Below are 122753 nucleotides of genomic sequence, written 5' to 3'. Positions count from 1 at the left end.
GTCATGTCTGGGGCTCTGTAAATATTAAAGGATAACGTATTGCAAGGGGTGGCCCGGTGGACCAGTGGTTAGTGCGTTCACCTCACAATGCAGAGGTACCGGGTTCAATTCCAACTCCGGTCTTCCTGTGTGGAGCTTGTATGTTCTCCCCGAGCCTGCGTGGGTTTTCTCCGGGTACTCTGGTTTCCTCCCACATTCCAAAAACGTGCATGGCAGGCTAAATTGTCCCTAGGTGTGAGTGTGAGCACGGATGGCTGTTCGTCTCTGTGTGCCCTGCGATTGGCTGGCAACCACTTTGGGGTGTCCCCCCGCCTACTGCTGAAGAAAGGCTGCGATAGGCTCCCATGTGAGGATAAAGTGGATCAGAAAATGGACGGATGGAAAGTATTCTAAAACAGTCCAATGTAATTCATATCTTTATTGTTGTATGGGTTTAAGGGGAAGCCATTTTCAACATTTTTTTTTTTAAAACAAGTTCAATGCAGCCCTACAAGTCTAAACACGGATTCTTCTTAATACTGTATTGTGTTCGTGGAATTTGAGTTAAGTTGTAAAATCCACCTGTTTTTGTCCATCGAAGGTGCCGGCAATTGTGTCATTTTCGTAATGACCAATCGTGGCTCTCCTGTTTTCTGCCATGAGTGGTGTAAATGTGGTGTAATTTTCAGTGGCGAGCAACTGGCAAAAATGGCCGCCCCTGGATTTTGCTGTTTAACTCGTATTCCACAAATGCAACACGAATCAGAATGCCATGTCTAGACTAGTGGAGAGGCAGAGAATATATTACTATAAAGAAAAATATATACAGTAAATTCTTTATACATATATTTTAAAATAATCATACGATTAATCTCTCTTCTTGAATAATATTTTGCCAACAATCAGAATCAGCATCTGCCTCCCAATATCCATATTGGCAGCACCCAAATTGTTGTACATTCAAAAATTCATGTGCACAAATAAACATGAAACATAGCAATGAAGATTCATTCTCGTTGTTCTTTCTAAAAAAAAAAAGAAAAAAAAAAGAAAAAGAAAAAGTGACATAGTAGACATGGGAAAATCCCTTGAAATTGCCTCCGGAGTGCAAGATTAAAGATGGCAGAGATTAGATGTTGCAGTTGCACACAGATGGTGTGCATGGTTCATCCACATCGGCTGACCTGCTACCATTGCTGTGATTACCAACAGTGCGCTAAGCATGTCACGACCGTGCAAAGAATGACAGAAGAGTCCAGTATTATTCCTGTGCAATGTTCATTGTACCGCTAAAAGACAGACAGGGTCTCTTATTGTATATAATATATGATTATACAGGAATATGCATCAAACAAATTTTACTAAGTTCTAGGATAAAGAGATTTAAGTGCGATAATGACAGACATTACACATTTGTTTGGTGTTTGTGATTCAGACCATTACTGCGACAAAAGTATTTTTTCTGTTACATATTCAACCCAAGTGGACTTAGAGTTTGCAGTTTTTGTGAGCATTTTGACCTTGCCCGTAGCTCATCAAACACAATTGGAGCAGCATTGCACATGTTCGGCGCCAGTTTGGGAAGTAACATCAAAAGTGTCAAAATGCGTTGCTGGTTGTGTTACCTGTAGTCCCAGTACTAGACATACAAAACCGCAAGCACAAGAGAGTCTCACATACTCAAGGATTTCCGCAGGGCTTGATTTCCCCCAAATTCCACAGTTGTGTCGGTTTACTTGACCAGATGGATGAAAGGTAGACACGTCGTTGAACCACAACTTTTCCAAGAGATGAGGCTCGTTTTGTTAATAAGCCATTCACAAATTTCTACTTGAGCCTCAGAATCTTCTGCATGAAGCCTTTGAACAACCTGAAGTCGATATGGAGAAAGCTTTATCACAGTCCAAAGCATTTTCTGAAACAAGCTGTTGTTCGTGTGGCGTTCCAGGGAAGCCCCCAGGATAGACGTTCCCTGGCTTTCTGTGGACGTCCGCTTTGGGAGTTTGGTGTTTACACCAATCGCAGTAGTAGCAGGCATTCCGATGGTTAGTTGCTACAGAACAGATGCTGTTTTAATAACCTCGCAATTGATCGCCTAAATTGTAAAGCAGTGAAGCAGTGTCAGAGCCATAAGGCTTCTCAAACTTGCAATGAACTACAACAAGAGACAAAGAAAATCTTGCCAGGCAGCAATTTTACAACGCTGTTCCAAAGTTGATTGCTAAGGCTGGGACAAGGGAATGACATGCTCTTCCTGGCTGTCAAAAACGGATGGACGCACATCTGTCCAAATAATACCTGAAATGAAAAAAAAAAAAAAAAAAAAGGAAATGTAGAGTGACATTTGGGACACCCTGAACTTGAGACGTCAACAAGGAGGCTTTTTTTCCCCTCAACAGATTAATTCAAACCTAATCGTACCAATTTAGAAATTGAAAAAAAATTGGAGGATGCCCACTCTGAAGATATTCCAGTTGTCTATTTATACGATTGTGGTCACGGTCGCCACTCTACTTCCTAGCATGAGGGGGCTCAAAAGCAGCTGCTGGTGAAAGCAACATAAAGCCAAACATGTTGTCCCTCTTTCCACAGTGAAAATGTTGACTCCCTTGCCTGCTCATTAATCCCCATCGGCCCACGTCACCACTCGGCAAGGGGGGCCAGATAACTCCCATTTCTGGCCTCAGACTCTCATTTAGCCCATACCTCACACCATTATTCAACCATTCAGCCATAAAGCAAATGGTATTTACCTCAAAGGCCAGAGCACCTCAGGCAGCAAACTAGGAAGCCAGGAGAGGACAAAATAATTAACATGAGTTTGAAAGTAGAGACTGACTTCTTTTGGAAGTATAAGCCTGTCATCAGTCATCCAAGAACATAACAAACGACTGAAATGAACCGGCGAGGGATTTGACACAGATGTCTGACATCCCCATCTAATCCTTCAGCACAACTGGAAACGCCTGGATGAAATGGATTTGATTGCCATGGCAACACACAAAAAAAATCATCCTGCCAACCCCAAAAGCTGGAGTGATTGGGTTTGATTTGGATGTCAAATCACTGGCTGGCTGCCAAACAGTGACTCAATGAGGATGCTGGTAATTAGTCAACATCATGGGCAGGGCCTGCGGCCCATTATCATCCACGGCCATGAGATTCTTTGCCTTGGACGCACAAGCCTCTTATGGAGCAGGCGTAAAGCTTAGCCTCACGTGTAATGCTGGTTCCATCTGTTCTCATCTCTATATAGCTCAACCTCTCTGCCCGTCATTTATTTTAATGCCACAAAAACAATTCCATCTTACCGGAGGACATGTCAACATCTGGCTTGCAAAGTGTGCATTCCAAGAAAGTCAAAGTCGGACGGAGCAAGTGTGCGGAGTAACCCGGATAACCTGGACCATGAAAATCTCTTTGAACAAATAAGGAACCAGACGATTGCTCTGATTTCCTGTTTTGAAAGAGAATTGCATACCCGTGATGAGAAATTTATGCTCCAGTGCTACACAACTTTAAGTGAAGCACAGAAAGCAACAGAATGTGAGCAGTAGTTGAGTAGTTGGATGCCTTTGTGTGCGTGTGAGAGAGAGAGAGAGAGAGAGAGAGAGAGAGAGAGAGAGAGAGAGAGAGAGAGAGAGAGAGAGAGAGAGAGAGAGAGAAGAAAAGAGTCTGTCGAGAGTACATAAAACCCTGCTAGGCCCCAGTGACATTTTTCCTTTCTTGTGCTGTATATGGATTATATCCACATTACAACCACAATCATAATCTGGCCTCTGGATGGCATTTGGTGTCACCTTCATCATTTCCAACACACTTCTCATCACACTTGTGACCACATCCAATATTGCAGAATTTTGACAGATAGGTAATTTGCTATGATCAACTTCTGCCTTTAACTAAACCACCGTATTCGTAAAACAAGACAGAAAATATGAAAATGCAATCTCCATTCATATTTCAAATTCGGGAGTTACTTCACTCACCTTGTGCTTCCTTAAATGGTTTTCATCCATCTAAATGACACTGTAGCAAAATTGCACCCCCAAAATTAAACTCTCAAAATAGATGCTTCACCTTTCCCAGGTAGGAACAAATTATTTATTCACAGGCAGGCATTTAAGTTTCTTAATTTAAAAATCTTATTTGGCTAACCAAAACAGGAGCACCCACTGTGGCACGTAAACAGCCACTTAGAGGAATTCAAGTTTGTAATGAATAAGTTCCAGCGTGATAATAAATATGATCCTACGTCCTGTAGACGTGGCGTCTTGAGCGACCATTTGCATTCCAGTAGACTAACATCATGCCATCTTATTTTTTTCCACTCAGTTTCACAACAACAACAACATAGTCCTTTTTATTTCATTTTTTAAACTCCACTTTCACGTCACATCAATTGTAATATTCTGGTAATAATATCACTTTCTCATACAAAAATATATTCATACAAAACGCGCCTTTGATGTGTACCCTCGGCCACTATTTACAGACGTAAGATGAAAGCTCCAAAATATACGAGGAGCAAACGACGTCACACATCTCTGCCCAGCGGATGGGAATTTGACACAAGACAGCACTTCAAAGCATACATGACTGCATGTGTTTGTGTGTGTCGATGTGAGTTGCATTTGTCATGTGCGCACACACGCCATGCATGCCACAATAATCCTGCTACTCTAATGCAGGTTTTTAAGACCAATAAACACGCAGAATATTGGAATCTATGAAGCCTGTGCCATCACAAAATAAACAATCTTTTCTTGGTCACTCAGGGAGGTCTCTTGACTCCTCTGTGATCACCTTTTATGATGTGTGTGGATGCTCCATTATTATTGTAGACTTTCAGACGTAAATAATATAAATACAGTACAAACTGTCAAAGGTAAAGAAAATAGTGAAGTTTTAAAGAAGACAGTTTTGACATTTTAAGCAGGTTTATTGGTTCAGAGATGATTCAAGAAAACACAGACACAAATCAAAAGGCCTGCCAAAGATTTCATTTTTTTAATTCCGATTTGTTTTCATATGAATTCCGTTAGCTCTTAAAACAGATCATCTTTCTGTGGGTTCAATATTAACTTTCGTAGGCCTCTCGGATAATTTGATCCCGGGGCTGTGGGAGCAAGACATCCCATTTTTTTGTTTGAGTGCTCTGATCTCTCATCAGGTTCAATTATGGACCGCAGTGAAGGGAAGTGGTATCGTGTTTCAAGTCTTTTATGTCAGGAAAAGCCTGGCTAGACACACACCGCCTGACTTATGACCAGCGGGAAATGTTAGAGAGGAAGAAAAGGAGAGGGGGGGGGGGCCAACAATAAGCACTCAGAGAGGTTGTGGAGATGGCGAACGAGGGAGCCAGAGAAGAGATGCAAAATGCAGAGAAGAGTCAGCTGTCTCGGAGGTGTGTGTACGTCCTATTTTTAGTTTCCCTAATGCACATCTTCCAACTCAAACAGCTGCTGGAGCATTTGCATACCAAAACGCTTGAGTCCTGTTGTTGTTTCCTGCACACACCGCCACTGGATTCCACGCAGCAGGGAGGCTTTCGCTGTCTCAGGTGTAGCTTGGCCGTAGGATGAAGCCCCGCCTCTTGCTCCTGCGGTTGTTTTTTTGTTAGCATGAGTTACTAAGTGCAACCACACGACAGCGAGGTGCAGCGTCACATCACCCAGAGTGCTGCAGCTGCATAAAGGGCAGGAAATAGCTTATGTCCCATGCGAGCATGTGAGTGGGACACAACAGGCCGAAAGGGGTCATTAATGGAGGTCGTTAATCCCACAATGGGAAGGGGCTCCAATCCTTTTCTCATTTGTAATGTACAGTCGCTTCTTTTAGATGCTGCTGACAAAAGAGAGGTGGTAAAAAACACGGAATGGATTCTAAATACAGTTTGGTGAAAAAATAACCCAATCTGGGTCAGAAAGTGACCGACCCAAGTAGTAGCTCGGACCCTTTTTTTTTTTTAACCCTAACTGGGTTATTTATGACCGAACTGTTTTTCGAGTGAACACACAACAAATGGCGGGTTGTTTTCTTCACCCATTTATTGTGTAGCTGTGGATTTTGACAGCGTTATTTGTAATATAAAGTAGAATAGAAATGGGTAATGTTTACATTTCTTAAAAAACCCAATTTGGGTCAAAAAGGGACTAATTCTGTACAATCTGACCTAACTTCCTGGTTTGTTTTGCACATGAAAAAAGGTGGGTCATTTTGCACAAAACCTTTTTTATTTTTATTTTTTGTACAAACAACGCAGAAACTTGTCTGAAGTTGATCGAAGTAGAAAGTTGGTCCCTTGTTGACCCAAACTGGATTATCTTTGATTCAACTGTTGAGTACGGTAGGTTGTGCCAGAAAGGCATCTGGTGCCAAATCTGTCACACGAGTGACATGCTGTAGCAACTCCCGACCAGGGAAAGTTCATCTTCATCTTTGAAAATGTTGTTATTGTTATTATTTGTATTATGACTACAGCTATTTGTATAACCTGGTGACCAATTTCTTGGTAGCTTTAACTCATCAGTAGTATCATAGTTTTCAAAATCTTGACCCAAAGAGCTGAATCAAATCTTGGACCCAATTCACTGAGTAAACAACATTGGTTCGGTCTGTTTTGCACCGAGTGTCCAATTTTGGTTACCGGTAGTTTTATCCCGGCGATTTTAAGAGTGTTATGTCTTGAAACATTCTTGGGCCAAACCTTATCTGAGGTTGCCATGAGAAATTTCTGCAAATATAGGTAGGGGGAGCAACACTACCCATAAGTAGAAAAAGAGGTTGTTTCATTTATTTATCAAATGTAAAATATTTATAGGATTCAATCTGCTGGCAGAGGACGACCAGGCAGAGCAAACTGTGGGTGGAAGAATAGCAAATGCTTTATGGGTGGATGTTTAAAAAAAGCATTTGATGGAGAATCTGCCTGCTGCTCCGCATACATTTTAGTCCTGAATTACATTTGCTGGGCTTTCAGGCAGTTACTGTAGAACTGAGTAGGTCAGCACACTGGGAGCCACTAATGCGTCACTGTGGAATCCTCAACTGACACTGGGAGTGGACACCTCGGCCGCATAAAAGGAGTCTGCCTGTTTAGACACAAGAAAACTGCAGTTTTTCCCGTCGAGCCAGTTTAGCAAGAGGGCTGTGTTTTCCCTCAAACAGAAACTCCTTAATCTCTTTACAAAGTTCATCACAGGGCTTTGATGCACATAGAACTGCTGTCTTCTTCGTCATTAATTGGCGCCAAACTACCTAGATGTGAGAATTACAGGTTGTGACTGATGTCGCATTCAAATTAAACTCCCGAAAAACACACGACCATCCCCTTTGACGCTCATCTTCACATCCAGCAGACAGATGATCAAACACAAGGGAGGTGGGTAGGAACTTAGGGAAAATGGAGAAGAGGCAATGCTGTGACAGATCACATTCGGTGACTTAGCAGCACTCTTGAGTATGGCACTATTTTACATAAAACATGAAAGCAGGAGCTGAAGGAACTCCTTGGGTTGCTGTGACTTGTGACAAAACGTGATATTGTGAGAGACAGCACACCCAGCTGAGAGCGACCCCTGAGAGAACTCTACCCTCCCCTTCATGAGGAGCGGCGGTCAACTATAATGTATTTCGGGAGACAAAACAACTTTTCCATCCAAAATAATAATAATAGAATGGAAATAGAATTATCTGTTTGAGGGTCCAACTGTCATACAAGTGAGAAAGGAGTTCAAGGGCCAGTAAAGTTAATTCAGACGTGTTAATTCAGACATCTTTGAAGATAACACTGATCAACACATTTTTACTACATTTTCTCTCTTTTCTTAACAAGTACTTCAGCTTTTTGTAAAAATAAAATAATAACAGAGCAGCAACTGTTTAGCATGTCCGTCTCACAGTGCGGAGAACCCTCAGAGAGGGTTTAATTCCGGCCTTCATGTGTGGAGTATGCATGTTCTCTCCGTGCTACATGGGTTTTCTCCAGGTCTCCTCCCAGATTCTCCCTCCCAGGCGGCTGGCTGCTTCAGAGTGCCTTGTTGTTGCAATGACTCGATGGGACATATTCCAGCCACTTCCAGCCACTGGAGGCTTTAAGTGGATATATTTTCAAGGCTGAAACATGTATTAATGTGTAGCCATAAAAAAGATGCTAGACAAAGTCGATTTCCCACTACTCCACAGTAAACACATACATATCCACATATTACTTCTACACTTCAATTTATGGGTTCCGCTGTATACCAGAGCCACTCACGCCATATCAGAAGTGTCTCAGAAGAGCTCAGGATGACCTTTGGGACACTTATGTGCTTCCTGCCTCCTCTTTAGTCTTGATCCACTCTGACAGACACTCCATCACATTCACACGCAGTAATGCTACAGTCAGTGGAGTTTTGACAACAAGGAATATTATCCATGAACTCACATCCATATCTGTTTAGACCCCCTTTCACTCAGTGCCATTAAACTCAGAGAGCCTGCAGAGGAAGGACCTGTGTCAACACCGACATGACCATGTAAATAAGTCATGTGTATCTCTCTTTTCTCGCTCTCTCTCTCTCTCCCCCACATGCATTTTTAGAATTCCCTGATTTCTGCTGACACGGAGAAACACATGAAAGTTTCATGTCATTTTTAAAAATTCAAAAGGATGTTCTGAACTTTTGTAGGCAAGATGGATAAATGATTTATTCTCTTTGGACAAGCAGGGGCTTTGGGGTTTCTAAACAATGATATGAATACAAGAGCAAAAAAATACAGCAATGGCTACCAATTCTCTCACAACATTTCAATCAAATTGAGTATTTGCCGAATCTCATGTCAGGGTTATAATAGTTTTGGATTTGTCATTGTAAGTCATTTTTATTTCATTTTGAGGTTTTTATTTCGTTTTCAAATTCTGTTTAATTCATTTTTGTTGCAGATAAGTGTGATTTGGTACGCTTTCGGTTGTGGGGGATGGGGGTTGCTTGGGCTTAATTGAAAACAGTTAGTAACTAAACAGTTGAAACAGTTGGTTTGGGTTCAAAACAACACTGCTAAGTGCCAGCAAATGACGAAAATACAAACTTCATAACACTTACGAAATAAATAAAAAAAACTCAAAATACAGACCCCACGAACTCTGTACTTGCTTCTGTTTATTGTCACTCCTAGTTGAAGTTTACTGTCAACGTCCCCGCAATGTGCCAGCCAATTGCGGGGATGAAATATCATATTTACACAAAATAGTTGGTAGTGGTTAGCACGTCTGCCTCACAATTCTGAGGTTCGGGGTTCCAATTTGCAATTCTCCAGATAACTCCCCCCGAGTACTAAAATATGCAGGTTAAGTAAATGGAAGACCCCCTTTTTTTAAATATAGGGCTATACACTTGACTTCACATGCCACCCGAAATTCACCGACGCATATATAAATCTGGCTGGCAAACGGTTCAGGGGTGGAGAACTGGATAGATATTTAATTTGTGATATTTTATTTAATGTTCACTTAAACTTTCTCAATCTTAATAATATTAATTAAAAATATGGTAAGCATAGGTTTTAAACGGATATTTTTGAACAAAATGAAACAGTTGACGAAAGGGACCGTCGCGCATAATATGACAGAGAGACTTCAGGTGACGCTGCATGGTCAGTAAACGCACCAGCAGAGGGAGACCATGACATATGACAAGTGTGTAAACTGGTGCTATCTTCTTACATTCATCGATATTCTGACACAATGCAGTACACTTAGAGCACGTTCTCGTCGACAAATTTTAGATTAAATTTGAAAAAGCAACATCGTATGAATAAAACGCCTGCAGCCTCAAAGCTTGGAGAATACGGAAATGGGATTACGTTGAGTTACATTAGTAAGTAAACCCGAAATAATTAAAGTGTTATGTCATCTAGCTCTCACTGCCGAATTCCACTGTTTAGTCAATGACAGTGTTTAGCCCGTTAAGGGTTAACGTCGAGAGTAGTGAAATTCGATACAGCTCCTGAGGGTTCCCACTGCTAAGAAGCAGCCTTGTACCTGTTGCTTGTAAACGTTTGTTTCCGCGCTTGTCAGGTGCGTCGTGGTCGCCATTAGCCGCGCCGATTTAGTGTCGTGCCGACCGGGAGGACGTCATGGTGGCGGCGGCAGGGAATAACTTGTCCTGATAGTGTGGAGTTGCTTTGGCCGCTTGCGGACGTGCATGTAAGTTGGACTGTAAATGTTATCAGTCGGTGTTGGTCAAACAAAAACGTAGAGCCCGTGCAGTCACTTTGACAGTGCCAGGTGAGCTGGCATGTTAGCGTGGCAGCGGGTGCTGTAGTGTTGCCCATGTGAGTTTGGAACAGCATGTAATAAGCAGAAAAGTGAATGCTTTAAAATGCAACGTCACACTTATAACATATAAGTTGTTTTCTCAAAGGTGGCAGCAACGACACCTTTTCATTGTCTTTAAGAAGGTGGAGACTTGTCACATATGTGACTTACGAGAATGCACGATGAATAAATTAAAAATGTTCAATGTATTTTGCTTTGTTGGTTAGTTTGGGATGTTACGATGTGACAAAAGTTCCCAAAATTGTCAGTGTGTCAAAATGCGGCGTTTTTTAAACGGCAATTTCGGATAATGGGTTCCAGATAAATTGAGTTTTTTTTGTGGGTTTTTGGGACAAAAAAAAAACTATAGAAAAACTGTTTACAGAAATATTTATAATTAGAGTAAAACAGCATAATGTGATTATTTCTGAAATAGGGGTGTTCCGATCAGGGTTTTAATGCTGATTCCAAAACCGATCATCCAAGCTTGACATCGGCAGATATCAGTTGTGATATGTATCCCAAAATAGTATAGAAAATATTTATTCTATATAGACAGCACAAGAAAATAAGGGAAAAAGAGTAATAAAAAAATCAGTCTCTCAAAAACACCATTGAAAATATCAAGTGCTTTTGTTGCTATTGTTGTTGATGTTGATGTTGCTTTTCCCACCACCCATAATATGAATCCAAATATCTCTGAAGTTCCCTCTCTGATACTTGCCTCACATGGTGACTTCTGCATGCAGCGTCATAATGTTGCCACGTTCTCACACTGCAGGAATGACCCGTTTATCGCGGGGATTACGTCCCCCCCAAAAAACAGTGATAAGTGAAATATGTGAAGTAGTCATCTTGAATTTGTACATTATGTATACAGTACCATACTGTATTGAATGAATCATCCAAAGATTAAGCCTTTTTTAAGGGCCAGGCATTAAAAAAGCCCAAAATATAAACATTTTCTTATAAATAACTGACAGTTTTTATAAATACTGTACAGAAAGTTTCGTCAACATTTTGGGTCTTGTCATGGAGGAAATTTGGCAAGGTGTACAGCGATGAGGCACGGAGACGGTTGACATTAGTCCTGAGTCCCTGAGCTCAGGGGTGCCCATTACGTCGATCGCGATCGACCAGTAGATCGTGGAATGGCCCCAAGTCAATCGCGAGGGGTGTACAGGAGAAAAAAAAAAACATTTATGTCTTTGTGCATGTTAGTAATATATTTTTTGTGTTAATGTACGATGCACCCTAATCATCCTATCAGTCTCATTTTCACAAAAAGTATTAAAAAAATAATAAAGCAGGTAAATTGTTAACCAGCGTCACCGGAAGTTGTCAGCGCTCTGCAGTCTGCAATTGCAGCTTGTGATCAGAGCTATTGCTTTTAGCGTTATCATTATTCTCATTCAGAGTTGTTTCGTATACAATAAAGAGAGGGCACGGGCAAAGAAAAGGAATCTAGAGGGCCGATGGAAGCACTTTAAAACGGTACGTCTGAGCTTCGATAGTTAACAGGCTGCAAAAGTGTGTTGCATGCCTCCATGTCAGGCTGTTGCTCATCATGGCGTGCGTGTGTGTGTGTGTGTGCGTGTGTGTGCGTGCGTGCGTGTGTCTTTTATCAACCTCACCTGCTGTACATCCTTCCCAGCCTGAGTTCTCTGTCTCACCAACCTGGACAATTCTTTTTCACCTTCCTTTGTGTCTAACCTCTCGTCTAACTCCTCATATGCTTTCTGTTTGGCCAATTCGTCATCACTGCCCAGAACTGCCCTTTCCTGCTTCCTAAACTCTTCACAACATTCCTCTTTGCTCAATTACCACCATTTTATTTTCTTCTCTTTCTTCACGCTCTTCCTTTTCCTCACTTCCATTGTCAGCTTGCACACTCCTATCCTATGCTGCTTGGCTACACTCTCTCCTGGCACCACCTTACAGTCGTTAACCTCCCTCAGATTACCTCTTCTACATAGAATATAATCTATCTGTGTGGACCTGCCACCACTCTTGTAAATTATCAGGTGTTCTTCTCTTTTGGAAATAGGTGTTTACCATGGCCATTTCCATTCTTTTGGCAAAGTCTACCACTGCCTGTCCTTCCAAGTTCCTATCTCTAAGGCCAAACTTGCCCATCACTTCCTCATCACCTCTATTACTTTCCCCTACATGACCATTGAAGTCTGCTCCAATCACTTCTCTCTCACCTGGGAATGCTCTCTATCACTCTATCCATCTCATTCCAGAACTTTTCCATTTGTTCTAACTCACAAGCCCACCTTTGGGGCATACCCACTGATTACATTCATCATCACACCTTCTATCTCTAACTTCACGCTGCCCCCGGTGGAGGGCACTGCTCCCTTGTGGCTGGGTTATTGCAAGGGAATAATGTATACCCCCCCCAAAAAAACAAACAAACAAACAAACAAACAAACACGTTTTCATTCAAAACCCAAAAAATGGAACACTCCCTTGAAAATGCACATTTTAAAATGCAAACACAAACAGGCAAGACATTTCATGAATACCAAGTCAAAGGCAAATAGAGTCTTTCATCAGTTTTAGCCAAGCAACGACCGGTTACTTACATCAAACGCGAGTGCTAATATATCTCTCCTGCTGTCTTTTAGTATGGTGGATTAAGTGATCGAGAATCTGCAATCCCCACACAAATGGAGACGCTCGCCATAAAGGCCTTGCTGGAGTGCCCTCTTTGTTACGAGCAGCTGGATGCATCAGCTAAGGTGCTGCCCTGCCAACACACTTTCTGTAAGGCCTGCTTGCAGAAGCAGGAGGCGGCACACTCGCAGATGTTCTGCCCAGAATGCAGAGCTCCCATCAGGGTCCGGACAGTGGAGGAGCTACCCGCGAACATCCTGCTGGTGCGGCTCATGGAGGATTTACAGGGATCAGCGGGGCCAAGCCGGAACTCGCGCTACGCTGTACCCTTTGCCAGGAGCAGTGGGACTGTCAGGGATGGTCATTACAGGGAGCTGCAAGGCCACAAAGAGGTCAGTGTGCATCTCTATCTAGCAATGCGGCATTGTCGAAAGCTGGGACATTGTCTAAAGACATGAAATATAAAATGATGCAATTTGGATGAACCCCAACTTCACAGAGATTAAGTAAATGTGGCAGCCAGTGATCAAAGGCTGTGCTCGCGCACTGCAGAGCGTGAAGCACAATTCAGATGTTTTGCTAAACCCGATCTTATTATGTATTCGTTCACATTGCATTAACCAATGCATCATGTGCTCAAAGCACGCCCTCGAGTTAACCACCCCGCCCCCCAAAAAAAAGATGTCGCGAGGTGCAATGTTTACAGAAGGTGAATATGGTCCCGCCTATTGGGGCTCATTCTTCATATTACCAGAGTAGCAAGGCGGGAGGTGGTAGAAATAGTTTGAGGATCTCTTCATTAACTGGAGATGTCTGCTAAAGATGATGCCACGTCATTACCGCGTGTAATCAGTGTCCTGGCTGCATGGCTGAATTACTACTCAAATGTCCACTTTATGCTTCGTGATTCAACTGGGATTAAATTCATGTCAAATGTAAAGACAACAACTGTCACTCAAAACAACATTGCAGATTCATGGATGATGTCAGTAGTCTCTTGAGCTCACTCCCCCACCCGTGCGGAGGAAATACAGCCATACCTCAGTTTTCGAACCGATTTGTTCGAAAACTGAAACCACACTTTAAAAAAAAAAATCTTTATTGAACACGTCTGTTCACAATGGAACGCTACACGAGGAAGCGTCACTTCCTCATGTAAGGAAGGCTAGAGGAGTCAAGTGACGCATTCAAGTGCGCTCAGTTTGTTCGAGGACCGAAATTCGGTCGTCATCCGAGGTATAAAAAAACTCGAAATTTTTGGTCAAAAATCGATTTGGTCGAGAACAAAGACGTTCGAAAACTGAGGTTTGACTGTATTGCGCTTTTGATTACCTACAGGTCGAATGTGTGCAGATGGGCGTTCATACTGCAAACGCATACATATCCGATTTACATCCCCCCATACGAAAAAGACCCAAGTTGGAGTTGAAAAAAATCTGAATTGTATTGTTTGCACTGCATGAAAAAATCAGATACGTGTCGATCATGAGCAAAAATAAATAAATAATAAAAATCGTAATTGAGCTGTCGTGCGAATATATCCAAAATCTATGAGTCTATTTGGTATAGTACAAGGAAAAAAAAAAAAAGAACCCTGACTTGCATCCACAATGACAGATTATTTTGAAAAAAAAAACCTAATTGAGATGAGCCTAAAAATATGCGGTCCCTGCACTGCTAACAGTAAAATTGTCTGACATGGTAAGAGTGCAGTGGCAGATTTCTTACTTTACAGCAGTCTCAAATGCAACATGAGTCATCTGACTTATTATTTCTGGCACACCTCCGTATGTTCAACATAGTTCTTTGTGCTTGTTGTCTGCTGCAATCCTTAGCATCTATTGTCATTCTAAGCCACCCAAATTCTTATCGCTTAATACACTCACTAGTATGTTTGAACATAATGCTCGTTTTCCGAGTGTCCATTGATGAGGACTATGCGGTATGATGCCAAATTGTAAATGAAGGCTGCTTCACGGTGCATAGTCTTCCACAATGTCCAAGTCCAAGTGGGTTGATTCATGCAAAAGCCAGAGGAGATGGGTAGGATTACCAAAAGCCCAAAAGCTGAATTAAAAAAGCAAATTATGCCCTTGGGCGAATTGCAAATTAAGGGCTTCTCGGGTCTCATGGCTTGAGGTTTATTCCAACCAGTTTCTACAATGAGAATTTTTCCTTGACATTGGCTGACTTGGGAAGACGCTATTCTGTCAAATAGAGCTGTAACAATTAAATCACTAATATGTAGACATTTTATGTTTGACTATCAAATCTAAAATGATGATAGTAGTAGTTTAGTTTGAGACGAGCAATTTATTAATGAGGGAAATGCATTTTTTTTTCCGTTAATGCCAGAAAAAAACGTGAACATGATGTATCCTCTAAAATTTTTATTAGCATTTATTTTTTGGGAAGAAGAATAGATTTAAATTATTATTAGTAGTATTTTTTTGCCAATGCATTTTCGATATGGCAGTGGTTGGCTGTAGAGGAAATGTACAAATTATTCAAATAGATGTATTGCTTCATTTTCTGATGAAATCGGTGATCGAGTATTGTTTTTTTTATTTTTATTTTTCCCAACTTGCTGACGGCCTCCAAAATGTGTATCGCCTAAAGCCTAATATAAACCATTCAGTGTTCACAAGTTGTGTTATAAATTCTTAACTTCGGTTCAGTGAGAGTTCAAAAAGCTCGGCCGAGTTCATGACGGGGGGAGTTTGTGATCATCGTGCTATTTAGATGCCAGAGAAGAGCGGCGGTTCAGAGCAGCGTTATATAACCTATTCTTCTTATTCTCTCAATTGGACCAAGCTTTGCAAAATGTAATTTTAGTGTTGTTGATCTTAAAATAACATCAACCTGGCCATGAGAAGCCCAATGTGCCTGAGAAGGAAGCTCTTTCGGTATCTTTATTTAGCTGAGTTCCTATGAAGTTGTCTTCAAATGATGCATGAAAGAAGAAAAACGCCCACCCGGAGAATAATGAGTCTGCAATATTATTTTGTCAAAGTCGGTTGTTGATGAATTAATTCACTGGCACACAATTCTTACTTTGCGAAGATAATGTTTCAAATATTTGCTCCTCTCATTAACCCTAATCAGATAACCGGAAAAATTATCTTATGAAGTGGGGTGTGATCATTAATATTCATATGAGGAGTAAATACAAGGATGACTGTCGTGCTATGAATTAGGATTGTAAACAGTATGATGATGTCTGCTGCAGGCTTGATGATACTCACATCTCCAGTACAGTAAAACACCTCTACAAATCATGTTTGCAGCAAGAAAATTTTCACAACAGGGGTTTTTTTCACTGTAGCAAATTTGATTTCAGATGTAAACACACACATATACACACACACACAAACGTATGTGTACACGCACACACAAACATGTGCACTCTTTATTTTTATTCCAATAGTGCTTAAGTATGAGCATACACTTATTTGACACTTCATATACTCAGTGTAGAAAGAAAAAAAGGAAAGAAATCGCAAAATTTAGAATCAGCATTCACTTTCACTTACATACATTTCTTGGATATTGTCTTTTATTTTGCTTCCTCCGTCTTTCATTTTGATCACTTTTACCCTCTCTTCCAGAGTCAGAGCTCCTCTTGTCTTAGCTGCTTGACATCCAAAGGTCTGTTTTGTAGCCATTTTAGAAATACAACGTTCTTGCTGCATCTGAATCTAACAATAACAGATACTTCCTGGACTACTGCGCATGTGTAAACCAGTGTGGTGGTTGCTGTTGCTGTTTCCGAACAATGCAGTAGAGGTCGCTGTTGGATTAGACTTCGTTGTAGTGAATCTTGTCGCGAGGCAAGAGCAGAGAAAAAGATTTTGTATAACGCAAAAGGGTATTTTTTCATTGTATGGGCGGCAGGAAAGTGGGAGTGGTGTTCATGCATGAAGATTTTTTCACACTAGGGGCCATTTGCGCCCAGGTAGGTTTCGTTGTAGAGGAGTTTCACTGTATTTGTCGTCATGCAGTATTTGTTTACACCGAAAGTCGACCACTTCTCAAGGGATCTTTACACTTGTGCCTCTGTAGGACTCACTCACTATTTATTCAGCAATAATTTACCTACTACTACTTAATGTGGACAATGTTGTTTTTGAATGAGAAAAACTCAGAAGTTACTTACAATCTGTGTCATGGAACTTATTAACATTAGCGGTTCCTCAGGTGAACGACATAAGATTCCACAAGCATCTGTTTTCTTGTTTTATTACTGAACATTCTTCCATCCAAAGTACGTGAGTTTTCACAAATGAACATGGGTTTCCGTGAATCATAATAGTCACAATGTCATATTAGAAAGGCATTTCCTAAACTACAGTGCCTGTGAAAATTTGCATTGTTCCGGGTCATTTTGGTCTCAGGGCATCGGAACTGGACTCTTCTGGTCATCTCAACTTAACTTCAGTGTGTGATTTTATTTATTTATTTGTTGCTTGCTTGCATCATCAAAAAAGTGTCACTCCACAAAACATTGAGACTCATATAATATGATGACATTTGTCTTCTGTCAACAAATGCTAATCATGGTCAAAAAAGTCTTTAATGTGCATGTGTTCCCCAGTAGAAAATGGTCATAATAGAACTGAGTGCATCGGTTTTCATCTCTGCTCGAACTCTTTTTCTTTTTTGTTTTGTGTTGAAGATTGTGTGTTATTTGGCAATAATTGGAAGCAATTTTCATGTGGACTTAATGTCAAGACATACTGTGGCACACGAAATGAACGATGTGCACTATGTAACCCATGTTAATGCAAATATATTTTTTGGGAGGCTCCCCAGGTGTTTTCAAGAACTTCAATGCACAACCAGCAAGGAGATTCAGAAGGAGACCAGATCCTCACCCACATTAACGGCATCACGCCAAAACACAGACTGACAGTGGGTGACGACTGGCTCCATAGACACATTAGCGACAACAGTGGCACATCCGTCACTGCCGGCACACCGCACGGCGCCAACCAGACGCTGCAAATGCTCCCTCACCACCAGTCGCTGCCTCTTTGTCGAACACTGTGTGACTTTAGTCCCAAAGAGATGAATGTGGACAGCGGTGATCTTTGTCTAACCTTCCGGAAGGTATGTGTCTCCCAATCCTACCTGACTGTCTATACTGTCTTCCCGGATGTAACACTCCAATAATATCGGCGAAGCCCGCAATCGCAAAAAATGTCATGTTTTGTTTGATCCTGCATAACATTGTGTGAAAAAATTGGGACTCTTTAAAGACATTAAAATAATAAATATTGAAAAAGAAACATAAGAAAGCAACCACGATAAACAAATAACAAAAGATTCCTTTTTAAAAAAAATATCCCTTTTCAAAAACATAAAAGACACATTCTTCCCAATGCTTCTCCTTTTGCTCGTTCTCCTCATCGTGGTCCCTCTGGAGTTTGACACCTATGCTGTAGAGCAGGGGTGCCCAATACGTCGATCGGAATAGACCGGGAGCCAGCGGACTGATCCCAAGTGGACCCTGAGGGGTGGGAGGAGGAAATGCCGGGGGAGGATTTGAGTGTCTGTGTTTCGGTTTCGTTCATGTTAGGGGCCGTTCCGGCTGTTGCTCATTGTGGCGTGCGTGCATGGTTGGACGCGCACATGCATGTGTGTGTCTATGCTTGCACGTGTGCGATCGGTCGCTTCAAAAGTTGATTTATGGTCAAAAAACTTTGGCCACCCCAGCTCTAGGCATATGTAACTAATTTTTACAGTCTATTTGAAATATGTATTTAGAGGTGGATGAAGAAAACTTCACGAGTGCCCTGCACATTCAAAAAAACAATTAATGAAATGTGTGTGTGTATATATATATATATATATAATATATATATATATATATTTTTTAATGAGCCTGACTGCATCAGTTGTGAACACAGCCCAAAACCAATTGCACAGTCAAACCTCAAAGAACAGTATCCATTCTAAATTTCTTCGAAATTAGAGTCCTGTTTTCCCATAGGAAATGATGAACGGAAATTCCTCTGTGCTCTGGCAATAAGCTCGGGGTGTGTACCTCACCTCAGCTGGAATAGACTTCACCTCACCGTCACTCAAATGAGAACAAACGCTGAAGAAAATGAATGGAGGCGACTTTTGTGCAGGCGACTTTTGAAGTACCATTTTTACTTTCTTAACTACCATAAATATGACTACTGTAATGATAGAGAAATAAAATAACATTGGAGTTAAATCCAGGGCCTGTTGTTCTACACTGTAAGGAAAACAAAAGTTTTGGGTGGACTCAGAATTTCAGGTTAACAAATTTCCATAAAATATTAAGTTGGGCAATTTAACAAAGTATTTTAGCTTTTGTTAATGTGAAAATTGGCTTTCCCACATTTTCAACAAATAAGAGTTTAAAGAATTAAATGTCCCTTGCATTGTCCCACAACTAAAAGATGGAAGGAGAAACAACTCAGCAAATCATTTTTGAAACAACTTACCGGTACTTTCTTTGTTGTGCTAAGTTTTGCCCCAAATGATAATAATAATAATAATTAATATTTTTATTATAACATAATAATAATTTATTTTAAAGTTGTTCCAAATTAAATTACTGCAATTTGTGTTTTTTTGTTCTTTTCAAAAGAGCATTGCAAATAATTTTGATGCCTTTGACTCAAGTATGTCAATGTGCTTTTTCTGAAAGGTAGTGTGAGCTCATGGGCTCACTGTGATCTGTCACCAGGTGTTTGGGGCCTTACAACTTGCTGAGCATAGAAAGCTCCTTGTGGTCCTAATTCATAATGGTCATGGTCATTTTTTGTAATTTTGTTCTTTTTACTGTTTTGCAGTATTGCTACCCTCAAGGGTTTTTGGGAGTTATATAAGGGTCTTGTTGCTTTCCATTAAAGCACACTTGAGCCTTGCCCCTCCCCCTTTTTTAATATTTTTATTTTTTTGACGAACAGTTTTTTTATGACGGTGAGCCGTGTCACAGGCCCGGGCCTTCACAGAGGAACAGAGGGAGTTGATGCCTCTTGATTGGCCAGGCTTTAGTATGAGCATACAAAACTGACAACCTGTCATTTTATTTCCAAGGGTCACCTCTTGCCTTTTTGTCACATTTGCCTCCCTTTAAGTTCGCACGCTGGTGTGCTTGTGCTCTGCAGGGTGACATTCTCACTGTCATCAGAAGGGTGGATGAACACTGGATTGAAGCCAAGCTGGGCGACAGGGTAGGAATTTGCCCTCTACAGTTTACCGAGGTGAGTTTTCTCCTTGTCGCACAAAGTACATGCCGTCTGTAGATGCGATGAATTCTAGGGGGCTCTCTTTTCCACGCGAAATCTTTGGATTCATCCCTAAGTGTCACTCTGTGGCTGCCAGGTGCTGAGGATAGGGAGCTCATCTTTGAAGCCCTGCTGTGTGTGCGGATGCTCATTAGTCTGGTTCGCAGCGCTTGCTTAGTTCGCCGACTGTTTTGTTTTCCTTTGAGCTCCCTGTCTGGGGTTACAAACCTACTACACCAAGGCACGTAGCTGGTTCATGTATTGGGTTTAACGCGTTAGCGACTAAGTTTCCTCACTTCCCTCTTTTATTCTTTTTTTTTTTTAATTTATTTTTTTCTCAGATCTTTCCTCACTTATTTTCCCAAGCACTCCCCCCTCCCCCTTCTCGGTTCTTACTCCTCCTTATCGTTCTCCTCAAGCTCCGCCTCAACAGCCTTCCAATTTTTTCTACCTCTAGACTCTTTCATCCTCCTCCTCTTTCTGCTTGTGCTGTGCAGCTAGGCGTGAAGACACGTTAATGCTTTCTCTGCCCGGATGGCATAACAGCACATCGCTGTGGTGAGTGAAAGCATGAACCCAACCGTGCCTGTCTGTGATGCTCTATATTTCACCTTGCCTCCCGCTCCGCTCTCAGCGCCAGTCGATCCTTCCAGGCTTAGTGGCCGCTACTTATCTTCCCGCCTGCCCGTCCAACAAGTTGGAGTGGGTGAGTGGAGAGATGAGCAACCGTAATATGTAGACAGCCGCTTCACTGCTCAGCACTCAGCCTGTCAGGTGCTCGTGACAGGTAGACTTTGAGAGGCTTTCCTAGTTTAAGGATGGGCTGTAAGGAGCTGACATCTCTTTCCTTTTCTGCATCCGTCTTTCCCAGCTAAACTCGGTGGCAACCAAACTGCTGGAAGGAAAGAATCCGCGAAGGAGTGACTCAGCAGAATTTCAACATCGTACCGGAAGCAGGAGCAAAGACAAGGCCCCAGAGGCATCCGTCAGGATCGCAAACCAGAGAGTCACGCAGGTTCCCGCAACGACTCCTCTTACCACCACTTTGGTCCCCTCCAAGCCTCACAAACAGCCCAAAAACAGCAGCAGCAACTTTTCCCGAGCGCCCGCCATAGAGGAAAACCACATCAGCGGCTTCAACCTCCAGCGACGGTCACACCGCTCCTCCGTGCGCACCCCCGCTCGTGGACACGCGCATCCTTCGAGAGTTAACTCTCAGCGAGTTCGACGCCACTCTGACGGCCCGCACAGGCTCCTGTTACTGGTGAGTCACAAGCCTTGATTTTGTGTTAACATCTCATCTGTCCCCCGCCTTCTATTTTGTTGCGGTCAAGTGTATTTGACTTGAATCGAAAACGTGGCTGACAAAATTGTTGCTTTCTGTGAGCTGATAGATGTTTTCATTTGAAAAGATCAGGTTGTTCTCCGGGGTTCAGGGTGGGGACCATTGCCGTAAGACCCGAGGAATGATAACAGACAGAGGGAGTCGCCCTGATGTTTGTTAGCCTTTGCATGATTGAATGTCTACTATTAAGACAAAACACACGTGAAAAGAACTGAGAATGAAAAGTGAGGGGTTAAAAGATTGAGGGCTGAAGATGAGAGGAACGGAACTTTTCAAAAGTTTGTAATTAAGAGTCCTGGGACCTTCGCCAAAGTTTCCTCTCAGAGGTGAGCGTGACAATATGCATGTGTCGTTTTCCTCTTCCAACAAAAATAACGTTCCACCTTTTTGGACTTAGTGTTTGATGCTAAGTTCACGTGCACTAGATAAAAACTGCATATAGTCAATTGAAACCAGACTTTTTATTACAGTACCTTAATCTTACTTTGACTGACTATATTAAAGTTACCGGTAGATTAACACATTTGGTTCAAAGAGAAGATGGGATGGGGTGTGAGGGCGGGGGGGGATTAATGGAACGAATTCATGCGACATCAACTCACATGTTAACATTTTAAAAGTGCAGAATGGTTAGAAGTAAAACCTAGCTGTTCAAAAAGTGCTTCTAAAAAGCAATTTTCAGTCTATTTGTCTTTGTGGTTGTTGTTTGCAGTGGTGTAGAACTGCTCTTCATCACACTGAGAGCTCTTTCTGCCATTTCCATTTGCACCATTGAGCTTCATCAGAAGGGCAAAGTATTAGATATGCCAACATCCACAATAGAACATATTGTTTCATCAAAACCGATCACTGCTTCCTTTGTTAAGGCATCATTTTGGATGATGCCATTGGATCAGATTACATGTTTGTACCTTAAATATAATACAGTGACTGCGTAATTTCATTTCACGGGGCTAATAAAAACATTGATTGATAGTCACAACAGGTACATTTGGCAGAATGATGGATGGCTGAGGTGGACCTTCAGTTAACCTTTTGGATTGTATCCCAAATGAGACAAGGGCATTGTGGACCCGGCAAAGGCAAGGTCAAATACATGCTGGATATGCTGTGTTCTGATCACCTCAGCATAAAACCTTAAAAGGACACATCTGAATGTTGCGTAGGTGCTGACCGTCTAATTCCATTTTTTGAGAGTGTGAGGTCACAACTTAATGAGGAAACTACACAGAGTCACAGTAAGGTTATGCAGTGCCAACATGAAAGACTCTGCAAGGTTTTCAGCGTTAACTTTCCGCCCAAGTGCTCTGCTTCCTGAGATAATGATTTCCTTTGATTCAGCCTAAGTTTCACTGCTCTGCCCTCCAATTAGGCGTGTCAGCTCATAAACCCCCACACCTCATATTGGTTTGAAAGTGAGATTAAAAATAAGAGCAAGAATGACAATATTTTAAAAATTAGGGGGGCAGCTTGGGATGAGGGAACAAAAACAAAATTTGTGAGCTGTATGAAGGCAAGGAAGTAGGAAGATGAGAAAAAATGTGAGATACTGTAGATTCAGTGTGTAGGAGGCTCAGTGAGTCCCTCAGTGCGTCTGCTTATCTCTCTCATGCTGATGATGATGAGTCACTGGTGAAATTTGTTATATAACAGGACCCCTCTCTCTCTCTCTCTCTCTCTCTCTCTCTCTCCCTCCTCCACTGCTTTAAAACTCCTTCCTCTTCACTAAGCAGGTAACGTCCACTCACACGTCAGTGGGCCAATAATAACAGACAAGTGCTGCTTTTTTTAAGGATGTCTGCCCTGAAACATGATGCTCTAACAAAGGGCTCTCTTGAAATAGCCACTTCCCCAGTTCTAAGAAGGTGTGCACACTTGTGCTACCACATTATTTTTACATCCCACAAACGAGAGAGAGAGCAGATTTAAATTTAATAAATGCATTCGGCAAAGAAGAAAAGTTTTGAAGCTCGTCAGTACTTTTTGGTTGTATTTGTCTGAAATGTCTGTTTGCAGGTGTACAACATTTATTTTTCTGTTTCCTTCATATGTATTCTATTTGTTGGGTGTTTTGATTTTCATGCATTTTAAGTACGCCTGTTCAAAAGCACTGATCACTTAAAACGCAAACTTTTTTTAAAGGTGAATTTATGAAATTGTAGTCATCCTAGCAGTTCACTTTTGAAACTCGCCAAGAGATGAGAGGAATATGCGAGAATTGGATGTCTATTTCTTTTTTTTAATTTACTTTGTACAGTGATACCAAATATTTCGGACTGCTACGTACTGTGAGGTTGTAGGCCTTTGCTGAAAACATTTTAAGTGAGGAACCCTGCTCAACTACTTTTTAAGTCTCTTTTTGTAGAGTTACTGAGATTCTATACTAAGAATTTTGTTTTGTCTATGCAGTGGTACCTCTACGTACGAACGTCTCTTCATACAAAATTTTCAAGTTACGAAACGCCTCAACAGGAAAATATTGCCTCTTGTTACAAAAGAAATGTCAAGATACGAAAGGTGAAAATACAGTACGGACTGCGATTTGAAGCTCCAAGTTTCTCCTAGTAGCTCTTACTTAGCATCTTCTTGGCTTCCCATTGGCTAAGAGAGAAGTTTATGTGTCTGTGTGTAGATGAATAGACACGCGTCATTCGCCCCTCGGGCCATGAGGTGTTCCGATAGTTTTACGTAAATGTGAATCACCCAGAAAAAGTGTTCACAAGTCGGGCAGTCGCTCACTATGCTGATGTTTACCTTGGACCTTTTCAAAGGATTGTTAAAAGCCAACAAAAGCAAACGTCTTGAATCAGTTCTTGACAAAACGGCAGGCAAAAACCACTTCTGAAAGAGAACATGAACTAAAGAGGGCAAAAAATGATGAAGTTAAATGACCATCATTTTTATTCTTTTCTCTATTCTTTGTTGTTTTTTTACAGTATGCACAACTCTCATTTATTTTGAAATAATCTAATTGTAACATGTATTTGGTACAAATTTTGATGCATTTTTATGCTTTAGAAATCATATCTAAATTTGGAAGGGGGGGGCTTGGATTAGGGAAACGCGTCCCTCCTTACAACATTTTCTAGTTAAGAAAACATTTATTAGTCTCGCAATGGAGACATTCCCAATTCACAGCAGCGAAGTTATGAAAGGAAGAAGTAGAACAACAAAATATAGGAGCTGCTGGAAAGGCAGCCACTCTCGCGGCACCATTTTGAAATCAAAATAACAAAAATAACACAACACAACACAGGACACAGACAGTCGTGCAATCTTCACCACTTTTCTGCATACACTTCCAGAACCAATTAATTTCGTAACTAGAGGTAGCACTGTACTCCAGCATTGGGTCTTGGTGAAATAAGATGTACTTTTAGAGCTTTTTCTTACTCATCAATCAGTGAACCTCATCTGTGGGAGGTGGGTGTGAATATGAAACTACCGGTATATCCAGAAGGTTTGCTTAACACTGTTTATACTGACACAGAGTTTGTAATATAACTAAATAAGTTAATGGTACAGATTTAGAACAGCCTCATTATTGCAAATTATTTAAATGGGGAAATCAGAAATACTAGCATTTATTCACCAGATAAGTTCATATTCTATTGTTTTTTTTTCCTTCACCAAAAAACTGCAATGACATGGTTTCTGAAACATTCTATTTCAAACTATCATTAATCAAAAGAAAAACTTTATTTATTTAGAAGAACAAAAAGTATACGAGAATAACAGATCAACAATACCCATTAATACCATATGTACATACCTGTACATTCAGAATGACAAACAATTACATTCTTAGTTTTGACAAACTGTGGACTATTTCCTCTGAATAAGCAAACCACAATGGGGACTGGACATCTTGCATACAAATGAGCCTTTATCAAATGTATTTTATTTTTGTGTTTTCTAGTCCTGTTATGCCTTAAACTTAATCACTTTTTGATTTATTTTGATAGTGGGTGGGGGATTTGCTTTTTGAAGGAGCCCCACCAGCCTCAAATGTGTTTACTTGTTGCATCGTATTTTTTTAAAATAAATGTAGTTTGGCACTCAGAAGGATTTCTACAGGCTGAGATGTCCTCTGATGAGAAAATGGCTCTCGACCTGTGATTTATAAGTCGCGTATTTGGCCAATAGAGTTCCTCTCCCCTCGTAAATACTCTCTCGCCAGCGCTGGGTCATTGCACGCGGCGATTGCGTGACTGCTGCTCGAGTGAGACGGCTGATAAAGCAGACCGAGAATAGAAGACGGACGGACACAGAGAAGTGAAAAAAGGCTTAAATAATTGAATACATGAAGAATGCAGTGTTATGCTTTTCTCCTGCTGTATTACTTGCAGGGAGTTGATGATGTTCACAAATGATTAAGTAGCCTCATTTGGTCTGGGGTTTATTCACATTTAAGCGTGTTCACAGTAAAGATGTCATAGCTGAGATTTACAACATCATCTCTGGAAGCTAGAATGTCTTCAGGACATATTATCGAAACCCTTTTGATTTGTGTGTCCCACAGCCCCGCTTTTCACAAGTGACTTACTTGTAGGTAGTTGCAATGAGTTCATGTAAATTATAGCTTGCTTTATGGTTCGTCCAAGCGCTGAATGCAAGTGTGCATGCAATGCAGCCTAATGGCCACAGAGCCTCAGGATCCAGGCACCTCCTATAAAGAGTACTTCTTGCTTCGCTGCCCACTATTAATTCTTTAAGCACTGGCAGGGAATATTATTTCTATGTTTTGTAAAGAGCAGATTAAATGAATCAAGGGATTGATCAGATACTTCCCCGGCCACAACATAATGTGTCCTTGCACAGGCTGAGGTCCAATGCAAAAACTGCATCAGAAACTCAGCATTTGCAAAGATAACACTGTTTACTTTACATCACCGAAGTATTATGGACTCAAAAGTAGATCCATCTTAATGGTGCGATGTAACATTCCATTTAACACGGTGAATGTTAGAACAAGTACTGATAGTATCAACATATAATGTGAAAGAATCATGTTGTGGTCTTTTCAGTCAAAGTTTCTCAATCCACTCAAACAGCTTTGGGGTGATTTTGGGCTGGCGCAATATGCTGCCCTTGCCATTGCTATCTTTAGCAGACTGAGTCAGGCAGTACTTTGCCTGTTTCTAACATACTGTATGTCATTTGTTGAAGGCAGGCATGGCGTCGCCAAATGTAACATGAAATATCAAGGATGAAACCATTACATGTGCATGACGAGTTTGTACCTTAGTGAATTTGTGATTGTTGTTGTGGTATTCAAGGGTGTAACTCTGGTCAACACTGTAAGATCCTTTAGACATTTTTACTTGTATTGCTTCAAAAGAGAAGGCAAAAGGTAGAAAGGACTCTCAGTATAATGCTTCAACCACAGTGATAAAAGTGAAATGAAATGTCTGATTGGGTCAAGAAGCAATTTTTGAATACAACTCTTCCATTGAACATCATGAAACTGAGCAGGTGTACATAATGTGGCCTGTGAGTGTATGTTCTGGTATGCTATGAGTCGTTTCCTCGAGTGAACTGGTGGGATTCCCCAACACCACCCTGACTATTTTGGATTGGATTGGATCCTCCTTATGTTCAAGTTGATGATGATTTTGCCTTTTTTTTTTGTTACAGAGTGAGAAGATGGCCAACGAGACTCCACCCAACATCTCAATGGCTCTGTCAAACCTGCACATTTCATCCGCTTCTGCAGACAGCAAAAGCTCAAACACGCAGCAGCTCTCAATCAGTGTGTGAGTGCCTGATTAAAACCGTGTGCAGTGATATTCCTGAAGTCAACCACATTGTGTATGCAGTGCTGAATCACCGCTGCGAAGTTAGGGTTACAGATAGGTTCAAACTGTCACTGACTCCTATATTGCTACTTCCTATCCATGTGCATCCTTGAAACCAGTTAAGATCGTGGAGTCACATGTAGGAAGGTGCGAACATATTTTTTTAGATTATTCTCCGCTCCTGTTTGGGCATGGCTCAAGACAGAATACGAGCAGGAAACATTTTGGACACAGTAGGCCTTCTTCAAGCACCTGTGTGGCAGCAAAGGCTTCACGGCCCTGTGTCAATCACTTATGGTATCATTAAATGCTTTATCTGGGAAGATATAGTCTTCTGGTAGTTAATTTTGGATTTTGAATCAAGGACAGGGTCAAACTTTCAAACTTAGCTTGTAGCAGGCGTGTGTAACATCATGCATGCTGTGATCATGTCGTCTTTGAACCGCTGGTGAAAGGAACATTTGATTCTCTCCTCTTTCATCTGTATCCACTCCTAAAGTATGGCGGAATAGGTGTTACGATTGTATTATTGTGGATGTTTTTATATTATGGGTTCTAATGTATTGTGATGATTTTATGTTCAATGTTCTGTAAAGCGCTTTGTTACAGCCTCAGTAGTTATGAAAGTGCTATGTTAATAAAAATGTATGATATTAATTTTAGGATAGCAGTGAACAAGCAAAACATCACGTCTCCACTGTCATAAATAAAAACAACAAAACGGAACAAGTGACCATGAGAGTGGCGACAATGGAGACAATGGATTGGAGTAATGTCAGTGTGCTAACTTACATAAATAGTAACTTTTATTTAATGATTTGATCCGCTGAACCGAGGTCTTGGAAAAACTTTCTGATGTTAATGTCATCCTTCAAAGTGATTCACATGCCTTGAAGTTTTGTGAAACTTACTTCCCCCGACCCCCAAACATTGGTTGAATTGCAACTTGTATGACCATGGGGGCATTCAACTTGAGATGTTCCATTGTCTAAACAAGACATTTCGAACCACATGCCTGCTGTTCCTGATTACGGTGTGATAATAACATGGCCTATCTTGCTACCTCACACATTAGGTGTGCCGTGCTGTACTCCTATAAGCCGCAACGCCCAGAGGAGCTGGAGCTGAGGAAAGGCGAGATGGTAGGAGTGTACGGCAAGTTCAAAGAAGGCTGGCTGCGTGGGTTGTCTCTCCGAACGGGCAAAGTGGGCATCCTGCCCAGCAACTACATCACTCCTGTGCTCAGGTGAAAGGCCACGTTCCCTGACGGCAGTGCGCGTCAGACGAAGGACGCTTGGATGCAGATGCCCTGTATTTGTGTGGGCAGGAGTATGTTTATCAATAAAAATGTAGGATGTCAAATGCATCTGACCTAGAAAGTTATATGAAGGATTCTGCAGAATGCTTGATTCAAAATGTGGATCGCTAACTTTCTCCTACTTTGTCTAACTGTAGAACGTCAGCCAGACTCCTGGAGACCAAAGCGGCCAGTGCATCGTCACAGCACAACGCAGCAGCGGCAAAAAAACACACAACTGCCAGGAATCCCGCTGTGGTCCTTGCTCCTGATAGGGTAAATACTGATGGGGTGTTGTACTCAGCAGGACAGGTCCCACATGTGCCAAATGGAGCGCAGCACGCAATGTCATCCACAGGCGCTGGAAAAGCATCTTTCTATGGCAGCACGCCAGGTTGGGAGACAGTTAGGCGACTATTTAACCCACACAGAGGTGAATGCAGTCAGTCCATCTCCTAATTTCAGAATTAGTGTGTAAATGTCTCCTAATTTGTTCTTTTTGAATACCTTTTCCAGTATCCAATCCTTTAAGCCATTCGTCCAATTTGAATGTACCCTCCAACTCGGAGCACTTTGCTCAAGTTCAGGCATCCGGCTACTCTCCCGCCCTGCCGAGAAAGAAAAACGGTGGAACTGGATCGAACTCTGGAAGACCAGCCGGTTGGATGAGTGAGCCAACAGCGCTATCTGCTGTCCAGCTGTCAAAAGACAGGGACTTTGGCACTTTACACGAGACCGGGACTTATCAGCATGAGCGGCATCCGTCCAGTGGCCCTCACTCAATTCTTGTCAGACCCGATTCACATAAGAGCACTGTAGACAAGGTAAAGTAGTGCTCAAAATCAGTGCTATTGTTGTCACTCCTCCAGCCTCCTCCACTAGAGTGGTTTCTCATCTACTGGACACAATTTTCTGCAGATCTACTTTTGACTTTTTTTTTGTCTATGTCAAAGCAAATAGTATTGTATGGTACTTTGATCAATATAACCTAAATGCACAGCAGTCATCTCTAAACTCTTAAAACTACCTCTGAAAGGAAAATGTTGATGACATCACTTGCTCCCACAGATAGTGTGAACAGTGACCCAGAAAAAAAAGACAGATAACAACTAACACTTTCCACTTAAGTTTGATTCCGGTTACATTGCTAACATACTTTTTTTTTTAATACCCTGGTTTTTTTTCTAGCCTGCCAAGTCAGTGCGCTTCCTCACTGATGAAGACCCCTCACCTCCACGACTACGGACCTCCTCCTGGTCTTCTGGAAGCCAGGTTCCGTCCAACTTCGCCCCGGCACCTCCTCCACTTGAAGTATGGGCACCATCACTCACCTTGGGTAGAGACGGGCCTGGAATAATCCTCAAAGACGGAAAAGCTCCAACTCTCAGGAAAGGCATGGAGACTGTACTCTCAGATCTAAATTCAAACCCGCAAAAAACAATGTCATCGCAGCCGTCGCCATCAACTATGTCAGCTCAGTTCAGCCCCACCAGGTACTTTCAGAATTGGAACAACCATTAACAAAAGAGTCATTGTTTCACTTTTGTTTTTTCTTCCCCGAAGACACAGAGTGAATTCAACTCATCTCGCTCAGACAGACTCTGAGCTAAGTCTGCTCCAAGGAGAGCTGGTCCTGGTCCACAGACCTCGACCTGACGGCCGTGTTCTGATTACCCAGGAGACTAGCGGACAGACGGGCCTGTTTCATAGTAGTATTCTTCATGCTCTGGAGAGGCTCACTTGACTTTTTGTTACTGCAGCTGTTGTGAAAGCGCGATAGAAATCAGGATGTCTTGTATTGAATCAATCTATTTTGTATCCCCTTTGCCAAGATTCAGTAATTGAAATTGCCAAAAGAGATTTCCATGAATGAGTCTCCCCCTCCCCCCACCCCCAGGGTCATATTAAATTGTTTAGAGATATAATATATTTTGTATTTCTTTCATGTAATAGTATGTACTGTATAGCCCACATGAACTGAGAATTTGCACACAAACCCACCAAATTGCTGTCTCCCTGTTTCTGCCGTTGTTACATACAGTACATAAGTGTGTGCCTTTGTCAAAACCTACAAAAAGAAAATACAATCTATTTCACTCTGTGATGTCAAATAGCTATACTTCTTACGTGGCAATAAACTACTAATAACAACTAATCGAATGTCTTGCTTGAGGGGATTGATTGATAAGGGACAAAGAAAGGAAGAACATTAATGTGAGAGCCATACAATTATCAAGATGGGACTAGATAATGTTTTTTTTAAAAGTAACGTGTATATAGAGAATGTGGTCCCAAGAAAATGACATGGCTTGATGTTGAATATTGCACATTTATCCATTTATTCACAGATAACATTCTAAATAATAATTTCAATAAATATGATTTGAGTTTAACAAGTTGCTTCTACAGAATATTATAACTGTTGTGTGGTGTCCGCATGCTTGTGGTGTGTAACTGTAGCAATTGGGATCAGAATAGATGGTTAATATCAGCAGACTTTTGCATCATTAAAGAAAATCGTCAGTTAAAATTTGTAGAATATGGTTAAAGATGTACTTGACATGTGATACAGTATGATCATATCGACATGTTCTGAGGGTTGTCGTGATGAAGTGACTGAAAGGCTTGTTGTCATCCTTTGAGCTATTCACGTGTAAAACTAGGGAGACTTGAGACCGCTGAAAAGTACCAAAGTATGTTCTTTTGAACTTGGATACTTAAAACCCTGAATTCAGACAATTGCCATTGGGTGACGAAGTCGGTAAAGATTTTTATTATATACTGTACGGTACTTATTTCTCAACCATTCAAAAGCATCCAATGTGCATTTAGAGACCACATTTCGTATACTTTGTAGACTGAAAACGACTTTTTGAGTGAAATTACGTTATAAACATCAAACTATGTCGGCAACTGAGTGCACCCCTGCCCGGCGCCTCAGGTCTGTGGACCAGTCTTTGCTAGACGTACCAAGAACTAAACTGAGGCTCAGAGGGGATCGAGCCTTTTCTGTTGCTGGTCCATCTCTCTGGAATGACCTCCCACTGAACATTCGGCAAGCCTCCTCGCTGCCCATCTTTAAAGCCCTCCTCAAAACTCACTTGTATTCTTTGGCGTTTTACTCAGCATGACTTAGATTTGCTCTTGATTTTACTGCTTGGTGCTTTCTACCGCCTTATTACTTATTACTTATTACTGATTCGTCTTACTGTTTATTGTATATGTTAAATCGCTCCATGTACAGCACTTTGTATGCAGCGATGGCTGTTTGAAAGTGCTCTATAAATACTGTTGACTTGACTTGACTTGACTTAATTTCCATTTAAGTCGCTTTGCAGCAGGTGACGCATGCGCAGACAGTCTCAGTCAGGCTACCGAACCTGAGACTGATGTTACGGATTCTACGATGGCGTTTAAATTCTTTAAATAACCAGTCTAATGTCCAACGGACACAACCATACGAATACCAGTCACTGCACGTATACTCTAATTACATCTCTGCTGTATTAATATGCCGGTAAGTCGTTGCGCCCTTTTGTATTTTGTGTTTTGTTCACCAAGGGTTCCTCCCTCAGATTCCAATGATGTGATGCTAACCGGTTAGCTTGTTAGCTCACTCGCCGTTAACCAGACGACTGGGAAATGGACACTTGGCGCTTTGTTACACGTTGTCTGTTTCGTCGAATGCGTAAAGTCACTGTAAATACTCGATTTTTCTCGCCGTTGATGTTATCTGTAATGTTTCCGTCTCGTCATCCATAGCAACCGAGAGCTGACTAACAGAAACTACTGCTAATTAATCTACTCGTGACTCTTATGATTGGGTACTAATTACATTTCATCCCTGGCAGTTTTTCATTGTAGGGTTTGACTGTGGTTAGGTGTAGTGCAATGACCGGCCGTGATGTCTTCCAGACCAATAAGCTTGACAAGCCGGAGGTGAGCGATAACGTCAAGGTGGTGGTGCGATGTCGTCCGCTCAACCAGAAAGAGACGACGATGTGCCACAAGCAGGCCGTCGCTGTGGACGAGATCCGCGGCACCATCACAGTCAACAAGCTGGAGACCCAGCAGGAACCGCCCAAAACATTCACCTTTGACACGGTGTTTGGACCAGAAAGCAAACAGTTGGATGTCTACAACCTCACTGCCCGGCCCATCGTTGACTCGGTGCTGGCAGGGTACAATGGTAATACAGGATAAAAGTGATCATTACTATCAGGGTACGAATACGGTTTTATGCAGCCAATATGTTCATCCATGAGTGACGTGGACTGATACTGATCACATGTATTAACTGCACATTTGTCAATATTAGAGCTGCTCACTCATGATTATTTTAGTAATCAACTAAAACTCATTTCTGGCTAGCCATTTTAGAGCATTTAAACATTTTCAAAACCCACATATTATGGTCGGTTATTTTTTTAATATTGTGTACACACTCTCCAAACTACCAAATGAAAGAATACTTACCCCCCCCCCCCCAAAAAACTTGATTCTGCCTTTTTTCATTCTTTCATAAACAGCAGGAGAAAAGAGCTCGTTTGCACAAAATGCAGCAGTTTCTCCTTGTCGACTCGCAAACTTTGCTGATGTCCTATCTAAAATGGGGCATCAATGTTATCCACTGGTGGTTGTTCAACAGTAAGATTAAAATTTACAGTTGTGGAGTAGCATCACATGCTCCACCTTCCATATACAACATAAGTATACATCTGTTCATCTGTTGGTTGTTGTAGAAGAAAGATGTAGCCAAGTGCAGGAAGACATGACATGAATGCAGGGCAAACTCAAAACCAAATATATTTTCCATGAATAAAATAAAAAAAGCAAACAAGACATGCGGAATAAAAACACAAAATTAGTGCGGTAAGTCCAGAAAACTAGATGCAAAGTAGAAAAAAAATGGAAATGGAACTCGCAAACAGGGACTGCCAAGGACAACAACAGAAGGAATGATCCGACAATGACTGGCAGGAAGCAGGGAACTAAATACAAACAAACTGACGAGACAATGAGGAACACCTGGACAAGACCCGAGTGACAGAGTGAGCTGATAGACAGACACAAGGGACCGGGGCTGATGCGAATAAATATACACAACACAAATGAGACAGACAATACATGCAAAGGAACACATCCATCCATTATTTGTTCTGCTTATCTTCACGAGGGTCACGTGCATGCTAAAGCCTTCCCCAGTTGTCTTCTGGTATTAGGCGGGCTACACCCTGAAATGGTCGCCAGCCAACTGCAGGGCACTCATAGACCAACAACCATTCATGCTCACCATCACACTGAGGGACAATTTTAGTTCAATCAACCTACCATGCATGTTTTTGGAATGTGGGAACAAACCGGAGTAACCGGAGAAAACACACAAGCACAGGAAGAACATCCAAACTCCAGACAGGAGGGCCAGGGATTAAACCCTGGACCTCTGCACTGTGAGCCGGACCAGTCGATCACCGTTTCGCCGACCCAAAACATGATAAAACTAAAAACAAAACCATACTAATGAAAGCGTCTATCTATCCAAATCATGACAAAAACATTCCACATTTCCTACAATTTATTATGATAAAACAGGACATAATTTCAAACTGTCAGTGCAGGAAATGCACAAACATATACATCTCAACATGAATACTTGCACAGGCTTAAGATTCAGGAACTTTTTTGTTTGTGTTTATTGTAGTGTTGTAGAAGTACACCAAGTCTAACTGAGGGATGTTTAAATATGTTTCGCCCTCTCATGAATCATCCGATAGATTTTACCAACCTTCATTGAGCCAAAGTGCCTACTTAATATTAGAAAAAATCTGACCTCCCACCACCAAACAAAATCTACCAGTGTGTCAGAAAAGTTCCAAGACTGGTGTCACAAAAGCTAAATTTTAAGACAAAACTACAAGCTTTCATCTGAAATGTCGGCCAGACAATCAAACAGCATATATACAAAGAGAGTCTACTTCATTCAGTGCATCAGTCAGACTTGGTCACAAACTTTCATATCCGTGATCATCATTTTCTATATTTTCAAACCCATTTTTGTGTGTAATATTTCTACCCATTTCAGGTACCATTTTTGCCTATGGGCAAACTGGAACCGGGAAGACCTTCACCATGGAAGGTGTGCGAGCAGTGCCAGAGCTCCGAGGGATAATCCCCAATTCCTTTGCCCATATATTTGGTCACATTGCCAAGGCTGAGGGGGACACTAGGTACATAAACATTAGGGCTTTGTTTTCCACATTCTCCATATTGTGCCTTTTATTTGTACCATACATTGTTGCATTGCATTAGGTATGCAATACATAATGTAAAGTTTGCATCCGTTACATTTTTGGAAGTTGGTTTTATACAACATATATATGTATATATATATGTATGCATGTACTGTATATACTCTTTTTACTTACATCTGAATATTATGATGCTTGTGAAATTTGAAAAGATATTGGAACAACTTCAAATGTTTTGATGATATCTTAGCCAATGTCTCACACTTCTACAGATTTCTGGTTCATGTATCATACTTGGAGATTTATAATGAAGAAGTGCGTGACTTGTTGGCCAAGGACCAGACACAGAGACTCGAGGTAGCGTCTCCGTCACTTAAAGATTGTTTTGATTCAGTAATTAATATTGAAACAGAGCAGCTAAAGACATTGACCTTTTTAGAACTGGCAAAAAGCAACAGAGGGAATGAATAATTGTTGCGCATCATAATGTGTACAACCCCTCAATAGGTTAAAGAAAGACCAGATGTTGGCGTGTATATCAAAGATCTTTCTGGGTATGTGGCGAACAATGCTGACGACATGGACAGGATCATGACACTGGGCAACAAAAACCGTAAGAAGAGACATAACACCTTCATATTCCAACAGTATTGTTAATCTTGTAAAGATTCTCAATCGAATAATTTGGCAAAACCACCTTGCTAATAACAAGGAGCTCAAACTGACTTTAATCTGGCTTTAAACTGGCTTTAATCACAAACCTGTCCTTTGCACAATTCTGCGTATCCTTTTGATTCACACACAATAGTTGTTTTGTGTGTAGCTTCACCATTGTTTTGATTGAACTCCCTGTTGTTTTTGCATTTCCCTCTCAATAGGCTCAGTTGGTGCAACAAATATGAATGAGCACAGTTCCAGATCACATGCCATCTTCACCATCACCATCGAGTGCAGCGAGAAGGGTGTGGATGGAAACCAGCACGTGCGCATGGGAAAACTTCATCTGGTTGACCTTGCAGTATGTAAAACATTAGCTACATCACTTCAAAAAAAGGGAAGTTATTATCACAGTAACATTTCAAAGTTTAGAGTCCACTTGTACCTATTATTTCCTCTCTGTGGTCAGAAGAAAACCTTTAATGCTGGTTCAAGTGCTTGTAAAAAAAAACAACATTTACTCTGCTATAAAAGCATGAAAATAAGCGTAGCTCAAGAATAAAGAGTTGTTTTGAATATCATATGTAAAGATAATACCAGTTTTAGAAAACACTTAGAACACAGAATTATGTTTAGCTTTCACCATGACCAAAATTTTAAAAAGAAATTGTAATGATGTGGTCATGGGCTCTGCCGTTCTGATAATTTAATCTTGCCACCTTCATCAACAGGGCTCAGAGAGACAGGGTAAAACAGGGGCCACAGGCCAGCGGCTCAAGGAAGCAACAAAGATCAACCTGTCGCTCTCCACTTTGGGTAACGTCATCTCTGCCCTGGTGGATGGCAAGAGCACCCATGTGCCCTACAGGAACTCCAAACTTACCCGCCTGCTGCAAGATTCACTCGGAGGGAACTCTAAGACTTTGATGGTAAGTCAAACTTGTCAAACAAGCAAGTCACTTTCTAACAATTGGTGAGACTTAAGCATGCTGACATTCTTGCTTGTCCCCAACCAGTGTGCAAACATAGGCCCCGCAGACTATAACTATGATGAGACGATCAGCACCCTGCGCTATGCTAACAGAGCCAAAAACATCAAGAACAAAGCCAGAATCAATGAGGATCCCAAGGAAGCTCTACTCCGCAAATTTCAGAAGGAAATTGAGGATCTGAAGAAGAAACTTGAGGAAGGTTATAAACCTTTTTTTCCCCACACACTTGAGCTGAACAATTACAATCACTCTCATGTTGTAGTCGTCTGCATGTAAGTTTATAATATTGTTCCGTAATGCTTTGAACATCCTAGGTGAAGAGATTTCTGGCTCGGACGGCAGCGGATCAGAAGACCTCGATGAAGGGGATGAAGAAGGAGGGGACTCTGGACAAGGACGCAGGAGACGAAGAGGTCAGAATTATAGGAAAGGAATCCATTTTGTCCTCATGGAGAGGAGGAATTTACTGTTGTCAAATGCTTTCACTATGACTTGTTAAGATCCCATTTTATTGACATGATGGTGGTTTTGTCCGTAATTTTTTTTTTGGGGGGGGGGTCTGTTTAGTTTCAACTTGCCAAAAGCTGATAGTTGAATTGACTAACAAACAATGCTTGTGGCAAATTGCATACGACACACACACACATCACATCCACCCATTATTGCTTCTGCTCTCTGCTGTTATTAATGTTAGACTAAATTTATTTGCATATGCCCACATTCAGCTCATGACTCAGCTAGGCTTTATTCTTCTACTCCAGGGGTGGCCAACCCGTGGCTCGCAAGCCGCATGCGGCTTTTTGACCTGGTTTAATGCGGCTCCCGGGCTTTCATATTACAGCCGTCGAAAACGCCTCAGCAGTGGCGATGCCATTCAAACGAAGGCGCTAAATACACAGAACGTTCTACGTCAGCCTATCATCAATCCCGTTACTTGATTGACATAGAGGCCAACCAATCGGAGGACTGCATCACCGCTCGTGCGCAACCAACTGCGCTAAGCTAGTCAACGAATTACCTCTGATTTTAAGGCAGGGTTTCCCAATACGGCCATCGCAATCGACCGGGAGCCAGAAAAACTGGTCCCAAGTCGACCGCAAGGCGTGGGAAGAGGAAATGGGTGGTAAAAAAAAATTTGTTTGTTTGTATCTTGAGCTTTCGTTCATTTTCGGCCCGTTCTGACTGTTGCTCATCGTGGTGTGCCGGCATATGTGCGCGAGTGCACTGGTGGGCACCTGCGTGTGTGCGCGTGAGTGCGTGTGCGTGTGCGTATGCGTATGCGCACGCGCGACAAAGAGTATGATGTGGCTCTTTGCAGTAAGACAGTAAAAAAAAATGGCTCTTCGTCTCTGACTGGTTGGCCACCCCTGTTCTAATCTTTCGGGCCGTCATCTTGTTTCATTCATTAATGTGTGTTATGTGTTCTCAGTATCTTTGTCTTTGTTGTAGTAGTATTTGTGTCTTCCACTCATGTGTTCTTTCTCCTCCTCCTGCCATTTTGCCTTTACAACTCTTCTTCCTTCAAGGTGAAAGAGGTCGGTGTAATAATATTTATCGTACTTATGTTCTGTAGCAAGTGTTATGCTGTTTGTAGAAAGCATATTATATATTTCTGGGGTTATTTTTAAGTTGCATATTTTCTGCACTATAAGGTCCACCTAAAAGCACTACATTTTCTAAAAAGCCACCAATGCGCCTTATAATCTCATGCGCCTTATATACGGATCTATATTCCGATTTCTTGAATGAAGTATTTTAAATGTTCTGGAAAGCGCTTTCTTTGAGCTGCACCAATTGTGAAACTCTCTGTAAAAATAAAGCCGTTTTGTATTGTGTTGCATTTCATTATGTATGCAATACAAAATGTAAAGTTTGCATCTGTAACATTTTTGGAAGTTGGTTTTATACACAGAGATGAAAGTGGACTTTATTGAAAATTCCGGAGGGAAAAAAATTATATATATATATATCTATTTATTTATTTATTTGTGCGCACACACACACACACACACACACACCTTGCCGATCACGCATTAATTAGTTTACACAAAACGCTATTCAAATACTCAACATTCAATGATTAATCTTACTGTGTGCACGTGCACCCTTTGTAGCTTCCGTTCTCGCCGAAATTTCGAAATCTCCGAGATATGGCGAGGCCATGAGAAGGCGAGGTGAGGGTATTACTGTTGTGGCCACGCCACTCGAGCTAAGTGCGCCTCAGCAGTAGATAATCCGCTGCTCTCTGCTGTGCGTGCGTCAGCGCGAACATGTACGCAAGCGCGTCTTTTGATTTCAACCAATCAGCACCGACGCAACCGACGTCACACACGACAAGAGCTCAGCTAAGCTAGCCGAGACGACACTCAAAAGTCGGGCTGATACGTTTTTCTGCCAATCTGCCGGTTTCCCTTTTTGTCCAAATATATTTTTTACGACAACAAATGTCTTCTCCATGGCGTCTTTGATTTGTTCCGCTGTCATCTCTGTATACAACATACAGTATATATTATTTTTACTTGCATCTGAATATTCTGATGCTTATGAAATTTGAAAAGATATTGGAACAACTTCAAATGTTCTGATGATACAAAGTCTTAGCCGATGTCCCACACGTCTACAGATTTCTGGTTCATGTATCATACCTGGAGATTTATAATGAAAAAGTGCATGACTTGTTGGCCAAGGACCAGACACCGAGACTGTTGTATTGTGTTTCTGGCACAGTAGCTCCATCTAGTGGATAAATAGTAAATCGCAGCCACTATTGTGGCTTCTATTCTATGCGCCTTATAATGCAGTGCGCCCTTTATATTAACAATTTTAAAACGGGCCATTCATTGAAGTGACGCCTTCATCTCTGAAGCGCCTTATAGTACAGAAAATACGGTACTCTGTTGCTAAGTCGCCGTTTTACATTTTTGTCCAAGACTGAATTCCGTCTGCGGTTGTCTATCTTCATCACCATTGTGCCATTAAAATATTGGATATTGCACTATCCCATTTACATGAACCTTTTTTGTTTTTTCAGGGAAGAAGAAGGTTTCACCAGAAAAGATGGTGGAAATGCAGGCCAAGATTGAAGAGGAGAGAAAAGCTTTGGAGGCGAAGCTGGACATGGAGGAAGAGGAGAGAAACAAGGCAAAGGCGGAATTGGAGAAGCGGGAAAAGGATCTTCTTAAAGCTCAGTGAGTACCCCAGAAGAGTAGCAACACTGCTTCACAGGCTTTAAATGAATCTCACTCAATCAGTATGCGTTAGATATTTTTATTTATTTATTGAATATGCATCAGAGTTTCATCTTTGTGTCTATAACATTGCAGGAGATAAATCTTATGTTAAAGAGGTCACCTTATTGTTGGAGCCTATTTTTGTTTATCAATGTTTCGAGCAGTGGTTCTTAATCTGGGTTTGATCGAACCCAAGGGGTTCAGTGAATCGTTCTCAGGGGTTCGACGGAGCCTCTACCAAACCAGGCAATTAGTTGAGACACGCCTGCTTGGCCATCACTTGCTGCAGATGATCACATTACATTGCTTATCCAATCAGAGAGGGGGTAGGGGGTGCGAGATGTTTTCTTCTTCCTGGTGGGGGCACGACAGAAAATAATTGAGAACCACTGCTGTAGAGTAAGATAAATTAAGATTATGACTTGTGTTCCTCGTCAGATTTAATTGTATGACATCGCGTGTCTCATGTTATCACTCTTAGGCAGGAGCATCATCTTCTGCGTGAGAAATTGTCAGCTTTGGAGAAGAAGGTCATCGTGGGGGGTGTCGACCTGTTGGCAAAGGCTGAGGAGCAGGAGAAGCTTCTGGAGGAGTCCAACAGTGAGTTGGAAGAACGCCGGCGGAGGGCGGAGCGCCTTCGCAAGGAGCTGGAGGAAAAGGAGGTAAACTCGTAGCAAGGAATAAGCTGTTTTTCCCCTTTTAAATTGATAAACTGATGTTTTTAACATTTAGCTGTCACACAATAATACTGGGTAACAATTTGGCACTTTCTTTTATTCTGACCAAAGTGAAAATTGGCTTGCTTATTCCAAAATTGCAGATTTAGCGGAGGTTTACTATATATTAAAATACCGTATTTTCGCGACTATAAGGCGCCATTAAAAGTCTTAAATTTTCTCCAAAATGGACAGGACGCCTTATGGTGCGGAGCGTCCTTTATATGCGCTGAGTTCCAAAATCTGACTGCCAGCCGACACGCTGTTTATATAGAGAAAAGGCGGAAGTGACTGTGGCCAGGCATGCGGAAAGAAGTCGACCAATCAGGGAAGGGTGGGCGTGTATATATACATATATGGAGAGGGAGAGAGAGGGAGAGAGAGGGAGAGAGAGGGAGTGAGAGAGAGGGAGAGAGAGGACAGGCAAGCTAGTCCGTCAATGGTGAAGGGTGGGCGTGTAAGTGGACGCCTCAAGCCAGTACCAACACTTGTATAGAGTGTGGCAATGTGCATTGTTGCAAAACAACTCCGGTTTTGGTTTCTAAGAACCCCTGAAAATAAATTCGACAAAAAGACACGCCTACGAAGCTCAGTTCAAACTTAAAGCCACCGGTTATGCTTTTGGCATGCGTGCCCATCTCACAGCAGCGGTGAAAAAAAACAAGTCAAGCAAATGAACTCTGAGCTTGCCGTTATTCCCGGAGGGTTGACTAAAGAACTCCAACCGCTGGACATTGGCATCAACCGGGCGTTCAAAGTAAAGTTGCAAACGGCATGGGAACAATGGATGATCGGTGGCAAGCACAACTTTACAAAGAGTGAGAGGCAGCACTTGGCGAGTTACGCCACAATACGCAACAACGAGAGGGAACGCGGCGTTTTTGATGGATTACGGTACTTGCACAATTGTTCAATTCTTTCTACACACACGCGCGCTGCCACCATGTTTCGCTCTGTTCTTTACTTTCAAATGTGGGAAAGCTTCACACGAGAGAAATGTTGACTTTGCTGTTGCTACTCCTTCTTTCCGCTCGGCAATGCGTAGCAACTCACACTAGCATGTGATGCATTCAATGACAAGTGAGATGTGCAGTCCTCTGCTTCTGATACAGAGGATGAGGACTTTGATGGATTTCTGGGTGATGATTGATCGATAAACGTGAGAACATTGTACGATGGCTAAATAAAATACACCCGAACTCAGTTCTGCTTTCGTTGCCTTTTTAAAAACGTGTTTTTATCTTATCTGTATGTCTTGGCATGCTACCGTATGCTTCAAGCTAACGTGTTAGAGTGCGCGCATGCATGCCGTATGTTTAAGCTGGCGTATGTTTTACCACTGTAAAACTGCGGCCATTAGTACGATGCGTCCTGTGTATGTGTAAAATACAGAAATGTCACCCTTTAATGAGACTGCGGCCATTAGTACGATGCGTCGAATAGTCGTGAAAATACGGTACTTTCTCAACCTGCTATGCACTGTACCCTTATGTAGAACCTGTATCTATGTATATCGAAAAACAGCAAGAGCGCTTGGACATTGAGGAGAAGTACACAAGCCTTCAGGAGGAGGCCCAAGGGAAGACCAAGAAACTGAAGAAAGTGTGGACCATGCTGATGGCTGCCAAATCAGAGGTAAGTGACTTTGGCGGCGCTGTACATTAAGCATATTGGTAAGTTTAATTAGATTTTGAACAAAGCATCTGTTGAAGGACAGCACGGACCTTCATCAAGGTTGAACACCCGTCCGTTGGGTGGCAGTGACTTTCATAAATCTCCTTATCTGATGCCACGCTGTGCTTCAATGTAATGTGAGAATCGGTAGAATTGTGCTGGTAACAAATGGTGGTGAAACTGCTGGAACTTGGTGAGATATACGATAACCTTTTTTAAGATAAGATAAGCTTTATTTATCCCACACTGGGGAAATTTGCAATTTCTCATTTAGGCCCTGCCTTCTTCTTCCAACTTCAGACTTGAGTTTTGTACTTTAGTTGGCAGACCTGCAACAGGAGCACCACCGAGAGATTGAGGGCCTCCTGGAGAACATTCGCCAGCTGAGCCGGGAGCTGCGACTCCAAATGCTGATCATAGACAACTTTATTCCTCAAGAATACCAGGTCTGCATTTATGACCTGTTAAATGCAATCAGTGGGAAAGAATCTTGCTTGTCACCAAATAATTTACATACATTACATTTCAATTTAAAGTTACTTGGTTTGGTCGTCACCTGTCTGTCGTGCCCCCAGCTCTCATGGCTCTTTGATGTTGCAGTTTAGCGAGACTTTATATCAGTCCAGGCAGACTTATTTAAGAGTATCCTTCGACTTGCCTCTCCCTCCATACGAACTATGAAGACTAACCCACTGCTCTATATTTATGTATGTGTAACTTTGATGTATTATTTTCTTTTGTAGGAGATGATTGAGAACTATGTGCACTGGAATGAAGACATTGGAGAATGGCAGCTGGTATTTTTTCATTTGTGATTCATGTTAATATGAAGCTTATATTTATCTGTGGAAGTGAATCCTGATGGGTAGTTGGTGTTGAGATATGAATTGTCTATAATTTGTGCTTCTTGTGTCAGAAATGTGTCGCCTTCACTGGCAACAATATGAGAAAGCAGACACCTGCTCCAGGCAAAAAAGAAAAAGATGTAAGTCTATTGTCCTCTACTTGCTCGAGTCCAGTTGACAAATGTCAAATCTGTCGCCTTTCTTCTCAACTCTGTGCCTGATGACTCTCTCATCCTTCAGCCTTTTGAGGTGGACCTGTCATATGTGTATTTGGCTTACACAGAGGAGAGCATGCAACAGTCACTGATGAAGCTAGAGAGGCCCAAAACATCGAAAAGCAGCAAGAGCGGCCGGCCCAAGACTGGTCGCAGGTAATCACAACACAAAGATCACACTTAAAGGCTACTAGAATTCTATTTGGGATTAGTTGGAGGCACTTTAAATGGTGGCAGGCATGTATTACCTCAATTTAACATGCGTTTGAATATGATTCCAACTATCCCAACTGTTTTTTTTCTCAATTTAATTGTACAGGTTGCACATCACTGATGGTGGGAGAAAAAACAATTTTGAAATGATTTCTTTGTCTTGTGTTTTCATGTGTCCCTTCCGTGAGTCGTCACCTTACCGTGGTGGAGGGGTTTGTGTGTCCCAATGATCCTAGAAGCTAAGTTGTCTGGGGCTTTATGCCCCTGGCAGGGTCACCCATGGCAAACGGGTTCTAGGTGAGGGGCCAGACAAAGCACGGCTCAAAGACCCCAATGATGAATGCAATAAATGGATCTAGGTTTCCCTTGCCCGGACGCGGGTCACCGGGGCCCCCCTCTGGAGCCAGGCCTGGAGGTGGGGCTCGTTGGCAAGCGCCTGGTGGCCGGGCCAACACCCATGGGGCCCGGCCGGGCACAGCCCGAAGAGGCAACGTGGGTCCCCCTTCCCATGGGCTCACCACCCATGAGAGGGGCCAAAGGGGTCGGGTGCAATGTGAGCTGGGCGGCAGCCAAAGGCGGGGACCCTGGCGGTCCGATCCTCGGCTGCAGAAACTAGCTCTTGGGACATGGAATGTCACCTCTCTGGCAGGGAAGGAGCCCGAGCTGGTGTGTGAGGCAGAGAATTTCCGACTGGGTATAGTCAGACTTGCCTCCACACACAGCCTGTGTTCTGGTACCAGTTCTCTCGAGAGGGTTTGGACTCTCTTCCACTCTGGAGTTGCTCACGGTGAGAGGCGCAGAGCAGGTGTGGGCATACTCATTGCCCCCCGGCTCAGTGCCTGTACATAGGGGTTCACACCGATAGACGAGAGGGTCGCCTCCCTCCGCCTTCGGGTGGGTGGACGGGTCCTGACTGTTGTTTGTGCACATGCACCAAACAGCAGCTCAGCATACCCACCCTTTTTGGAGTCCTTGGAGGGTGTGCTGTAGAGTGCTCCTGCTGGGGACTCCCTTGTTCTGCTGGGGGACTTCAATGCTCACGTGGGCAATGACAGTGAGACCTGGAGGGGCGTGATTGGGAGGAACGACCCCCCCGATCAGAACCCGAGTGGTGTTTTGTTACTGGACTTCTGTGCTCGTCACGGATTGTCCATAACGAACACCTTGTTCAAACATAAGGGTGTCCATATGTGCACTTGGCACCAGGACACCCTAGGCCGCAGTTCGATGATCGACTTTGTAGTTGTATCATCGGATTTGCGGCCGCATGTTCTGGACACTCGGGTGAAGAGAGGGCGGAGCTGTCAACTGATCACCACCTGGTAGTGAGTAGGCTCCGATGGTGGGGGAAGATGCCGGTCCGTCCTGGCAGACCCAAACGTATAGTGAGGGTTTGTTGGGAGCGTCTGGCGGAATCCCCTGTCAGAAGGAGTTTCAACTCCCACCTCCGACAGAGCTTTTCCCATGTTCCGGGGGAGGCGGGGGACATTGAGCCCGAGTGGACCATGTTCCGTGCCTCTATTGTTGAGGCGGCCAATCTGAGTTGTGGCCGTAAGGTGGTTGGTGCCTGTCGTGGCGGCAACCCCCGTACTCGCTGGTGGACACCAGCAGTAAGGGATGCCGTCAAGCTGAAGAAGGAGTCCTATCGAGCCTTTATGGCCTGTGGGACCCCAGAGGCAGCTGACGGGTATCGACTGGCCAAGCGGACCGCGGCTTCGGTGGTCACCGAGGCAAAAACCCGAGCGTGGGAAGAGTTCGGTGAGGCCATGGACGCCGACTTCCGGACGGCTTTGAGGAAATTCTGGTCCACCATCCGACGTCTCAGGAGGGGAAAGCAGTGCACCACTAACACTGTGTACAGTGGGGATGGGGCGCTGCTGACTTCGACTCAGGACGTTGTGAACCAGTGGGCAGAGTACTTCGAAGACCTCCTCAACTCCACCAACACGCCTTCCTTGGAGGAAGCAGAGCCTGGGGACTCTGAGGTGGGCTCTCCTATCTCTGTGGTTGAAGTCACCGATGTGGTTAAAAAGCTCCTCGGTGGCAAGGCCCCAGGGGTGGATGAGATCCGCCCGGAGTTCCTCGAGGCTCTGGATGTTGTGGGGCTGTCCTGGTTGACACGCCTCTGCAACATCGCGTGGTCAACAGGGAGAGTGCCTCTGGATTGGCAGACCGGGGTGGTAGTCCCTCTTTTTAAAAAGGGGGACCGGAGGGTGTGTTCCAACTACAGAGGGATCACACTCCTCAGCCTCCCTGGTAAGGTCTATTCAGGGGTGGAACAGTGGACCAGCTCTACACCCTCAGCAGGGTCCTTGAGGGTATGTGGGAATTCGCCCAACCAGTCTACATGTGTTTTGTGGACTTGGAGAAGGCGTTTGACCGTGTCCCTCGGGGAGTTCTGTGGGGGGTGCTTCGTGGGTATGGAGTACCGAACCCCCTGATACGGGCGGTTCGGTCACTATACCACAGATGTCAGAGTTTGGTTCGCATTGCCGGCAGTAAGTCTGAATCGTTTCCATTGGGTGTAGGACTCCGCCAAGGCTGTCCTTTGTCGCCGATTCTGTTCATAACCTTTATGGACAGAATTTCTAGGCGCAGCCGAAGCGTCGAGGGGGTCCGTTTTGGGGGCCTCAGTATTGCATCCCTGCTTTTTGCAGATGATGTGGTGCTGTTGGCTCCTTCAAACGGGGCTCTCCAACTCTCACTGGAGCGTTTCGCAGCCGAGTGTGAAGCGGTTGGGATGAAAATCAGCACCTCCAAATCTGAAACCATGGTCCTCAGTCGGAAAAGGGTGGAGTGCCCCCTCCGGGTCGGGGAGGAGATCTTGCCCCAAGTGGAGGAGTTCAAGTATCTTGGGGTCTTGTTCACGAGTGGGGGCAGGAGGGAGCGGGAGATCGACAGGCGGATCGGTGCAGCGTCTGCTGTGATGCGGACGTTGTATCGGTCTGTCGTGGTGAAGAAGGAGCTGAGCCAAAGGGCGAAGCTCTCAATTTACCGCTCGATCTACGTCCCAACCCTCACCTATGGTCACGAGCTATGGGTCATGACCGAAAGAACGAGATCCCGGATACAAGCGGCTGAAACGAGTTTTCTCCGCAGGGTGTCCGGGCTCTCCCTTAGAGATAAGGTGAGAAGCTCAGTCATCCGGGAGGGGCTCAGAGTCGAGCCGCTTCTCCTCCACATCGAGAGGAGCCAGATGAGGTGGCTTGGGCATCTGATTCGGCTGCCTCCTGAGCGCCTCCCCGGTGAGGTGTTCCGGTCATGTCCCACCGGGAGGAGACCCCGAGGAAGACCCAGGACACGCTGGAGAGACTGTCACCCAGCTTGCCTGGGAACGACTCGGGATCCCCCGGGGAGAGCTGGAAGAAGTAGCTAGTGAGAGGGAAGTCTGGGCTTCCCTGCTAAAGCTGTTGCCCCCGCGACCCGGCCCCGGATAAGTGGTAGATGATGGATGGATTTTTTTCATGTATTTTAAATCACAAAGACCTGGCATTTGTTCAGGGTGTGTAGACATTTTATATCTACTCTATTCTACATTGTTTTTCACACTATAAACAGTTCAGGTGTCTAAACAGGTCAGTACGATGCTTTCTCTAACTAACTCCAAGGATGAAGTCTGTGTGTGTGCATGTGCGCGCGCGTATTATAGCTGGCCTCCCCCCACCCCCTTTTTGAGAAGTGGTTAATACTAAGTCAGTGTCTTTAGGCGACTTGAGGTACGATTCTGTGAAGTTAAAGAGTGTGGTCACGGAATAACCTAAACTCATACCTCAAGACACTATTATATGCTGCTCATGTAAATATTCATTTGTCTTTAGACCAGTGATTCTTAACCTTGTTAGAGGTACCGAACCCAACCAGTTCATATGCACATTCACTGAACTCTTCATTCGTGAAAAATAAAAATCTGATTTTTTTTTACCAAATTCAAGACATAAACAAACGCATTCATTAAAAACAGAAAAAAAATGTTTCAAGACGTATACATTTTTTCAACTGCACATAATTAACCAGCCAGTGATGGCCAAGCGGGCGTGTCATAACTAATTGACATGTTGAGTCGGGTGTGTCTTAACCTCCATGGCAGAGGCTCCGTTGAACCCCTGAGACTGATTAACCGAACCCCTGAGGTTTGATCGAACCCAGGTTAAGAACCACTGCTTTAGACTTTAGCGCACCCCCCCCCCCCCCCCCCCCGAGTTACTTTTTGTGCCTTTATTGTAATATGAGCTGACCCCATGCTGCTCAAATTGGATTTGGAAGCAACTTGCAAATGGGGTTTGCTTCTCAAAAGCTGGGCGCCAAATCTGTACCATGCTCTTCACACTCTTGTCGGGTGACATTATGCTGAGTAAGTGGGGCACTCATCGTGTTGCAGTTCACTTGCCTAACTTCCTTGAAGGCGGTTCAGTTGCCAGTTAGCATCTCATCTCACGGCTATCAGTGAACTGGGTTAAACTCTCACTGCGACATTGTATAAGAGACCGCGGTTGAGGATGGATGGCTTGTAAATCTTTTTTTAACTTGAAACCACAAATATTCTGTGCTATTTTTATTCAATGAAATGTGGTTATTTGTTGATCAGGTGAATTGGTATATGTGTACTGATATCAGGATATAATCTGACAGAGTGCTAACACTTGCCTGGTATCCCTCACAGAAAAAGGGCTGCAAAAGCAGAGGCGGCCATCGAGTCCCCTCTGCAGTGAAGACATGGCAGTGTCAAGTGGAGAAGTCTCTCGTTGAATTAACTGATTAGCTTTAGTCAAAAGATGATCTGAGTACACTGTATAGCTGACACAGGTTTAAATGTGACCCTGCTATAAGATGTGCTGCATATTATAGTCCATAGGATCCCCAGCTTCACACATATGGTCACTTTGAAATGCATTTTCAACAGCTGTGGTGCCCTGGGAAGTCATGGCATGGCAACATTTGGCTTTTTTTCTGCAACAGAGTGATTGTACAGTAATACTCATCAGAGGTCACTGGACTCACCGTTATTCTTGGTCTTAAACATTTCAAGTGGTGCTTTATTCTATACAAAGAAGCAACATCAGTCAAATTAAAAGGAAGTTTTGAGTTCGTACAATTTATATATGATATGAAAAATGACAGTTGAGAGGATGTACTGTTAACTCCAAAATGATTTATACTCCAGCCAAATTTTGAGGTCAATTTAAATTTTATTTGGTGAGTGGTTTTCTGTTTGCTAGAAATGGCACACAAAAAAGGGCAAAAGACTGTTAAGCGTGGATTTAAGAGACAGTTTTTTTCATACTTTGTCTGAATATAAGGTTACCTGTGCTAAATGCCTTCAATAATGCCATTTTCTCAAAATTCTCAAGTCAAAGTTAATTTATTTCAATTTTTTTATAATGGACATTATAAAAACATTGGACTAACCAGATGAAAGTGTTTGACATGTTTTAGCACAAATGCTAATTCTCACCACAGGACCCTGTTACAAGGGACATAAGATACGGACAAGTTAACTAGTTGATATTTAAAATCGGTGTCATGGCAAGTACATTTTCCTTCGCACAGAGCAGCTCTCTCCAGGTTGCGATTTTTCTTTTTTTTTTTAAATGTCCCTGTCAAATATGTTTGAATCAGTCCCCAGACTTGTCTCACTGAACAACGAATACCAGATTATAGCTGTTTTGAGGAAAAGCTGGACTGTCCAAAAGAAGTCTTGAACATTGGGAGGATAGTTCTGACATTTGGTGATCAGGGTGAGAACAATCATGGCAAAATTTTTTGCAGACATTTAAAAATGTTTCCAAAAGGAAAAGAATCCTAATACAACACATAAGATAAGATAAGATAAGATAAGATATCCTTTATTTGTCCCACAATGGGGAAATTTACAGCCTCCAGCAGCAAGAATGTATGTAGAAAGAAGAAGAGAAAAAAAACAACAACAAACATCTTTCAATTAAATACAATATGAACACAATGGATAAATCGCAGTACTATTTACAATTTACCTTCACATGTTTTAAATTGCAGTTTCATAAGAACATTTAACAATCTTTTGCCACTTATGTTGTATCATTTCCAACTAAGGGATACTAATTCAACAAATGCAAATGTATATTTTGCCCCCCCCCCCCAAAAAAAGCTGGTTTAACCGTATATCCTTTTCATATCATTTAAGTCAGAAATTACAAGTTTGTCCTCCAATGACTCTGTCCCTCAAAAAGAGCAGCCCATAGAACTTCCTTCAGCCCAATAAGGATATCTTATTTCCAGTAAAAGATGTGAAAATACATGAACTATAAACTGTATCTGTATGTTCTGATAGTTGTTCTTGCACGCGCGTGATGAAGACAAGCCAACTGTTTTATTGATTGAAAACTCAATGCAGTAATTTGCAATGATAAAAGATCCTTCAGTCAAATTCAATAATTCAAGATTATGGGAAATGCCTCTCCTCTGAAGAGAGATATAGTTCGAAGTATTTCGGTGAAAGTGCGCTTTCTACTATGTGACGTGGGTCAGAAACTTTGGGAGTCTGCATGCTAGCCAGCTCTGACGTTAGTGCCACTTTGTTTTATTCTGAAAAGTTAAGTTGTATTATTGAGATGCACCACATTTACTGTATGCCTTAGTACAATGCACTTGTATGAGGCTCTGTGAAGGTCATATTAATTTCACGTGCATGTTTAATAGTGGAGGCAAACTGGCTTTTGTTAATTATCATGATGTATGTCAAATGTTTACATTCACTCTGGATGTTTTATTTATTAAATTATTTTACACACGTTTACCTCACATTCTTGTTGCTCTTTTTTTTCCACATGCCACAGAGTGATTTCAAACAGGCAGTTTGTGTTTGAAACCCACTAATGTGGCAGAGTTAAAGCAATTCTGCAAAGAAGACTGGGCCAAAATTCTTCCACAGCAATGTGAAAGACTCATCACCACTTACCGCAAACGCTCAGTTTCAGTTATTACTGCCAAGGGCAGCACAACCCATGAGTAGGTTTAGGGGGCAATTACTTTTTCACATGGGCACAGGCACTATTGGATTTATTTATTTTTGGCCTTGATGAATTGGCATTTAGAAATTGCATTTTGTATTTACTTGTATTGTCTATGTGCAATATTAACATTTGTTTGATGATGGGAAACCTTTTTTTTGAAGGGAAACCATTTTGTATGTGATAAATATGCAAAGAACACATAAATCAACAAGGGGCAAATACTATTCCACTGCACTGTACAATGGTTCTGAATGTTCTTGTTAAATTCCTTGACTGATATTTTTTAAGTTTAAATGCCTGTCAAAGGTGACTGAGTCAAATGAGCGTTTTTTTTTGTGTGTGATAAATGTTATAACTTTTTTTTAAATCCCATTACTTTCAAGTCAACATACATGTATGTTTGAGTTAAAAATAAGACCATTCCCAAGCATTAAATGTTCAAATGAATTAAACTTGTTTAAATTTGTCACATGAATAAATTAATACAAATGTTTGTTTTTCGCTGTTAACGTTATATGCCACACAAAACGTGTATGAGATGGGGATGGGTGGTGGGCAGTGACGTGAACTTTTCAAGAAGTTCTCGATCTTTTTTTACCTTTCACAAATTACAACAAAGCGGAAAGATTTTAAAAATGTTATGCAGGTACCAAATCTACTTTCCCTTAAGAGATTAAGATATATATATCTATCTAAAAATCTACATTGTATTTACTTTTTTAGGTTTGCTTTATAGATTTTTTTTGCAACAGAATAATGAAGTGCACACGCATGCACACACACACACACAGATTCAAAGGCGATTAAACGTTTTTGAGTGTCTTTAATATTCTGACATTTGGATTACATTACAATTGATATTTTTTTTAACATGTACATGTATCTATGCACATCCCCGTCATCCCTCCCCACACCCAACATATACCCACACACAAAAAATTCTGGCCATGAAAAATTGTAATATTGGGGTTGGGTGGGGATTACCCTCTGACTTTTCATTTTAGGGCACCCAAAGGGGTAGCAGCGATCCTGCTTCCAAACTATACTGATAAATAAATATGAACACTTCAACAACAATGTGCAAAAATATATTTCTGATCTTCTAATTGATATAACATAATTTTTCAATTATTTTCATGAAAATATATCAAGAAGCATCACTTTTATCATTTAACCTGTAGCAGTGCACAGGTTGTGATTTCCTCCAACAATTTGCATAGAGGATATTTTGTGTCCTCTCTCAGGTAACACGTCTTAACTCCATTCTGGAACACAATACGCGGATGAGATCAGTAATACACAAGACTTGAAAAATCAAAGTTTTTATGAACCAGTATGTATCTTAATAACAGATTACCTTATTGTTGTACTGCTGCAGGTTACGGCCAAGTATCCTTAGTTCCTTACCGGTAGTATTTTTCAAGGCGTTGCCTCTTTTGCAGAATGGACTTTTCTGGAAAGAAAGCCCACTGTTAATAATGTCAACTACACGTTCGTTTGACAAAGTCTACACTGCTGTCATTTGAGAATGTCTCAAACCTACCGGACATGTGGTGTTGTTTGACCTTTGCTGCATTACACTTGGCAATTTTGATAAAATGGGGTACAAAGCCTTCTCAGCTTCGCAAAAGAAACTCTTCTGTAAAGAAAGGCCGCTGTTAATACTCTAAACTACGTGCGAAAAAGCCTACCTTGCTGTCTGTCATCTGAAAATGTCTCAAACCTACCAAACATTTTGTGGTGTTTGGCTTTTGGACCATTATACTGTGCACCTGTGAAAAAGGCAAAAAGCTCAACATAATAAATATAATTAACATTATTTGATCATTTTTGTTTGTATATACTTACAGGGAGAAGACATGCATCCTCTGCCGCTTCCTTGATAGCCTTCAGATTGATGTCTTTTGAAACCACAACGGATGCTGAAAAGAAGGTCACAAGTATGGATATTACATCAATCCTAAATGGTGTCATGATTTAGAAGTTGAGCACAGGTCGATGCTGTCGGGTGGAACTCAAAGCTGAATGAGCCCCAATTTCAAATGTCTGCTTTTTATATCGACAGCAAATGCAGTTTATGGAAAGACATAAGAGGAAAGTGCCACCATATAAGGACTTGCAGTGAGGATGGGCAATGCATGTAGCCCGCGCCCACAGTCAGAGCGGCCCCTGGATATATAGATATATATCATTATATATGTTAGGAGTCTAACGAAAACTGATTCATATTGGAAAAACAGTTTCGATGTGACAAATTGTTGCATTTTAAGTACGGTAGTCACTTCCTTGACTTGTATCACGCTCCATGTCTCGAGAGACGTATCGAATCACCTTTTGTGAAAGAGGTACACTTTATATAAATCAGTTGGATGTTACTATTGATTTTTTTGTTTCTTTGAATGAAATTAACTTGGATAGTTTGGGCCCCAGAGAGCTCTTACATGTTTTTGCATATTAATAAACTTGACAAAAGCTGCAACCATCACATAAGGAATTATCTCACTGAATTAAACAGAATTGAGTCGTTAAATTTTAAAATTGTTATATTACACCCTTGAATCATACCGCATGTATCAAGAATTGTATTGAATTGCGTCAAGAAATCATCTTTTGTGGAGATATGCCTACCCTATCTCATATATATCTCCGATTTCCTCCCACATTCCAAAAACATACATACATGGCAGGTTAATGGAACACTCGAAATTGTCCCTAGGTGTGAGTGTGAGCATGAATGGTTGTTCATCTCTGTGCCCGCCGCCAACTGCCCGATAGGCTCCAACGACCCTGGATAAACCAATTACAATATGGATGTATGGATGAAAAACAAAGGACATGTTCACCTAAAATTATAGATAGTTGAATTATATAATTATATGTCTAAAGTTATAATAGTTTCAATTTTTAAAAATATATTTTTGTTTTTAATTTTTTTTATCAAGGAAGATGTTTTTTTTCAATTTAATTTGAGGGGGGGTTATGTTAGTTTTCATTAACTGTAATAATCTTGGCCTCCTTATGATGTGGTATGCCTTGGATCATGAGGTGTTTCCTTCTCCCCTTGAGACAAGTTGACATTGGATTAAGGCAAAAATCATAAAAACTCTAATTGTACAAATAGTTATGAAGACACTTATACACATCATTGAGAACATACTGCATGTCTTCAAGGATTTATTTGTAGCAACATCCGCTTTAGTGCTATGCTTCCTGACCCACTTTTCACACCAGATAAGAAAGCTGTGAACCAGCATTTATCGAGCTCACATCACATTAAAAAAAAAAAAAAGAATAATACAAAATCTTGCGTGGGAAGGCCACATGAGGATTTTTGAGTAATTTAAATTTCCCAACGCATGAAGTAAAGGAAGATGACACACTATGGTATCTGTAGACTTGACGAGATCCAATCAGCTGAATGGGATCGTCACATATTTTCCACAAATTTGCGTGGAAAACAATTGCCTAAAACCGCATTCGTTTTTACAGGTGGTAAAAAAATACATCCAGCCGAATATGTTTAGTTTGCATTTTTAATTAACCTGTATTAATGTGAATGAAACCTGCTTACTTAATTCTACTTGAAGCAAATTTATTTTGATTGCATTACTTTGATTGAGGTTGAATAGAGAATAAAATTCAACAATCAACACATTTAAATACAGTGCTTAAATTAACATTACAGAATGTCCAATCGTTTGACAGGGTAAAAAAAATCATTGTAACTGGAAACATTCAATAGACGGTGAAATTGGATGTAACAACGCATATTATTGCAAATTAATATCAATGTTTCAAAGCCTGGCGCTATTATTGCTGAGCTTGACAGACTGTCGTTATGCAATGCAATGCGACACAATTAATTTTCCGAAATATTGGGAATACCTGTTTAAATACACTCTGCTACATATTCTTGAATTAATATGTGTTTCATATAGGGTCTATCTCCTCGACGAAACAGCCAACAGCAAAGCATCTTACCAAAACTCGCCCAAAATTCCCAGGGACCGAGGTTGACACCAGGGAATTTTACTGCCCACTTGTGGCCAAGATCTGCACATTCTAAACCCGACATTATTGCAAAGCACTTACTAAAGAAGAGCTGGGGGGGCTCTCTATAATAACTGTTTAATTTGTTGCATTCTATTTAATTATGTTATTATTTTATGTTTTTATATAGTACAATAATGTGGAATATATATTATAAGTTATAAGTATATATAATAAGTTCCATTCACTTGGGGAAACTCGTGAGGATATTCGGGCCAGATAATGGATGGCTGGATGGATTCATTTGGGGGAAAAGAAACGGGTTTTTTTCTGTTTTCAGAATATCTTTTTTTTTACCTTTCGGCTTCATTCCATATGGAGCTCCAGGTGTCATGGCGAAAAAGAAAGAAATATGTTAATCTTTAGGATGAGAAACATTCTCGTTTGTACGCAGGCATGGGGAGAACATGCAAATTCCACTAAGAAAGGCCAGAACCCCAGACTGCTGCATTGCCGACATGCTCAGTCAACCACGGTTCCGCTTCATGAATGACAAAAACGAAGGGGGCGGCGCGGTGGACAACTAGTTAGCACGTCTAACTCACAGTGCAGAGGTGCAGGGTTCAATTCTAGCTCGGGCCTTCCTCTGTGGAGTTTGCATGTTCTCCCCGTTCCTGCGTGGGTCTTGTCAGGGTAGTCTGGTTTCCTCCCACATTCCAAAAACATGCCTGGCGGGTTAATGGGACACTCTCCATCGGTGGTGTCAAACATACGGCCCGCGGGACGGAATGTGCCCCCCCCCCCCCCAAAGGAGGTTCAATTTGGCCCGCAGGACAATTCAAAAGTGAAAAAATGCATTAAAGACAGAATGAATATTTTTTAATAAAATGCAATTAATGGATAGTCCGCTAGGCGGCAGACCGTTTTGATCAGAGTAGAAGACAACATTGTTTTGATTGGAGAAGAAAGCAGCAGTCTCAATCTTGCATTTAGACTGACCCAACACAGCAGACGGTATCAATGCGCCAATGCTTTTTTATACCTAAACAAAGGAAATACATGATATTATGGTTATTTATAGCGGAGTATGGAATAATGCTAATGGTCCGGCCCACTTACCATCGACCAAATCTGTATGTGGCCCACAATGTGAAATGAGTTTGACTCCCCTGTTCTAGGTGTGATTGTTTGCAATGCGATTTGGTTGGCAATCAGTTCAGAGTGTACCCTGCCTACTACCCGAAGACAGCTGGGAAAGGCTCGAGCACACCAGCAACCCTTTTGAGGATGGATGGATGATTTTTCAGAAGCGTAAAAAACACAGCACAGTTGTAGCCATGCATACCGTTAAAACGTTTGCTTGTGTGTCGCTCCAGTTTGCACGGTGCGCCCACCTCGTGGACCAGTGAGGACGGGAGGGCATCTGAGGCCGTCAGCCAATGGGAGCCCTCGCAGGATTTGGGCTCCATGCGCCATTTTAGCGTGTCCACGGCCATCCGGCAAGATGGTCTCCGCGCTTTGTCTCCACTGACTGGAGTTCTTACCCTTATTCGGGGACTTGTGTCTCCTTGCTCCTGGTAAACATCGGCACTTTAGGTCCATCCACCCGTCCGCGACGAGAACAAAGCCCGTCTTCTTATATCGAGAAATGAAGACCGCGACCAGCAGGTATAACACACACTTTCGTGTTTACACAAGTGTGTTGTGCATTGATTATACTGAGTGAGCTACCCCATTTGCTAGCCGAACGCCAAACCATTTGTGCTTGTTGGTATTTAGCACGCTAGGCTAACTAGCCGCTGCCGACCGGCAATGTTGAACTTACTACGAATGCAATTACCAATATTTTCGTGCGTGCCTCAGAATGGTAGCCGGGTTTAGTCGTAGTATTCTAAACCGACTTCATTGAAGGGTCGCGGTCTGATTCGCGGCGCAAAATGGTTGAATGTAGTAACTGCTAGGTAGCTAACAGTGCCAGCCAGCCTTGAGCGCAGCGCTTCCTGCCATGATATCGTCAGAGGGATGCAAGGCCTCGAGTATTGAATTTTTCGGTGCATGCCCATGCATTGGGGTTTGCAGCAGAATTGGGAGGGGGCGGGGTGAGTGCAAGGTTGCCTGGGCAACAAGGGGATGGAGGGTGAAAAGAAGTAGCTCTGCTAGCACGGCGGCTGCTGGTCTGAACTTAGCGTCGCCGATAAGAGTTTGGTGTGTTTGCAAATTATGTCAAGGTGGAAATGAGAAGGAAGGAGCAAACAGAGGCCTAGACCTTCTCTCCCCCGTTGACCAGTGGAATTGAGATCTACATCGATAATGTGGTAGAATGCAATTTTCAAATGCAATAGCTGCTATTTGGGGGTGGAATATGCTTTACTTCCTTCGGTTGGTAAACTGCTCTTAAATGGTGGCATTTTGCTGTCAAAATGTGAGACATTGCAATTGAATACAGTAAATATTCTCTAGTACGGACTCGTGTTTGCACTGTCCAATTTGTCCTGATAACAGAAATTCCTCATTTGGGAAATGAGCATGGTACATGTCCTTTATGAACCTGCAAGTATGTTGACAAAATGCATGTGTAACAACACAATAATTCATTCATTCATCTTCCGAGCCGCTTGATCCTCACTAGTGTCGCGGGGGGGGGGGGGGGGTGCTGGAGCCTATCCCAGCTGTCTTCGGGCAGTAGGCGGGGGACACCCTGAATCGGTTGCCAGCCAATCACGGGGCACACGGAGACGAACAACCATCCACGCTCACACTCACACCTAGGGACAATTTAGAGTGTTCAAACAGTCTGCCACGCATGTTTTTGGAATGTGGGAGGAAACCGGAGCACTCGGAGAAAACCCACGCAGGCCCGGGGAGAACATGCAAACTCCACACAGGGAGGTCGGAGCTGGAATCGAACCCGGTACCTCTGCACTGTGAAGCCGACGTGCTAACCACTGGACTTACCGGGCCGCCTTCAACACAATCAATAAAATACAAAAATATACTGTCCAAAAACTGTTTATATAACAAAAAGTGTAATACAGGTGTATCGCAAAAAAAAATCACAACAGTAAAATACATACAGTATTATAATGTTTATTTTTTTCTGTCTTGGGAAAAACATGTATATTGTTAGAAACAGTATCGTTCGTCTTTATATCAGAGAAGCACTTGACTGCAAACAATGTGATAGATTATGAAAGCCGTGATTATAAAATTATCCACATCTAGTGTCATAATTGCATTTGCGATGTTTCTAACCTAAACCAATCCGTGTCAAAATCGGTAAAAAAACCTTAGTTATGGTTGGTTAATTTCGAGCCAAACATCGGAAGGGACTACTGCCCGTTCAAGATGGCGAGGCTCCCTCTTGTGGTTGTTTCCCAGCATCTATATTAAGATGACAAGACAGGACAGTCAAACTATGCTTAATGTGGGGAAACTCCTCTACAACAAAATCATATTTGCAGCAAGAAATTTTTCACAACAGGGGGTTTTTCAATGTAGCAAATTTGAGCTCAGATGTAAACACACGCACCCACACATACACACACAAACGTATGTGTACTCTTGATTTTTGTTCCAATAGTGCAAAGTATGAGCATACGCTTATTTTACACTTCATATAGTCAGTGTAGAAAGAAAAAAAAGGAAAAGAAATTGTGAAATTTACGATCAGCATTCACTTTCACTTACATCAATTTCTTGGATCATGTCTTTTATTTTGCTTCCTCCGTCTTTCATTTTGATCATTTTTACCCTCTCTTGCAGCGTCCGAGCGCTTTTTGACTTAGTTGCTTGACATCCTAAGGTCCGCTTTTTAGCCATTTTAGCAATGCAACGTTCTTACTGCATCTGAAACTAACAATAACAAATACTTCCTGGACTACTGCGCATGTGTATGAAGAAATTTTGGTCTCTTTATAAGCACACTGGCTAAACCCTGGTGGGACGAAAAAATACGTCGTTGATATTTTTCTACTACTATTGTAGTAGAAAAATATATATTTGGACAGAAAAAGGAAAGAAAGGAAGAGAAACATCCAGATTGATGGCGAGCATGTCTGTCCAACCTCAAACGTTGTGTCGTCTCAACTAACCTAGCTGTTGCCATGGCTAGGCTAGCTTAGCTGTTGTCATAGATCAAAGCTCTTTGATATGTAACGTCCGTTGCGTCAGCACTGATTGGTTGAAGCCAAAACGTGCGTGTGTACATGTTTGCGCTGATGCACGCACAGCAGAGAGCAGCACAGTGTGTGGCATCGCTACATGTAAAACAGTGTGGTGGATGCTGTTGCCGTTTCCGAACAAAGCAGTAGAGGTCGCTGTTGGATTAGACTTGGTTGTAGTGAATCTCATCGTGAGGCAAGAGCAGAGAAAAAGATTTCGTATAATGCAACAGGGTTTTTTTTTCGTTGTATGGGGGTGCAGGAAAGTGGGAATGGTGTTAATGCATGAATATTTTTTTCACGGTAGGGGGGATTTTCGCCCATGTTGTAGAGGAGTTTCACTTTACTTATGCCGTCTTTAACCTCTAAAATTATGTAAAATTGCCACAATATTTAGAATTTTTAGCATTGTTGTCTATGGTAAGGCAGATGTTTAATGTTCAGAAAATCCTAAATATTAGGTTGGATCATGATATTTGCAGTCTATGTAGATTTAGTTGACAGTTGATAATAAATCACTAAGTTATCAGATTTTTATTTGTCACTTTTCACTATTGAACGCAACATGAACAAATTCAAAGCGACTAACTACCTTGTAAAAAAAAAGTGCTGTGAAGAAAGAGTATCCTTCATGGAAGTAAAAAACAAAACAAAACATGGAAAATCATTGTCTGATCAACTCAAAAATGAAATGATCCAATTCTGTCAAAGTTATGATAACAGCAGAATGTGCCCTGGTATGAAGCATACTCTGAGCTTTTGGAACAAAGATTGACAAAAGTTGAAACACGAGAAAAGACTTGCTTCAAATACAGTATGTTATGACTGTATAACATGTTCTTGCAATTTTCAAGCTTAGAAGAAGCCATCATTCTCACACCTGCAATTATTTCCTTGGAATCTTATTTGTCGTTATTTAGTGTCTGATGTGATGTTTTGAGAGAAGCTGTTTGAAAAGAAATCCCCAATACGAAAGGCATAAATTCTGTTTTTATTATTATTTTTTTCCAGGTAAAATGAGTCTGCCTATTCCCGAAACCAGTCAAGACCAAATGGCAGAAAATACAGAGGAGGTAGGTCTTATTCCATTGTGCACTCTTAGTTGTCTACCATTGAATCTTACCTTATTTACGTTTTATACTTGTAGCCTTGTAGCTCTACAGAAGCAACGCTCTCCTCTTCCCATAACAAGAGGTGAGAAACATTTTTTTCCCCGTTAATACTTCCGTTCTTGTGTTAGCACACTCTTAATATTTTCTGCTCACACATTATAGGAATTCCAATACTGTAGCTAAAGTTACTGGAGGGAATGATTCTGGCAAATCAGATGACAGTGACAATGAAGGGACCACTTCTGACAGTAATGCAGGCAGCACATCTAAAGGTACGAATGCGTGTTTTTTTTTTTTTTTTCAATTAAGTTGATTCAGACTCACATTCAAGAGGAGCAGTGTGGTTTTCATCTCAGCTGTGGAACAGTGGCCCAGCTCTACACCCTTAGCAGAGTCCTCGAGGGCACATAGGAACTCAAACCAACCAGTCTACAGTACATGTGCTTTGGGTATGGGCTGTTTGGTCCCTATAACACCGATGTCTGAGTTTGGTTCGCATTGCCGGCAGTAAGTCGGAATTGATTCAAGTGAGGGTTGGATTCCGCCAAGGCTGCCCTTTGTTGCCGATTCTGTTCGTAACCTTTATTGACAGAATTTCTAGGCGCATCAGAGGCGTTGACGGGGTCCGGTTTGGTGGGCTCAATATTGCACTCTGGTTTTTGCAGATGATTTGCTACTGTTGGCTCCATCAAGCAGGGCTTACCAACTCTCACTGGAACGTTTCTCAGCCGAGTGTGAAGCGGTTGGGATGAAAATCACCACCTCCAAATCTGATACAATACTGCACAGTCCGATAAGGGTGGAGAACCCTCTCTGGGTCAGGGAGGAGATGTTGCCCCAAGTGGAGGAGTTTAAGTATCTTGGGGTCGTGTTCGCAAGTGAGGGCAGAAGGGAGCGAGAGATCGATAGGCGGATCGATGCAGCGTCTGCTGTGATGCAGACTTTATCGGTCTGTCGTGGTGAAGAAGGAGCTGAGCCAAAAGGCGAAGCTTTCAATTTACAGCTTAATCTACAGTACGTTCCAACCCTCACCTTCCGGTCATGTCCCACCGGGAGGAGACCCAGAGGAAGACCCAGGACACGCTGGAGAGACTATGTCACCCAGCTGGCCTGGGAATGCCTCTGGAGACCCCGGGAAGAGCAGGAAGAAGTGGCTGGGGAGAGGGAAGTATGGGCTTCCCTGCTAAAGCTGCTGCCCCCGCGACCTGACCCCGGATAAGCGGTAGAAAATGGATGGATGGATGGATGAAATTAAGATGAAACTGAGCTTGTTCTATTTGTGTTCCAAGGCACCTTAGTGTTGCGGCCTGCAGAGAGTGAAAATAAAGGCACTGTGAAGTTCAGAGTGGATTACAAACAGCAAACTTCAGGTAATAATGGTAATAATTCAGCGTTGAAATGTGTTTTTGTGCAGTGATGAACAGTCAATGCATGAGATGGAACCTGTTCATTTTATGGGTGTTAATGTGGGGGGTATGTTTAGACCAGACAAGGAAATACATTTATGCTACATGAACCTAAAGTCAGTACTTTAAAATCTATGGATGGAAGCAAAACATAGTTGTGAGTGTCATCTATGAAACCATGGCAATGGTCATATCTTCAGGTTCTTAACATTTGTTTCTGTTGACATTTTAATGAAGATAAAATCGGTTTAATTGAAATGCGACTGAAAATATTACACCTGTATTTTGTCTGTCCATTACAGGTAAAAAAAAAAACAAAAAAACACCAGTGATTATTCTGCACTATTCTCACTTTTGGATTACACATTTTGGTGTGACTCTGTTTGGCCTGAATACAGCTCACAAGGGTCGCATGGCGTGCTGGAGCCCACCAGCACGTCCTGCGACCCTTGTGAGAATAAGCGTATCAGAAAATGGATGGATGTGTTTTGGTTTGGGTTGTTGGTGATGTCAGTCGCTATCGTGTTTTATGCGGTCGTCTTTATTTCTTGTGGGATTGAGCATGGCCTGATGTCTCGCAGTATTTCTGCATACAGACCTGCTCTCGATTGTTACTTTGTAGTTTTATGTATAAATACATTTACTTTTTTATTTTCATCTATTGTCTGCTTCTGGGTCCAAATGCCGTTCCTCACGTCACAGTACGTTCTAACCTGTCATTGACCCAGCAGATTTCGACACAATTTCCCAAGCACTCCAGAATCAGGGATGGAGATGGGCACTGATCGCCGCGGCTGTATTTTTTTAAAACACCCGTTTTGATAAGCTTTCACCCTTCATTGTTTTTCTTAATGGTCTTGTAAGTACTTACTCAAATTAATTTTCGATTGATCTAGGACTGAACATTAGCTCTCTGAACATTATTTTGCACCTTCTAACTCTCTGACTGACAATAAACTTAATATGTTCATCTAAAATGCATGTTAACAATCAGAGGGGAGCCATCGAGCCCAACTGCAACAGCGTGCGAAATCTGACCCCTTCCTGTGCCAATGTAATGCTACCACATTATACATAGTATTATTTAAAAACCGTATAGTTTTTAAATAATGTTACTTTGATGTGTGGAATTGCTATTTGTGAAATGGTGGTGCCAACTCCACTGTCCCAGCCCCACCTCCTCCGGCTTCCAAGTCGCACTGTCACCGACTTGGGAGCATGAGCTGTGAAGTCAGTGGTTCAGAGTAGTGAGGTTTTAATTAATAAGGTTAAACTCACACAATGCAAGTTGGTGTCATTGACATTGGGTTAGCTTTGTTGCTACAAGTCAAGTCAACAGTATTTATAGAGCACTTTCAAACAGCCATCGCTGCGTACAAAGTGCTGTACATGGAGCTATTTAACATACACAATAAACAGTAAGACGAATCGGTAATAAAGGCGGTAGAAAGCACCAAGCAGTAAAATCAAGAACAAATCTAAGTCATGCTGAGTCGAACGCCAAAGAATACAAGTGAGTTTTGAGGAGGGCTTTAAAGATGGGCAGCGAGGAGGCTTGGCGAATGTTCAGTGGGAGGTCATTCCAGAGAGAGGGACCAGCAACAGAAAAGGCTCCATCCCCTCTGAGCCTCAGTTTAGTTCTTGGTACTTCTAACAAAGACTGGTCCAGAGACCTGAGGCGCCGGGCAGGTGTGTAGGGGCGGATGAGCTCAGAGAGGTAAGGTGGCGCGAGATTATTCAGAGATTTGAAAAGAAAGAGGAGGATCTTGAAAATAACTCTAAAATGAATGGGGAGCCAGTGAAGGGATGCCAGAGTAGGAGTTATGTGCTCCCTCTTACGAGTACCAGTCAAGAGGCGAGCAGCGGCATTCTGGACCAGCTGAAGGCGCTTAATGGAGGACTGGCTGACTCCAAAGTACAGGGCATTGTAGTAATCGAGCCGGGATGTGACAAAAGCATGAATTACTGTCTCAAAGTGTTCATGTGAGAGGAGAGGTTTTATTTTGGCCAGCTGTCTAAGGTGAAAGAAGCTGGATTTAACAACGGCACCAATTTGCCGATCGAGTTTTAAATCACTGTCCAGTTTAAGGCCCAAGTTTGAGACCGTTGATTTCAGATAAGGAGACAGGTGGCCCAAGTCTACAGGATGGAATGTACAAGGGCCACTGGGACCAAACAATATCACCTCTGTCTTCTTTTCGTTGAATTTCAAGAAATTTTGTGCCATCCAGGTTTTGATTTCTTCCAGACAGGATAGGAGTGGCCTTAATGAGAAGGCGTCTTTCTTGCTCAGTGGGACATAGATCTGGCAGTCATCTGCATAGCAGTGGAAGGGAATACCATGTTTCCTTAAGATGGAACCCAATGGGAGCAGATACAGCGAGAAATGTTGCAGCTGAACGTTTCACTCCAGGCATGACTAATGTATTTACACTCAATGCATCCATCACACTAACTTAAAAGTTTGGTTATTCTAAGTTTTAGTGGTGGCGGCACAGTCATCAACTGGTTAGCATGTCGACCTCACAGTGCAAAGGTGCAGTGTTCGATTCCGGCTCTGGTCGTGCCTGCGTGGGTTTTGTGGGAGGAAAACTCCGGTTTCCTCCCACATTCCCAAAAAAAAAACATGCATGGCAGGTGAATGGAACAATTCTGTCCATTAGCATGGTAACCAAGCACAGCAGTAAAAGCCGACTTCATGCACCCCGTTGTATATCTCTCTACCGTGCTGGTCCCCTGCTCTATCACGTGGTTCACCGGGATGGCGAAAGTGAGCGGCACCTCATCCATTTTGGTGATATGGTTGGGCAGGATGTTGTGTCTGCAACCTTTTTGTATTTCAAAATGCGAAGTATGCTTGTCCCTCCTCACTTTTTGTAGTCCAAATGGATATGTAGGAATGTGGTATTGGTTGAGACAACAGTTGGTAATGGAAGCCAAGTGAGGCCGGCAGAGCAGCAGAATCGAGGTGTAAAATCTCCAAGATAGCGTCTTCATTGAATGTAAAGCAGAACATTACACTTTTTACTGTACTAGGAGCTGAAGATGGCCAGCGTTTCCTGGTAATCCGCCGGATGTTGCTGCGGGACGGTCGTCCTTGCTCGGAATGGATAGATGGCGTTTCATAAAACTGAAGCACGAAGCACCATGGATTAGTTGATCTTGAATTCTTTCGCGGTTGCTTGATTCTCATGGTCCTCTGCGTAACTGATAAAATCTGACTTGCAGTTTCTTCATATCCCATTTTTGGGGGGATGTTTTACATGATGCACATATCGGCACATACTGGGGGCTTGCCTTTAGAGTCCTCTTTCACACCTGCCCTTCCCACTGTAACGTCCGCATCTTGTCCTCAGTTACGTCAGCAGCGTGTCGTCACATCAGTCAGTCAAGGGGACCCCTCATTGAAGTCACACAACAGCGTTCACAACCCCTGCTCCGATTGACTGAAAATTTGAGATAGTGTTGTGTCATCACTATCAAAAAGTACAGCTAGTTCTATTAAAATCAAAATCTGTTTTTATGTGATTTGGCATGGAATGACCCCATATGGGATTGGGCATGGCCTTATGTCACTGTGTTTAAGATGGAGTTGCTTAGTGACAGGTTGTCAGAATGGCAAGCATTCTTCCATGCCTCCTAAATCAAGCCCCGCTGTTTGTTGTTACTTTTTGTGCATTTAGACTTTTACTTTTCCACTTCCGTGTCCTGTCTGCTTCTGTATCCAAATCCTGTTCATGTGACATGTTTGTTCTTAACTTAAGCTAGCATTCTGTGTTTTTTTTATGCCTTACTTGTTGTACCATGTTTGGCTCTTGACTTAGTTTTATGATGACAACACTTTGACTTATGCAGATTTGAATTTCTATTATTTTTGGGGGGAATTTTATTTTTGACTTGGAAAAAAAGTGTTTTGAGAAAAATCCACAGTGTCGGTGGAATTTTAATTTTTTTAATATTTCAAATAAACAAAGCAAATAAGAGTGCTTGCCCACAGATGACACGCTGCAACGGAAGATAAACTGCACAGCCTGTGGAAAGCAAGTTAACCAGTTTCAGCGAAACTCTGTACATCAGCACCCTGCTCTTAAAGTGCTTATTTGCAAGGTACACACATTTTAAAGTAATTGCATGTATATTATTTTTGACCACCATTTCATGTGATACAGCCTTGTCTATGATCTCTCCTTTCTTCTAGTCATGTTACAAATATTACACAAGTGATGACATCAGTAGAGATGCCGATGGAATGGACGAGCAGTGCAGGTAAGACATATCAGTGTAGCTAAAACCATTTAGTGTAGTTGTGTCGTCGTAGTAGAGTAAATCAAGCATATTCCAATCCTCTACTAAAAAGGTGGTGTGCTGAAGGGGGGAAACTCATCTGCTGCGACTACTGCAACAACGCCTTCTGCAAGAAGTGTATCCTTCGCAACCTGGGCAGAAGAGAGTTATCAGTCATCACTGATGAGAACTCCAAGTGGCACTGCTATGTGTGCAGGGCCGAACCTCTCCAGGACCTAATCTCCAAGTGTAACGGCATCATGGCAAAGATTGACAATGAGAAAACCAAGCAGCGCAAATCCAGCAAAGGCGAGGAACACAAGAGCAAGACACGTAATAGCAGTGAAGTCAAAGAGCACAAAATAGTTGTAAATGGGAAGGAACACACAGACGGCTCAGGGACCATAACATTCTCATACAAAAAACTGCCGATACCCAAAGAACTCTTAAAGAAAGCAAAAAAGTTGGTTGAAACCACAACTGGTTTGAACAATACATTCATACAGTTTGTGCAGCAGGCTGCTGCAGAGCTGGACGACAAGTCTGTCAGGTACAGGCATTTGAAAGCATTCAAGGCGGTGCTTTCTGATTTGAAAAAAGCCCACACTGCTCTGGAGGAGGCCTTGGAACCAGAGTTCAGAAGTATGGAGCTACAGAATGGCGACAAGGGGCAAGGGCAAGTCCGAAAAAGCAGGAATGCGGTGCATCCTGTGGTGAAGACTGAAGACGATGAGCTAGATGAGGCGGACGAAACTGAGACCTCAGATGCGGTACAAGATCTGAATGAAGAGCACGATGAGGAGCCGGCTGTGACACACAGTAAGTCTCAAGAGGGGCATGCTGACCAGCATGATGTAAAGCAGCGTGTTGAACCGGAGGAGGAGCAAGCTGAGCCTCTGTGCAACAAACTGGGTGGCGCGCCAGACGAGGCAACGGAAAAGGAACCGCACAAGGAACCAGTTGGTAAAGGCAACCAAACAGAAGATTTAACCAAACGTGTTGTTTGTGATGGTGAGCTGCTGTCCCCTGGTGAAACATCACTTGATCATGACATTATGTCTGTTCCTCCTTCAGTTCCCGAGGAGCTTTTTCAGATGGTGGAAAGTCTCGCCGATCCCCACATGCTGGCTCATACTGCTCCAACTTCGGCCGCAGACACAGATGCAAAACAGAATGGGCGCCCCCAACAGAAAGTGAAGAACCTCATTGTTAAACTGACTCCGGTGCCAGTTGTGAGGACAAGTCGGTCAAATTCCTCCAGGTCCAAAAACAAGGAACAAGATGAGGAAAGTGGTGGTTGTGGTACAGGAGATGAACCAGCCAGCCCTCCACCCAATCGGCACTCCAGTAGAGTGAAGACCACTCCCCTGAGGAAGCAAGTCGGTAAAAAGAGTCTTGAGGACTCCTCCGAATCCGAGCAGGAGTCGGAGAAGGAAAAGACTGCAAAGTCCAAGTCCTCCAAGAAATTGAGTAAGACTAAGAAGGAAGACAAGAAGAAGATTAAAACTTCGTTGTCAGAGAAAGATGCAAAAGACTCGGATTCAGATGGGGTTCCTGACATGTTGCTGGAAGAGGTGGCAGAATACAACAGTAGCAATGAGGAGAAAGAAATTCCAAGTTCCAAGAAACATTTATTGAAAGAGAAACCCTCAGCAGGTACAGAGAAAAAATCCAAACGCAAGAGGAAATCTGAATGCTCAGAGTCCGATGTGGAAAGTAAAGGTAAGAAGGCATCAAAGAAGAAAAAACAAAATGCCTCTGACACTTCTGACTCTGATCAAGGCATAACGAGAACAGCCAAGAGGCGATCAAGTCGCATGACAAAACAAGATGAAGTAAAGGACAAAGACAAGCCTGAAAAGAAGGCTGTGGCTGCAAAAAGATCGTATGAGAAGAAGAGCAAAGGAAAGAGCTCAACAGCGGTCTCAAAGGTGGAGTTGTCCTCCAGCGATGATGAGGAAGAGCGGCAGGCTGATGAGGACTCTGGAGATGACAATGACCAACAGACGTTCAACCCATTGATGGAAGACCGTCCGCTGGGAGGTAATATCACTTCACAGCATTGTATGCAAATTCACACACTAATTACTTGCTTGCGCTTGACTTAATGGTACTTGTGCACAATCTTGTCAAGGTGATGAAATGCCTGTCAAAGAAGAAGCCCCTCAAATGGGTGACGATGACGATGATGATGATCCTGAGAACAGGTACCGGCATCGTGAACACTTTGCTAAGTGCAGAGGTGGCCATTCTACAAAATGTTGCCAGTCTGGCAGCAGCTTGTGTTACCCGTCAGTCATCGTCAGTGCGTCATTTTCTTTTTCTAAAATTTAATTGTCAGTCCATTGTGTTGTTTTAACTGTGTTTCCGTCTTCCCTTCCTTCAGTAAATTTCACAATAATAACTATATCGACTAGGCGTTCGATGAGGAAAAAATGGACACACAATTTTTTTCAGATCCGATAAATGTTGATTTAGATGCATGCTTGTCTGAGGGCATGTTGTGCGTATTGTTTAGATCAGTTAGAAAACGGCCTCTCTTGAGCAAAGGTGCCTATTTTTCATTACAAAAATCTCAAGGGTTAAACAGCAAATAAAAATATGAAAAAATGAATACTGAAATAATGGTCATGTCTATTCTTCATTTAGCCACTATTTTACTCAAGTGCACTTCAGAAAGATGAGCTTTGATCATTTTTCCTCTCACTATATCAGTGGGGGGGGGGGGGGGGGAACTAGTATCATTTAATATGATAGTTTGTGGGGAAATATATTGTCTGGAAAAATCTGTTATCGTGACAGGACTAATCTTAATCATAATTCAGGTCCACATTGCGGCCGAGGGTAAAATCCAATCCAAGTGTCTTGCACTGTACTCCTGCTTGTTCTTTTTCTCCTCCTCCTCATTCTCCCACTTCTTGTTGGGTCATTTGTGAATTACGATTTTTTTTTTTTTTTTGGTGCATGCAGCCACCTGCTGTATAGAAAGCGTAAAAATGCTTCCATATATATTGTCAATGGAAGCCATCCTACTTGTATTCAACCCAGTCACCTGTGGGCGTGCGTATGTATATGAAATATTAATAATTCCTCTTTTCCTTGTTTTTTAGAATCGCAAAGAAAATGCTTCTCGCCCAGATTAAGTCAAGCTTTTCCTCCGGGGCTGAGAGCTCCTCAGAAAATGAAAGCGAGGACGTGAAGGAGAAGCTCTCCAAAAAAGTTAAAAAAGAGGAAGATGACGATGAGGAACAGCAAGGTAGAGTGAATTTGATGAAAGGAAACTTTTTGTTTTTTCTTTATTTATTATTGTGTTCTGGTTCAGCAGTTGAGAATTCAGAAGACTCCGGGTCTGATGTAGAGGTGAAAAAGAGTTGTCGCCGGCACAAGTTGCTTCGTCACAAGCTCTCGCTCAGTGAGGCAGAGTCCGATGATGACAAAGAAGACAATGCAGAAAAGACCAAGGTTGCCAAGAAGAAGCGAGAAAAGAAGAAAGGTTCATACTCGAGTTGCTCGTCAGTAATTGTGAGCTCACTATTTGCTTTCCGTGAGAACAGTGAGTAACTTCTGGTTTCTGTCTAGAAGTGGACAGTGATGATTCGGCGGATTCTGACTTCACGAGGTTAGAATCCAGTGCAGAGTCGATGATGAGCGAAGTACTCAGTGCGTCGGACAATGATGAGAAGCGTCGAAAGACGAGGTGAGAAATCCAAGTTCTCTCTGGAAACAATCGGATTCCACTGCTACTGATGCTCGACGCTTGACTCTGCTGGCTTTTGGCCTTACTGAGAGACCAATTCTATTGTGAATCTGTAGATCTTCAAAGAAGAAGGATGATGAGAAGCAGAAAGGTCAGAAACAGCCAAAGAAGAAGAGACGCAGGATAAAAGTACAGGATTCCTCCAGCAATGAGAAGGTGAAATATATACAGTGCTTCATAAAAAATGAGTGTACATCAGCAGAATTGTTGGAAAGCCGAATGTTTTCTTGAGTGATTATTTTGTTTGGCATATTATAGAAAACAACTTCCAGGTTTTAAGTTGGTGAAACCCAGAGCCGCTTGCCATACCGCCTCCAAGCTGTGTACAGAGCAAATTACAAATAAACTACCGTATTTTCACGACTATTCGACGCACCGTACTAATGGCCGCAGTTTTACAGTGGTAAAACATACGCTTAAACATACGGCACGCATGCATGCTAACACGTTCGCTAACATGTTAGCTTGAAGCACACACTGAAGCTCGAAGCTAAAACACGTTTTTAAAAAGTCAACGGAAGCCTAACTGAGTTCGGGTGTATTTTATTTACAAGGTACTCACGTTTTTTGCTCAATCATCACTCAGAAAGCCATCAAAGTCGTCATCTTCTGTGTACGAATTAAACAATTGTGCAAGTATCGGTAATCCATCCAAACTGCCGGGTTCCCTCTCGTTGTCAGAGTCACTCTCGTCGTCATGTGGCTCCACAGAAATGATGCCGGCTTTGCCAAAAGCTCAAACAACTGTACTAGCAGATACGTTCGTCCAAGCAGCTACAATCCATTCACAGATTGTGGCGTAACTAGCCCGGCGCTGCCTCCCACTCTTCGTGAAGCTGTGTTCGCCATTGATCATCCATTTTTCCCATGCTGCTCGCAACTTCACTTTGAACGCCCGGTTGATGCCGATGTCCAGCGGTTGGAGTTCTTTAGTCAAGCCTCCGGGAATGACGGCAAGCTCGGAGTTCATTTGCTTGACTTTGTTTTTCACCGCTGGTGTGAGATGGGCACGCATGGAGTCGCAAATCAAGAGTGACGGCGAGGCATGGAAAAAGCCATCCGGTCTCTTAACATACACCTCACTTAGCCACTCTCTCATCTTCTCCTCGTCCATCCAGCCCTTTTGGTTTGCTTTCACGATGACGCCGGCTGGAAACTTTTCTTTCGGCAGCGTCTTTCGCTTGAAAATCACCATAGGTGGCAGTCTCTGTCCGTTGGCATGACAACCAAGAACGACAGTAAAAGCTGACTTCTCGTGCCCAGTTGTGCGTATCGCAACCGTGCTGGTCCCCTTCTTCTCCACAGTGTGGTTCACCGGGATGTCGAAAGTCAGCGGGACCTCGTCCATGTTGGTAATGTGGTTAGGCTGGATGCGTTTGTCGACAATCTTTTTACTGCAGTAGGTGCGGAAAACGGCCACCTTTTCTTTGTAGTCCGCTGGAAGTTGCTGAGCCACGGTCGTCTTCACTCTCACGGATAGATGGCGCCGTTTCATAAAGCGAAAGCACCAAGACGGACCTCCTTGAAAATTTTCAATTCTTCGGCTAACGTTTTTGCCCTTAGTCGAATGGTGACCGTGGAGACGCTTCTGCCGGCTGCTCTTTGATCAAGAATCCACCGCTCCAGTTGGTCTTCTAACTCGGGCCACCTCGCCTTATTTCCACGGAAACTCCGCTTCGTCTTTTTGACTTGGCGAAGCTCGTTCTCCTGCTTCCTCCATTTGCGAACCATGGATTCGTTGACATTAAATTCTCTGGCGGCTGCTCGATTCCCATGTTTCACTGCATAACCGATGGCTTGGAGTTTGAATTGCGCTTCGTAGGCGTGTCTCTTTGTGGAATTCATTTTCGGGGGTTCTTGGAAACCAAAACCGAAGTTGTTTTGCAATAATGCACATACTCACATTTTATACAGGTGCTGGTACCTGCTAGAGGCGTGCCTTTAGCGTCCACTTACACGCCCACCCTTCACTCATTGCAGGACCCATCCCCTGCGTATCTGTCCTCACTCACGTCCACCTCTCTTCATATATTTACATATAAGTGCGCGGACGCGCTTCACTGATTGGCCGACCTCTTCTCCGCATGCGTGCGTGTCGTCACTCACGTACACATTTTCTCTCTCTCTCCATAATTTACATATAAGTGCGCGGACGCGCTTCACTGATTGGCCGACCTCTTCCCCGCACTTCACTGATTGGCCGACCTCACTTCCGCCTTTTCTCTATACAAACAGCGTGTCGGGTCTCAGCCAGATTTTGGAACTCAGCTCATATAAAAGACGCATCGCATTATAAAGCGTCCTGTCCATTTTGGAGAAAATTTTAGACTTTTAATGGCGCCTTATAGTCGTGAAAATACGGTAATTGTGATGGAGAATAGACAAACTCAATGTTATCATGTTTAAGTTGAAGTTTCAATTTATTATATGCGAGATTGTCCTCGAACGCATACGTTCTCACAGCTTGTACACAGTGGAGCACACAGAAAAAAAGGCCAACTTGAGGTGAATGGAGCCAAGGCGCTTATTAACTGATAATCTGACAGGATGTGCTTCAGCACGATAAGATGTCCATGAGCAAGTTACAGTTGTCTCAATTTATGCGAAATCTACCCATTGAATTAACAAGATGTCCATGCTTTGTACCGGGATATGTTTTGGCCTCCAGGTGTCTACCGAGGGGCTTATCGGTGGGCTGGGCTAAGAAGCGCGACATGCAAATAAGGAGGACTGTTTTTCTGATATGATATTTGTAATTTGCATAACCTGTGAAGAAAAGTGTTCAGCGGGGTTGCGAAGATGGGGTTTTCGATCCGAGAGGCACAAACACAGTTTGTGCTGCCTTCCAGGAATTTCACCCCCTTGCTGATCAGCAAAAGACAATCTGTTCCTGAGTCGAGTCGAGTCTTTTCATTCAAAGTTCAAACTGTCCTGGTGAATTCCCTGACGAGTTCTGAAGAGTCCAAAGTGCAAGAACTTTAGAGACCAACTTGATGAACCACACCAACTTCAGTCATGCATGACTCACAAAATGCAAAATAATGTATTCCTGTAGTGTGTAATCTGGATTATGCAGGTCACATATTAATCAGGGGACTTGCAGGGTACTGGTCAAAGGGGTAGCCCTTTTTTATAGCCTCCCATCCCCCCCAAAGGGCGGAAGATCTGAGAGCTTAATTTAATGTTCATTTCCACAGAGTGGAGAGGAAGAAGGAGACGACCCAGATGGAGAAGAACGCAAAGGGCGCAAAAAGATCCGCAAAATCCTCAAGGATGACAAGCTGAGGACAGAGACACGGGATGCTCTGAAAGAAGAGGAGGATAGGAGGAAACGTATAGCAGAAAGAGAGGAGCTGAGGAAAAAACTCAGAGAGGTAAAAATCAAGTCTTGAGATTGTCAGTTTAATTTGATGGCGTGGATTTCTGCACACATCATGGCTTGGTTAATAATAATACTATCCAGATAATATTTGAGTCTTTTTGCATGGATTTTGTTGATGGGAATAGGTTGAACAAGTGTTTATTTTTATTTTGTTTATTTTTAGTTCCTTTTTTCTACATAAATGGAACTACACCACGTTTCATTGTCCAAACTAGATTACAAAAAGTGTGGATGAGTGTTGCACCAAGTACTGTACCATTACTGTACTGTACCAATATTGTAGTGCCGGGTGCCCAACCTTTTCAAGCAATGATCGCGATTCCCACGCGCGACCTATTTCCGCACGTGCATGCATACAGACATGCATACGTGTGCACACACATTTGGCAGGATGAGCAACAGTCATAATGGCTCCTAACATCAACGAAATGGAAAAATGTATTAGGTGCAATATTTTCTGAAAAGGAAAAAGGACTTTTTGCTGTGTGTTAAGTGCAGAAACTATACTATGTTCGTATGCCGTTTTAAAAAGTTTCTGGCGCTCCAGATTCTCATTCTTTGCCAGTCCCACCAGTGAATTGTCCAGGAAACAAACTTTAAATGAAAAGAATAATCATTAAAAAAAAAAGCTAAAGATATATCGCAACAGCTCTGATCATAAGCTGCAATTGCCAACCGCTGACCATGAACAACATCCGGTGATTCAGATCATGCGCCACTGTGGTTCAAAGTTGACCTCCTTTTTATAGATTTTTCATTTTTCAAATACATTTTTTGTGAAATGGAAACTTTTTGTCTTCCGCCATTTCCCCTACTCCCCTCCGCGATCGACTTGTGACCAGTCCACGGACTACCGGTTGATCCTGATCGACGTACTGTGTTGAGCTGTCAAAAATGACACAACAACATACAGTAGTTTCCACATAACCTTACTGAGGTACCGGAAGTTATTTATTGTGAGTGTCAAATTAAAGCGAGTGGATCACACGCACGTCACTCGTGCCATATGACAGATTGATGCCTCTACTTAAATATTTGTCTTATTCTTCGTAATATACTCAATCTTTGTGGTTCGTCTATAAATACAGTGCAAGTGTGAAATACACTTGCACAGAAAAAACTCGGTCGATGCATTCAATGTTAACTACAAATATCTAAAAATTGTCTTTCCCACAATCTATCAAGGCTGACCTTTGTGAAAGAGAATGATGAGGTGAAATAATTTTGCTCTTTTACTTAGGTAAGTACAATCAATGGTCGATCTTGTCATTTGTGTTACAGTTCTTAATCAAATCACCAGGCTTGCATCTTCCATTCTACACGTTTTCCCAGTATTAGCGGTTGGAATTACAAATATTAAGTGAAATTTTCTACTACCCGAACCACTAAATAATCGCAAAACTTTTGGTGTCAGTAGTAAGTTCATGTTTTTCAAAATGTACTTTTTGTTTTCTCAAAAGTATTCTAATTAGTATGCTAACAGTAATTTTGTAAATTAATTCAAATTAAAAAATTTGACATTGTTTAGCTCTAAGCTATTATTTCAATGCTTTTTACCTTTGTTTTTATTTTTTTTTGCCGTGGTGCCGCTTCAATCTTGGTGTCGAGGTATTTGATGCGGTTATAGTATCAAGGTCAAAATTGTGGTGTCACGACACCAAAATTTTGGTGTGTTAGTTGCACTTAAGATTTATTTTCTTTATTTGCTTTTGTAAAATAACAAAGTGACATTTTTTTGTTTTCAGACAATTGTGGTGGAAGAGTCTTCCCAAGTGACGTGTCCCATTACCACAAAGCTGGTTCTAGATGAAAATGAGGAGACCAAAGAGCCTCTGGTGCAGGTGCACAGAAACCTTGTCACCAAACTCAAACCTCACCAGGTTGATGGTAAGGGCAAGACGAAGCAAGCGGGGATAGGCCTAATAAATCCAAATGTCTGTGTTGTGTTTTTATTGCTGTTATTATTATTATTAACAATAATAATAAATCATGTTGGTGATCAAATTAGACAGGAAAAATCACATTGGCGAGCACTTTTCCAAGTAAAACAAAAAGTAACACGTTTGTTTAACTTAAATCGTCCGTCCATTTTTTGAGCACAAATGTGGGCTCATAGGGAAAACAAAAAAGGAGGGGGGTTGCAATATATGTAGACAAAGCACTTAAATGCAGTAAAAGCGAGAGATTGACGAGCACAATAGAAAACCTAATGGAATGTCTAACTATTGAAATACATAATAAAAAGGCATCAAATGTCATCATAAGTTGCATCTATAGGACACCAGGATCATATATTGACACATTCAATAAAAAACTAACAGATATGCTCAGCTATCGCAACGATAAGAAAACAAATAATGTGTGGTGACTTTAACGTTGACTTATTAAACACAAATGGACACAAAAGAACAACTGACTTTATAAATACTATGTACAGCAACAGCCTTTTCCCAGTAATCCTGAAACCTAGTAGAATAACAGTTGACACGGCCACATTAATAGATAACATATTTATAAATAAGGTTGATCATAAAATGGAAAGTGGACTAAGTGGATTAATAATACAAGTGACCATCAACCTGTCTTTGCAGTTTTTCATAATTATTTTGATAGAAAAACAAAGTCAACAACTCACATATCTGAAATAAGACTAAGAACCCAACGCTCAATCGATGCTTTTAAGCAAGACCTAGAAAAACAAAACTGGACCGAGGTCTACTAAAACGAAGACCCAAATACAGCGTCTGAAGTATTTCAGCAACTGAATTTTAATGAGTACTTTGTCAACATCGGCAGTAACCTAGCAAAACTAATTCCTGATCCAACAAACTTGATTGAAATCGATAGATACGTAGAAAGAAAACTCCTCCACGATGTTCCTTTCTGCTGTAAAGAAAAGAAGTATCAAATATTGTTAAAAATAAAAAGTTAACTGATTGCTTTGATATCGATGTGACAGTAATAATACAGATTATAGAATATGTAGTGCGACCTTTCACGGACATATGCAACCTGTCATTCAAAGCTAGTATCTTTCCATCACAAATGAAAATTGCTAGTTAAGTTATTCCAACTTATAAAAGTGGAGAAAGACATTTGTTTACAAATTATAGACCAATATCACTCCAACCACAATTCTCAAAAATATTAGAAAAATTATTTTCTCACAGACTTGATAGCTTTATACAAAAACATGCGCTGTTAAGTTAGAATCAATATGGCTTCAGGGAAAAACGGACCACCTCAATGGCAGTTATGGAGTTTGTGGAAGCAATAGCCACTAATATAGACAACAAAGAATTTACTGTTGCATACCTGTCAACTTTTCCGAACGCCAGTCTGTATGAACTACCAAAAAAAAAACCTTATAAAGACAAAAAATCCTTAGAACATTTTGTCATTTTATATGTCAAAATAACATCAGAAAAAAAACCACGAAATCTTCAATGATATTTATTGTAGAACTCCATAACACAATGTCTGGTTAATGTATAATCATCATTCTACTTAGTGGCATTACTGTGTTCAGAGTTGTATTCCTGTGTCACTTTTTTCACCACCTCCAAATGCTGACCCATCGGCTCGAAGTTACAGCATCTATTCATATTTACTTTGGAAATGAAAGCATTCGAGTAGACTAGCACCATTCTGGGCAAAACCAAACGGAACTACCTGTTGGGGGACTGGGGGGGAATTTTCAGAATCCGTATGATTTGTGCAATACGGCCATATACGCAAGATTCACCACAAAATCCGTATGAACTATGGCTAAACCGTATGAGTTGACAGGTATGCTGTTGGGATTTTCCTAGATCTAAAAAAAGCATTTGACACAATAGCTTATAAATGGATAAAAAGTTGTTTAGAAAACAGATATCAGGATGTGCAGCTCAACAATAAAAAAAAAAACAACTGAAAATCATTCATGGAGTTCCTCAGGGGTCAGTGCTTGGTCCAAAACTATTCATCTTATATATAAATGATATCTGCAGTTTTCTCAAAACAATTTAAATGTGTCCTATTTGCTGATGATACAACTTTCTACTGTTCTGGAAGAAATCTGAAACGGCTCCTGACAACCGTAGAAAACGAATTAAACAAATTAAAAAACTGGTTTGACAGAAATAAATTGTCACTTAAGTTGAAAAAAATCGAAATTGTTTTTGGCACAAGACCAATCAAACACCAAGCTAAAATTATGGTAAACTCAATTGAGATAGAAAGAGCATATGAAACCAAGTTTCTCTGATTAGTAATAGACTCAAAAGTATGTTGGAAGCCACATACATATCGATAACGTAAAAAGAAAAATGGCCGAAACCATAGGGATCCTCTACAAAACCAAGGATGTGCTAAATATGAGATCTTTGCACACATTATACTCTTCATTATTACTACCATATATGCCAAACTGTGTAGGAATATGGGGAAATTCCTGTAAAACAAACACACTCCCAATTCTAAAACTACAAAAAAGCAATTCTAAAACTACAAAAAAAGCAATTCTAATTATTAATAGATCAAAATATACAGGACCCACAAATCCACTATCAAATTAAATACGATGAGATTTTATGACCAATTAATGTACAAAGCACACAATAACCTGCTCGGCCAAAACATTCTGAGGTTTTTTCAAAATTCGAGAAAGCAGCTAGGATTTAAGAGGTACCAACTTATTCAAAAAATTCAAAACAAGAACAAACATCAAGCAAAGAAGTGTATCTATCAAAGGTATTAATCTGTGGAATAATTTCGAAACGGACCTGAAAATGAGTAAATCGCTTGCCGAGTTCAAAAACAAATTCAAAAAATATTTCAAACAACCTACATCAATCAGAGTTAAAGTGATAAATTCCTAACATTAAATATAATAATAAATTGGAACTAAGTTGATCATTAGAGAAAGGTATTGCAGTATCCATTATGAATACAAGAGAAAATTGACCCCTGAGTGTATGGATAAAATCCAGATACAAACCAAAAGTTGTAAAAATATCACGGTTAAGGGTAAAGCCTGAGCCTTAATGGAGACTTCTTTCTTCTTACTTTCTTTCTTTTCTGATTGTTATAAAAATGATCTATTAGATATAAACACTTAACACGGGGTAGGACTAGATACGTTTTTTACTTCTTCCTACTCCCTTGAACATAACGGTGTTGAATGATGACTGATTTCTCTTTCCTTTTTACTGTTTTACTTACTTTCTGTCAAATTATTTCTGTATATGTTCAATAAAAAATGAAACGATGTTGAGTCCACATTGTTAGACTTTTATGTGCCGTTCTGTACTGCTATTTTTTGTTTTTTCTTTGAGTTATACAAAGAATAAGGCACGGGTTAATTGTTGAAAATTGTTTTAACTTGTTTACAGCGGCACTGGAAAAAAGTAATTTTAAATTTATGTAAATAGATTTGAATTAGTACATAAATAATTTGTACAAAATTTAGTCACAGAATTTGAAGTGTTGCCAAAAACAAATTTTGATAATTTGATATGCCCTTTCATCTTTGTCATATTTCCAGGGGTGCAGTTCATGTGGGATTGTTGCTGTGAGTCCGTGAAGAAGATTAAGAAGTCTCCCGGCTCTGGTTGCATCCTTGCCCACTGTATGGGTCTGGGAAAAACACTACAGGTAAAGAGACAAGCTGTGAACAAGTTAGAAGTGTATGGACACAGACATCTCAGGTTACACTGCTCCAGTGCACCGTCAATTGTTGATTGGGATCAATGCAAAATTCATAGTAAATATGATTTTAATTAATCATCTTTTTGTGTATTATGTTTAACTAGATTTTGGATGACAGTCCCACACAAATGATTTGTCATTGAAACTTGTTAACTCTAGTTCTCCTTTGTCCCCTGTAGGTGGTGACGTTTCTTCATACTTTGCTACTTTGTGAGAAGCTCAACTTCTCAACGGCACTGGTGGTTTGTCCCCTCAACACGGTCCTTAATTGGGTCAACGAGTTTGAGAAATGGCAAGAGGGAATGAAAGACGATGAGTGTTTAGAGGTAATTATTTGCTTTGGCAGCTGTTCGCCACCGAACCTGACTTTTGGAGGATTAACCGGTGATCCGTGTTGTATTCAACAGGTGACGGAGCTGGCCACAGTAAAGAGGCCCCAGGAACGAGCGGTTGCCCTCCAGCAGTGGCAAGATATGGGTGGTATTATGATCATTGGCTATGAGATGTACCGAAACTTGACACAGGGAAGGAACACCAAGAGTAAGAAGCTGAAAGAGACATTCCAGAAGACTCTGGTAGACCCAGGTTGGTCATGCAGTATTATAGCGCACGTGCATACACACACACACACACACACACACACACACACACACACACACACATACATTGCCCAAACTAACTCTTATTTTATAAATTACTATATATACTGCAACAGTGTTATTTTTACTGTATTGTTATACTTTTTCAAACCTGATGTGCTGCAGAAAAAATGATGGCAGGTTTGGAATCAATACAAAAAAATTAATCAAAGGTTTAATTGCTTCTCACAAAAAATGTTTACCAGTGCAATTAAAAATAGTTAAATAGTATACAGGTCCCATTTAAAATCTGATTTTCCCTTGGTTTTCGCTTTACTTTGCCTTCAGGTCCCGACTTGGTGATTTGTGATGAAGGTCACATCTTAAAGAATGAGGCATCGGCTGTGTCCAAAGCCATGAACTCCATCAGGACGAGGAGGAGGGTTGTGCTGACTGGAACTCCGCTTCAAAATAACCTCATTGAATGCAAGCCTGCCGACAATACTTGAATTTCAATCCGAAAATGACAATTACTAATTCTCATGTCCCCTTATCAGATCACTGCATGGTGAACTTCATTAAGGAAAATTTGCTTGGCTCAGTTAAAGAGTTCCGCAATCGCTTCATCAACCCCATACAGAATGGGCAGTGTGCTGACTCTACAATGCAAGATGTCCGCATCATGAAGAAGAGGGCTCACATCTTGTACGAGATGTTGGCTGGATGTGTTCAGGTAACACGTACTGCCCTCTGATTGGTAGAAGAAAATCTGTCCTCACGTTGGTGGTGCTAAAAATATCTTTTTGCCTTTCCCAGAGGAAAGATTACACAGCACTCACTAAATTCCTGCCTCCCAAGCACGAGTATGTGTTGTCCATCAGAGTAACTCCACTCCAGTGTAAACTCTACAGATACTACTTGGAGCACTTTACAGGTGAGATGCAAGCTGCATGGAAACATTTTTATTTTTTTGCGCAGATCCATTTGATTTGTCCCCTGACTTTGACAACATAATGATGTTGTATGGGGTTATTTGCAGCATGATGTCTAGGGCCTGCTAAGATCACATTTAAGGTAACTTCTAGAAAAGATTAAAGCTAATAAATTAATATAGACGTGTACTAGCAATATGCATAAACATTGACAAGCCTGGATTCATTCAAAGTGCTACTGTTACCGGATAACATTATTGGAATTCTTTTTTTTTTTTTAACTCCAGAGTTCTCTATGCTCTCATTTTTCTGTGCATCTTTGATAAGTTGTTTAGTAGACTTTCCTGTGTGCATGTGCGTGCGCATTTAAGTGTGGCAGCTGGCAGAGTTGCCGCAAGCAGTGTTGAAGCCAGGTTTCCCACGTCTCTCTAATGAAGAGCTCTGGGAGGGTTGTGGGGGGTGATGTGAGGGGCATATAGGAAAGGGAAAGACATTGAGGTGGTTGAGGGGAATATCAAAATCTTTGCAGCAAAAATGAAAACAAAGAGGTGGAGGACTGGCAATTACGAAGGACTAATAGGGTCAGAGGGAGTTGTTGCTGTGTGCTGTGGTTCATTAGCAGGGGTGTTGTTGTCCACGGGGTAACGTGCTGATGTTGTGACTCTGACTGCTGACCTCCACCATCGTTTCTTTGCCCTAACCCTCAGATCACCAGGCAGTCTGCAAGGGTCGAACATTTCTTCCATTAGTGCTGTTTCCGTTGCCCAAAATAGTTAATATTGGTGCTGCCACCACAAAGTTTGTGCCGAGGGGATTTTGCCCTCTGACGATATACCTTGTTTTGACTAGAGCGGTGCACGTTTCAGTCATAAATTAGACCCCTCTACGTGTTCTGCGCAACATTTTCTGTATCGAGAGACGAGGCTTGAGCCTGACATGTTCACATGCATCTCATCCTCCCTCTCCTGTTGCAGGTGTGGGGAATGCTTTGGAGGGGGGCCGAGGCCGCGCAGGGACCAAACTCTTCCAGGATTTCCAGATGCTCAGCAGAATCTGGACCCATCCCTGGTGCCTTCAGCTGGATTACATCAGCAAAGAAAACAGGGTAGGTATGGGCAGATGAAACAAAACCTCGCTATGTGCTGTCCTGGGAATATGAAAGTGATGATCATCCACTTTTTTGAAAAACAAAATGTGCATTTGCATCGATTCCGCTTCAAAGCTTTAGCTATCTGTATTTGGTACCCCTCATCCGACTCCTCTCTCTTTCAGGGTTTCTTTGACGAAGACAGCATGGAGGAATTCATCGCCTCAGAGTCCGAAGAGTCATCCCTTAGTCTGAGCTCAGAGGATGAGAAGCAAAAAAAGTAAAGATTCCGATTCTCCGTGTTGAACATTTATAAAACTAGAGACACATTTGTACTCCCCCTGTTATTCCATCTGCTACTCTCGCTGACCCTGTTTCCTCCACTGTCCCTCCTTAATAGGAAAAAGAAGAAAGGCAGGGGAAGAAAGAAGGGATCTGATGACTCTGATAGCGATGATGTGGAAGTCATAAAGGAGTGGAACACCAGTTCCCGAGGCAGGAATGGAGAGGGGCGAAACAGGGCTGAGCCTGTAGAAGAGCGTACGTTTGGAGCCCCGAAAACAGCTTTGCATGTTCTATTTGAATGTAATTGAGCTTGACAACCAACGCGGACAAAACGTGACGATATACAATAAGGCCAGATGCGGCTTCACAGCTTGTAAGCCTGTCGACACTGTACAAGATGAGGGCATTCACTCTTGTGTCCAAATTGCAGATCTCTCAAGAAATTTACGTTGGGTAATTCATGTCACACTAATGATGATTGTTGTGTTTATGAGCATTGTTTGTTGGTCAGTTAATTGTTATGGTGTGGGCTGTGTACAGACTTAAGACTCATTTGTGCTTCTCTGTTGCAATGAAGCTCAACCTTCTGGCTCGGCACCAGGGAGCCCCACCGCTGACTGGCACAAGGAGTTTGTCACTGAGGCTGATGCTGAAATCATGGATCACTCAGGAAAAATTACGGTGCTCTTTGAAATCCTGCGTATGGCAGAGGAAGTGGAAGATAAAGTGTAAGAATGTCTCCGCTCTGAGAATATCTGCACACATCTCTGGAATGTGCTGTTTGTGTGTAGCTGGTGTGTAGTGTAATGGGATAGCGTTTTGAAAAGTAAATTGACACCATGGAATCTTTGTGCCCATCCACAGGTTGGTGTTTAGTCAGTCTCTTATCTCTTTGGACCTGATTGAGGATTTCCTGGAGCTGTCTTGCAGAGCTGCAGATGAAGACAAGATCTCGCCATACAAAGGTAGGCTCTATACTTCCATCCCACATGTTCTTTTATTCAAGAAGTTCTCATTTGGCTCTCGTGAGGCTGTTAATTACTTGACTGAATGATCGAACCCTGTATTTGCCTGTGATCAGATTCCCTCTGAATGTTTTGTTTGTCATGCTGCTCTTAGTCATGATGTGCTAACATGGCCAAGTATCCTTTAATAAGATAAATTAGGTACTGATTTATGTGGCAATTTATGGGCTTTGCCTGGTGCCCCCAAAATTCAGTCATTCATTCATTTATTAATTTGGGGGGTGGGAGGGGTGCTGATACAAAAACATGCCGGCATTACCTTTTGGGTAATATTTTTCCATGCTTACATTGAAGCAAGCCCACATTTAGCACGTGGTCTTGTCCACATATTTAGCCTTTTGGCGCGCACACATACATAGATACATACGTACATACATAGAAACATGGCGCCACTTAATGTAAGGTCACGATTCCTAATTAAACTTCAGCAGCTGTTTTTACTTTGAGTTTGAAAATGATTAGACCTTGACTTTTTATTCCACCAAAAATGTTTGCTCAAGGGTTTGTAATTTGTAATGAAAAGATCACAGTACTCTAATTGGAAACATGCTGAACTGTGCTCATGAAGGGTAGCGAGGACTACCCTGGTTGATGGTGACATGTTGTTGGAGGTTCTTCAGCAGTTTGATGGTGACATTGAATAGCATGTTTCTTCACTCTCATGTCTGTGAAGGTGAGGGCAAGTGGTTCAGGAACATTGACTACTATCGCCTGGATGGCTCCACCAACGCCACCACCAGGAAGAAGTGGGCTGAGGAGTTTAATGACCCGAACAACACAAGGTGATGGTTTGTTCTAAATGTCTGTAATGAAGCAATTCAGACATCGTTTTTGTAAGTCTTTTTCTGCCTTCCAAACCATTCCAGAGGTCGTTTGTTCCTCATTTCCACACGCGCTGGCTCCCTTGGGATCAACCTGGTGGCGTCCAACAGAGTCATTATCTTTGATGCCTCTTGGAATCCTTCATTTGATATCCAGAGTATATTCAGGGTGTATCGCTTTGGCCAGCTGAAGACAGTCTTTGTCTACAGGTTCTTGGCACAGGTGATCTTGGCACGATGTTTTTTTGTTTGTTTGTTTGTTTGTTCGTTTTTGTGTTATTGAGCAGCCAGCAGATATTCTAAAACTGTGCTGGCCAAACATGGTAACAGCAGAAAATGACCTGATGTAGTACAAGCGATGCACATCTCCATGGATTAATTAACTTTTGTCTGGTGATGAAACTGTACTGATTCTGTACCTTTGTAAGCTTAGTTTTACCTCTAGTGCCAAATTGAAACTTGCACACTATTTTTTGGATTTTTTTGGAGCCCTCCAAGTTATATTTATTGGACATTCTTTCCTCTCATATTCTCCTCTCAGGGCACAATGGAAGAGAAAATTTACGACCGGCAGGTTACCAAACAGTCTTTGTCATACCGAGTGGTGGACCAGCAGCAGATTGAAAGGCACTTTACTATGAATGAGCTGGCGGAGCTCTACACTTTTGAGCCTGATATGCTGGATGATCCCTCAGAGAAGAAGAGCAAGAAAGCCACACCAATGCTCCCCAAGGTAAATCGGTGATATACCAGTCCTATACGTCGCACTCATGTGCCAGACCAGTCTACTAATAAATTTAGACTAGGGGTGCCCAACATTTTTTGGCCAAAGATCTACTTTTCCATAAACCAACCCACCGCGAATGACCCGTTATCACACACACACACGCACACACACACGCACACACACACACACATACACACACACACACACACACACATGCCCGGACAAACAATAGTCATAATGGCCCCTAAGATGAACGAAATAGAAAAATAAACTAGATGCAAAAGTTTGGGAAAATCAAATCTCTATCTACCTTACTAAAGACCTGAGGCGAGGCATGGGACGCACTTTTGCAGCATGTTAACAGTCGTAGCTCACCTGTACCATTTTAAAATGCTTCTCTCAGCCTCCAGATTCCCATTCTTTGCACGTTCCCTTGGTGAATTGTACTTGAAACAAACTTGGAATGAAAATAATAACAACAATAAAAGATATAGCGCAACAGCTGATCTGATCCAACAAACCTGTTTGAAATAGATAGATACCTAGAAAAAAACTCCTCCACGGTGTTCCTTACTGCTGTAAAACAAGAAGAAGTCTCAAATATTATAAAAACTTTTATAAATAAAAAGTCAACTGATTGCTTTAATATTGATATGACAATAATCAAGCAGATTATAGAATATGTAGTGCGACCTTTCACGCACATATGCAACCTGTCATTCAAAGCTGGTATCTTTCCATCAAAAATGAAAATTGCTAAAGTTATTCCAATCTATAAAAGTGGAGAAAGACATCTGTTTACAAATTATAGACCAATATCACTCCTACCACAATTTTCAAAAATATTAGAACAACTATTTTCTCGCAGACTTGATAGCTTTATACAAAAGCATGCGCTGTTAAGTGAGAATCAATATGGCTTCAGGGAAAAACGGACCACCTCAATGGCAGTTATGGAGTTTGTGGAAGCAATAGCCACTAATATAGACAACAAAGAATTTACTGTTGGGGTTTTCCTAGATCTAAAAAAAGCTTTTGACACAATAGATCACAGTATATTTTTGAAAAAAACTAGAAAGATATGGCATTAGAGGTGTAGCTTATAAATGGATAAAAAGTTATTTAGAAAACAGATATCAGTACGTGCAACTCGACAATAAAAAAATGAATCAACTGAAAATCACTCACGGAATTCCTCAGGGGTCAGTGCTTGGTCCAAAACTATTCATCTTATATATAAATGATATCTGCAAGGTCTCAAAACTATTTAAATGTGTCCTATATGCTGATGATACAACTTTCTACTGCTCTGGAATAAATCTGAAACAGCTCCTGACAACCGTAGAAAACGAATTAAACAAATTAAAAAACTGGTTCGACAGAAATAAATCACTTAACCTGAAAAAAATCGAAGTTAATTGTTTTTGGCACAAGACTAATCAAACACCAAGCTAAAATTATGGTAAACTCAATTGAAATAGAAAGAGCGTATGAAACCAAGTTTCTCGGATTAGTAATAGACTCAAAACTATGTTGGAAACCACATATCGATAACGTAAAAAGAAAAATAGCCAAGACCGTAGGGATCCTCTACAAAACCAAGGAAGTGCTAAATAAGAGATCCTTGTACACATTATACACTTCATTATTATTACCATACATGACCTACTGTGTGGAAATATGGGGAAATGCCTGCAAAACAAACACACTCCCTATTCTCAAACTACAAAAAAAAGCAATTCGAATTATTAATAGATCAAAATATACGGAACCCACAAATCCACTATTTATCAAATTAAATACGATGAAATTTTATGACCTGGTTGACTTTAAAATCGCCCAATTAATGTACAAAGCACACAATAACCTGCTCTGCCAAAACATTCAGAAGTTTTTCAAAATTCGAGAAAGCAACTATGAATTAAGAGGTACCAATTTATTCAACAAACTCAAAACAAGAACAACATCAAGCAAAGAAGTGTATCTAGCAAAGGTGTTAATCTGTGGAATAATCTCGAAACGGACCTAAAAATGCGTAAATCGCTTGCTGAGTTCAAAAACAAATTCAAAAAAATAGTACAAACAACCTACATCAATCAGAGTTAAAATGATACATTCTAAACATTAAATATAATGATAAATCAGAACTAAGTTGATAAATAGAGAAAGGTATTGAAATATCCATTATGAATACAAGAGAAAATTGACACAAGAGTGCCAGGGTGTGGATGTATATAATCCCCCGATACAAACCAAAAGTTGTAAAAATATCACGGTTAAGGGTAAAGTATGAGCCTTAATGGAGACTTCTTACTTTTTCTTTTCTGATTGATATAAAAATGATTTAGTAGATATAAACACATAACGGGGTAGGACTAGATAAGTTATTTACTTCATCCTACTCCCTTGAACATAATAACTGTGTTGAATGAAGACTGATTTCTTTCTTTTTACTTTTTTATCTACCTTATTTTCTGTCAAATTATTACTGTATATGTTTTATGTTCAATAAACAAACAAACAAGCTCTGATCGCAAGCTACAATTCCAGACTGCTCACCGCTAAAAACTTCCGGTGATGCAGGCCACACGCCACTGTAGCTTAAAGGTGACCAGCTTTTTTATTTGATTTGATTTTTGTAATACTTTTTGTGAAAGTGAGACATATAGGATGCTAAGGGTGCGGTGTGCACTGACTCAAAAATATATCATATGAATAACACAGACACACAAATGTTTTGGGTCGCCCCCGCCCTCCTCCGATCTACGGGTCGATCGCAATCAACGTATTGGGCACCCCTATGTAGACGAACTCAGATGTGTAATTAGGTCTTTATGGTGTTCTTTATTTATTTTGTTCCAACAAGCTGGCGAGCCATTACTAATACAGTATCAGTGTTTTCAGTGCTCCTCTGTCGGCCAAGTGTTTATTCATACTTTATCTTCGGTACATATACAGTGTATATATTTTTTTAATCCTAAAACGTCAGTTTCAGTAAATGATAGGTGTGAATGTGAAAGTGGGTGCTTGTGTGTATAAATTGTGCCATGTTTGCTATGAGTCAGTATGTACTCCAATGTGATGAGTTGATGGGTTGAGCAAAGTTTTTACTGCCACACATAAGACAAGAGGTTAGGTCTTGCGTTGTAACTGTTGTTTGCCATTGCTGGAGTTCAGGCCATATTACTTGTTTGTGGTTCTTCAGAGATGTTGCATTTTCCTCACAGGAGTTCTGTAACACTCTCTCTGCCCGCTGTTAAGATTTTTGTGCCCTTTTTTGTGAAGTGAATCGGCATTCTGATGCCAATTGTTTTTCCCCACCCACTTTTACGTTGTTATTTCGGTCCCCTGGGTTTTAATGGGAACACACTGCACTCGCATGAGCCATCCAGCATAGCGCAGCTGCACGCATCTGTTTACTGCTATTTACTAAATAGTCTCCGCCTTACGATGCTGCTATAAACCTGCACTTTTTCTCATTCCTTTCCATCATTTACTTTGTTGTTGATCTCCTAATTTCACCTCTTGCCTTCACTCTTTTTTTAGTACAGAGAGTTGATTCAGTTTTGTTGTGGTGTTGACATTTTTTAAGTTTGGGTTTGAACAAGGTTTCTTAGCAGACATCTGTAAACAAGGCGGATAAAATAAACACCCCTTGTGCAAACTGAGCCATCTGTCGTCGTTCTACAGTGCGCAGTCCAAATCATCTTTCAATGTTCCCTCGATGGTTTAATGAACAGGTAGGAGCACAGAATCAACTTCGTGTGAAACTGAAATTATGGCTCTAAACCCTTGTAGCTGCCAACTGTAGAGTCAAATCACTTTTGAAGTTATGTTTTGCACGGATGTATTTGGTGCGTCGTGTCCAGGTAATGAGATATCAGCATTTATTCCAGACATTAGCACGGGTGAGGTTAAAGTTATTGACAAGCTGCCGGTTTGGGGCATCTTGCTGCTGCTGCTGATGGCAACAGAGCTGAGAGTTAGATGGAAGGAATTCTGTCTGGACTCATGTGAAGATGAGTCAGAAAGGCTCTTAATGCCTTGAGCCAACTGCCTTCTGCACAGACAGGGAGTAAGTCAAGTCACAGCATAAGGATCTTCACTCCGCAAACTGAAGCGATGTCGACATAATACTAAAAGTAACGTGCTTGCCATTGGCCCTGAGTATTGCCCCTTTTCAGCGCCTGACTCCGATCGTATCTCTTTAGTTCATACTTTGCCGAGCCTCGTCTATTGTGCCCCCATTTCTCATTTATGCTACTCTCAGCTCTGTTGCCATCGTTTACCCATGATCTTCGCAGCCATCTGTTATGCTGACTCACCTCTCTACCACTGCATGTTCAAAGCGAGCCCAGTAAAGTTGTTTTTCTTATCCTCCCCTTGGACTCCCCCTGCCTGATGAAGGGTCATTATTTAAACCCCTCTTTTAACGATGTCTGTGTGCTCTTCAGAGAAACTAATTGAAGACAAAAGAGGCAGGCGTGCTTCCCCTTAATGACAAAGAAGGTTGTGCGTCCCAGACGTGAGTTTTCGACTTCCCACCCTTCCAGACGCATCCTATTTCCTGCTCATCCATGGGAGCAAGCATCCACTTGTAGAACGGTCCGCCGGCCTAGCGTGCTGTACACACCATAACGCTCCGCTTATTGAGAATTTGTCGACTTCTTGTCGAAACTGCGGGCAATGTGTAGATGTTAGGGTTTGCGCGTAGCAGGTGACAGGAGCAGTGATCATTAGGCCAAAGCACACACCTTCGTAGGGAGGCTACGTCGGAGCAATAAGCAAATACACTTACCTCATCAGGCATAGGCAATTATCTTGACCATGCATTGATTTAATTTTCACACAGTACTTCAAAATTTCCTCTCTTCAATATTATTTTTCCACTCCCATGGCACTATTTATTAGTCTGAGCTCATTGCATTGCTATTAAAATGGCCCTTCTAAAGTGTTGCTGTTGATTGAGCATAAAAGCGAGAACCAATTTCTACTTTTTTATTATTGATCACACTTGTGGTGTTGTATGACATTCGTAAATTGGGATTTTTTTTCCCCCTCTCTCTTTTAAGGAAATCTAAATACTCCAGTGCTTGCAAGTCATCGTGCGCATCAATGAGAGTTACATTGTGTAGGTAGGGAATCAGTGTTGTGTCCAAGAACCGGCAACCCGAGGCCAAGGCCAAGGACTTGCCTCCGAGGCCAAGGCCAAGGACCAAGGACTGATTTTGAAACTGAGGCCTAGCTGAGGACATGTATAAAACAATGCTATCATACGACTTGGCAGGTCTTCATGATTTTCAACACCCTTCCATCATAACCCTTTGCACTCCCTAACGCTTGAATGAAGTGTTTTTATTCAAAGAGTAGAACAGTCAGGGTACCTATTATTTATACTGAGAAAAAAAATAACATCATATGGTATACATTTATGAACTAATGCTTTAGTGCAGTAGTTTTTTAATATGAAGTAAATCAACACTCAACAGGCATGACATGGCACGGAACACAAGTTGAGAAATGACTTTGCATAGAAGTCAATCACTGACTGCAGAAAAAAACGGTAATCTCTCAGTAATAATTTTAAAGTTTACCGGCAGCCAGTCCTAGGGACTCGCTGATCAGAAAAGTATGAATCCCATTATGCATTGAGAGAGTCCCAAATTTCGAATTCTGAAAGGGTCTACTTAATCAATTGCATATGATAATAACACAAACAACAACATATACATACAATGATAAACAAATGCTGCAAACATGTAAATAATTCAGGAGCAGGCCTGAGGATTTCGGAAATTCATGGTAACCGTTTTTCGATTCCGTCGGATTACCCAATGGGAAACCACGATAACAAATGTTGGGTTCCGTAAACGTGCATCATGGGAACCCATTTTTCTATTTTGACTGATATTCATAATCAAGAATTCCGAACCTCAAAAGTATAATGTTTCAAGGGTCAATGTTTGAAAACTATGCATTAACAATGAACATTACATCAGCAGCTGTGTATTCCAGGTTTATTCCAAAAATTAAATGGATCAAAAACTGGTGTACTCATGTGGCATCATCAGAGTATTTTTTCCAATCTCACACTGCAAAGATTAATTGACTGGTAATCATTAATACAGGTAAGTATTGATGTGGCTTGACATCCTTTTCCCAAGACGATGCATGTGTAATCTACGATCAATTTGTCGAAAGAAATAAATACACGTCATCATGAGTTCTACCAACAGTTAACATTAGCATTACTACACCTTGTGACAAATGTTTTATTCATAAAGTTACCATGCTACAACCAGTAAATTATAGAATAACCAATACTGTTTCATAATATTTTTCACAGCGATTAGCCTACAAATCTAATGACCAATTTGCCTCGTAACCGTGCTTCGCGTCGTATTTCGCTCTCGCGTTCTGTGCATACGTCACAGGTGAGTTTAGTGATACGCCCTTTGGACGATTCATACGAAAAATCAGACAAGCATTCCCATTTCTTAAATATCGTAATTAGTAGATCTTGGTGAGTTTTTTTCGCCGCTATCTCAAACTTTCATCCGCACGATTCCTCAGTTTGCGGACTAAAATAACAACCCGCATGCGCACATAACGTCATCTGTTGCGTCCTCCCCAACACTGAAAAGAAAACAAAACGAAAGTAAATTAGAAGAATCACACTAACACACCACATCACATCACATCACATAAAGGCGCAGTGAAATCGCGTGGATAACACAGTCAATTCAAGTGCGGTGACTTTTATAATTAAACTATTTTTTTGGTACCGTGAAAATGACGCCACGGAAACGACACGCTACCTGTAACAATTGTTACTGTGAAATCCTCAGGCTGTGACGTAGTTTTTTTTGTTTGTTTGTTTGTTTGGCATGATAAATTTCCCTTGCGTCCCAAAAACACACATTGTTTGGAACTGTGCGTCCCGTGGGAAAATTATGCGTCTAGGACGTGGAACACAGAGGTAACGAGATGGCTGAATGTCTAACCATTCTCTGAGTACTACTATTATTACCACTACCACTAATACTACATTAATTAATACCTTCAACTTCACAACAATAATAATAATAAATAACTAAATCAACCATGATTTTAAACTATGTATTATCAATATTCATTATTCCAATCATGAGAAAGCATTCAGCAAACATAACTGGAATCGAGTAAAAGGACTCCAAATCCTGCTGCTGACTTCGACTCGGGACGTTGTTAACCGGTGGGCAGAGTACTTCGAAGACCTCCTCAACTCCACCAACACGTCTTCCTTGGAGGAAGCAGAGCCCGGGGACTCTGAGGTGGGCTCTCCTATCTCTGTGGTTGAAGTCACCGATGTGGTTAAAAAGCTCCTCGGTGGCAAGGCCCCAGGGGTGGATGAGATCCGCCCGGAGTTCCTCAAGGTTCTGGATGTTGTGGGGCTGTCCTGGTTGACACGCCTCTGCAACATCGCGTGGTCAACGGGGAGAGTGCCTCTGGATTGGCAGACCGGGGTGGTAGTGGGTATGGAGTACCGAACCCCCTGATACGGGCTGTTCGGTCACTATACCACCGATGTCAGAGTTTGGTTCGCATTGCCGGCAGTAAGTCGGAATCGTTTCCAGTGAGGGTAGGACTCCGCCAAGGCTGCCCTTTGTCACCGATTCTGTTCATAACCTTTATGGACAGAATCTCTAGGCGCAGCCGAAGCGTTGAGGGGGTCCGTTTTGGGGGCCTCAGTATTGCATCCCTGCTTTTTGCAGATGATGTGGTGCTGTTGGCTCCTTCAAACAGGGCTCTCCAACTCTCACTGGAGCGTTTCGCAGCCGAGTGTGAAGCGGTTGGGATGAAAATAGGCACCTCCAAATCTGAAACCATGGTCCTCAGTCGGAAAAGGGTGGAGTGCCCCCTCCGGGGCGGGGGGGAGATCTTGCCCCAAGTGGAGGAGTTTAAGTATCTTGGGGTCTTGTTCACGAGTGAGGGCAGGAGGGAGCGAGAGATCGACAGGCGGATCGGTGCAGCGTCTGCTGTGATGCGGACGTTGTATCGGTCTGTCGTGGTGAAGAAGGAGCTGAGCCAAAGGGCGAAGCTCTCAATTTACCGGTCGATCTACGTTGCAACCCTCATCTATGGTCACGAGCTATGGGTCGTGACCGAAAGAACGAGATCCCGGATACAAGCGGCCGAAATGAGTTTTCTCCGCAGGGTGTCCGGGCTCTCCCTTAGAGATAAGGTGAGAAGCTCGGTCATCCGGGAGGGGCTCCGAGTCGAGCCGCTTCTCCTCCACATCGAGAGGAGCCAGATGAGGTGGCTTGGGCATCTGTTTCGGATGCCTCCTGAACGCCTCCCTGGTGAGGTGTTCCGGGCATGTCCCACCGGGAGGAGACCCCGAGGAAGACCCAGGACACGCTGGAGAGTCTATGTCACCCAGCTGGCCTGGGAACGCCTCGGGATCCCCCGGGGAGAGCTGGAAGAAGTAGCTAGGGAGAGGGAAGTCTGGGCTTCCCTGCTAAAGCTGTTGCCCCCGCGACCCGGCCCCGGATAAGCGGTAGAAGATGGATGGATGGATGGATGGACTCCAAATCCCAACGGCCAAACCCGGAAGTGAAGTGCCAAGATTATTGACTCCAGCTGTAACGCAATTTACTTGGTTCAAACAAACATTCTAGTGCGACCGCACAAACGTGACGACAGTGCAAAAATAACTAAATAAAAGACACCACTGTTACAGAAAGCCTTTACACGCTATTTAAACTGCCGATCGCTAACGCAACAAACCGTGATTGAAACTAACTGTGATGCCACTCTTTACACGTGGCGCTAACTGTTACCTGTCAGTGGCAGACCCACCCCTCTTAAAGCGACAGAGTTAATTCATCAATATGGGTTTCCTTCGATGGAATTTATTAGATTCCTTCGTGATTTTTGCGGTCCTTATGCAAGGGATTCGAGGCTCTAATCCCTCAATGTGTCCGAGGACCGGCAATCCGAGGCCAAGGACTTGACTCCGAGGCCAAGGCCAAGGACCAAGGACCGCCCCTCGGTCCTCGAGCCGGTCCTCGAGGCCAAGGACCGGCTCGAGGAACACATCTCTGGTAGGAATTGATGAGTTTTGTGACAAGCATTTCTCTCAAAGCCTGGTTGAGTCAAATTGAATTGTGGTGACTCCAGGTAGCCAAATGCATAACTCTACTTATTCCAACTTTTCTCCACAGGGAAGCCAGTGCTAGCACCGCCAAAAATCTGCAGATATCATGCTGAACAGTTTCCATCATCAATCTTTGTTAAGAGTTTTTCACCTTAGGTTGTGATAGCTCAATTGCCTCCAATGTGAAAAAGTGAAATACAACACCAGATAACCAAAGGTATCCAAAAACGCAGACAGTGTTACTTACGCGCAGCTGTCTTAAACATTGGCGCGCCATAGCCATAACAAAAAAATGTCATGGTATTTTCCTCCAAGGTCAAATTGGTGCGCAGAAAACTCCATGGAGAGATGACGGAGCCAAGCTTCCATAAAACCGCATCAAGTTTTCTATTGAGTTCAAGATGTCTGGATTGGCCCCTGATCTAATAGTGTTTTAAAAGATGGTCTACATTTGTATTGATCCTTTGATATATTTATATTTTGGGGGTGGGGGGGTCTTCTCAGTTTTGTTCCCAACATGTAGATATAATTCGAGTTTGTAGAACGTGATTTTTCTCTTGTTAATTGAGTGATTGCCAGGAAAAACAACTTTGGCATGTGTTCGTGGTGTAGATGGTAAAGTCCTAAGGGCGTTCTTGGCCTCCTCCTGTCAGGCACAGCTCCATGTTTTAAGTGCATTTCAGCAGTGAAACTTGTTTAGCACTGTTTGCTAGCTGTGTGTGAGTGCGTGTGTGTATTTAACTCGTTTGCAGCTGTGGGCGAGGGAGTTTTGACTGGCTGTGTTTAGCTATTACAAATATCTCGACCTCTTGCATTCTTGCTTATGGGATCTTGTCTTCGATCCCCTATTGCTCACACACCTGTGCATTTTCAGCCGCCACATCAAACTCTGTTATAAACTATCGTTGAAACGGTCAAACAATTCATAAGGGGGTGGCATTCGACATTTGATTTGTAATTTTTCAAAATGGTGGAAATTGAAATTATGTGTTGGTGGTGTCAAGTCAAGTCAACAGTATTTATAGAGCACTTTCAAACAGCCATCGCTGCATACAAAGTGCTGTACATGGAGCAATTTAACATTCACAATAAACAGTAAGACAAATCGGTAATAAAGGCGGTAGAAAGCACCAAACAGTAAAACCAAGAACAAATCTAAGTCATGCTGAGTCGAATGCCAAAGAATACAAGTGAGTTTTGAGGAGGGCTTTGAAGATGGGCAGCGAGGAGGCTTGCCGAATGTTCAGTGGGAAGTCATTCCAGAGAGAGGGACCAGAAACAGAAAAGGCTCGATCCCCCCTGAGCCTAAGTTTAGTTCTTGGTACTTCTAATAATGTCTGGTCCACAGACCTGAGGCTTTGTTTCAGCACAAAGCCCAGCAGTGTATTTCCTATTATTATTAATGGAGACTTCAGAAGGCTGAATGGCACTGAGCAGCCACGACAGAGACGTGTATTCTGATGTCTTACAAAATATACTGACCATGCACAATGCTAGTTTTTGTGTGATGTTTGAAGCTTTCTACTTTTCATCTATCTTTTACAGATGGATAGATATATAGATTATGCATGTTGTATTTTACATGAGGTTTATTGTCATGGCAGTAAAAGTACATGTCACTTTAGCGGCTGGCTTTCAGTAATCACAATGAAGTAGTAAGGCAGTTGTTTTCAACTTCAGAAGGTTTCTAAATTGAATGAATTTTGCCTTCATGGATTCTGAAGTTTATGCCGACAGGTGGTTAATTGCATCGGAGCTTTTTAAAGCTGAAGTCTATTGGCAACGTACGCATGGATGCACCGTGCCACCTCGTAAAGGCCAAATTAGGTTCGCTTATGTCGACTCCCAAGTTTTCATCTCTCGTGATATGAGGGCTGCTTCGTTCGGAAACTGCGTTACATCATTTGAATACCGGCATGAAGGACCTTTTCGTAACATGCAGATACGTGTGTGTGTGTGTGTGTGTGTGTGTGTGTGTGTGTGTGTGTGTATACACACACACACACACACACACACACACATATATATACACTGTATATATAAAGCTTAAATTCTTGAAAAGGTCGCATGCATTGATGAATTTCATTGTTAATCAGTCTTGTTTGGGGTTTTACAGTATTTAAAATATGAAGTTTTCGCTCGCCTGTCACTTCAGTCCATAAACATACATTTTCAAATGCCACAGCTCCTTCACCCCGCAGAAGTGCCCAATCATATCCCCATATGCGCATTGAGTGAGTTCACTTACATCATTTTGTTCCGAGCATATGCCCACCCCGCAGCTCTCACTTTTCCACCTCTCCAGTAAAGCGATAGGCTTTACCCTGCAGGTCCATCAGAAAGCCAAGAGGCTGGCTCGGGTTACTGACGATCATTAGTACCGGGTCACATTCGCGCACAGCTCATCAAAAGAAATGGACCGGACCACCCTAGAGCACCTAGGTTCCAGGGTGAGCATCTGTATTGTCATATTTACCTCCAGCACTGGTGACCATTTACCTTGAAAATGTTGAAAAATGCCACTCATTCAAATCCAGCTGTAATGGCCCACTCCGGCAAGGTCTTTGTCTGCTCGGGTTGGTGGCCTGAGTAGTTTTAACCGCGTGAATTCTGTGTGTATACAAGCTTCTCTGCTTGTCTTACGTCTCTTAATTTGAGATATCCAGTTTCACCGTGTCTGGCCCACTGTTTATTTTCTCTCTTATTCTGTACAGATTTGCAATCACTGTCTCCTTTCATCCTACTGTGTGTCTGTTTTGTATTCCCGCTTGCGTTGCACCAGTGACATCTATGATTAATTTGCATCGCAGACTTCACACTCATTGTCAGAGTTCAGTGGTAGCTGGACAATGGAAGGGGGAGCATGATGGAACCCCTGTGTGAACTGGCTTGTATGGAGGTTAATGATGCAGCCATCGTATGACGTCTCCGCTTTCAAAAAAAATCCACTTTAATGTAAAGCTCAGCCATGACAAAGCACAGCCCTCTGCAAAAAGAGTACGGTCATTTGAGCCATGTTTGTGGACATGGAGTCTGGCACTGCTTGACTAATTTTATTCGGGTATTGCACTAAATAAGTGTTGTCAAACTGAGGTTCTTTAACCTCTGCCAACAAAGCATGTTCTGTTTACTTCCGTAAAACATGCAACAAGGAGGTTTTGTTTTTGCCTATGTTTGTATCTATGGAAAAGCAAGAAGGAAAAAAACTTGCCATTCCAGGTGTATAGCACAAATCAAGGAATGTTATTACGTGTCTATCCTGGTAGAGCCAAGGCTCAGTCAGTTGCTACCTCCACCTCTAGGACTGGAGTAGAATAGCGTCATCCACAACTTCATAATGACAAGACCAGTGTTCTTAACTCGTTCAGTCCCAAAGACGTGTTTATATGTCTTTTCAGACTTGGTTTAGAATTGGCTGGTCCTGAATGAGTTAACCTTGTTAGAGGTATCGAACCCAACCGTTTCATATGCACATTCGCCGAACCCTTCATTAGTGAAAAATAAAGAGTATAATTTTTTACTAATTCAAGACATAAAAAACGCATTTATTAAAACCAGAAAAAATTTAAACACAATTTGTATAATTATAAAGTATACGTTTTTTCATTGTGGACAAAATGAACCAGTCAGTCTCATAACTAATCGACATGTTGAGTCGGGTGTACCTTAACCTCCATGGCAGAGGTTCCGTCGAACCCCTGAAACGGATTCACCGAACCCCCGGGGTTCGACCAAACCCAGGTTAAGAACCACTGGACTAGACCATTAATTACTGGTGTGTTGGTGTCTGGGGTGTTGAGCGCACGCAGTGATGAATTAAAAGTCCTCTCTTTGACACATTGCCTCGTTTTGTCACTCTGGCCGCTGTAGGACCTCTTCCTGGCTGAGTTGCTCCAGACCCACAAGGACCAGATTGTGTGCTATCATGAGCACGACTCTCTGCTGGACCACAAGGAGGAGGAAGCCCTGAGCGAGGAGGATCGCAAAGCAGCCTGGGCTGAATATGAAGCAGAGAAGAAGGTATGTGTGATGTGCACTGCATCATATGTTTGAGAACATTCAACTGTCATCTAAAGTACCGTATTTTCACGACCATTCGACGCACCGTATTGTTGGGCGCAGTCTCAGTAACGGGTGCTATTTCTGTATTTGACACATACACAAAACTTACTGTATTATTGGGCGCAGCCAGGCGGGGTAAAACATACGCCAGCTTAAACATACGGCATGCATGCACGCACGCTAAAAACACGTTAGCTTGAAGCATACGGTAGCATGCATGCACGCTAAAACATACCTGGTATGTTAGCTTAAAGCATACGGTAGCAGCTAAGACTTACGGACACATGCTAAAAACATGTTTTAAAGAGGCAACGGAAGCAAAACTGAGTTCGGTTGTACTTTAGCCATTATATGATTTAGCCATTTTACAATGTATTCACGCGACTGGTACCTGCTAGGGGCGTGCCTTTAGCATCCTCTTACACGCCCACCCTTCACTCATTGGCTGACTTCCCGCATGCCTGTCGTCACTCACGTCCATAAACAGCGTGTTGGCCAGAAGTGCTCTCAGTCAGGCTTTGGAGCTCGGCGCATACACTAGACTCACCGCATTATAAGACGTCCTGTCCATTTTGGAGAAAATTTAAGACTTTTAATGGCGCCTTATAGTCGTGAAAATACTGTAAGCTATACTTACGTGTTTGTCAAGGAGCTTTGTATTTCCAATCAGTTGCAGTTAATACAAGTCACTGGAGTGCTGTACAAGGCAGCCTAATATCTTCTCCATTTCTCCCATCACACAGAAAGCCATTAGTGACAAAGCAAGCATATTTGATTGAATTTAGTACCCCGTTGGGGGACACCTTCGCTGAATGTGTTCGAGCCTTTTACAAGATGACTGTTCCGCCACCTGCCGATGTCCATCCACAACAGGCTTATCTCGTGTTCACACTAGCCTTTTGTGGCCAGTCCTTGCAACTCCTCTCCTGTTCCCTGCTGTCCCGTCTTTTTATTGGTCGAATCAAAGGGCAATAAGTGTGTGTGTGTGATGGTGCAAGCGAGCGTGAGTAGGTCTCCCCTCTCCTCATGTAATCCTAGATTCTAATTCATTCTAATGATTATTTTTCCAACACACTCTCCCTCCTCTGCCCCCTGTGTGCCATAAGCGGCTTTTCCCTGAGCCTGTCTGCCTGTCAGGAGAACACAGGGTTTTCCACTCACAGGGGAAACAATGGCACTGAGGTCCAGTGGTAGTCTTTCGATTGCTTCTGCAGCTTTGCAATGAGTCCTGCAAAAAAAAAAGTCCCTGTAAAGTGAAAATAAAAATGTGTTGTAAATTGAACACGACACAGAGAAGAGTTGTTCACAGCCATGTCAAATTTGAATGATTTAAGAACAGAACCCCTCAAAATGCAGCCTTTGTAATATAAAACCGGATTTTACTACATTGCAATGTTGATTTGAATTCAGGTAGTCGTTCAACCCTAGTGTAATGTTTTTAAAACAAATCTCAGAATTCACGTCACAGGATCTCTTTCAAAGGTCAAGGTCAAGAAATGGTGGAGAAATGGTGAACATTAAGTCACCCTAAATCTGCAGAGTTAAAAAAAAAGGATAAGAGCGTGATAAAGTGACCTGATGTCCATTGCTAGGTTGAAGCTTCAACTCTTGTAGAATGTCTCCACAATACAGTCAAACCTCTTTTCAATGTACCCTGTTTGTTTGCACCCCATAATGTTCACATTTCAAATTCCTGATTTCATAGAAATAAATTTTCCACTTGCCGATTTTTGCTTACAAACGTACACCTTTTATAATGTAAACTTCGTTTTATATATATATAACTGCCATTTTTTCCCCACAAAATAGTAAACCTTGCATATGAACAAAACATACAGCGCGAGATTTCCCTTCATAGCTTAGCAACGCGACTGTACATCTGGAGGCATGTGGCAGACATGAGCGCATGAAAACGTCTGATAAACGGATGCGAATCTCGCTGTCAGTGAAGGTTTAAGTTGTCACTCACGCTTGAAAGTGAGTCTCCCAGACGAAGCTCAGATAACACCACGAATTTGGCAAAGTCGGCGATTTTGACAATCATCCGTATTAGCAACAAAATCGTGGCAGAGTTTGAGACAGATTGAAAGATGATCATGAATGGCTTCGGGCCCAGCATGTCCTGAACTGGAGAAGGCACTTTTCATTTGCTGACTAAATGTTTTCTTCGTACTATATCCACTTATTTTTAATTAACATGTTTATACTGTATCACATGTTCATGTTTTTACATTTCTGAATGTTGATCCTGTATTATACATCATAGTTGGCGGCCATTTTATTGGAAATGGTTAAAGCGAATGACCATTATCGCATAGATTTGTTATGTCCCAAGGAGTACGTTGTAACAAGGTTTGACTGTATGTGGAAAATTGATGGCAACCATGGGTGTGTGTGTGTGTGTGTGTGTGTGTGTGTGTGTGTGTGTGTGTGTGTGTGTGTGTGTGTGTGTGTGTGTGTGTGTGTGTGTGTGCGTGTGTGTGTGCGCGTGCGCGCGCGCGCAGTTTCGTTGTGCACACTTGTCTCTCACCAGGTCTATATGGAACACCCACCACACACACACACACACAGAATGGCCAGATTACAGGGCATAAGAGAACCATCTGCAACAGAGTTTCAATTACACACAGACATTGGAATCCTGCTGGCCTTTACTGGGGCATGACCGTATGCCTCACACATATACACACACACACACTTACGTTGTCATTCTATCTATCTGTCTGGTTGGTTGGTTTTGTTCGTGCAACAAAAATAGGATGATAGTCATCCGTCATATTAAAGTAAACCAGTGTCACGCTTATTCAAGACTGTTGTCTTTGCTCCTTCAGGGACTGACCATGAGAACCAATTACCAGGCACACCCCCAAATGGGCGCCTCCACCATATTCTCCCACTACAACATGGCGGCTTTGGCCACCATGACCAACCAGCAGCTGGAGGTAAGTAATGAGCTCCACATGCCCCTCTCCTGCCTCCCACTCACTGACCCCCCCCCCCCCCCCCCACCACCACCACCACCACCAGCATGTCGCACCACATTCCTCAGTCCACGCCGCTAATTGTGACAACAGTCATGCAGCCGGCTCGCCCAGCTCAGCCCCCCCCCCCCCCCCCCCCCCGTCACATCGTAATGCCTCATGTCTGGGCCAGCAGGTATTTATACATGCTGGCACATCTGACTAAAGTAGCGAGGAAGATCAGTGGGGATAGCAGATGGCTAAAAATATTTAGGCTGGTTTCAATTATAAGTTCCTGGGCAATACGATCACTCATTGATGACGTGATCACACAATATAGACCGCAACAATTTCATGTCTCCTTCCAAACACCTCCTTAAAGTGAACTCTTTGGCACATAGAGTTCCACCCATGTGAGGATTCCTGTCGTCCCTGTAACACGGTCTAATCAAAACAGTTCAATTATTTGGTGGTTTCTGTGGAAACACTTTTCAGACCCGCTTGCAAGATGTAGGAAATCACCACGCCGGGCTTTTAGACCAGGGCCTCCCAAACCAAGTGGTGGACGGAACTTGGTTTTGGCAATTCTCCATTTAACCGTTGGGAACGCTGCACTTTGGAATTTTAGTCACGCTCTTCAACTAAGTCGCCAACGTTTCAGTTCCGAACCATTTAACACGTGCCGCAGTGGTCACAGATGGAAGACAAATTAGCGTCAATAAACTACCAAAATATGTCATCCATTTGATGCTTCATGTAAACAGTCCAAAAATAACACATTGAATGTGTGGCTCAAATATGTACAGGAGGGTTCAAAAGTCGGGCTACATTAGGGCTAAAAGTCAATTAAATTCAAATTGACAATCGCAAAGAAGTCTATTTTCAAATTGAAAAGGCTCCAATATGGGGAAGAAGAACAATCCTCTCTATTTCGCTCAGTCGGTATGCTCTATTATTATGAGTATTTTTTAACACATGTACCGTATATTTTATGATTGCATATTCAACTGCGATGTTATCGTAATGACATTATTTCTCAAAATCATTCCGCCCTAATATACACTACCAGTGAAAAGTCCTGCCGCACTTTCTCGTCGGCCAACATTGACCTATTATGCATTGATATTTCTTTTCAAATAACACTTAATTACACAACCATTAATTTAAGCCAACAGCTACAGACATTACCGGAAGTCAAATGATTCAGCAAAGGTTCAACACAAATGTTGCCTGATGTTTATCTTGTCTGGCTTCAACTACTGTTTGATGTGCTACTAATCGTAGTTGTCTGTAAAGATATTTAAAACAAAATGAATGATGGTTCATAAAAAGGAACTTGATAGAACTCTTAAAGCAACCCCATACCTACTGTTATGCCTTTGCATATGCAGATGTTGCAATTACGTACTTTTGTGAGGCGGTGCTAGAAAGTGAACATGTTTTTTGAGATGAAGTGTACATAGAAAAATTATTTAATTCGGGTTTGGACTGTGACACACTGCAACTCAAATAGACACCGCTCTGACATCGAAAGTCATTATTGGGCTCTTGACTGCATGCCACATCAACGGGGGGCTCTCGCGTTATTTCATCCAATAAGAAGTGTAACTATGACACAAAACGACGAGGGGTCATTACCACACGTTGTGCATTTTCGACATTGTCATGTTAACATCTCAGCCGCAAGTGTTTTCTGATCGACTAAACAGTTCCGTGATGGCTTGCCTTGTTTCCAAGAAGGAAAAAAAAAAAACACAAAGCTCCCACCGACTGCCTCAAGTTCTGAAGCGGTTACGTTTCAACAATGTGCAGTGAATTAAATGACTTGTTGCTGGAAGTGCAGCGAGTAGATGATACAGTAAATCTTGTGGGCTCTAACAACCAAATGAGCTCATAATAACTTCAGAGCTCAATAATCCTCTGTGGTTTTGTCGCTATAAACAATGCTTGATGACATTAATCGTTTCAGTCCATGTTATTTGCACTATGCAACACTCGAACTGGTCCCCCCGTTGGGTTGGGGGGGGCTCTCCTGCTCGTGATGCTAATGAAATAAAGGCGGCCTTTCAATTGTTCGTCCATCTTCATTTGCCAATAGGAGCTTATCAACCAAGGGCGACTGAAGGTCATCGAGGCAACAAATGCGTTGAAGAATTTCCAGAGAGAGTCACTGGAGGATGCTATCGGCAGAATTGTAAGTGCAGAAAGTTTCCATTGCCTTAAGATCATCCCGGGGTTGGGGGACGGTGTTTGACATCAACCTGTAAATTGTCCACAGTGGGAAGAGAACCCCACTCTGACTGAGAACCAGGTCCAGGCTTTGGCAATGGGCCGAATGGCCACTCTGGAAATAGAGGCCAAACGCAGAGAAGCTGTTTACAGAGAAACTCTCACCATGCAGCAGTCGGTAAGACAACATTGTACTGATGGTGTTTTAGTGATGTGCATCAGCTGATATTTTCGTTTTTTAAATCCGCATTTTTTTTGTGGGGTGTGGGGGTGTTGCCCATTTTTCCACAAACATACATCATGACATTCAAACTAATCGCCAGATTTCTTTCCAATTTCCTCTCTATGTTGTAAAGTTAAACACGTAATAAAAGACTAAGTAATGTAAGACATTCTGTTTTCTGCCAAATGTCGGACTCTGCATCAGGCCTCTAAAACCATCGCGGTCAGGCCCCATCTCACAAGATTTAAAGCTACAGGTACTGAAGCTAGAACACGCAACCAGGAAGACATTTTTTCCAAGAACTTCAGCCTCTACTGCTACACAAGTATTGTGAAAAAAAAAACGATGTTGACTCAAACAAAGCTGTCTCCAGACCAGTTATTAGAGTTTGGGATTTTTTATTATAGTATTTTTTTTAACCCCCCCCCCCCCCCCCCTTCAGTTTTAATGAGTTTTTAAAGTGGGTTTAATACTTTGTATCTCTCTCTCTCTCTCTCTCTCTCTCTCTCTCTCTCTCTCCATATATATATCTATATATATATATATATATATATATAGATATATATATAGATATATATATATATATATTATATGGAGTATTTGTCCATTGCAGGATTTAAAAAAAGGTTAACTAAATGTTGAAATGTAAATTACAATTCCAAAATGACGGTTTGGCCTTCCTTCTTCTGTACAAATGTACAGCAATAACAAAATAAATACATTTAATATGAGCCCTGAAAGCCTGTGTGTGATATTAATTGACAAAAATTTAAATGGACATTCTTATTCTGATATAGTCTTCTTTTTTTTATTTTTTATTTTAATATATCAATGTAAGTTCTAGTTTGTACTCTCATCTTCATTGTCTTGTGTTAATCTATATATATATATATATTATATGGAGTATTTGTCCATTGCAGGATTTAAAAAAAGGTTAACTAAATGTTGAAATGTAAATTACAATTCCAAAATGACGGTTTGGCCTTCCTTCTTCTGTACAAATGTACAGCAATAACAAAATAAATACATTTAATATGAGCCCTGAAAGCCTGTGTGTGATATTAATTGACAAAAATTTAAATGGACATTCTTATTCTGATATAGTCTTCTTTTTTTTATTTTTTATTTTAATATATCAATGTAAGTTCTAGTTTGTACTCTCATCTTCATTGTCTTGTGTTAATGGAAATGTTTTTTTTCCCTTAAATTTTAGTTGGTTGATTACATTTTTGTTAAACAAAATAATCTTCCAGCGGTTTTAAAATAAATAAATGAAAGTTACATTTGCAGACTTCCATACAGCAAAGTAATTTAGAAAAAGGGCTCAACGGTGGTGGCACACTTCAATGTCACACTTGAATATTTTGTTTTAGCATAATGGATTGCAAGTGCTTTTCAATGATCGAGTGTTGACACATGGAAAAAGCAGTGTTGACACATGGAAAAAAACCATACAGTGAAAAATCTTTTTTTCTTCACTACCCATGTTTATTCCAGCCCCATCACGATTATTAATATGATTATCACTTCTCTTGTCAGCTGATGATGTACGTCCAGAAGGTGGTAAACAACAGGAAGGTCCAAGAGCAACAGCTGGCCATGGCCAACCAGACCAGCCTCCTGAACATGGCTCTGCAGAATGGCATGCTGGGAGGAAACAGGCTCAGCCAAATGGACCTGCTGGGCCTTTACCAGCAGCTACATGGAATGAATCCCCATGCCGCGATGGGCAAGAATCCTGGGCCATCGAAGGGCCTGTAGGTTGCACCAGATCTCTGGTACCGAGTGGGCCCAGCACAAGCCGGACCACTCCATCTTTATGGGTCAGACGAGAGCCCAAGAAGAAGGTGGAGGCTCGACCGCTATCCACCTGGGTCGTGATTTCGTCGTCGACCGGGCCCCGGCGGAGCCTGATGTAAAAATGACTGTTTGAAAGGGGTCTATTTGGGGAAACTCGTCAGAAATACAAAGTGTATATACCGCCTTAATGTTATTCAAGTTCTATATCTTCATTTTTCATGTATTTAAAGTCAAGTCAGTTATAGTTTGTTTAGCCGCGCTTTAAAGCGCTGCAGTCTTTCCCCTCCTTAAAAGAGGGTTTCATTGATGTTTAAACAGCGTTTTTTATACCGGTACACTTTTAAAACCCCAATGGGACCAGTATGGTTGGTGACAACCAGTAGATTCCTCCACCAATCAGATGAAATGACGTCTCCATTTAAAAAAAAAAAAAAGAGCGAAAGAGAAAATGTCGATGGCCTTACATGAGTTGAAAAAGAACCCAGCCCCCCCCCCTCCCTCACCCCTTATTATTTGGGCTTTAATTGTTTCTCTTAAAACACGGCTGGTCTTGGAATGCTTATGTTGTTCAAAACTTACTGCTGGTCCCTGTGACCTTTTTTATTTTTAGCATTGTCATTCTCACTGTTGGCGTGATGTCTAGCATAGCACTGTGCGTTCTCATCGTTATGTTCCGCTTGTTGGTCCCCAGCGGCCTGGTGACTGACTGGCTCTCACAAAGCACAACCGGTCCAGTTGACGCTCTAGTCTAGTTTGGAGGCTTGAGTGAGTGTGCGTGCGTGCACGTGTGTAAGGCTGGCTTTGTGACACCCAGTTTCACCTGGCAGCTCTTTTTGGGATAACGTGCTGCTTGTTCTTTGACACGTTCTGCTCCAAACTGGCAGTGCCGTTGACGAGGGGTTTTGTGGGGCGAGACGAATCTGTTGTCTCTCCATGATTCCAGTGTTTGCACAAGGTGTATTTCATATGTGTGTAGACGGTTTTTGCCCTCTTAAGAATGTTCTTTTGTTAGTAAGTACACCACCATTTGCCATGATGACTTAATCTGCTATTATCTTGTTAAGTATTTAATATAACATTTAATAAAGTGACCAAAAGAATGAATATATCCCGCTTTTGACTCTTTATTGCGTGCCTCGTGTGCTTTGTACATCTGCCTTACACATTCAAGATCTTCTGGATTTGAATCTTGGCTCAGTCTTTGCTATGTGAAGTTTGCATGTTTTCCCAATGATCAATCAACCCTTACTTAGATAGCATTTTTCATACAGGACAAAAAAAAAATACAACTCAAAAGTGATTTCCCTGAGTTAAAACCAACTCTGAACCCCATCGTTCCACTTTAAAATCTAACAAGATACCCATTGAATTGGAGACCCTCTTGCTCTTTATTCAAATGCATTCTCTGGGTTATCTGACATATAAAGAAAATATTGAATGTAGTATTTATTTCTCCCATGAGGGATTTTCTCTCTCTCTCTCTCTCTCTCTCTCTCTCTCTCTCTCTCTCTCTCTCTCTCTCTCTCTCTCTCTCTCTCTCTCTCTCTCTCTCTCTCTCTCTCTATATATATATATATACATGTACAGTATATATTCAATGCATTTACAGTATAATGTGATGATTTAGATTCCTTCAATTCAACAACAGCAGTATAAATAAATGCAGCCTTTAGCAGATTTTGCCGTGCTTGACCTTAATTTGGTTTTCGAGCTTCTGGTTGGTTGTCTTTTAGGTGAACAAGTTCACCACTCCCATCCCTTCTTTTCTTTCATCTCTTTTCCCTTCACCATGTATTGTTTTCATTTCTGTGCCTGCCAGGGTTTTTCCCCTTCACGTCTTTGACTTTTCCATCTCCTCTCCTCCCCTCCAGGGGCAGGATTTGGGCGGGGGTTGATCATGCTCTCGCCTCACCACTCACAGATATCTGCCAGTGGAGGAGCATTACAACTATTGCAGATGTTGATCCCGTCCCCCCCAGACGAACGGCGCTGCAGTTTTCTCGGCACATCCCCGCTGCTGGACCGGGCAGCCGGCAGCTGTTTCTGTCCATTGTGGAGACGGCACACAAGTTGAGTCTGTGGGCCCCCCCCCCCACAACCCAACAGCTGATCACTACCCAAATCCACACTGATGTGTAAAGCCAATTATGAGTTTGGATCCAGTTGCATGAGGAATCTGATTTAGTACGGTGGATAAGGCTGACTAAGAGTGTACTGTTGAGCCAGCGGGGCTTGTGCACTTAACTTGCTGAAGGCTTTATGGGGGCAATTTGGCCTGGGAGTCAACGTGTTCTCTTCTGCGAAACTAGATCTGCCGCAAATTCTTTTTATACAACATTCCCGTCGTCTGTCAGACGGGAAGACACTTGTTTATCGTTTGCGACGTGGACCCGAAACTTTTCAGATCAAGTAAGCCCGACTGAAATTCCTTTACACGTTGTATGTATGGTGGAACCTCCATTTAACCGACTAATTGGGGGAAGGGGTCCTCCGTTAGAGCCGATTGTCCGTTACACCAAAGTCCTTTTTTTCCATGGTCTATAAACATCCAATCCAATAGTTTGGTACTTTTTTGGTTGCCTAAATTTGCTCAGTCAGTACAAAATTATTGTTAAAACTACTGTAAGTCTGTCTATCCATGACAAGAGAGCAACGCGAGCCAGAATGATACGAACCCGTTCTTGTCTATTGATGGCTGGACTGAAAAAAAAAGGGTGGGGAGGGACAGGGGGGTTGGATTATTTTCTAAAACATGCTGATTTTAAAACAACAATGTTAGAATTGATTCAATATTTCAACATTTATCATAGAAGGTATACTAGCTGACATTGATCCGCATCCATGTTGTAATCGTGCAACAGTAATCTCTGTATCCTGATTAGGGAGTAGAGGATGAGTGAAAGACTTTTTAATAAGACGCAAATGTCTCTATTCATCCCCTCTTTTGTGTATGTAAACACTTCATATCTAAGCGACCAATGAAAACTTGTATTTCAAGTTTATGTATTACTGAATGAATTCCGTCATGTTTTTAACTCTTGGCCGCTCTGCAACCAGCCGCCTTCTTGATTTGGATTTGAGAAAAAGCGATGACTCACAACACAATCAAAAGGAGCATTTCATCATTTCAAGGCACAAAGTCAGATTATGGACATCATGTTTGAAGGTAATGTTTGACATTTCACTGTACCAAGTTATCCTAAATAAGTCTAACACATAGTGGTGACTGTGAAAATAGAAAGTTGATGATGCTTAATCTAGCAAATAACCGATGATGTTTCCTTCGTGGTCGACTGAAATGGTAACTGAAAGTGAAAGAGGGCTCTATTTTCATAGCCAGCGCCAACGCCACTGGATCCTCATTTTCAGCACAAGGCTGACGACTCGTGTTTGCCAATTTGGCGGACCGGTCTCCGTCGGGCTGGGCAGGATGTTTTGGAAATGCACCTGGCGGAGTGGCAATAGGGCGGCAGAAAGTTCAACTAAACCTTACGTCTGTGCAAGGTAGAAGTGACTTAATTAATTCATAAATATGTGACGTGCTGTTCATTTTAACCCTCTGAATCATTGTATTATGTGTTTTAAATCATCCAACTGGGCAGCACAGCAATGGAGAGGTGGTCCATGTCGAGAATTGAATGCGCAACAAGCACGGCGCATTTAATGGGAATGAAAGGAGCAACTTTGATTTGCCACAACTGAAGTTGTTGTGACCGCAAGCACAGCGCCGCAGCCCTCCCTCTCGCAGTTCCGCCAGTCTGGACTCTTCTGCAGAATTACGGTTTGGAATTTTGCATTACAGGTCGTTTTTATTTTCACTTTTGTTTTTCAATTTCGATTGGAGTACTCCTGACAAAGAAGTTTCACAAATGGTATTTTGTACTCTAGTAATTTACAATTCCCAATTTTGACCTTGGTTGTGTTAGCTACAATAATCTTAATAATTGACACGGGGTCCAAAACGCCTCCATGCAGTGATACGCCACACACTGCTCAGGATTTATGCTGATTACAAAAACAGAGGCCTGAGCGCTGCATTAATCTGCAGCATTTTCATGATGACTGAGACACAGTGACAAGATCAAGTACAATCTACATGTTTTTAATCGGTACATCAAATTTGGGTCCAGACACAAACAGTCTCACATAGCAGGACAATTTTATTGTCATATTAACTGCAAATCTTTATCATTTATGATTAATTTCTAAATATGCTTTATTGGTGTCATTTCAGTAGAATCTACGGTCGCGATAATTTCAAGTTCATGACAAAATAGAGTCTTTTCAATAAATAAATATATAGATTTATATTTATACTTTATATGTCGAAAATAAATATATTTTACATCTCATAAATAGGATCGCCCATATGTACCCCTCGGCTGCTTGCCTTTTGAATAGTGTCCCTGAACATCACACGTCAATCGCTGGTTCTTCTGTTCCGCATTGATCACACCGATTATTCAAAGCTTATGGAAAGCCATTTTAGCTTTTATTCCGTATCCTTGAGATCCATCTCGATGTACTAGTAAGACAATTCAACACACTCGTAGAATGACTTCTTTTTTTTTTTTCCTCCCGTGTCTGGTGGCCTACTGGTCCGCAGTTCAATCTAAATGATAAACTACTAGTAACACTACTCGACCCAACTAGCAGGCATATTTTACACACGAGTAGCCCCCCGGACCCATCTCGTAGCACCAACATTTTGCTTCACTAGTCCCCTTTAGTAGATCAAAGTTGTCTTAGTAGAGTGCAGAAAATGTCATCAAGTCGTGGGGAAAAAAAAACACGTTCTATTAGTACGCTAATGTGTTCTAATAGTGAGGACAAAGAGTGTACTCGTACGTGGCACTTAAACTGGATTGTAACAAGATTGCTTGATGGAAAACTGTTTCGGCATGAATTTGATTCGTCACTCAGGAGTAGGACAACTTTGGTGTACTCGTTTGACATCTACGTGTTAGTGAGGCAAAAGTTTGCACTCAATGACAATATGCGCCGGTACTTGTACCACGACAGACGGGATGACATTCTACCAGTTTGCACGAGTTGCTTCACTTGCAGTTGTGCTACGAATACATCAGTAGTCATTCCTTTACTGGAAGGCAATGGTGGAAAAAAAGACGACTCGTACGACGCAGTCACTTTACCGGTGAGCCGAATTGTCTTACTAGTGAGGAAAAACATTTTGGAGCATTGATATGACATCCTTGATATGAGGTTGACGTGCTCGTAGGCTTAAGGGACACCTACCTGTACCACATGTGACTAGCAAGGCAAAAGCGCACTACTTGCCGACTGCATGCAACTGGTGCTACCATGGAATAAACGCTCGAAGGGCCGCCCATACTATCCTCCGTCCTGGTGGTTCAGTAAGTGCTCTTGGATGAAGAGCACATTTGTCGTGTTTTCTGTCTTCTTCTCGCTTCAGTCCGTGACCATTTGGAAGGCGTCGCAGGAATGTTGCGCAATGTGCGCACTGTACATTTGAGCCTTCTTCCTGTCCTGCCTTTCTCTCGGTCTATGTGGGAAAGTGCCTCCTCTTCCGTTAGCTCGAGTGCTTCCTTTCCCACCGCGTGAGGCGCGCCTCAAAAGGCCACGCCGTCTGTTGGTTCCGCGCCAGCGTAGTGCTAATTGATCTCTAGGAAAAGTGGTTATAGCGCCCGACCGCAGCGTCCTCTCTTGCCGGCTCGCTCGGCCTCAGATGCAATGAAGCGACATCAAGGAACACGCAAAGATGTTTATATCAGTGCTCTTGGAAGCGAGCCGAGGCGGTGACCTCAGCGCAGGGTAAACAGTTTTGTAGCAAACAACCCCCTGTGGCCACGTCGTCTTGGAAGCGGGAGCGCCCGTCCAAGCTGCGGTCACCTGTACTGGAAGAGGTCCCGGTAGGCCTGAGGGATTTTCTCAAACTCCACGGGTCGCGGTAAGAAGTGTGTGAGTTTCTGGTGCTTTTTAGTCCTGCTGCCCTCCCTGGGCGAGCCGTCTTTGTTCAAGGCCACGTAGTAGAAGCGCGCCGTGTCGTTGTGCTTGTAGAGTGTGGACGCGTACGTGTTGTACCAGTTCTCCTCAAACTGCTCCCTGAACACGCACTCCGCCGTCAGCTTCCTCTGCGAGGAGAGGGGGGAAAAAATGACACGTTAGGGTCCGTCCGTCTACGTGAGAGAGTCTTTCCTTATTCCCATGTGCACGTGGACTTGACTGGAAACGTTGTCATTTACAAGCCAGACCAGTAGTTGGTAGGGCTTCACCATTTTGAAAACAATTATGTCATGACGATCGTTCTTTCCCCTCAATATTGCACGTGTGATTCAACCCTTTGAGCGCCGAGGGAGCAAAATTGGACCGAGCAACTTTGACATTTATCTCCAACCATTTTCCAGCTACAACCTTTTGAAAACAGACTTTTTTATTGAAAAAAAATCTGCCGCCTTTTCAAAGTAATCTTCCCATGTCCTTTTAACAAAACAAACCAATTTAGTATCCTGTATTCCAAATAAAAAATATCACAAACATATACTGACCACAAAACCTTTGGTGCTATAGGTTAGGCTTATGTTAAAATGCAAATTAAACATCAATTAATCACAGACAGTTAATTTATGTACTTCAATTTGAGTTATTAACTTACCAAAACACTTTTTTTTAATTAACTTACCAAAATTGCTTCATTGTATTGTAATTTTAACATACAGTGACAAAATAATGAAATAGAACGTGAACAATTGAACAGTTTGTGTGTCATGATTTTTGGGCAGAATTTCCCACTTCATACAATCACTTTTCAGTCCACTTTCCTACAGATATAGACCATCAATTCAGAACCTTTACAAATTTGGGCTATACGAAGATATCTTAAGTTTGCAATTGCTTGCGACTGTCTGGGAACTTACAGGGCTATTTTGCAAGGAAGGGCCGTGGAATCACAGTCGCATTGCCTCCTTCAAAAAAAAAATAATAATAATAACACAACCTCTTGCGACTGAATTTCAACATTAAATGGGGGAAGCTTTGCATGGATTCATCGGCCTTCAACTGCAGCCACTGAATAACGTAGCTGCCGAAGTGGAACACAGATTTTTTGTCTGAGTCTGCGTGGGTTTACGATTTATTTGGTTGCAAACAGTCCATCGTACACTCCGCGTTACTCCCCAATTCATCTGGGATGGACTCAATCGAAGCCGCGGCCGGAAAGAAGACAAGCGGTGCAGAAAATGGATGGGTGGGTGGAAGTAATATTGGGCACATCACCATAAGAAACGCCGTTTTTATCCATTTTCATTGACGTTTTGAAGTTGCGACTCACAGTACTCAACTGATTGAGACAAATGCTCATGATCTTTGCTCTTCCACTTCAAAGCTGTCGGTGTTCATAATTCACATTTCAGACAGTCGCAGCCCCTCAACCAAATGAGGAGTTTTAGGATATTTTTGCTCTCCGTGGGCTCGGTTTGTCATCATCAGTGATTTCAATAGGGAGGTGTAGCGGCCGTAGCTTATCCCAGCTGACTTTGAGTGAAAGACAAAAAGACGCAATGTTTCTCTTGACTGTAGCGCTTTCCGTATGTGTGTGTGGACGGGAGATTTTTAGTCTAGTCAGATTCCCCCCGTTACGTGTTGCCATGTCAGTTTAATCTGCCCGGAGCCTTTGGAATCAGTAGTTCTGGTCCATGTAACTTGCACTGTATTCATAATTGGACGGTTCACGGTTACTCTAGTGCTTAGCCAACTGGCCATCAATAATGTCTTCTGAGTTCTTTTTTTTGAAAGAAACTAGATTTGACTATTCCTCCTATGTCAGTAGGGATGTGCACTCATCAATACGTTTTAAAACCGGTAGCTCTGTTGAGTACGTTGTGTATCAGTGAATTTTCTTTCTTTCTTTTTTTTTGTCATGGTGTTGAACAGTTCAAGTAACGCTCATCGCCCCCACGACTTCCATCACCGTTTCTGTGTTCTCAGTCCCGCCTTTTTGCATATTTCTTGCACTGTCACATCTCTTATTTTATTCTCCCTGCATTGAATTATGTTGTAATTTCACTGTTGGCCCCAAGATGACAAAATGCTATTCTTGTACACTGTGTAAATTTGAAGGAAGACTAAAAGTAGGAAGTAAGGCCAACGGTTTTTCAAGCTCAGCCAAGTTTGTGCTGAACAATTTTCAACGTTAAATCCTGTCATCCTGCTTTTTGTGCACAGAAAGTGACGGTTATAGATTCCTATTAGAATGTTGACCTTTGGGCGAAACTATTGGTTCATATTAGGATGTGTTTTGTAAATACATCGGTACACTGTAACGCTGTACAGTATTTTGGTCTCATCTATTGTGATTGCTCCCTTTTGCCATATTTTCCACACCGTAAGGCGCTTCGCAGTAAAAGGTGCACCTTTGATGAATGGCCTATTTTAAAACTGTTTTCATAGAGAGGGCACATCGGACTACAAGGTGCATAGAATAGAAGCTAAAATAGTGGCTGCGGTTACATTATGCATCCACTCGATGAAGCTACGCTGAAGAGAATACAATACAATACAACTTTATTGACTTTCACAACCGCTGCAGCTGTGACAAAACACTTTACTGAACATTTAAAATACTACGTCCAAGAAATCATAACATTGATCCGAATAGAAGGGGCAGCTTTTGAGGAAATTGAATGTTTTTCGATGCGCCTTATAGTGTGGGAAATGCCTGTACAATATTTGATGTTTTTGTTTGTATTATTCAAATATGTGTTTGAAGACCTTAGAAAAATAAGAGCCCTTAATGCAACAACACGCTTAAGGATGTACGAGGGAGTCCTCAAACTGGGCATTTCTATGTCATGGATTTCACTTTTCGCGGGGGTTTCCTCTATTGATTATGAATCAAGTCAAGTCAAGTCAAGTCAACAGTATTTATAGAGCACTTTCAAACAGCCATCGCTGCATACAAAGTGCTGTACATGGAGCGATTTAACATATACAATAAACAGTAAGACGAATCAGTAATAAGTAATAAGTAATAAGGCGGTAGAAAGCACCAAGCAGTAAAATCGTACCAGATGACGTCCATGATTCTGTTGTGTGGTGTTTTATTACATTGTTGTGTAGTATATGGACATCCAGTATGTAGTGATAGTGGCATTAGAAGTGGCTAAAGATTCAGAGCCCGTGAATGCCGCAAAGTCCTCTCAATGTCTTTTGGCTGCTCATGATCTGTACACCCAACTTAACTTACAATCGGCCATGCCGCTTTAAAATGGAGCTCGAAAGAATATTTAAGCACATGCGCGACGAGGCAGTTCCCCATGGCCTCCCGCAATATAGCGTGCGTGTCACCAAAGTGAACCCGCAGAAACTCATTGAAGCAGGTGCTCATTATGACAAGGGCGAGTCATTAGGGATGACTTTTCACTTTACATTCCTCACTCGCTCCGCAGACCTGCTGACCTCTCGTCGTGCTGGGGGGGATCATTTCCCTCCCCGTAATGCAGCATGAACGCTTAACAGGCGTACACACACAAGCACACACACACACACACACACACAGCGAGCGTCTCTAAAAGCTGTCCTGACAGCGCAGCGTGAGCGATGGCTGCCGGTTCAGCGGGTGAGAGAGAGCTTGCTGGCTGAGCCTGTGAGAGCAACAGGAAGACGCAAGGGTTCGAGCTCCTCGGCCGCCAAAGAGCAGTCAGTCATGCGACGCCTGCTTCTTGTTCCGCTCTGCGAGCAGCCGGCACAGGAGAACCCCCCCCCCCGCCCCCCCGCCCCCAAACTCCCCAAAAAGGCAGCCCTCATCGAAGCGATTGCAAAGGAGCTGGGATTTACCTAATGATCTGTCAGGCTGAGCAGAACTGTTTTGTGTACACACAATGCTGAAGACACATGACCGGACCGTCCTATTAGACACTTACTTCGGCGCATCACAAGCTCGTCAAGGTCTGGTTACTCGTTGGGACGCGAGAGCCCCTTTAACTTTTGACCCCGGTCTCCTTACTCAGGGGCAAAATGGTGCAGCAGTTGTGTGGGCAAATGCCGTACAGCACACGCACAAAAAAAAAAAACCTTCATTGAATCTTGTACCATCGTCCAACACATACCGCATTTATTTGTGGTTCGGCATTTGCTCATTTGCATGACCATTTTTGGGGAAGCGAACCTATCCTCTGTTATTGACTGAAACTCTTCTCTGTTAGCGATATCTATGCGCTGATGCCCAAACAATAAAATGTCTTCTTTGGTGCTATCTTGTGGAATTTTCCGTGTTGTTAGGTTTGTTTGGTCTGCATTTGAAATGACCTCTTTTGTCGATGGTCCTTGACTTGCACCTCAAAAGTAAACGTACGAGCCCAAACAATGTGCTGCTGTGACTGCAAACCTGTTTTAGGGCGGGCATCGATTGCAGATCATTTGAAATGATCTGTGGCCGGCCCTCTTCCGGCCCTCTTCCCCACAAATAGCATGGCTTGACTGTATCCCATTGCCCTACTTAAGTGTGTCATTTTTTGGACTTTTTATTTTTACTCCCGCCATTTGAAAACGGTCCAGCTAATGTTGTAAGTAAAATGATGTGTTTTCCAGAATGATAATCAGTAGCATCATTTAAATAACGGCTCATAATTTTTGCTCAACTCGATGCGCATCCCATTGCTTATCATCGCTGATACCTTCATCAGTAGACAGGCATTTAAAAAACTAAATAAATAACATTAAGCAATGTCACATGTATGCTACGATGTGTCAACAAGTAAGTGAAGTGGAATTTAAAAGCAAATAAAAAGGGCTAAGATGGAGAAAATACCCTTGGTCCCGCTCACATTCCCCAAACTTCCGTGTTAGGTTCATTGAAGTCTCTAAATTGTCCGCAGGTGTGAATGCGGGTGTTCATGGTTGTTTGTCTATATGGGCGCTGCGACGCGGCTGGTGAACAACGCGCAGTCCACCACGCCTTTCGCCTAAAGTCAGCTCGATTAGGCTCCAGTTCCCTGTAACCCCGAACAGGTTACGTGGGATTGACAATGAACAGATGACGGAGAAATACAGGAACACTTCAAGAACTGAGGCACACCGAGCAGAACTACTAAGCGGTACAGTTGCTCAGGCGTAAACCGGCTCGCACGTAGCATTGTGGAGCGACCGCATGAAAGTCTACAGGAATGCTCTGCGTTGTTAAAGTCGTTGTCTGCACTGAACGTAAGATCATCTTCAATACTGCGCAAGTGTCGCAAAAAGGCTCCAGACTTGAATTCATCTCAGAAGCCATTTAAGTTCCTGTAGGTGATGACACGAGGCTGGCGTCGTGCCGCAAGCGCGGCTCACCAAACCGCAGCAATGCTGGTAGTTGGGAATGAATTTATGTCTTTGAAGTCAACTGTGAAAATTCACTTCAAAGCCATATGATATGAAGCAGATAACTTAACTATCAAGAGTGTGAGACTTAGGCTAGATGGTGCTCGACAAACAGATTGTGACCGGTGCTGCTGTTTTGGTTAGTAATAGAATTGAAATCAGCTCAGCTGTTCACTGTCATGCACTGTTGTCATTACAATGAAGTCGCTGACGGCGTCGTGGTACACACCGGCCGGACTCCGGTGCGGCCAGCGTGAGATCGCTTCCCACTCAGCGACGATGTGCACGTCAGTGCGTCTGGCTGTTTGTCTCTATACGTGCCCTACAACAGACCGGTGTAGTCCACCTTCGGCCCAAAGATAGGCTCCCCACAGCCAGCGACTCCCCACGACCCTCTTCAGGATAAGCGACGTTGAAAATGGATAGATGGTTCATTACAACGACTACTCACATTTGACTAGCTGGGGCATGGCGTCTACGAGAGGGATGTCCACCATTTAGACTTGGGGGTCGTTGGTCGGGAGTCCAGCTGGGCTCCCCGACCTTCCCCAATCACTGTTCCCCACCATCCACCATCACCCGGCCCTCAACCCCTGAGGGTCAAATCCTCGGGATAGCAGACTCTGATAGCACACAGTAACAATATCTGCCGCCTCAACACAATGGGGCGTGTTTAAAGGTAGAAAGGTGGCCTCTGTTTGGAACGCCGGCTGGAGTGGTTTGGGGGTGGGGTGAGCTGGGCCCCGAGAGGCCCTCAGGTAATGCCTTGGGACACCTGATACACATAACCCTCACATACTCCGAGCCCCCACCCCCCACCCCATCCCTCCCGGGCCCCCTTTTTGTCTTTGTCTCTTTCCTCTCTCTTGAGATAAAAAAAAACATTCTGCGTGCATGACGGAGAGCGGGAGATTCTTGAGAACTAAGCAAAGTGGCTGCTTCCATGTTTCACGCTGAAGGTCATCAAGTTCACCAACAATACACCTCTGAAGGTCTGGAATCACTTTGGAAATACTTGATGGACATTTCTGTATTGCCGTGAGCTTGAATGAGTAGTTTGAATCCGTCTCAAATGTGTCAAGCTAAAGATTGTCTGAGCTTTAGGCTGCCTTGTGACCTGCTGTGGAGGGTTCATTCATAGATGTGAGGCATCAAGGGGATTCGAGAGGAGTGTGTGAGACATCCTTGTTTTGTCTCACTTCAATTTCCTATCAGCCCACGAGCCTTGACAATGGTCTGAAACCCAGATGATGACATCTGCATTTGCCAGCAAACACTCTCGAAAAAACGATCACAGAGTGCACTTTTGACCTAGAATCTTGAGCTTCGGGAGTTCATCTGAAACGATTGGCAGAATATATTTACTTCTATCAAACCAAAATAAAACTGCCTCATCTCCTTTGCCAAGAACCGGGCACAAGACGATCAGACAGAAGGGGAGACGGGACCGACCTCATACATAAAGCAAGGTTACGTTCAAACCTAAACCTTTAACACTGCAAACTTCCCCATGAATCGATAAAATATTACATAATGACTCATCCTTGACTTATATTGTTGCAAAGCATTGTGCGTTATTTTGAGTCTTCGGGCAAGGAATGCAAAGAAATGGGGGTGCGGGGGGGGGGGGGGGGGGGGGGTTGACTCACCGACCCATAGAGCTCTCCTTTCTCATTCATGCCGAGGTACAGTCCGGCGTCCACGCCCCTGATGCTGACCAGACCGACTGCCAGACTGATGAACTCCAGGATACCTTGGGATCAAACATGCAAGCTGGTCAGGAAGCACTCTACTGTATACGCCCAGAAAGAGAAGCCTGTGCACTTGGACGATGAAGTTATTCTTTTTCTGCTGGTCTCACCTTGGATAGCTGTGATACACTTAAAAAGGCAGGAACATGTTTGTGTTTAATTTCCTTTTCCTGCCCTACTGGGCCATCCACTAGTGGACTGGACAGGTTTCTTTTGCTATTTTTTTTTTTAAAGCTGCTTTGTTTCATGGGGCACTTCAGTTCTTAGGAGCAAGTGGAGAAATTATATATAACATATCATTACAAAACATACTGTGACATTATATTACATTACATGACGTATTAAAGGTTCAGCGACTAGTCGATTAATCGATAACGAATTGATTATCCAATGAGTCGATAATTACTTTTGAGAACTGACTTATCGTTCAGCGACAGTGACTTATAATTGTCCAACGCCTCTGATTTCAGGCTCTCAACAGAGACGGAATTTAAATTAAGTGGGGTACACCCTGAATTGGTCGCCAGCCAATCGCAAGGCACACAGAGACGAACAGCCATTCGCTCTCACAGTCACAAGTAGGGACAATATAAAGTGGTCAATTAACCTACAGTGGTTGTTTTAAAGTGGTCTATAAATACAGTTGAGTAGAGTACATGTTTTTGGAATGCGGGAGGAACCCGGACTATCAGAAGAAAACTAACGCAGGCACAAGGAAAACGGGCAAACTAACACACGTCGGCCTCGCAGTGCAGAGGTGCAGGATTTGATTCTGGCTCCTGCCTTCCTGTGTGGAGTTTGCATGTTCTCCTCGTGCCTGCGTGGGTTTTCTCCAGGTACTCCGGTGTCCTCCCACATTCCAAAAACATGCGTGGCCCGCTGACTGAACACTAGAAATTGTCCCTAGGTGTGAGTGTGAGCGCGGATGGTTGTTCGTCTCTGTGTGCCCTGCGATTGGCCGGCAACCGGTTCAGGGTGTCCCCCGCCTACTGCCCGGAGACGGCTGGGATAGGCTCCAGCACGCCCCGCGACCCTCGTGAGGATCAAGCGGATCAAAAAGTGGACGGGTGGAAAACACCACCGTGAAGCGGCATTACTGTGCATTTGGCAGAGCGATTTCAGAGTGGCAACAGCAACAGACTACCCAGAAAAGCATCCAAGCTACTCTGCGGGCTTTACGTGGCATTAGTTTTAACTGCCAAAAGCGTGCCAACATTACGAATCGTAAAGCGCTGGATGTTGCTTATTGTATTCGTAGCATGCAAATGCCAACTAGTGCACAGTTCTGCCCCACTAATGACATGTAGTTATCCTACTAATGTGTAGAATCGTCATGCAGTCAACAAATAACTGATTAAGATGCATCCTTTCTACATCTGCGCTGAATCGCCTTACTCGTAAGGTCATGGTCACGTCTACTAGTAGGCTAAATGGATCCTCTGCTGAATATCATGGATAGGGAATACGGTAAAAGCTCAAAGGGCTTTCCATAACTGCCTGTTTATTGGTTGACTGTCTCGAAATGGAAGTTTGTATTGGAGCATCACTTTAATTGGAACCCCTATTAAGACTGAACTAATCCTTCCCATCCTGGATGATCATCCCTTTTAATTTTGATAGCTAAACTGGATAGTTGTTGCAAATATCTGTCATTCACTTTTGCCAGTTCTCAAGGAACATTTGAGATATCCACGGGACGTGAGTGTTGCAATGTATGGCGTTCAGTTGCAGAGACCCCGCCAGCGTATTGTAAATATTACTCATATAAGATTGGGCTCTGCAATGTATAAAGCGACCCACAAGTTATATTTGAGGCCTTTGAATACATTTGCACTTGCTATACAGCCAAGACTCTAGTAATGATAGTGATTTTTGTCTTATGCTTGAAAAGTGACACGAGAAATGTTTGGTACCCCAACCTTTTCCTCACCTAACTAGCAGTGACTTTTATGAGGAAGCTGAGCCTCGTGTGCCTCCGATGCTGACTCACAGGAAGTTCCAGTGCAAGCGTACACGTGAACTTCAAAGGGTCTGAAACAAGCAGTCAAATTAAAAGCCTGGATGCTGGGATGCAGAGGTTAGCAGTCAGAGAGGATCCAGCTGGCAGAGGCCAGTGTTCGGCCACCTGGGCCCCATCTTCCCCCGAGCTCCCGGGGTGCCAAACACTGACAGTGTGCCTTTTTAATCAGAGCCATGTCTGACAAAAGGCCTCGCATCTGAACCTTAAGTCGAGCCAGAGACAAACAGGAGGACCACCCATCCTTTCTATGCGCACCGTCCTGTTTTTTTGGAAGCCTCCACTGGAACTCGACCACAAATTCAGCTTCAGCCTGCACCTGCATGCAACACGTCCACACCCTTACAGCACTTATTAGTGGCCAAGGAGAGGAGAGGAGAGACACCTGCGCCCGGCGCCCAGAGGGGTCCTGAAGGGGGCCGTGCTTTTCCCTGAACGCCGGGTGACTGTGACGCACGGCCACTGGGGATGTAAAGAACTCGGCAGTGACACCGTTGGAGATTTACTTCATTGTTGCCTTACCTACACACAATATGTAGTCTACACTTGCATGTGAAAGCAAGTTGGTAATTTATGGAATACATTAAGATCAGTCATAACTTTAATGCTTCCAGAATGTAACGTCATTTCCATTTAAACAGTGGTGCAATGTAATGAAGCACAAAGACTTGGTTACTGCAAGTACAATTTAAAGTTCCATACATTAGAGAGGAGATAAATACGTTGTTTGCTTTCTCAAAAATAAACTTGTTACTTTTTTAACCTCCACAGATGATGACACCGTGAAAAAAAAGACTGCAATTGACTTTTTAAATGATTGATTGAGAAATCAAGAGATTCTCCTTCCCTAGTCTTTTGACAATTATGTACTTGTTAACAATGTCTCACTTTCCATGATGTAATATTTCTTGCAGAGCACTTTGTGACTTTGAAGGAAAAAAGTGCTGTAGGCTATATATCCATTTGATTTACGTTTGTTTACACTGATTATACATAATTTTCAACTTGACATACAATATAGCCCTGGCCTGTACACACACACACACACAAGTGCACAAAGCGAAATGTGGAAATGGAAGCGCACTCATTTTCTTTGTAGCACTAGATTTAAAGTCTGTCTGTCTGTCTGTCTGTCTGTCTGTCTGTCTGTCTGTCTGTCAAGGACAGGAAATTGGTGCCTTGCTCAGTGGCTCCCAAACTCCTTCCCGCTTTTTCCATTTGTGTTCAAAGCAGAGACCCATCACAGCCAAGTCTCCGGTTGCCTCCCAACACCAGACAGAGGTCAGGTAAAACCGCGCGTTTGTTTGTGTGAATGCCCATTTCAGGCACTTCGCGCGAATGAACTCTACGTACCGAACCTGCTGTGGTCCTGCCTGGTCCCGTGCACGGTCCCATTAGGGAATATCTCCAGCTGGAAGCCGGTCCTGCAGTAGAGCTGCCGCCGCCTCAGGATGCCCTTGAGGTGGCCGAAGTCGGTGGGCGACCCCCGCTGGAGCCCCCCGTCGATCTGGCCCAGGCGCTCATTCAAGCCCAGCGGCGACTCCGGCTGAAGGGGCGCGTTCCCGAACGCGGGGAAACTTTGTAAATCCAAATCGAGCCCTCCGAACAAAGTCCCTACCTCGGCCATGGTGTGCACGGCCGTCAGGTTTAAACTAAGCGAAGGCATTTAAAGTGGTCAAAATGTCCGAGCCATGCAGGCGAAATGAAGTCCTCTCGTCATCCGTTTTGATATGTGCGCTAATGAGAAGGAAAAGACTCGATTATATACATCCTCCCCACGCATTCTCCTCACATTGGCCACGCCTGGCTGGCATCCTCTTGTTGCGCGCACCTCACTCCGAGCGCGGACTCTTCTAATCCGACTTGTCTGCGGCGCAGTCGTCTACAGAAAATCTCCCCGATTCGAAGTAACGAGAGGTGCGTTCAAAGACCATCCTCGAACGTTCACCACGACGCCATCCGTCTGCTGCTTTTTGACGGCTCGCGCCTCCCGATTTCCCCGCCAGATGAAGGAAAAGAACTCGTACATATTCTCGGTGCAATCCAAGTTTACGCACAAGTGTCAGTGCCAACAACCGGAGCTTCTCGTGAGATCCGTCTCTCCTCCTCCTCCTCCTTCTGCTTCTCCTTCTCCTCCTTCTTCTCCTCCTCTTTGGAAGCAGGTGCTTCCTCGCCCCTCTGCACTACGTCTGCAATGTGCTGCAAAAAGGCAGCGGCACTTGTAGGGCTTACAATTGGGGAGAAAGGGAGGGGAAGGCTGGGGGAGGGCTGGGGGGGGGGGGTCTTTAACGTGTCGTGCACCATCAAACGTGAGTGGTGTGAAACGGCCACGGCTTCTCAATGACATTAAATGGCCAGTAAATTGAATTCCGAGATTTGCTTTGAGATCCATGTTTGACAACAAACGTGATGAAACTGGGAACGACTCACGACTGAATGATCAGGGACAGTCTAAAAAAACGATAAATTCAAAAAGCTTAACGTCCAAAAGACACTATCACCACCAGAATTCTTGTGCGCGTCTCCTTATGCTCGTTTCAATCTCTGAACATATTCAAATGATCAGCACGCTATTTTCGATTTTTTGGACCTTAAACCGGAGGCCCGGTAGTCCAGTGGTTAGCACGTCGGCTTCACAGTGCAGAGGTACCGGGTTCGATTCTAGCTCCGGCCTCCCTGTGTGGAGTTGGCATGTTCTCCCCGGGCCTGCGTGGGTTTTCTCCGGGTGCTCCGGTTTCCTCCCACATTCCAAAAACATACGTGGCAGGCTGATTGGACGCTCTAAATTGTCCCGAGGTGTGAGTGTGTTTGTGGATGGTTGTTCGTCTCTGTGTGCCCTGCGATTGGCTGGCAACTGATTCAGGGTGTCCCCCGCCTACTGCCCGAAGACGGCTGGGATAGGCTCCAGCACCCCCCGCGACCCTAGTGAGGATCAAGCGGTTCGGAAGATGGATGGATGGATGGACCTTAAACCGTTTCCTTCCCACTACAGAGGAAATGGCAATTAATTTCTGAAAATTACAACCTATCTTCACCGAAATGTATGTGCACCTCTACTCATGACCACTTTCAACTCTGAAAAATCTCAACATCACTTCATGTCAGCAAATTACGATCAATCTTCACCAAATTTTATGCGTCTACTTAAGCCGACTTCACCTGCTGCAAATTGCAGAACAATCACCCCAATATTTTGTATTTTATGGACATTACACATTTTCCTTTCTTTCCGTTGGTGCTCACTGCAAAAAAAATCCTAATCATTATAGAGAAAACTTGCCATGTAGTTTAAGATCAGAAAACTGCAATCCTCCCCAAAATGAATGCGGCCACCTCTATTTGTGTTCTACTTTTTAGTCTCGCAATGGAGAAATTCCCAATTCACAGCAGCAAAGTTATGAAAGGAAGAAGTAGAATAACAAAATATAGGAGCTGTTGGAAAGGCAGCCACTCTCGCGGCGCCATTTTGAAGTAAAAAATAACACAACACATAGGACAGAGACAGTCGTGCAATCTTCACCACTTTTCTGCATACACTTTGTTGTCTGAAGCAGTTATAGATGAAAGAGGAGAGGATCAAAGTGTCCTTTCACCAGTGGATCAGAGACGTCAT

The 122753-nt window shown here is 42.5% G+C and overlaps 4 protein-coding genes and 1 long non-coding RNA gene across 18 annotated transcripts; 4 read left to right on the top strand and 1 right to left on the bottom strand.

The window, feature by feature from the left end:
- Positions 1–9865: 9865 nt before the first annotated feature.
- Positions 9866–30764, top strand: sh3rf2 (SH3 domain containing ring finger 2). Of its 4 annotated transcripts, XM_052073987.1 has the most exons (12): positions 9868–10171; positions 11723–11776; positions 12916–13296; positions 17708–18013; positions 20050–20145; positions 21041–21433; positions 27152–27270; positions 28388–28558; positions 28768–29042; positions 29126–29433; positions 29798–30102; positions 30173–30764. In XM_052073987.1, exons 3-12 carry the CDS (start codon positions 12958–12960, stop codon positions 30351–30353), a joined length of 2493 nt encoding a protein of 830 aa, XP_051929947.1. In that variant the 5' UTR covers positions 9868–10171; positions 11723–11776; positions 12916–12957; the 3' UTR covers positions 30354–30764. The 4 variants fall into 4 exon arrangements, with proteins under 4 accessions (XP_051929967.1, XP_051929947.1, XP_051929957.1 ...); XM_052073997.1 differs by lacking the exon at positions 11723–11776 and having other exon boundaries at positions 9869–10171; positions 17717–18013; XM_052073977.1 differs by lacking the exon at positions 11723–11776 and having other exon boundaries at positions 9869–10171.
- A 1191-nt stretch (positions 30765–31955) lies between these two features.
- kif3a (kinesin family member 3A) lies at positions 31956–50176 on the top strand. 2 transcript variants are annotated; one of them, XM_052074349.1, is made up of 17 exons: positions 31956–32126; positions 32525–32798; positions 34692–34836; positions 35130–35214; positions 35365–35470; positions 35736–35875; positions 36246–36443; positions 36531–36705; positions 36821–36919; positions 39538–39694; positions 40218–40398; positions 41977–42087; positions 42447–42572; positions 42870–42923; positions 43043–43111; positions 43212–43342; positions 48060–50176. In XM_052074349.1, the coding sequence occupies exons 1-17, from the start codon at positions 32121–32123 to the stop codon at positions 48106–48108; spliced, it is 2106 nt and encodes a 701-aa protein (XP_051930309.1). In that variant the 5' UTR covers positions 31956–32120; the 3' UTR covers positions 48109–50176. The 2 variants fall into 2 exon arrangements, with proteins under 2 accessions (XP_051930309.1, XP_051930317.1); XM_052074357.1 differs by lacking the exon at positions 31956–32126 and adding an exon at positions 32232–32433.
- A 5627-nt stretch (positions 50177–55803) lies between these two features.
- atrx (ATRX chromatin remodeler) lies at positions 55804–105142 on the top strand. Of its 8 annotated transcripts, XM_052072981.1 has the most exons (35): positions 55808–56046; positions 59550–59611; positions 59686–59732; positions 59813–59922; positions 60940–61020; positions 65054–65163; positions 65255–65322; positions 65414–66303; positions 66415–67383; positions 67475–67547; positions 68451–68596; positions 68663–68833; positions 68920–69037; positions 69154–69253; positions 72295–72471; positions 74225–74366; positions 78007–78116; positions 78350–78496; positions 78578–78755; positions 79097–79234; positions 79306–79481; positions 79565–79682; positions 80655–80785; positions 80953–81047; positions 81168–81307; positions 81627–81780; positions 81917–82017; positions 82751–82859; positions 82944–83121; positions 83440–83631; positions 96635–96784; positions 99658–99768; positions 101885–101980; positions 102065–102193; positions 103778–105142. In XM_052072981.1, the coding sequence occupies exons 2-35, from the start codon at positions 59555–59557 to the stop codon at positions 103997–103999; spliced, it is 5934 nt and encodes a 1977-aa protein (XP_051928941.1). In that variant the 5' UTR covers positions 55808–56046; positions 59550–59554; the 3' UTR covers positions 104000–105142. The 8 variants fall into 8 exon arrangements, with proteins under 8 accessions (XP_051928905.1, XP_051928920.1, XP_051928889.1 ...); XM_052072945.1 differs by having other exon boundaries at positions 55804–56046; positions 65414–67383; positions 68923–69037; XM_052072960.1 differs by having other exon boundaries at positions 55806–56046; positions 65414–67383; positions 68666–68833; positions 68923–69037.
- Positions 105143–107049: 1907 nt separating this feature from the next.
- LOC127608212 (uncharacterized) lies at positions 107050–117451 on the top strand. 3 transcript variants are annotated; one of them, XR_007964210.1, is made up of 4 exons: positions 107050–107204; positions 107379–107542; positions 107641–107840; positions 117064–117451. It is a non-coding gene; the product is annotated as an uncharacterized LOC127608212 (long non-coding RNA). The 3 variants fall into 3 exon arrangements; XR_007964208.1 differs by having other exon boundaries at positions 107641–109967; XR_007964207.1 differs by lacking the exon at positions 117064–117451 and having other exon boundaries at positions 107069–107204; positions 107408–107542; positions 107641–108406.
- On the bottom strand, positions 108125–121354 carry fgf16 (fibroblast growth factor 16). The gene is made up of 3 exons (XM_052076437.1): positions 120494–121354; positions 117022–117125; positions 108125–110151 (listed from the first exon to the last, which is right to left on the bottom strand). Exons 1-3 carry the CDS (start codon positions 120804–120806, stop codon positions 109906–109908), a joined length of 663 nt encoding a protein of 220 aa, XP_051932397.1. The 5' UTR covers positions 120807–121354; the 3' UTR covers positions 108125–109905.
- Between the last annotated feature and the right edge of the window lie 1399 nt (positions 121355–122753).

The sequence above is a fragment of the Hippocampus zosterae genome, chromosome 1 (assembly GCF_025434085.1).
Source record: "Hippocampus zosterae strain Florida chromosome 1, ASM2543408v3, whole genome shotgun sequence".
NCBI lineage: Eukaryota > Metazoa > Chordata > Actinopteri > Syngnathiformes > Syngnathidae > Hippocampus > Hippocampus zosterae.
Note: the sequence above shows the minus strand (reverse complement) of the source record. Positions and strands in the feature narration are given on the sequence as shown.

Excerpts from the sequence above, each read along its gene's own strand:
- sh3rf2 (XM_052073987.1), top strand. The coding sequence starts at position 12,958 with ATGGAGACGCTCGCCATAAAGGCCTTGCTGGAGTGCCCTCTTTGTTAC. Across the intron at positions 21,434-27,151 it reads CGCACAGGCTCCTGTTACTG|AGTGAGAAGATGGCCAACGA; the intron begins GTGAGTCACAAG and ends TTTTTGTTACAG. Across the intron at positions 27,271-28,387 it reads CAGCAGCTCTCAATCAGTGT|GTGTGCCGTGCTGTACTCCT; the intron begins GTGAGTGCCTGA and ends CTCACACATTAG.
- kif3a (XM_052074349.1), top strand. Across the intron at positions 36,920-39,537 it reads AGGACGCAGGAGACGAAGAG|GGAAGAAGAAGGTTTCACCA; the intron begins GTCAGAATTATA and ends TTGTTTTTTCAG. Across the intron at positions 40,399-41,976 it reads AGGAGCTGGAGGAAAAGGAG|CAAGAGCGCTTGGACATTGA; the intron begins GTAAACTCGTAG and ends ATCGAAAAACAG.
- fgf16 (XM_052076437.1), bottom strand. The coding sequence starts at position 120,806 with ATGCCTTCGCTTAGTTTAAACCTGACGGCCGTGCACACCATGGCCGAG. Across the intron at positions 117,126-120,493 it reads GCAGGACCACAGCAGGTTCG|GTATCCTGGAGTTCATCAGT; the intron begins GTACGTAGAGTT and ends TTTGATCCCAAG. Across the intron at positions 110,152-117,021 it reads AAGGAGAGCTCTATGGGTCG|AGGAAGCTGACGGCGGAGTG; the intron begins GTGAGTCAACCC and ends CTCTCCTCGCAG.
- atrx (XM_052072929.1), top strand. The coding sequence starts at position 59,555 with ATGAGTCTGCCTATTCCCGAAACCAGTCAAGACCAAATGGCAGAAAAT. Across the intron at positions 59,612-59,685 it reads TGGCAGAAAATACAGAGGAG|CCTTGTAGCTCTACAGAAGC; the intron begins GTAGGTCTTATT and ends TTATACTTGTAG. Across the intron at positions 67,548-68,450 it reads GATGATGATCCTGAGAACAG|AATCGCAAAGAAAATGCTTC; the intron begins GTACCGGCATCG and ends CTTGTTTTTTAG.